At 45.6% G+C, this 144,179-nt stretch overlaps 1 protein-coding gene and 2 non-coding genes across 3 annotated transcripts; 1 reads left to right on the top strand and 2 right to left on the bottom strand.

Moving 5' to 3' along the window:
- Positions 1-10,108: 10,108 nt before the first annotated feature.
- On the bottom strand, positions 10,109-10,270 carry LOC126523782 (U1 spliceosomal RNA). The gene has a single exon (XR_007597779.1). It is a non-coding gene; the product is annotated as a U1 spliceosomal RNA (small nuclear RNA).
- An 18,950-nt stretch (positions 10,271-29,220) lies between these two features.
- Positions 29,221-132,988, top strand: LOC126523596 (S1 RNA-binding domain-containing protein 1). Its single transcript, XM_050172190.3, has 21 exons — positions 29,221-29,391; positions 29,523-29,751; positions 47,316-47,501; positions 49,887-49,976; positions 58,134-58,417; positions 62,942-63,059; positions 65,167-65,314; positions 66,176-66,272; positions 67,857-68,016; positions 69,657-69,868; positions 81,915-82,072; positions 87,160-87,250; positions 95,175-95,282; positions 98,700-98,791; positions 101,308-101,390; positions 106,518-106,624; positions 108,553-108,747; positions 110,811-110,927; positions 114,202-114,287; positions 116,893-116,991; positions 121,782-132,988. Exons 2-21 carry the CDS (start codon positions 29,530-29,532, stop codon positions 122,036-122,038), a joined length of 2,910 nt encoding a protein of 969 aa, XP_050028147.1. The 5' UTR covers positions 29,221-29,391; positions 29,523-29,529; the 3' UTR covers positions 122,039-132,988.
- A 9,755-nt stretch (positions 132,989-142,743) lies between these two features.
- TRNAM-CAU (transfer RNA methionine (anticodon CAU)) lies at positions 142,744-142,815 on the bottom strand. Its single transcript has one exon. It is a non-coding gene; the product is annotated as a tRNA-Met (tRNA).
- Positions 142,816-144,179: the final 1,364 nt, after the last annotated feature.

Here is a 144,179-nt window from a genome sequence, read left to right as displayed (position 1 = left end):
CTTACGTAAGTAGAGAGACATGTTAATTACAATAGTCTTAAGCGGAGAGCGGAAACAAACAAGTGTGTTTCTGGGTATTGGCAACAATTTCATTAGTACACCAAAGCACGCACAGCGCACTTTGCAACATTTGAGTGGACATTTTATAAACAAGATATTTTGGCAGTAACACTATCTCGTCAGCATATTGGGGCATCGAAGATTTGAACATACCCAAAGAAAAGTCCTTAACGAAGATGTTAAACAATAATTGCGATAAAATTGCCCTTGGGGAAAACCAGCATTCAGCAACAACTAACTTTGCACTACTAACAGCACTAACAGCACTTACTTAAATATAAAGATAACTTAAAGATAGAAAGCCATAACACATGTTTGCAGGGTAACCAAATTTCGGCAAAAGTAAGTTTTTTGTTGAAAGAGTTCAGGTGGAACTTGATGGTACAAAAAAAAATGCGAGAATGCTGGCAAGAATTGAAGAGAGGTCCAGTGGTCCTATGGCCGACGCCAACGCACGGTAACCACCGGACGACTACACATATAGGCGAGATGCTGAGTCACCAGTCTTACAGGGTGAGTCCTTCCAAAATGAGACATGGGTTTGAAATGTGCTGCGTGGACTCCATCACATTAATTACAATGCACGTTACGGTGTCATTTTTCGGAGGACGATACCGATTTTCGCGCAATGAGGATGCGAACAAATGGTCTCTTTGTGCCCCGACTGTCCCCTTCGCCGACCTGCCAACATTCCTTAATGATGTCCTCGACAGTTGTGCGCGATGCCTTTGAGTACGTGAAAAGCCTTTTGGCTTTTGATACCCGCTAGTCTGCATTGCGGCAATATCATAAAGACAGAGCGGCAATGTCGTAGACAATATGGAGAAAAGACCAATCCTGCATGTATTTTAGAAGAGTTAACTGCTGGGCTAGTTGGTTATCTTGCATACTGTAAACATTTTGCGCCAAAAAACAACTCACACAAGAAAGACAACACCACGGGCGCTCGTGGTGCCCGTGATGTCGTCGTCTTTCTTGTGGGTGTTGTTTCTTGGCGCAAAATCTTTTCAGTCCTGCATGGATTACTGCACAATAATCTTACATGTACAATAATCTGAAATAGTGGTCATCTTTCACGCACGGGAATAATTGTCACAGGGCAGTGCTTTGACAACTAAATGGTGTACCTGGCGCCGTGACCAGCAAATGTGACGTGAAAGCTTGTGCAGCTTTGGCCTTGTGCTAGTGGACGACGACAAAGAAACAGTTTCCACAAGTATTGCGTCATACCTTTCCTCTCAAGGTAAAAAAAACAACAACTTGTTCATGTGTTTGTCCTAATGCATAAGAACATCTTGTCTCGATTTGCAGCTGCTGCGGTAGTCCATCAGTGCGGAGAGAAAAATTGCTAGGGAAATAATAGGGGGTACCGTAGCGAAACAAATGGGTGAAAATCAAAAGCCGTCCACGACGGCGTCTCTCGTAGACGCTGCGCGACGTTGAGAAAGCTTTAAGTCGGCCTTGCTATCTAAATACATAGAAGTTGAGGAATTGTATTTCTCAGCAACCGCAGCACCAAATTTGATGACGTTAGTTGCTTCAAAAAAAGAAATTTAAATGTAGTTACTGTTGGTTGCAAATTCTCAATTTAGGACTTCATTTTTTTTATTAAAATCGGTAAATATCGCATTTCTTCAGCAAACGAAAGTATTTGCAATTCATCAATCAAAAAGGGTGTCACAATTTCGTCAATTTCACCTGAAGGTACCTCTAAAGCGGACAAAATTCATGTATTATACATGTCTCTTAAAAAAAAACCACTAATTTGTGAGTGGAACATATGTCAAACCCTTGCAAACAATGTAACAAATTCACGTAAAATATAAATCGACGTGTAAAATTTTTCTCCTTTGGGTGCTCTCATTGATGGAGTTCACAGAACTGCGATACTTATTCTAGGTGCAGAGCTGCGAATTTGCAAGCTTCGTGCTGCTAGGTTTTTCAAGCTTACCAATTTTGGAAAATATCGTTTAAAACATCCAGAACTAATTCGAAATGACGCATCCAACATTCACTAGAATTTAACAACCTCTTTCAAATGCAACAAATTTCATTAAAATCGGCCCAGTGGTCTCACAAAGGCGTTTCTGCGTTTTACATGTATTTTATTAAGTGACATCAGAGTTACGCCAGAGTTAAAGCTGCCGCGAAGTGCTTCCGGCAATTATCCTAGCTGGTTGACTACGCAGCATCAAAAACCAACAACAAAAAACGCTGGTTGCCTTTCGGGAAAGATCTGAAAAGCCTGTAATCAATCATCCCTGTTTTTGCCTCGTCGCGACTAAACGTTGTTTGGAAGACGATTTCCAACTGACGAGTGGGCACCCTTTATCAACAACACTGATAAGGCCGGCGGGACAAGCTTTTCGATGAAGGTCAATGTGCAGGGATTGCTTTTCATTATTTTATATTCCTTTCGTTGACGTCTTCACTACGTCGCCGCGGCAAGCTTGAAAAGTTGAAGCTCAGTACGCCAGGTGGTGGCATTCCGGCGAACTGAAGCGTTGATGTACAGAAAAGCTGGATATGAGCACTTGGAAGGCAAGACTGGCTTCGTCCCGAGGCTATTTAGGTGCGGATTGCCGTTGTTTTCCTTATGAAACGACATCTTGGTGAAAAACTTTTCCCTAGAACGCGCAAACAAACTCTTCGTTGAGCCTGCAGCATTCCGGCCCGAAGTCCTGCACACCTTGCACGGCGCTCAGGCAGCGGGCCACCTCGGCATTTCCCGTACACTCGCAAGAATACAAGAGGTATTATTGGCCGCGCCTGACCGCCGGCGCCGCGCGTTACGTCAAGACATGACGTGACTGCAAGCGACGCAAGGCACCATCAACAAGGCCAGCGGGATTACTACAACTCATCGGTCCGCCGTGCCGACTATTTCAGCAGATCCCCATGGATTTGTTGGGACCCTATCCGACCTCAACCTCTCGAAACAAGTGGATCGTCGTGGCCACCGACTATCTTACCCGCAACCCCGAAACGAAAGTCCTGCCCTAAGCCAGTGCGAACGAAGTAGCGAAATTCTTTGTCGTGAGCATCCTGCTGCGATATGGTGCTCCAAAAGTCAACATTTATGACAGAGGGACGGAATTTACAGCTCAGCTCATTCAAGCCATCCTGCAGTATAGCCAACCAAATTACTGGAGGACAACCGCCTACCATCCAGAAATGAATGTACTAACGGGACGCCTGAAACTAATGCTCGTCGACGTGTTACCGATGTGCGCATACTTGGATGTCCACCAGAAGACGTGGGATGACGTCCGTCTGTATGTAACCTTGGTTTACTGACAACACGGCCGTGCGAGAAACAGCACACATCACGCCGTTGAAGCTAGTTTACGCAAGGAACGCGACGACGACTCTCAACGCTGTCCTGCCCCGCATCACCGACGAAGGTAATCTCAATGTCACCGCCTTTCTCCAGCGCGCTCAGCCACCTGCGCATCAAGAACCAGCAGACGTCCAACAGCCGTCACTACAATAGCCGACGACGCTACGTGAAGTACCAACCTGGCGACCGTGTTAGGGTTCGGACACCAATACGGCGACTAGGGCTTAGCGAGAAACTATTGTGGCGGTATACATATGTCGCACCCTACAAGATCATCCGACGTATTGGCGCACTTGACTATGAGGTCGTGCCAGATTGCATTTCGCAATCACAGCGCCACCGCTCACGGCCTGAAATAGGCTACTCTGTGCGCCTTAAACTTCTTTACGAGTCTTAACAAAGTCACTCACTTTGTTTCTTTGTTTGATATTTTTTTTACTACATGTGCTTTTTCTTGCTCTCACGCTCTTAGCATCGGGACGATGCTTTTTGGAGTGGCGCGTAGACACTGGTACTTATTTATCTTATTCTCGGGAACTGCATTTCACCCGCTAGCAAACCTAAAGTTTTCGCTCAGCGCAAGACGTGCCTGCATGATTTGCAGCTTACGCAAACACTATCATTGTCCTCGCCGAACCTTGTACAATCAGAATACATGCATAAGACGAATTGTGTAGTAGTTTCGGGAAACCACGCGGGGACCAGCGATTACACTGGAGCCTTCGACGTGTGTTGTGCGGTATAAAAGCCGATGCGCTTTACCCGCTGATCAGGCTGCAATGATCGCCAACTGCCGTTCATCATTGCCCTTGATGTATAGCCTCTTTTTGTATAGCCTCGTATTAAGTTCCTAATGATGCTGTATATTCTCCAGGCATTGAGGCGCCAAAAAAAAAGAGAAACCCTGACACGTAGCACGAGAAACAATTGCTTGACTTGTATTGCTCAAAGTCAAATATCGTTACTTTTCATTGGCTAATTTTAACTTCCTGAATCTGCGCAGGGGCAATCGGGGATGCCGTAGTCGAGGACAAGGAATAATTTTGATCATCTAGGGTTTCTTAAGGTTCCTTAGCACACAAAGGTACACGTTCCTGTAGTTTGCTTTAAACGAATACCGGCCGTAATAGCCGGGTTTGACCCCACGACTTCATACAAATATAAAGCAGCAGACCATCATCGTCACTGATACAACGCGTTGGTATTCGCGAGTTTTAAATTGGTCGTGTACATCAGCTTATGTTCGGTCTGGTCAAGATTTCATCAACCCTTAGCAAAGAAGCAAGGGCATGCTGCATGGCGTGCCATTTGCATGAGAAAACAAATGATTTCGGTCACCTTCCTTTGAGGTGAGCTTCGAAAAGAACAGAACCATTCCGTCTTGTTCAAACTAACGCGCCTTACTTGAAGCCCTTCAGTGAAGCAGGTCTTTCAACATTGACCAGTTTGAGATTAACTTCTACGTTTACTCCTGTCGTTTACCAAGCTCCAAGTAAAGACACTCTTCGTGTACGTTTCACTTATCCGAGAAAGAAAAACAATGTCCGTGACAGCGAAACATAACGCGACCAGGTAGCTCCACGCAAGTGCGCAAATGGACGCGTTAGCTGAGGCCGACCCACATTAAGAAAGTCTGTGTCCGCATATCCTCAAACATGCACCCAGTACCACCATTTAGCAATCTTGCATTATTCTTTGAAAATCAGCATTTGAGATTACGAAAGCTGCAGCGACAAAATTGCGTTTTGGTTTTTAAAAGACACACGGTAAAGCCTCACGACAATGCAATTGCACACAAAAAGTAGGACGAGGGCGAGGGGGGGGGGGGGGGATGGAAGCTGCTTTTTTTAGACTGCGCCCGCGTTCTCGCGCTAGTGAGCCTCTTTGTACGGCTATCAATTGCAAAAAAACTGCTGATTCACAGTCGCTCGCCCGGCCTTATACGAGCGGGGGTTATCAGATAAGCCATTCTAGATTCGCGCTAGGGGGTGAAAGCTGTTGGCGTGGTCCTGTGTGCGTGCTTTTTTTTTTCTTATGTGTATTCTCTTTTCATCCAGTACACTGAACACCACTTATGCTATCTTCGGCTGGTCGTTTCTGAGCACTCTGGAGCGCTCTCGCGAGCGGCGTTGTCTTCGACTGGTTGAAAGAGGGTGCGCGCCCTGCGTTCGGCTGGTTCTTCTCGATTGCTCTCCTCTATCTTGGAGCGCTCTGAAGCGCTCCGAGCCCTGTCGTCGGAGCAGTCATCAAGATTGAAACGTCATCGCAGCGCCGCGTCGCTGCTGTTGGCGACGGCCCACCGTAACCTTGGCAACCTAGGCCACTGCATGCTGGCGTCTCGACCAACGTTCGTCCCGCCGGCACGTCCGCCGGTTTTTTGGGCAGCGCCGGGAGCTTTGGATAGGCGAAACATCGGACGTTGGCAGTAGTCACGTGGTTTCGCATCAGCAATTTCCTCCTCCGAGAGCGAGTCGCACGTTCGGCTTGCGCGCTTGTCCCCTACCTTTGAGCTCGGGAAACGACCGATCTACCCGACTCTGCTTCGGGGCATACAGTCGACCGGTCGAACATACCATTAGATAGCACAAGGCCTGTTCACTACGTCATGCTACTCACCCTAAATTTTCATTGCCAAGGCTGGCGTGACGAAAGTGGTGACGTCAAAATCACTATTGCATACTCAGGAGCATCCCCATTAACGTACGTCCTCACTTGCGGAAATAAGCGCGCGCAAGGCGGCGCGCTTAAAAACGCGCGCCGTGAAAGTCGCTTTCGCGGAATATTAGAGAGTTTTAGCCCAGCGGGTTTACGGCCAGCGGAGCGGAGCGGGCGAGCGGAGACGCGACTGCGCATGCGCACCACGCTGAGGCGGCCAGCGGTTTTACGTAGCAGCGTTTACGCCCGCTGGAAAGCACTCCCCAGCGGAGGGTATACGCAGCGCGCGAGCGTGCGTAAACGCGCGCGGGCGTGTATGGGAAATGCAAGATGGCAGCCGCGAACATGAACGCCGGCCTGACGCCGGCAGTTCTGCATCGACGACGGCGACTGCGGCGCTGACCCGTACATTAGTACTCAGTACATTATTAACAAATAATGTACTGAGAACATGTAATATACCTTTATTCAACATTTCTTGCATAATAAAAGCAAGCGTAATTCAAAATCATTTCTCAGTAACTCCTATTCGGACCACTAGGTGGGGCAGCAGAGCGCCCCGCTCTTTACCCCGCTCGAGCGGGTGAGTGATTCGCCGGGCTAAAACTCTTTTCTCGCGGGCCGCTCCGCTGGCGCAACGGTGGCGACCGCGAGCGGAGCGAAACGTAAACCCGCTGAGCTAAAAGTCTCTAATGTCTGCCGCGCAAGGATGGCTAGCGAACCCATTTTTTTTTTTCGCGACGCCGTGTTTGCGCAAACCCGAGCGAGCCAATCACAGGCGTCGAAGTCATCACGTGGGCGGTGAGGTCAATTCTCTAGCAGCGAGCCCGACCGGCGCGCGCGCCGTGTCCCAGCAGCCGCGGAGGAACAACGACTGAAGGCTAAACCCGATGAGAGCGATATTGTGCGCGACGGCGACGAGCGACGGCTTCGAGCGACAAAACGGGCCGTCGCTTGAACAGATCGCACGGTCTTGTCGCGCGATCGCTTTGTTCTGCAAATCTAGAACTCGCCGCTCGTTGCCCGGAGGTGCTATGAGCGACTAGTCAATAGCGCGAAGCCGGAACTGGATGTACATCACTCAAGTAGTATTGATTGTGGCACAGAACGAGCAAACGATTGAATTTTTATAGTGGAAGGATAAGAACCTACTCGAAGACCTTCAGAAATATTTTATGTGGCTTTTTACATTAAAACACATCAATTTAAATTTAAAAATTGGAGGACGGTTAACCTTCGCCTTCAAGAGTGGAACGCGACAGCGTTATCGAGGGTATTGGGGCATCCTCGCACCGGTCCCCGAACGGCCTCAATGCGCTCAAACGAGACGAAGGGGAGTAACGGGCAAGTGGCGCGCCATCTGTTGGGGCAGCGCCGTACATTGCGAGGAGGGGGTCTTCTGTGTTTGCCGCAAGATGGTCCTGCGTGTGCGCCAAGCGCAGAAGAAATGTAGCGGAAACGTACTTCGCTACTCGTTTAACTGCGACTTCTGTAATTTACATGCTCATAATTACCGATATACACCGCAGTATAACATTCTACGGCACGTTTCTAACGAAAGACCGCATTTACTAGAAGCGCCTTTGTGGCGCTTTGAACCGTCTAAATCATGACTGAGTGGTAACGTCACCGTCGCACACTCCGGAGACACTAGTTCGATTCCCACCCCGCCCATCTAGCATTTTTTTTTATTTATGAATTGCCTTCCGGTATTTTTTGCTCAGGGCCAACGCCGCCGACACCGGCTTTTCTGCGACACGAGCTCCTTAACGCTATCGCGTTAATGAAACACGCGTCACGGTAGTTTCGGCGCCTATATTGCTGCCCTCATACCAGCAACACCGGGGAGACGTCACTCGAAGTCATCGCTTGCATGGGTACGATTTGTAGCCCACGAGCGAACGCGACAGCCATCTCCATCGCGTCGCGCGGAAGATCGCTTGCATAGAGTTTATACTTGAAACGCGCGGGAATTCTCGTGGGCTCCCGAGGCATCTCAAGAGAGCACGAACTCTCGCCTGCCGGCCGTTCTTCGCGATCGCACCGTGGTGTGGCCACCGGAACGCGGCGCGCGTTTTTAAGGGCGCCGCCTTGCACGCGCGTATTTCCGCAAGTAAGAACGTACCTTTACATTTTATGGCAGTGGCCCCACTAGCATGACGTCAAGGATCGGAGTGAAAAAGTCTTGTGCTATCTAGGTCGTGTAGGTACACTACATGTGTCATCGCGCAAATTTTGAATCTCGAAGGTCCGTACGCCATGTGGTGTAAAGGTGTGATTGCACCACGTGTCTTGACATGTAGCCGTTTGATATAGCACTTGCGTGCTGCATATAACTGGACCTGGTTAACTGAAGCAGGGTGGGTGACTATTTCTTACCATCCTGTTTCGAAGGGGATGCCAATAAACCATAATTCTAATCACCATGATCAACAGCAACGTACTCTGCCACGGGTGAAGGTATATGACATGTGCGCCACGTATATAGTCATATACCTGTGTTTACTCTTCTGTACACGTTATTGCGTCTCGTTGCAAGGTACGAATCGCTGCTGAAGATGCAAGTCGTATAGCTACGCGCTTGGCTGCAAGCAGGCAACATCGGCCTCAGCAGACCGCTTTGCAGAAGCACAAGCCGCAGCTCGCCGAAGGCGCCAGGCGGACAGTTCAGATCGTCCTCAAAAAAAGGACGCGAAGAAACTTCGCCGCGAAGACCCTGTAGTGCATGGTGCCGAATCTGGAGATCCTATGCTGCCGCTCTTCCAGCTTACGTGGTGACGGTGCAGCGTGTGCCGCGTAGGCCTGTGAACTTTACAAGGAAGCTGTTTATGCCGGGCCTGTGCCGTCGTTGTCGGAGGTCGTCGTCGTCGTCGTCGTTGTTGTTGTTGTTGTCCTAAGTGGCCGTGGCACATAGCCACAGTGGGGGATTGGCCAAGAATCGGGTGGTTCAATTAGGTGCATAAAAATAATAATAATAACAAGGGAGTTAACAATTTGAGCGTTGGAGTTTAAAATACTTACTGCTTCTAGTGTCGGGGGTCGCTAAACCTATCATCCTCAGGAATGGTTCGAGCGTCGTCGTCTTTTTCCACAGCTGGCTCGTTGGCAGCCCTAGGCGCTACCGCGTGAACGCGCTCGTGTCACTGCTCCCGCGTTCGTCGTCTTCATCTTCTTCCACAGCTGACTACGTTGCCGCTCATTCCAGCGTAGAATTCAACTTCTGTCGTCGTAATGGGGAGGCCGCGTCTTCAGGGGTGTGAGCCATTGCTTAAGGGGGTATGACCCCTTCATTGTCTTACATGGCGGACAGATTTAATTCTGAAGCAATTTAATTTTGAAGAGTCGAAGCAGCACTGCAGGGCTGATGCTGCTAACCACGCCACCGAACAAACTCGAGAACCGTCACTGACGTCGATCTCCCATTTGCAGCTCAACGTGTGTGTAACCTCATTAAGAAACGCAAAGACGTCAATCGTCAAACCAACACAAGCAGTCGTCAAAACGATTGCAGCACCCGCATCTCCACCCGGGGGCCTAGCGCCCAGTATTCGGAGCTTTGGATTAGTGTTTCCGCAAGTTCCGTCTCGGCTACAGCTATGGGAAGACCACAAGTCTGAGCGAATTGCAGGCGAAAAAAAAAAGCACGGCAAAGCACAGACAGAAACAAGTTTCTGTCTTTGTTTTGCACTGGGAGAACCGCAAAAAAAAGCACTCTTTAAGCATGCTCACCTCGCGAAGCACGCAAAACCGAAAATTAGGTTAAGTAATGGTGAAACAAAACATTTTCATTGTAGACTGCTTGCGAAGTTTCACTAGCATGATGTAACAATCGGTGTAACAGCACAGCTTCGCTGTTCGAGCATCTTTACAGAATAGAAGGAGCGGTGATTTTTTTTCTTTAGGTTAAAAGAACCACCTTTATGTTGAAATTAGTCTAGCATTTACATTAGCAGAGCAAAGTCATCAAGGTAACATCAGGCGCACTGCGTTTTTGTTTGCGCGGGCACCACTTGAAGAAAGGACGGAAGTGTTCTCATTTTTTATTTAAACATTGAGGGGCTGGCGCGCACGCCTAGCCCCACTACCAAAAATTACATGCCCCATCTGCCCCGGTTTGGGGTAGTGGCGTGATTCAGCCAACCGCAGTGCAATGGTTAGCCTCGGCACGGAGCCCCGACCTCAGTGATCATCGGGAACTCGGCACCAGGTAAGTATGAAGCGCAAGTCATCCGGACGGCAGCCTATTTCAATACGCCCTATGTGTTGCACTGGTTGCAAAGAGCACATCGTGTTTTACACGAAACGCTGTTCTAAATTAGACAAACACACAAGGCACTTTTTAGACACGGAAGCCTCGTTGCTAAAGAACTGTAATCCTACCTTTAACATCTTTGAAGTTCATTAACATGTTTTTCAGTAACATGGCGTGGAAATCAAGAATAATGTGTCGAGAACAAGCGCGTTTTCGTTCGAATTTCTTACAAAATATCTGTGTCCTGCGTGTATAATAATAATAATAACAACAATAATAATAATAATAATAATAATAATAATAATATTAATAATAATGTTTATTGGCACCCAAAATTGCAAAACAATGCGAAAAGGCCGGTCTAAGCCTCAGTTGGCTTGTAGGACCGTGCCTAGGGACATGATACACATGGTGAAGGCAATACATTCGTTGATGAGACATGTAGACGAAAGAAAGAAGTGAATGACAACAAATGCAACAGAAGAACAATGTAAAATTTGGTTATTATATTTAAAGCAAAAGAAATTGAAATATTACTATGCTAAAATGTTCTGCAAGCTAACTAATTTATGATAGCGTCTTCAATAATTCATTCAGAGTGCTTTTCGAAGTAACGTTACACATTTTATCCTGTAACTTCTTAAATAACGTCATGCACATATGCACAGAGTCTCGCCGCACCATATCTTTGGCTCAAGCTGGAGCTGCATAATGGACGTGTTTAAAAGTTATCGCATGGTGGCATTATTTAATTTCAAGGCGCAATTCCAATAATGCTTGACGACCCCTGTTTCCATAATCAGTGGTTGAAAATTTGGTAGACCAAGTTTACGGAAAATATTTGCAGCTGTTACTATTAGTGAATTATAGACAACACTGTCAAAACAACTGTCAAAACTGATCAACAGGGCAAAAATAAGGGATATTTGAAACTATAACGTGAGAAAGACTGAAGAAGCCGTAAAAAATGAACAAAGCCTGAAATAAGTGAGAAAGAACCTTGGCATAGGAGAAACCAATATGTATGCACTAAAAGATAAGCAGGGTAATATCACCAGCAATCTCAAAGATACAGTAAAACCAGCGGAAGAAGTCTATGCTCACCTGTACAGTACCCAGAGGAATCAGGATAACTCAATTCGAAACAGTAATGAACAGGATACAGAAACTCCTGCTATAACTAGCGATGAGGTCAGAGGGACCTTACAAGACATGAAACGAGGTAGGAGAAAATAAAATAACGGTCGATTTAATCAAAGATGGAGGAGACAAAATGCTTGGAAAACTGGCGGCTCTTGATACGAAGTGTCTATCGACTGCAAGTGTCCCAGAAAATTGGAAGAAGGCAAACATTGTACTAATACACAAAAAGGCAGGCATTAAAGAATTGAAAAATTGTAGCCCCATTAGCTTACTCCAAGTATTAAATAAAACATTTACCAAAATAACATCCAATAGAATATGGGCAACAATGGACTTTAGTCAACCAAGGGAACATGCTGGATTCAGGAAGGAATATTCCACAATGGATCACATGCATGTCATCAATCAGGCAATCGAGAAATCCGCAGAGTACAATCAGCCTCTCTATATGGCTTTCATACATTACGAAAAGGCATTTATTTCAGTAGAGATACCAGCAGTGATAGAGGCATTACGTAACGCTTACGTAAATAACTTGGAAAATATCTACAGAGGTTGTACAGCGACCTTAATTCTACACGAGAAAAGCAGGAAGATACCTATAAAGAAAGGCGTCAGACAGGGACACACTATCTCTCCAATGCTATTCACTACATGTTTGCAAAAAGTATTCAAGCTGTTAAAGTGGGAAGGCTTAGAAGTAAAGATCGACGGCGAGTATCTCAGCAACATTCGGTTTGCCGAAGATATTGTTCTACTCAGCAACAATGAAGACGAGTTACAACAAATGATTGAGGACCTTAACAGAAAGAGTGCAAGAGCGGCGTTGAAGATTAATATGCAGAAGACAAAGATAATGATAAATAGCCGGGCAAAGGAACAAGAGTTCAGTATCGCCAGTCGGCCTCTAGAGTCTGTGAAGGAGTACAATTACCTAGGTAAATTAGTCACAGGGAACCCGGATCATGAGAAGGAAATTCACAGAAGAATAAAAATGGCTTGGATAGCATACGGCAGACATTGCCAACTCCTGACTGGAAGCTTACCATTATTATTGAAAAGGAAGGTGTACAATCAGTGCAATTTAGTAGTGCTGACATATGGGGCAGAGACTTGGAGAATGACAAAGAAGCTTGAGAACAAGTTAAGGACCGCGCAAAGAGCGATGGAACGAAGGTTGCTAGGCACAACGTTAAGAGAAGAAAGAGAGCGGTTTGGATCAGAGACCAAACGGGTATAGACGTTATTCTAATTAACATCAAGAGAAAAAAATGGAGGTGAGCAGGTCATGTAATGCATAGGTTAGATAACCGTTGGACCATTAGGGTTACCGAATGGGTAACAAGAGAGGGGAAACACAATCGAGGACGACAGAAGACTAGGTGGAGTGATGAAATTAGTAAATTCGCGGGCGCTAGTTGGAATCGGTTGGTGCAGAACAGGTGTAAGTGGTGTCGCAAGGAGATGCTTTCGTCCTGCACTGAACATAAAACTGGCTGATTATTATTATTATTATTATTATTATTATTATTATTATTATTATTATTATTATTATTATTATTATTATTATTATTGCATGGCGAGCTCTCTTGTTTTCCTCTTTTTTCTGTTATTGACGGCAATGCAATTCTGAGGTTCCCCTGGGGGACCTTCTTCATTGCTACCTACTCTGGCCTCCTGAGCACCCGTGGGCCCACTAATAAACCAACAGCGCCACCAGCAAGTCGCCAGCACACTTCTCGTGCAAGCCTGTAATTGAAGTGGAGCCCGTCACGTGCAAAACCACCACACCTTCTCATTTCCCTGTTTACTTCGACAGCCTAGAAACATTTCTCTCGGCTCATTTTCCATATCGCCTCATTAGCAGCCACAACGGCTCTTTGTACGTGACTGTCACGTACAGGCACCTCCGGCACCGTGCACACCATGACCTGCACCCGAGGGGACAGCTCGCGCAAGTCGTGCACCCCCTTGCCCAAGCGCTGGGCTAGTCCAGTCTGTTTACTGTTTAGGACGTCATTTAGCCTACCTGCTACTATGGCAAGGTTACGCTCGTTGACATTTTCCGCGAGCTTTGTTTTCGCCCCCTCCATGACATAACCCACTGTCCACCCTGGAAATGTCCCTACCGCCTCTCTTTTATCGCCTTTCACCCTCTACACAATTGTTTCTGAGCACCTAGCCAGGTTTGTGTCGCCGGCGATAATCACCATTTCTCTCTCAACTACCTCTCCCTGCTTCCGTTTGTCCTTTTACGCGTGATTCGGACTTGACAAGGAGCATTGACTCCTGCGCTCTGGATTTTTGTGTGTGGCGGCCTCAAGGTAGGTGCAGTTCTTTCCAGCTACCTCCTCTCCACGTTGGATGCATTCCACGTGCTTTGCTATCACTCCTTCTCCTGTTACGGCGGGGGACTGCGTTCCGTTGTAAGGACCATACTCATTCCAAATGGCGGCCCTATTCAGCTTTTCATCGGCTGCTTGAAGTCTTTTTTCCACTACCTTCCATGCCTAGCGGATGGATGGATGGAATGGTGTTATGAGCGTCCCCATTGGAGCGGGGCGGTGGGTTGCGCCACCTAGCTCTCACTATTGTACTGCCTAATGTCCTACCTAGGTGAAAAAAGAAAAAAAGAAGAAAAAAACACCATGAACTCTCACAACCAAATTTTCTGACTCCCTTTTACGAACTTTGCTCTTGTACGTCTACGTTTTTGGTCGTTTCTCTACTTGTCTTTCACCAATCTTCCAATCGCCTCTTACTAATCTCTATTGCGGACATGTTTACTTTTCCCCTGCTCTTGCTGAACCCAAGGGCTTGAAGGAGGCCATTGCTGCCTAAATCGACCGCTGGGCAGATGTCTTCACATTCCAATCAAATATGCTCCATAGTTTCCCTTGCTTTACCTCAGCAAGCACGTACTTCTTCTTCCTTCTTATATCTCGATTTATAGGTGCGTGTTCTAAGGCATCCTGATCTCACTTCTAAAGGTAATGAGCTTCCCTTTAAGTTATCATAACTTGCTTCTTTCCTAATTTCATTCTTGCCTCTTGAGTAGTTACTCCTGGTAGGTTTGTTTTCCATTGCCGCCGCCCATGAGATTATTTCAGCCTCACTGGCTTTCCGCTTGACGTTCTTTGTTGCTCACCCTACAGGCCGCATACTTGTTGGTAAGCTTCCTAGTTCTTTTCCTCCACTGCGAATCAATCTTCACTACTGCGCATGCGCCATTAGTAGTACCGATCCACAGGTGTTCCGCCGCTGCACAGCCCCGCGCCTTTACATCAGGAACGTCACACCACGTTCCTCGTCGTTGCGCTCGCCTTCGCTCGCTTCGCCAGCTGCGTCACATGCCTGATAACATGTCGCGTGTCGGAGGATTGAAAAGGAGAGCTCGCGTGCGCCGCAACCACAGTCGAGGCGGCAGTGTGGATGGCGACAATTCTGATAGGCAGGAAGAGGCCGCGACACAGCTAGACAACCAGACTAACCTGGACTTGCAATCAAGATTAACCAATGCTAACCATGCTATGTCTTAGCTTTCGCTACGTATATCCTGGCATAGCCGAGTTAAGCCACTGCCAATTTTTTCCGGTGTTTCCATATATCTATTGCCTTCATTTATACATATACCAAGGTATATGTACCAAGGTATCTTACCCGAGGTATTTCCTAGTCCTGTTGCCACTGCCTGTTCACTGTTTTCATTGAATACCATAAGACCTGATTTTCCAACACTAAATTTCAAACCTAAATTCTCGCCTTCCTGTCCACAGCTATTAGCCAGACTTTGCAAATCACTTTTCTTGTTTGCTTGCAACGCAATGTCATCCACATAAAATAAACCTGGAAGCTGCTGCTCTACTACTGTACCCGCCTGTTTGTACGAGAGATTAAACCCGATATTACTTCCTTCTAGCGCCCTCTCCCTCCTCACTATGTACATCATAAACAGCAGGGGGGATGAAGGGCACCCGTGCCTCAGTACCTTGTTGATATTAACATTCTCATCGATCTTCATCTCTTTCCATTGAACGCAAATGGTGTTTTCTAGGTAAATCTCTCTCAAAAGCTGTAAAAATCACCTAAGCTTTCCCCTTCAAGATTATCCCACTAAATGTTGTGGTGTACGTTGTCATAGGCTGCTGTAATGTCTAAAATGACCACATATAACTGTCCGCTTTCTACTCTTGATATTTCAATACACTGCGTTAGAACAAATAAGTCATCACCCAAACGCCTACCTATTCTGAAGCCCTTCTGATGTTCTCCTAAAATGGCATTATTCTCTGCCCATGCTTGCAGCTTTAATTTTGATTGCCTGCATTGCTAGCTTGTATAATATTGCTAGTTGTATACATATACATTGCTAGTTTAAGAATGTAAACTGCATTGTTCTTTTGTATTCTTTTGTCCTACGGTAGTTAGAGTTTAGTTCTATAGTGTGGAACTGTAATAATATAACCAACGTGGCAAACAATGAATGTGTTCAGCAATGTTTCATTCGTATCCTGCACGATCAATTTCTGGAAAACCGTGTATTTTATGCGTATGTACGTGCACTGCGCATGTTTTATATTAGACACCTTAAAATAAGGCGAAAATATCGTGATTACTTATTGTTGAATAAACTAGTTCAGAATTGCTCCTGTGGGCGGCTACTGTCGGCTGTAATGTTCTGTGTAGATCGCCAAAACTTGCGTAATCCCAGCATTTTCTCCGCGAATTCAACTGGCACCTCTGGCGCTATATCACGTCTTGTAACACAACAACATACCTTGTGTTATGGTCTTGATATTTGCATATGTTATATTTGCTCCTTATCTGACTTCTGTCATTGATTTAATTTTTTTTTGCATCTTATGCCACTGTTATTTCAGGTTTTAGGTTTTGTTTTCTGTGTTGTGTTCTTTGTGTAACACAATTGCACCTATACTAAGGCTTAGAGCTGTTTTTGAATGCTTTCAGAAATAAATGAAATGAAATTAAATATTTTCATTACTGTAGCATTTGTGTGCACTGCACAATACACTTCGCGCAGTAACTTGTTTATTAACTTTTCCCAGTAAGATATCTGCAGTAATTTCGCAACCATGCATTTTAAGGTTTTCTCTGACAAGGTATTTGAGGGCACTGTATTTTTTTAATAATCAATGCCACAAGTGAGCTGTCACGCAGCCACACGTGACAGTGGCCACGCTGACCCTATCTTTAAAGCGATCGGCGATAAGAACAGAGTCTAGGTGCGCAGGGGACTCATAGCTTCATGTGTACCGTCTTCTCGGCGCTTAGTTCGCATTGAAGCGGGAGGCTGCACGAAAGTCAATTCGCTCGCTGCTGCTGCCACTTTTCTTTACGCCAGCGTTTTGCAGCGAGTGTCCGCGCTCATCGAGTGGGATGTGTCCAAGCTTACTTGTGCGCGCTGACGCCATGCTTGTTATTTCACTCAATAAGCGAATGATTATGAGTTTATATGGCTGGAAAAGCTGCTACCGTTATTCCGCATAGCTATCTTCTAATTTGCTATTGCAATCGTTGCTTCGCTTTCTGGCGAAACTGCGCCTTTTTGTTACACTGGTTTGTATCAGCTCTGCAACGCAATGGGTAACATAATCTTTTTATCTGGCAGGCTCAATGCACAAAGTTCTGGCACCTAGTAAGGAACTAGATTATCCTATGGGCTGGATTATGGTACCCGTTTGCTTTAATAGGCTTTAACCGGAATTTAAGTTTGTTTGCAAATCCCTTGAGCGCTATTTAAATTAGCTCAGTATTGGTCACGAATCGCTGCTCTCTGCAGCTTATTACTCATGTGTTTGCGTACTATAATATCCGCAGCATTTAGTAAGCATGGATGAATCTGAGAGCATGTGGACCTGCGTGAGGGAACGCATACTGGTCGAGCCCAGCTGAGTTTGGTTGAAAGCCATTTAGGTGAGCAGAATGTGGAACTTTGTAAAAGAAGACGTCAAATAGCTGAATATTCTTGAACAAAGTTTGCATGCGGCGTGTGTTTTTTTTTTTTTTTTTTTTGCTGCTTCTGCCTCGCACACACTCGAAATAAAGCGGAGCAAGTGTGAGCCGGAGTTCCGAGTGTCCATACGATTCTCGGTAAAAATAGATCATTATTGTGCGAATGAGTTGACATCATTTTTCGGATTTCGTGAGGACGGAGAGATGACTTTTTTTTCACCACACTCATCATTCCTTCATACAGCCATGTACAATTCCTCCGCCCCCCCCCCCCTAAAATAATGTCCCTCAAGTAAGGTTCCCGATAAGAAACCCTGAGGTATCAAATAAATAAATTCAATGATAAAGTTAGTCTGTTTCTTGGTTGTTCTTGAAGGAGCTGTCAGTTGGAAAGCATTCGACTAATTGCTCAGGGTGCTATAGTGGCAATTAGATTGTGAGTAAGATGTTGTTCCGCGTAGCCCATTATCTGTCAATGACATCGTCAGCTTATCCCTGTTCGTTACATTTTCTTTTTGCTTCAAGCTTCAGGAAATACTAATACACAGAATTATTTACGGGGAATCAGTAGGTTTAAGGTTAATATGCTGAAAAAACTGTATGCCAGTGTACCGTTTTTAAGAGCGGTGTTACGTATCTGTGTGTTCAATAAATACCATCATTTTTACACAGAACTGTAAAAAAATATTAAGTAAAAAAAGAAGTTGCCGCTCTTTTTTTTTGGAAAAGCGAGTTAACATGTGCTTCCCTCTGCAAACAGAAACACTGGACGTCGCGGATGACTGAGCTAAAGGAGAGCGCTGGTAAGTGGATTGGAACTTGTATGCAAATTTACCTTATCCGTATCACAGGTGGTTAAGGAAATGCAACGTTTTTTTTTACGAAGAACATTTCATAATTTTAACAACGATCGCGTGTTGTTTGCATTGGTAATTCCTGCGGAACACGATTTCCGCAGAAGGACAAGAGAGCGCTGCGGCAAGATGGTTCATTAATTTTGGTTCATATTGTCGCACAACAGAAAACACGCTGATCCACGTCAACTCAACCATACTTTAACTAATTTAGCAAACAGTTCTAGTAATATATTTTCTGCGCGATTGATTATACATTTTAGGTGCTCAAGAAAAGAAAAAGTGGCACATCGACTAATGTTGCTGCGCATCTTTCACGACTATGACTGAATGCTGACAATAAAATATCAGAAGAACGATGAGTGAACAATCCAGAAAGCGAGCAAGCGAGCAAGCAAGTAAGCTAGAAAGACAGCAAGTGGGCAAGTGAACAAGTGAGCAAGCAATCAAAGAAGCAAATCAAGGAAATGAATCAAGCACGCAAGCAAAGCAAACCAAGCAATCAAGTGAGCAAGCAGAGCAAGTAAGCAAAATACGTGACAGAACAAGAGTGATGACAAGTGCATTGCGTCTTCGGCTAAGTTGCTTGTTTACCCAATTTGTGCCCTGTCACTCAGCCAAAACGGGCGCCTGCACGAAGGACACAAAAGAGGAAGTCTGTCTTTCATGTCGCATTCCAGTACGCTGCTTTCTTTTTAATGCGCAGTGTCGTTGGCCTCGCTTTGTCCTGCTGTTTTCGTTGTTTCAACTGTGTTCAGCCTGAACCAACCTTATTATGTCCGCAAATTTGTGTGATGCTGACATGTATGTTAAAGCTGGAGTAGCAAGAGGCTAGGGATTTCATAATAAGCGCATAGAAGCAGCAAGGTTTGTCTAAAAGTAGCCCAGAACAAGCAGTATATTTAATTAAAAATATTGATTTCAACTTCTGTCTCCCTCATGTGTTTGAGTCGATAACGGTCACATTGAATCACTATATTTGTCCTTAAGGATGGCATCGTTTCATAAGGAACCCAAGGAGACATTGTCAGTCATCACGAATGACAGCCCTAAAATATTTTGAGCGACGCCAGTGGTCGCTTTTTCTTCGGTGTGATCGTTTAGGACAACAATGCAGGTATTTTAAACGTACTGTCCAGTTCTGGCCACTACTTAAATTTGGCCACTCTAGAGAACTCCTGGATGCAAGAATGTGCAAAAATCCCGTGTTTAAGGCGAGAAACGCTTGAACTTTGGCAGCAAAACTCGTTTTTATTCCCCTCGTCCTACGTCCATCTCGCGTGGGTCCTTGCGGACACATCTTCTTTATTTCTTGATTGATTGCCTAATTGATTCGTGGTGTTACCCTGTCTAAGATAACAATAGGCCTACGAGAGTCGCCAGTAATGGAAGGCGCAGGGTCAATTTCCACCACCAGGGATTCTTCAGCGTGTAGCTGAAGCTCTGTGCTAGAGAATTTTCTTTTTGGCAGGTTCACGATGTGGTTAGCTTTACCAGAAATCGAACCCTCTACCTTGTGTTCAACAGTAGTGGATTGAAAGCCCAACCACATGCATGCGATTTTCGGGCGACAGTGACAGGCAACAGGTTTTGCCGTCGTGGAGAGCGATCCGTCGCTGTCGCTTGTGGCGTCTTCGGTTTTTGGCCAGCTAGAAAATTTCGCCTCTCGCCCTGGGGTCTGCGCGACGAAAGCATGAATGCGCAACAAGATCGCAGTGACCAGTCCACCCGCTTCAGTCTAAATTCGCTCTTGCAAGTTGTTTTCTGCCGTGAAAGCAAAAAATAAATAGTTAAATCAGCCATCGCTTTGTCTCATCTCAAGCTGATGACCAATTATCGGCGTTTTTATTCTCGTTATTATTCAGCTCACATGTTTCGTCGTTTGCTTCAGAACGGCGCATCTGCGGGCTACCGACTCTGCCTGTAAGTGTTGCTGTCTACATGGCGGGTGCACCACTCGTCATCAAAGCGACCCTCGCATCTGGCGAAAATAACTAAAGCCACTTGCGCCCCTTGTGCTGCTACGCAGTTTTCACTCTACGGATGGGAGATTCAAGTGCTGGGCCTAACGTCTCGAAGTGGCACACCTAGCTTTGGGGACGCCGTGGTTGAGTGCTCCCGATTATTTTTTTACACCGCCTGGTGCACTTCAGTGCGCACCCAAATAACGGCACAACCGAGTGTTTCTTTTGCGTTATGCTTTCACCGAATTCGACACGGCCGCGAGAAATCAAACCCAGGCCCTCGTGGTCGGCAAACAATTAAAAATACATATAAACAACGCCACAGCCACTGAACCACAATGGCAGGTATTATCACTTAAGTCGTATACATTAAGTGAAAATTAACATCGCCGTGCATTGTTGTTCTTTGCATTCCTAAATGACGGAACATTTTGGCAAAAAGAAATAATTTATTAGGAGGAATGCAGAGTAACCAGCCGGAGCCGGAGCCGCCACCGCCTACTGCTCTCCATTTGGAAAAGGAAACAGGGTAGGAGGACAACAGTGCAGTGAACAGTTAGGGTACGATACAGGCTAACAGAGCTGCTATCCTAAAGTCTCCAGTTCAGACATTTGTTCAGCGAAACAATTGGAACATACCCCAAATTGTTATTGCGGTAGATTGCCACCATATGGCGGACTGGGCCAAGGGTGCAAAACAGACTTCAATCAATCAATCAATCAATCAATCAAAGTTTATTTCACCAGAAAATTCTGGATGGTCTTCATGGCTAAAAGCTGCTCTAGGCAGCTTGATTGAGTCCCTGAAGACCCTTGCATCGGCAGCATACGACGTTGACAGCACATATATGCATATCGGATCATAAGTATAACATATGTGAGTAATACTGTAACACAGTTTACGTAAGGATCACCTGAAGTTAACATACTTCTCCGATAATAGTCTGGATTTGGTGTTTGCCTTAGAGTAGCCTGAAATCCATGGTCATTGCTTGTATATGCTGGGCAGACGCGAGATTAGTGCGCTATAGTATGTCCGGTAAATGACAGCCACTCAGTGCGTAGAACTTTAACAATTGTAACCTACCAGATGAGAGAATGCATTCTCAGCTCATTTCTCCAGGCTGGCGTTGTGAAGCATTGCGGTTGGCGCAGTCCCAATGTCGCGCATATTAGGGTAATGTATTCACAGTAATCAGCACGGCACATGTAATGAGGTCACGGGCACCGGAATCATGGCGCGCAATACTACAAGCCGATTTTACCCTTCTTTCTTTATATTGTCATTTCACCTGCGGATGCGTGGCTTTAGGACATGACGCACACGTAGCAAGAGCAAATTTAACTGGACATCCTCAACGAAACTCATTTTAATCGATGAGCATCTATTGAGGGAGCAAAAAAATTAAAGCCTTTGTTCTCTCGCGCTGCGTAGCAAACATATTGTGCTGCTACATTCGCACGAGTATGCTTGAGCTCAGCACGTAAGCTTAGGTTATAGGTTAAGGCGGCCCCACCATTAGCTGGATCGTGGACTATGAAACAAAGCTGGGAGTAGCTGCGGTCGTGAGAACTAATGACTCCATGAGGTTCTGCGTTATGTTAAGAAATAATGGAGGACAAGCGCCATGTAACGTCGGCTCGATCGCATACGTTGCAGTGTGGTCGATTAAGTTTATCTTCGATTCCTGTAAATCACACGTTAGTGTAGTTAGCCTGGATTCCTTGTCATGGCTTCAGGAGGTAGCATTGCGTGGAAATGCATTTCTCACTTTTAAAAAAATTGGAGGCTTATCAAGGTTAAGCCCAGTGGATGCGAAGCATCCACTGGGCTTAACCTTAGCGTATCCTCAGCGTTTGGAGGCATCTTGACCGCATACACGCCCGGCGCAAAGACGCTGGCGCGGTTGCGGGCACAGAGACTGACGCGCCGGCGGGCGCGCGCCGCTTCATCCCTGGCGTGAAGTCACATATCACGTGATGCAGCGATGGTGGCGCCGCCGCCGCGTCGCGCGCGACGGCGCGAACCGAAGCGTGGAGGCCTCCGCCGGGCGACGTCCGACGGCGCGATATGAGGCCCCATCTGCAGCCGGTGTGACGTCATCACGTGACGTCACATCATGTGATCTCACTTCAGGGTCAGTGGTGGCCACCGCCGGGAGGCGACCGACGGCGCGATATGAGGCCCCATCTGCAGCCGGTGTGACGTCATCACGTGACGTCATGTCACGTGACATACTTGAAGGTCACTTGAAGGTCAATGGTGGCCACCGCCGGGAGGCGACCGACGGCGCGATATGAGGCCCCATCTGCAGCCGGTGTGACGTCATCACGTGACGTCATGTCACGTGACCTACTTGAAGGTCACTTGAAGGTAAATGGTGGCCACCGCCGGGCGTCGCGCGAAGGCCCGAAACCTACGTTAATATGCTTCGCATAAAAGTCATAGTGGTGGTGGTGGTGATATGGCTGACGCCAGTGGGAGGCTGCGGTGTAATCCACAGCATCACAAAGTCGACTACTTTGCCTATAGCTTAGAAAATATTTATGTCAGTGTTGCTAGTGAGGCAAGCGTTTGCATACGCATTGGCGAGCTCATATCTATTCACGTCTCATTGACCAAAAATTATATTGTCACGTTGTCGTGACGATGAATGTACCGAACGTGCTGCAACAGCGAGTCACAAAACTAGTTAGTGAGTGAAAACTTTATTGAGCTCTAGTAATTGTGTTCTTCTGCGGCTGCGGCGGATTCTCCAGGGGCGTCTTCCTCCTTGTGTCTTCCCCGGAGGTCTTCACCCGCTGCTTCGTCCGTCCTCTATCGCAATGGTCCGCTGCCCTCAGTCCAGTCAGGCTGACTCAGTCAGGCTGGCTTCTGCTGTCCGTCGCGCACGCCGCACTAGACCTAGCTGGCCTTCGCAGCGGCCGCTGGACAGCAGTTCCTCCCATTGCCGCGCACTTGGGTGTGACATGATTGGGACTATATACATGAGTTTGCTGACATGTCCATGTTATGTGGTATAATGTGGGCTTCTCATTGCACCATGGACATTTGTCCTTACATAGTGTAGTATAGGTCCATTTTACTTAGCACGTTAAGATTAAGGTACGACTTTGTTTGTAGGCATCTCCATGCGACAAAACTAACTGTTTATTCAAGGAACCTATGCCCTTAAGTCGGGCACGACGGGAGTGACCGGCACATACCCAGGTCATAGAAGTCTGATCTGCGCTTCAAACGCGTCGGCTATTTATACTTGATTCGTGCACGACACTTGTCATGCCGTCGTCCGACCATCGTCGTCATACAGTCGCCACGCATTCGTTGTCGCACCTCGATAGTGATGCCGTCGTTCTGTTCATTTCCGCTTCGTGATATTATCTCGTCATCCCGTCGTCGTTACGCCTTCTATGTTGACCCAGTAGCCGAAGTTGTCAAATATGGTGCCACACTAGGTAAAGGCTCGTGGTCGTGATGCCGTCGTGGTCGTTACATCGCCGTGATTCAAGTGCTGCCATTCAACACTCGTCATGCCGTCGTCGTCACGACATCGTGCTCATACTGCCGTCACGCAATCGTCGTCACACCGCCATAGTGATGCCAGCGTGGTCGTTCACTCATCATAATTCCAGCTTCATGTTCCCATTATCGCGATGCTGTCGTCATCGCGCGTTCTATTCCAACCCAAAGATATATACAATAAGCTTGCGCCACTAGGTGCGTGTTCAGAGTCGTGATGGCGTCGTCGACGTTGCATCGATGTCATTCCAGCTTTGTGATCCCACTCCCTTCATGCCGTCGTGGCCACGCCATCGTCGTCACACTGTCGTCTTGCCGTCGTCGTCACGCAGTAAATTGTTATTGTCATCACTTCAGTAACGTCACCCACTTGACGCTATTGCGCCTTTTGCCTCAGGCCCGGGCCGCAGGCCACAACAGGCTCCGCGTGCAGCGTCCTTGAAGGTGGAGGAAGGTAGTTCCTCGCCGCGAAGCGTGCGGCAGCGCAATACCAGAAAAATACAACATTTAAAAACCCAACGCTGGCGTAGCTGGGTCTTCCTCGCATTAGCTCCGATGGATTTGGTGACCCGATAAAGAACACGAAGCTCCAACCCTTCGGCATGGATCTTGTCGGCTCTACTGCTCTTGCTGCCGGTAAAGACGCCCAGGACGTCGCCCGACCTGGCGGTGTTGCGGTGACCGCGTTCCACGATTTTGACCCAACAGCCCCAGCATTTGGCTCCTGCAGGTCGAGGCGCACTTCCGTCTCCCACATATATCACCAGTGAACAGACTATGTTATTACATCTGGTGTCCTCCTTACCTCCGGACATCGCCGAGGACTTAGCGGATGTTATCACCTCGCTGGACCCGACCCATCCCTTCGGCATGTTGACGGCGGCGCTCATATCCCGCAAGTCAGACTCCGAGCACAGCAGACTCCAGCAGCTCGTCAACGCTATGGAGCTCGGTGAGAATCGCCCTTCACAGCTTCTTCGACGCATGCGCCATCTTCTTGGTGGAGTATCCGCCTTTCAACAGGACAAACTGCAGCGTGAGTTGTTCCTCCAGCGCCTCCCGCAGGACGTGATCCCAGTTCTCGTGGCTGCAGGTGATGTGCCATTAGACAAGCTCGCTGAACTGGCTGACCGAGTTGCGGACTAGTCGCGGGCTAGCCTCAGCGCCGTTACGACTCCGCCTCCGGCTACTGCCTCAGCTTCTACGCTCGCGAACATAGATAGCCGGCTCGACACCCTTGTCAGCCGTCTCTATGACCTCGTGCCCTTCTCACGCCGGTCTTCGTCGAGTTTCCGGTCCCGCAGTCACTCCCCGGCACCTCCGCGTTCTCTCGAGTTTCAACTATCCGACGCGTGACGCGACAGCTCGTCTTCGGATGTGTGCTGGTACCACCGGGTATTCGGAACCTCTGCTCGCCGGTGCACCCGTCCTTGATCCTGGGTGGGAAATGCTGCGACAAACCAATGACGGCGGCAAGTGGTACTTCTCGAAGTACAGGCTGCCTATTCTACGTTTCTGACAAGATCAATGACGCTCGCTTCCTTGTCAACACAGGAACCCAGGTTAACGTTATACCGGCCTATTGTGCAGATTGCCGTCGCAAATAACAGGCCTGCCAGCTTCAAGCGATAAACGACTGCGCCATCGTCACATACGACCAACGGTCTCTTAGACTTAACATTGCATGGATTGCGCCGTACGTTTCGCAGAATTTTCATTCTTGCTGATGTCTAGCAAGCTGTTCTCGGCGCTGACTTGCTCAATTTCTTCAACCTTGATGTAGACATGCATGCTCGTAGCCTCCTCATTTCAGCATGCGCCGCTCCATCAACGGTGCACTCCGCACTGTCTCGCCGACGGGGCTTCGAGCTCTTGCACCCGCTTCGCCATACGGAAAAATCTTGGCTGATTTTCCCAAGCTTACGAAGCCGCGTGCCGGAAAGTCACGAGGAAGCACTAGATCACCCACCATATCGTGACCACTCGACACGATGTTGGGGTACAAGCACTCGGCCCCGCCGACTGTGTGGACCCCACCTCTCCATCGCTCGCCGCGAGTTTGACAACATGTTTGAACTCGGTTTTCTGCGACCTTCCTCAAACAACTGGGCATCACCACTTCATATGGTGCCAAAGAAAAATCCTGACGACTGGAGGCCATGTGGGGATTACCGCGCTCTGAACGCCGACACCTTACCATACCATCCGCTTGCTCAAATACAAGACTCCACATCGAATTTGGCTGGGTGCACCATCTTCTCTAAGATTGATTAGTGAAAGCTTATCATCAAATTCCTGTAGAACGCGCTGATGTTCCGAAGACAGCAATTACATCCTCGGCCTTTACAAGTATGTGAGAATGCCTTTTAAATTGCGCAATGCTGCGCAGACTTTTCAGCACACTATCAACGAGGTCACGCGAGGTGTCTACTTCGTGTTAGCCTACCTTGATGATCTCCTCGTCACAAGCTCATCCAGCCTTGAGCATGAAGCTCACCTGCGCGCCCGTTTCCAACGACTAGATGATTACGGTCTCGTCATTAATCCGCACAAATGCCTCTTCGGCGTCGCTACCATCGAGGTCATAGGACACCTTTTAACTCCACAAGGTATCCCGCCTCTCGCCAGCAAAGTGAAAGCAATTCAAGACTTTCCATCCCCGACTTCACTAAAAAGACTCGGGCAATTCCCAGGCCTACTGACTTCCATCGCTGCTTTCTTCCGAAGTGTGCCAATTTCCTGAAACTTCTGAGAGACCTACTGGCTATAAAAATATCCGGCTGGGCCACTTGAGGGGACTGAGGAAGCTGCATATGCCTTAGCTACTGCCAAGAAGTCGCTGGCAGACGCCACCATGCTCATACATACCGTGTCTGATGCCCCAGTCTGTCTCATCACCGATGCATTGAGCATGGCTTCGGCGCAGTTATAGAGCAACATGTATCTGGCTGGCAGCTTCCTAGTGTTTCTCGCAAAAAATGAAGCCACCTGAAGCTAAATACAGCACACTTGGTCGAAAACTCCTTGCGGTGTACCTCGCCATCAAAAATTTTCGCCACTTTCTGGAGTGCCAGGACTTTCACGTCGTCACACACCATAAGCCCCTGACGTTTGCCTTCCATCGGAATCACAGCAACTACACTGCACGGGAGATCCGCCAACTGTGCTTTGTCTCCGAGTGCACAGTGGATCTCCGTCACGTGCATGGGCCGGAAAATGCTCCCGCTGATGCACTCTCCCACGTCGATTTCCTGGCGGCCCAACCACCAGTAGACAGGGAGGAGCTAGCAGCTGCCCAGCGCAACGACCCTGAGCTGCATCACTTTCGCTCCTCATCCATGTCCCTGTCCTTCACTGAGTGGCCGCTTCGATTTTCTTCCTCGTTGATACTGTGCGAGACATCCACTTGTATTCCTCGACCCTTCGTGCATTTGGATTTTCGTCGCGCAATTTTTGATCAACTGCATAAAATGAGCCACTCAGGAATTCTAGCGACCCAGAAGCTAGTCAAAACTCGGTTCCTTTGGCCTAGCATCAATGTAGACGTCCGTCACTGGGCGCGAACCTGCCTTCATGCCATCGTGTTAAAGTTCACCGCGATACCGTCACGTCTAATACCCCATTTCGGCCTCCAGACGCGAGGTCTTGCCACGTCCACTTCGACATTGTCGGCGCTCTCCCGCAATCACATGGGGCCTCTTACTTGCTCACATGTCGGGACCACTTCACCTAATGTCCAGTGGCGTTTCCCATTCCAGACACTATGCCAGTGACAGTTTGTTATACGGCTTTCATGAGCGGCTGGGTGTCATGTTTCGGATGCCCTTCTGTCGTCACCACCGACCGAGGACGCCAGTTTCAATCGGCTCTACTCACCGCGCTTGCCAACATCCTGGGCGTTCGACACATCCATACGACTGCCTACCATTCTGACGCGAATGACATCGGCCTTCGTTTCTCAGCGCTCTTGTTCACCTTTTGACCTCATGTCGGCGAAGTCCCTCCTAATCTTCACCATTCTCTGCAGCTTTCTCTTGGGCTCTGTCGGAAAACGGTGAAGCTTTCGACCATTTCTCAAATTGTTCGTGCACAGGGGCACGCAGCAACCAGTCAGTTCCACGACCTTATACAGTAGGTCGTGGTCAGTTCACTGAAAAAGGAAACGACCAAGCGGGCCGCCGCTCCTCCCTCGCGCCTGTCGCCTTGCGAAGTGAGATCCGCAATGGCGGCGGCCGTCGGGAAAACCCGGTCGAGGCGGCGAGTGCCCGGCTTCAAATTATATCCCCACACTTCACGGAGTGGCGGAGAGGGAAAGACCATTCAGGCTCCCTAGGCCAAACAAGCCGGCTCCGTGTCGGTGGTCATAATCACCATTTATAAAGCTTTTTTAAACGGTAGTCATAACGTCTCGTCCAACGCCAGACCAGCATAGACGAGTGTCAATTCCCAAATATGCGCCAAGCTTGGCAGTCGACATTGGGCCGAGCTCGGCCAGGGACCTCGGGCCAACGTTGTGTCTTTTATTTGTGCTTAGACTGCTGTCTTGCGGGCAAGACACAATAAAGCGTTTGGTTTTAATAACACTTGCTCTCTCTTGGGCTAGTTGGTGCATGCTTCTTACAACGAAAACGTTGCAACACACCAAGAAAGAGGCGAGAGGAAAGGGCGTCTTTTCCTTTTGCCTGACTTTCTTGGTGTATTGTGTCGGTTTCGTTGTAAGAAGCGTTTGGTTTGTTTTATCATCACTGTGTGCCGTGTGTGTGTCGTGTTTGAGCCCACGCGGCAGGGTGCCTCCAAGTCAAGTAGCACCGATGTGCGTGTGCACGCTGGGAAGCTAGGCTGTGTCCGTTATAAGAGCACATAAGTAAATATGCGATAAACCGGGTAGGACCTGCTTACAAGAAATGGCGCTACGTACAGGCTCCAACGCCATACGACGCCTTTTGAGTGCAACCGAATCCTTAAGGGCAGAGGTGAATGGGCGTACTCTTCTGTTAGCTTTTGCGTATGCAGAACAACATTCGGTCGGATCGCAGTCGCGCTTCCAGCTCGAAGGTGAGAACGTCTCCGTGCGCTTTGAGCTGGCGTGTGGTGTTCTGAATTAACCAGACACATTTCTTCCGAGACCAGGCTATATTTCGACCTGACCTAGCTAAACAATATGCTAGATTACCCTTTGGCGCTCGAAAGTACACGATAGTAACCTGTAAAATGAACCATTAACACGGTAGAAAAATATATTGTTCTACTGTGACCATTAGCATCAAAACCGAAACAAGAAGTAAAAAGAAATTTTTATACTGTGGTATTTATACCTTCTTTCAAAAAAATAAAATTGCAACATTTGTAGGAGTTGTTTTGTGCAAGTTATTGTTAACAAGTGGCTAAATTTAATATTTTTTCTTTTTATAGCCGTAGAAAAAATAGCGGCTGGCTACCATGGCCACGTCCACAGACGCTGCCGCGGGTATTAAACGGGCCAACACAGTGCTACTAGAAACGGCATTTGGCCCTTTTTAATTCGAAGTCTCACTTTTTCATTGACCGTTTGGAATTCGCGAACACCCCAGTAACGTCTTGTTGCTTCTGCCTCACGCGAAAACACTTCACTGAGCCTCCCGAACGTCCCGGTAAGACGGTGAGCCCGACAATTTGTATCAGTTTGCGTTGCAGACGACAGCTCGTTGTGTTCGCATTGCTCGTTGGCGCGTTTCTCTATTAGACAAAGAAGCCTTGCTTGCCTTTTCCTCTCGACGATCAGCTTCGCGATGGCTGACGACAGCGTGTGCGTGATCGAGTCGCCTTCGTCGTCGTCGGAGGCCGACGACAACAGTGACGAGGACTACAACCCCACTGCGGCTCGGGGCCGCAAGGCGGGAACGAAAAGTCGTGCGCCGGTGGCCAAGAAGGCAGTCGGCAAGAAAGCTGCGACTTCACGAAAGAAGTCACCGGTGCTAATCGACCTGGTATCGTCGCCTGCCCCGGGCCCGGTAAGCACACAGTGGAGCTACACTCGTGAGCAGTAATGTGACGTTGGAACACGATATTCCTTTCTTTAACAGCGATCACTAGATGACAGATGTTTGCCATCTTTCCCTTCTTGTGATTTGTTGACTCAGATCTGATACCTTAATTCGTAACAGTCAGTTGCATACCCGGAGGACGTTGTCATATATAGAGCCCTATTGTGTTGAGCATGTGCACATGGTCTGTTCGCAGCTCGTAAACTCGCAACTTTGAACGCAAGATTTGTAACAACCGGTTGTTAGGTTGACGCACACACTACAACGTGCCAAGAACCAGCTGGTAACTTTTTATGTTTTCTGACTGGCCGGGAAAAGAAAAATACTGCACCACTTAAAAGAACAAGGCTTTTCGTTGTTCGGATGTGTCGAGTGGTTTCACATGGCTAGACATAACATACGTTTACCACTGTGAGCTGCGTGGGAAGATGGGCGCGTTAATCTGAAGAATAAAACTAGTGCAAACACTACACGCAGAAAAGAACAGAAGCTAGGCATACGGGTTGCACTCTGGGACATAGCTCAAGAACTTTCAGTTTGGGCTCAGCCCTGTTTTGCCGGCATCCTTATACTGTGCCTATTTTCGTTCCGATTTGGCGTCTAGGAATACATATCAAGTAAGAAATACAGATAAGAATGTACAGTTCATAGCAGCACTTTGTACTTCATTCCGGAACCACGGTGTTAGGACCACTGAGAATTGACACTATATTATGCAGTGGATAAATCAAGGGATCTCTTAGGCATGTAAGGCCCTCTGGGCTGAACTTCTCTCCGATAAGGTAGCCTCGCAGCCTATGGTATTATCTCACTGAGCTATGCCGGATGCTCGGTTGCCATAGTCGGAAGTTCGAATCCTTGTATGAAAAATATATTTTTTTTTTAAATCTGAGGATGGTGAGCTCGAATTTCACCTCCTCCAGTGAACTACATCTCCAGGCTTGGAGTGGCGCCTGACACCGGCAAAAGATGCCGAAAGCCAGTGGGTCTCTACTAATCCACGTGCAACCAAATTAGGAAGACCCACTAAGCTTCAACAAAGACACTTCTCATAAAACGAATTGGCCTCCCTGGTGCAGTATTCGGCAACTACCTCCCTCATGATTCCTGCAATAAATCCATGGCCCTCAGTTGCAAGCAGCTGTAGAGCACCTGACCAAGACGGCGGTCAGGCCTGCAATGTAGCGGACTCTGCTAAGAATCTCTGGACCCGGATAGCCCGCCAGTGAAAACTGATCTTGGGAACCTTTAACACCTGAACTCTGTTAAATGAGACTAGCTTAGCAGGACTCTGCGGATCTATCAGACATTGTTTGGATTATCATCGGCCTTGGTGAGATTAGAAGAACAGGTGAAGTTTGTACAGTGCTGACTAACGGCAATGTCCTCTGCTATAGAGGTCTCCCAGATAAGAAGCAAAACGGGTAGGATTCCTAATCCATAAGGACATAGTGGCCAACATTGATGAATTCTACAGCATTAATGAGAGGGTAGCAGTAGTCGTAATCATAATCAAACTTAATAAGAGGTACAGATTAAAGGTAGCACAAGCCTTTGCTCCAACATCCAGTCACATATGATGATGAAGTAGATGAGCTTTATGAAGATATGGAATTAGCGATGACAAAAGTGCAAGCTCGGTATACTGTAGTAATGGGCGACTTCAATGCAAAAGTGGGGAAATAGCAGCCTCGTGAACAAGCAATGGGCAACTGCGGCATTTATTCTAGGAACGCTAGAGAAGAGATGCTGGTAGAATTCGCAAAAAGTAATAAGCTGAGAATAATGGACACCTTTTTCAGGAAGCGTTAGCAACAGAAAGTGGACCTGAAAAAGCCCTAATGGTGAAACAAGAAATGAAATTGGTTTCATACTTACTGCCGATCCCAGCATAGTGCAGGATGTAGAAGTGATACGTAGGGTGAAGTGCAGTGATCATAGGTTAGTGAGGGCTAGGATTCACCTCAATTTGAAGAGTGAAATTGGTCAAGAAGAAACAGGCCAACCTAGATAGAGTAAGTGTAAAAGCAGACAAATTCAGGCTGGTACTTGCAAACAGATATGCAGCCTTAGAACAGAGAGATGAAGATGACATAGAGGTAATGAATGACAACGTAACTAGGCTGGCTTCAGAGGCAGCAATTAAAGTGGGAGGCAAGGCACCAAGGCCAACAGTAGGCAAGCTCTCCCAAGTAATGAAGGACCTAATGATGAAACGACAAAGAATGAAGGTGTCCAACTCAAGAGATAAGCTAAAATTTGCGGAACTGTCAAAACTGATCAACAAGGCGAAAATAAAGGATATTCGAAATTATAACGTGAGAAAGACTGAAGAAGCCACAAAAAATGGACGCATCCAGAAATCAGTAAGTAGGAAACTTGGCTTAGCACTAACCAAGATGTATGCACTGAAAGATAAGCAGGGTAATACCATCAGCAATCTTGAAAGTATAGTAAAAGCAGCGGAAGAATTCTATACTGACCTGTACAGCACCCAAAAGAGCCACAATACCTCCATTCGAAGCAGTAATAAACAGGTTGCAGAGGCTCCTTCTAAAACTAGTGATGAGGTCAGAAGGATCTTACAAGACATGAAATAGGGAAAAGTGGCAGAAGAAGATGGAATAATAGTCGATTTAATCAAAGATGGAGGAGACATATTGCTTGAAAAACTGGCGGCTCTCTCTCCGAAGTGTCTGTCGACTTCAAGGGTCCCAGAAAACTGGAAAAATGCAAACGTTATACTAATCCACAAAAGGGGAGATGTTAAAGAATTGAAAAATTTTAAGCCCATTAGCTTACTCCCAGTATTATGTAAAATATTTACCAAACTAATATCGAATAGAATAAGGGCAGGATAGGAAAGGATACTCTACAATGGATCACAACCATGTCATCAATCAGGTAATCGAGAAATCCGTAGAGTACAATCAGCCTCTCTATATGGCTTTCATAGATTATGAAAAGGAATTTGATTCAGTAGAGATACCAGCTGTCATAGAGGCATTACATAATCAAGGAGTACAGACCACTTGCATAAACATCTTGGAAAATATCTATGTACATAGATTCCAAAGCTACCTTAATTCTACACAAGAAAAGTAAGAAGATACCTATGAAGAAAGGCGTCAGACAAGGAGACACAATCTCTCCAATGCTATTCACTGCGTGCTTGGAAGAAGTATTCAAGCTAATAGACTGGGAAGGCTTAGGTGTAAGGCTCGACGGCGATTATCTCAGCAGCCTTCGCTTTGCAGATGACATTGTTCTATTGGGCAACACTGCAGAGGAATTACAACAGATGATTGAGGACCTTAATAGAGAGAGTGTAAGAGTGGGGTTGAAGATTAATATGCACAAGACAAAGATAATGATGAATGGCCAGTCAAGGGAACAAGGGTTCAGGATCACCAGTCAGTCTCTAGTGTCTGTGAAAGAGTGTGCTTGCCTAGGTCAATTGATCACATGGTACCCTGATCATGAGAAGTAAATTCACATAAGAATAAATATGGGTTGGAGCGCATACAGCAGACATTGTCAGCCCCTGACTGGAAGCTTACCATTATCATTGAAAAGGAAGGTATACAATCAGTGAATTTTACCGGTGCTGACATATGGGGCAGAAGCTTCAGAACAAGTTAAGGACCGCGCAAAGAGTAATGAAATGAAGAATGCTAGGTATAACGTTAAGAGACAGAAAGAGAGCGGTTTGGATCAGTGAGCACACGGATATAGCCAATATTGTAATTGACATTAAGAGAAAAAAATGGAGCTGGGCAGGTCATGTAATGCGCAGGTTAGATAACTGGTAGACCATTAGGGTTACAGAGTGGGTGCCAAGAGAAGGGAAGCGCAGTCGAGAACGGCAGAATACTAGGTGGAATGATGAAATTAGGAAATTGACGGGTGCTTGTTGGAATCTGTTGGCGCAGGACAGGGGTAATTGGAGATCGCAGGAAGAGGCCTTCGTCCTGCAGTGGACATAAAATAGGCTGATGATGATGATGGTGATGATGGTGACGATATGCTTTGTGTAGTCGTCCGCCGCGGTGGCTTAGCGGCTATGGTGTTGAGTGCCGCATTTTGATGGGGGCGAAATGCAAAAAAGAAAACGCCCGTGTCCTGTGCATTTGGGGCCCTGGTGGTCAAAATTAATCCGTAGTCCCCCACTATGGTGTGCCTCATAATCAAATTGTTGTTTTGGCAAGCCCCAGAATTCATTCACTTTGCATAGTGGTGTTCAAAGTATAGCATTTCTTAAATGTCTTTGCACTAACCAAATTCATTTCCAGCTTTATTCTCTTGTGGAAAGCTGTGTGCATGCTCGTTGGCTCTTGATCATGGATGTGAAGTTGTGAAGAGGCACAAATGAAAAAAGACGATTGCATGCATAGGATGATGCACATCATTCCTTGTTTGTGATTGTGCTTGTTCATTTGTGTCTTGTTGCAGCTGTACAGGGCAGCATCGCATCCTAGTGGTTTATTATTCACAACAAGCTCCGTAGTTAATGTTCTGGTTCGAAATCAAGGATGACAGCTTGTAGGAAAGCTCAGGCAACTTGGCGTACGGGGTCATCCACTCTTAAAAGAAGAATCTGATTGCTATTTAGACCATCATCATCATCCAGTTTATATTCACTGCAGGGTGAAAGCTTTTTCCTGTGATCTCCTGTTACCCCTGTCTTGCACCAACTGACCAAATTTCTCAACCTCATCACATTACCCAAAGTCTCTGCCATCCCTCGCCTTGGCACCCATTCTGTAGCTATAATAGACCACTGGATATGTGCCCTATGCATTATGTGACCTGCCCAGCTCCATTTTTTACTTTTAATGTTGACTAATATATTGGCTACCCCTGTTTGCTCTAATCCACACTGCTGTCTTCCTGTCTCTCAATGCTCCGCCTAACATACTTCAATCGCTCGTGTGGTCCATAACTTTTACAGCAAAGTGGTTTATGGCTATGGTTCCATGGATTTTTGTGTCCGTTAGCAAATTTGCGTTTGTAAAAACTAAGCTCCCGAATTTGATGCAAAATTGCTTCATTCTATGCAAACGCTTAAACGTCTCATCACTTTGACGGTGCGAGTAGCATTGTAGGAATTGCATTGCATTGCTGTCTTTTTCAGGATTTCGAAAGTGTGTAGCCCTTTTAAGCTGTGCCAGCATCATCACAACGCTAGTGTAGGCATTCCTTAGCCCAATGAGCCTGCTTGACTGTCGCATAAAATGCTTCGATTTCAGCAGAAGTGCCAGCTGAAAGACGCACACTGTGCCTGTAGAAAACATGAGAGATTATAGATGACCCAAAAAGAAACTAACGAGAAGAAAGAGGGTTAACTGAGGAGCCTGATCTTTATTAATCATATCATAAGACGCCAACAAACGCTGACACCAAGGACAACATAAGGGAAATTACTTGTGCTTAATAAATGAAATAAACAAATGATAAATTAATGGAAATGAAAGTGGATGAAAAAATAGCTTGCCGCAGGTGGGGATCGATCCCACAGTCTTCGCATTTCGCGTCCGTTGCTTTACCAATTGAGCTACCGCGGTGCCGTTTCTCCATCCACTTTCTTGGGTATTTATGTTTCCTAGTAGAACCCTGGGAATGTTAGCCAGTGCCACCACTCACAGACCTTGGCGGCGGATGTGGAATATCCTATCTGCGTCACGAGAACGTGATCTTTTTGGGTGAAGGCAACCGGTCAATAAACCCACACATGCTACCTGAAGGTATCAATGTTGCCGGATTTGAGACCCTTGCTATGTAATAAACGAGAAGAAAGGGGGTGTTGCGACGCTGACCGACGTTACTATTGGGTAGCGTGGCATTGTCGGCGGGCTGCAGGCATCCAGTAGACCATGGCAAGCAGGCAGGGACGAGACGATTCCTAGTGCGAAACTTGTACTGTTTATTCTATGGTTGGTGAAGAATAAGAAGAATGAATTGAAAAAGTACATTGCGGGGCCCCTTAATAGGCCCACTAAAATTGTAGGCAGGATCTTGCTCACGTCAATGTCATGTGACATGCACGGTGTCTAGTCGGGGATAGGTGGCTGATCCCTGCTCCCAGGTGAGTTCACCTTTTTCTTTGCGATTCAAAACACTGCATATGGGTCATAAGCGCTACGTCTACGACGAGCAAACGCAGTCTGTCAAAGAAATAATATAGCAATTTCCCCGTCGTAAAAATTTCTGCTACACTGTCAAGCCCAAATCTAACATATCATTGTCTGTAATCTTTGCCGACGCACGCAGTTTCCTTCCCAAACGTGACGCTTTTTCCAACCTTGTTTTATCATCTAACAGTAATATAATGGTGATAACCGAAACGTGGCTAACAGAAGATATAACAGACGCAGAAGTACTCCGACCTACCGGAATTTCTTGTCTACCGAAAGGATCGCAAAGGCATGCGGGGGGGCGGTGTACTGATTGCTGTGCATCAGCAGTTATCGTGCTCCGTAGCCAAAAACATCACTTCTGATCTTGAAGTATTATGGCTAATTATTCATGCTTCCCCCCATACTATCATTTTAGGTGTTTGCTACAGGCCTCCGAATAATATTCCAGATTTCTCATTTAAACTTAATAACAGTTTGAGTGACCTTAGTAATCAACACCCGCAAGCAGAAGTCCTCCTTTTTGGTGATTTTAACTTTCCTCAAATAGACTGGAGCAATGACGTCCCTATAACTATGGGCAGTGAGCCTGCCAAAGATTTTGTGGATTTCTGCTTTAATTTTAATTTAACCCAACTTGTATCAGAACCTACACGCGTTGCACAGAGCACTTCTAGCATCTTAGATCTCATCCTAACCAGTAATCCGGAAAGCTTATCATCAATAGCATATCTACCTGAAGTCAGCGACCATAAAGTAATTCACGCCACATTTTCGTTTCAACCCGTGAAACGCCATTTAATCAGCAAAACAATCCGCCTGTACAATAAAGGTAATTATGATGCAATTAATAGTGATCTGAGCACGTTTCTTCCTACGTTCGTGAGGTTATGTTCTACACGCTCTATTAATGAAAACTGGTCAATATTTAAAAACAAACTAGGTGATCTCGTTGATAAATTCATACCAAGAATAACGTTCCGCGGAAATCGTAACAAACCATGGTTCACTAAAACGCTTAAGCGACTTGAAAACAAAAAGAAACGTCTCTTCCGCTCAACCAAACTAAACGGACACCCCTCTGCTTGGGAGAAATATTTTGTAGCCGAGGACGATTATCTGAGGGCTATACGGAAAGCTAAATTCTCCTTTTTCCACGATGAGCTGCCTAAAATGCTTACGAACAGCCCTCGTCAATTTTGGCAAATAATAAACCCTCAGGAGGCGCGCATGATCAGCGTGTTAAATGCACATGGCGAAGTGGCCAGCGACAGCGAGTGTGCTGACATTTTTAACGCAGCCTTTTTCTCTGTATTTACTAACGAGACTTCAACTCCAGATCCTCCCACATCTACTAACATAACTGCGCGTATGTCGCCAATTATATTCTCGGCAGATGGAATCACTTCGATTATTGATAACATCAAGCTTTCATCGTCAGCAGGTGTAGATGATATTAATTCCAAGCTCTTAAAAAATATTAACCATGTATCTGCTGCGTACCTAACTTTGTTGTTTTCACAGTCACTCTCTACAGGCATCTTACCATCCGACTGGAAAGTGGGCAAGGTCGTTCCAGTCTTCAAATCAGGCAACAGAGACACCCCATTAAATTATCGCCCTATATCATTAACTAGCGTCCCCTGCAAAATCATGGAACACGTCATATACCCGCATATCATGAACTTTTTAGACTCAATCTGTTTTTTTCACCCTTGTCAGCACGGATTTCGAAAAGGCTACTCTTGCGAAACACAGCTGGCAATTTTCCTTCACGACCTGCATGTTAACCTTGACAGTAACCTTCAGACTGACGCCATATTCCTGGATTTTGCAAAAGCATTTGACACAGTTCCTCATAAACGTTTGCTGCTAAAATTATCTCAGTTAAATTTACATCCCGACTTACTAAAATGGATAGAAGCATTCTTGACTAACCGCTCTCAGTTTGTTTGTGTTAATAACCATTATTCTAGCAGACTCCCCGTAACATCAGGCGTCCCCCAGGGATCCGTCTTGGGACCACTTCTTTTTTTAATTTACATTAACGATCTACCAACGCATGTATTATGTAACATTCGCATGTTTGCAGATGATTGTGTAATCTACCGCAAAGTTACTAACACATCTGACCACACACTCATCCAGAACGATCTCAATAATGTACAAGAATGGTGTAATCGCTGGCTAATGAACCTAAATCCTAACAAATGTAAACTCGTGTCTTTCACTCGCAGCCGTAACCCCCACACATTTACCTATTCCATTGCTGATGTTCCAATAGAATCAGTCCAATCATTCAAATACCTCGGTGTTATCCTATCTTGTGATCTGTCCTGGCGCTTGCACGCTACTAACATCATCTCAGCTGCTAATAGATCACTGGGATTTCTTAGACGACATCTGCGTCATACCCCACAACAAGTAAAAGCGTTAGCCTATAAATCATTTGTAAGATCGAAACTTGAATATGCATCTCCCATCTGGAATCCGCATCAGATTTATATCATAAATGCACTTGAGGCTGTGCAAAATCGCGCTACTAGGTTCATTCAATCTTCATATTCATATGATATCAGCATTTCATCGATGAAAGCGCAATCTGGCTTGGAAACACTTTCTTTCCGTCGACAGGTTGCCACCCTCTCTCTCTTCCGCTCATTTTTTTTCAGCTCCCTAAATCACCCACCGTACATCACGCCCCCTTCATACATATCTCATCGCACCGGTCATCCGCTTCAAGTTGCACGCGCACGTGCCCGGACCACCACTTTTCAAGCATCATTTTTTATTCGAGCATCAAGGGACTGGAACGGCCTTCCACACGCCATCGCAGCCATTACAAGCCCATCTGCCTTTACTGAAGCTGTTGTCACCCATACCTCAAAATGAACACCTGTTTCTAATGTTTATTTTATTAACCACCCCTTATGTAATACCCCTCTAATGGGGTTTTTAAGGTAATAAAGTGAAGTGAAGTGAAGTTTGCACGGGCCTACCTCCTCTGGCGGCAACCCGCAGGTCTTGTTTGGTTCGCGGAAAGCATTCTTCCCTAGAGTTGGACAGTTCACAGAAAGGGTTCTCCGCTTAGTCGCACACACAAAGGGCCTGTCATCACTTCGGGGTGTCTGCCAGACCGGCAGCCACTCGAGACAACCATAGAAAATTAGGAATCCTTCCTCCGTTTTGATTAGTCAGGGTCTTTGTGCATCCCTTTTGCCCGGTGTGTTATACATCAGCTGTAACGGCATCTCCGGTGCGGGAGGAAGATCCCGACGCGTAGGGGCCAGCAGCCACTGGGTGAGGAATCGGCGTTTCAGCAGCAGAATTTCCCTCAGGGGTGACGAACTCTTGGTTTGTAGCTGGTAGATTCCTGGGAGTCGTTCATCAGTCCTCGTGGCGCTCTTGTGCCTTTTCTCCCTGGTGCGGTCTGGTGAAACTGGACTTGCAAACCGGTCTCGCAACTTTTCGTCTCCTGTTTGGGCAAGCAATCACTCCAGAACAGGGCCGGACCCACAACCACAAAATGAGCGAGCACAAGGCCATAATTCCCCAAGAACACCAGCCTTTACAAAAAAAAGGAAAACCCGCTACTGCTTTCCCATCCCTTTCGCGCGTCCTTCCCCTCGAAACACTAATACAGCCATCTCTTGAAAGCGTTAGGACGTGGTTACTAAAATCAGCTAACAATCAACCACAACTTTGAGATAATAAAGAAACGGCTTAAGAAAAACCATATCAATGTAAAAATGCCACGGAAACCAGAGTGAGCATGAGACTTTCGCTACTCTAGGGGCAACGACTCAGACCGTCGGCATTGCCATTATGTTTACCCTTCTTGTAGCGAATATAGAAGGTGTACTGTTGAAAAGCCAAGCTCCAGTGCAAAAGACGGCCACTTTTCATAGACATGGTCTGCAGCCATGTGAGGAGACAGTGGTTAGTCTCTATGGTGAACCTTGAACCAGCGATATAGCAAGCTAGCTTCTGCACCGCCCATACTACGCAGGCGCATTCTTTTTCTGATGCACTGCATGCTGAAAGCTTTCTACTGGCATACAGTACGGGGTGTTCAGTTTCGTCATCTCTCTTTTGACAAAGCACCACCCCCATACCCCTGTCACTGGCATCACACTGAAGAATGAATGGCTTAGATTAGTGAAGTGCATTCAACACTGGCTGACTTGTTACTGCTTTCTTCAGTATACTAAAAACCTTTTCTTTTTCGTCATCCCACTTTACCCTTTGCGGTTCTGTTTTTCTGTGAGGATCTGTTAAAGAACTTGCAATCTCGGAATAACGCGTGATATATCTTTGGTAGTAACCTGCCAAGCCGAGGAATGACCTGATGTCCCGCTTGGTGCGTGATTGTGGGAAGTTGTCTATTGCGGTCAGTTCAACCTCGGTAGGCCAACGATGGCCTTGCCCTATTATACGACCTAGATAAGCTACCTCCGCGTGCCCCAATTGGCATTTGGGAGCCTTGACAGTTAAGTTGGCCTCTCGTAGACGACACAACACGGTTCGCAGGTGAATATAATCCACCCAAGATGAACAAAAGATTGCTATGTCATTGAGATACGGAAGTGCAAAGTCCTCCATTCCCCATAGCACCTGGTCCATAAGGCTAGAGAAACAATAGGGAGCATTATTCAATCCAAAACTGAGGACTTTCGGTCGAAAGGTTCCCATCGGGGAAATAAACGGCGCAAGCCTGCTTGCCCTCTCGGTCAACAGAACCTTCCAGTACCCTCTGACTAAATCGAGCGTAGAGATGAAATTAGCACTGCTCACTCTCTCAATCCTTTCCTTGATATGCGGTATTAGGTCGGTCTGGTCCTTCGTGATTAAGTTGAGCCGGCGGTAGTCGATACATGGTCACGGCTCCTTTCCTGGGACCTCAACCAAGATAAGAGGCGAGGTTTAATCACCGTCTCCTTGCTCGATTACACCTAGCTCTAACATCTTGTTTACTTCAGTGGTCATGACTTGACGTTGACGAGGTGAAACGCGATAAGCTTTCGAACGAACTGGGCCTGATGAGATTAACTTGATATCATGAATGATCGCAGTGGTCCTGCCAGGTGTGTCTGAAAATATGTCTTTAAATTCAAACATGATTTCCCTCAGTTCGGCCCTTTGATTGGGATTCAACTCTGCCTGCTCTACTAGCTTGTCAATGGTCTCGTGAATGTCATTTGCTCCCATTATTGATGTTAACTCCGGAAGGTCGACAGGCATCTCCTCAGGTTGGTTAAGGAACATGTTCACAATGGCCTCCCTCTGCTGTAGGGTTTAAGTAGATTGCTGTGGTACACTTGTGTCCTTCGTTTTCCTGATACCGTGATTACGTAGTTTGTTTCAGATAATTTCTGAATAATGTCAAGCGGTCCTACCCATTGAACCTCTGGTTTGTTTATCAATGAAGGTTTCAGGATCATTACCTTTTCCCCAACTTCAATGTGTTGCGTTTGAGCCGTCCTGTCATAGTATTACTTAGCATTGCTTTGGGCCCTGCGCTTTTCCTGCCCTGCTAATTCTTGAGATGTATGCAGTCGGTCTGACAGCTCTAGCACGTATGCCACAACTGAAGGGTTGTCCATCCGGCCTTCCCAGGCTTCTCGAACAATGCGAAGAGAGGACCGAAGGCAGCGACCATAAACGAGCTCTGAAGGTGAAAACCCTGTTCACTCATGCGGTGCAGTTCGAAGCGCGAACATTGCTGCAGGCAAGCAAACCTCCCAGTCGGCTTTGTGCTCATAACAAAGGGCTCGCAAAAGCCCTTTCATGACTGAGTGGATCTCTACTGCGTTTGACTGCAGGTGGTACACTGAGCTATGAATGATTTTAATACCGCACATTTCCAGAAATGTCGAGGTCTTAGCGCTCGTAAAGACAAATCCTTGATCTGACTGGATTTCTGCGGGAAACCCCACTCGTGCGAATATAGACAAGAGCGCGTTGACGATCTCCACCGAGCTTAGTTCTTTGAGGGGCACCGCCTCTGGGAATTTCGTTGCGGGGCATAGTACAGTGAGAATATGCCGATAGCCATACTGCGTTGTAGGAAGTGGTACCACTGTGTCTATTATGAGCCTGCGAAACGGCTCCGTGATAATGGGAGCAAGTTTCATTGGCGCCTTAGCCTTATCTCCGGGCTTGCCTATGCGTTGACATGTGTCGCAGGTTCTTACGAATGCTTCCAGTTCTCGAAAGCAGCTGGGAGGGTAAAATTCCTGCAGTAAGCAGTCCTTTGTTTTTCGAATGCCCAGATGCCCTGTCAGAAAGCCCCCGCGAACCAGGTGCAGGAGCTGCTCACGATAGGGATGCAGCACCACGAGTTGGTCGAATTGCACTCCCTTTCGACTGGTGTGCTTTTTATAGAGGACGCCTGCCCTCTTGAGGAACTTTACATTCTGTTTGGACACACCTTCTTTCGCGTCTGGCCTTAGGCTACGCAGGGTGGAATCTTTTTCCTGCTCCGCAATCAATGTGGAAGGGCTTACATTCAATAACTTTCTTCGGCATTCTGCCTCTCGAGACATTTCAGGCTCCAATGCTTTCCAGACCTCTTCATTAGCTAGTGTACTTTCCGCAATATCCCCTATAGGGCTGTCCTCTTTGGTGCTGATTGACGAATCCTCCGTCAAACCTGTTTTCTCCACCGCTGGACATTCGTACACTACCTTGGCCGTGAGCTTCCTTACCTTGGAACGAGTTAGGGCTTGTACTATTCCCTCATTAAACCCAATTCCCCTGCGTCACAAGAAATCCTCAGATTTGTTTGAAAACAATTATGGATACAGTGGTGGGAGATGTGCCGAGACGGTGGCTTCAGTGTCCAGTACTCCAAAAGAGCCTTCGATACGAATCTTTGCCACAGGGAGACAAACACTGGATGGAGGAGGCCTGTATGGCTTGCCTTATCCATGCACATTCTCCAGTGAACTGACCTTCCTCCACGTATGACAGGTGCACCACGTCCATTATGGCTGCCGAGACACGAAGCACCCGACACGGTTTACCACGAGGTTTCGAATGTACATTTCTAGAAATTTCAGATTTTCCTCGTTACTAGTTAGTGACGTCAACACTAGTTTGGGATTTTTGCACCCCACGGAGATATGCCCCGTTTGCTGGCAGTTGTAACAAACTACTGGTTTCTTTGCTTCGAAAGCTTTCTTCTTTTGCCTTTCTGCCCTCTGTTTGGGTGGCTCCTCCTTTGCCTTCCGGTTCTTGTCACTAATTTTCACCGAATCTGACCTTTCCTTGGATTTATACTGACTCGGCTTTCACGATCGCTCTGGCTTGCCGGGTCTGTATTTATTCATCTCTTTCTTAGGAGCTTTGTTGCCCTCGAACGCACGGCGAGTTACGTACTCCTCAACGAGATTTGCCGCTCTCGTGATAGTGTCTACGCCTGGTCTATCCTGAACCCAATACTTGATATTTACTGGCAGCCGGTGGTAGAACTGTTCTAAAGCAACGCACTGGAGTGTCTTTTCAGCGTCGCTGAAAGCACCCTCTTCTCTGAGCCATTCTTTCAGGTTTACTTCCAAGGTGTATGCGAAATCTGAGTATGACTCACTTTTGGTCTTCTCGACCTTCGTGAATTTTTGCCTGAATGCTTCTGCTGATAATCTATACTTATTAAGCAGATTCACTTTGACTTTATCGAAGTCCTCTGCTTCTTTCCCCATGCAGGCAATGATATCAGCGACCTCACATGGCAGTAACGTAAGCAAGCGTTGCGGCCACGCGTTTCTCGCGAATTTTTTCTTCTCACACGTGCACTCAAACAGCACCAGAAAAAACCTATGTCCCCTCCTACAGCGTAGGGTGCCATCAAGTCTGTCATTCTGCATTTGCTTTCTCGTGCCTCTAGTAGTCTTTCAGTATTTTGAGCCTTCAGAAACTCAATATCTAGGCTCCTCATTTCGAGGTCGCGCTCTTCTTTTGCCTCACGGGCTGCCCGCTTGCGCTCTTCTTTTTCTTCGTCGCTTGCGCTCTTCCTCCTTATCCGCAACGCTCTCTAGGCATTCCCTCAGTGCATTGTCGTCTGCCCCACTCGCTTCGATCGCCTCAACGATCTCCGGCTTTCTCTTTGATTCGGCAATCTGGAGGCCCAATTATCTGGCCAAGTTAAACAACTCCGGCTTCTTTAGCGCCTTCAAGTTCATGGCTGCCCTTAGTGCTGCCAAGTCTTCTCTCTGTAACAACATCGACGTACTCAAAACTTTCGTCAATGGTTAAAGAAAATCGCTTCTCTGTGCTTCCCAAAAAATACATAAAGCCAAGTGATATCTTAGTGAAGAAAAGCCGTGCACTCGCCATATATGCAGTTATGAATCCTGACACCTTCTTTCTGAACGTAGTTACCAGGAAGAAGAGGAGACGATCTCTTAGATGTTGTCCAAAGTTGGGGTCTCCAGGGTAGCATATTCCTCCACTGCCAACCAGTTGTTGTGACGCTGTTTCTCGAACCTCGACCGACGTAACTATTGGGTAGCGTGGCCTTGTCAGCAGGCTGCAGGCATCCGGTAGACTATGGCGACCAGGCAGGGACGAGACGATTTCTAATGTGAAACTTGCGCTGTTTATTCAATGGTTGGTGAAGGGTAACAAGAAGAGAATGAATGAATTGAAAAAGTACATTGCAGGGCCCCTCAAATAGGCCCACTAAAATTGTAGGCGGGATCTTGCTCACGTCAACATCACGTGACATGCACTGAGTCTGGTTGGGATATAGGTGGCTGATCCCTGCTCCCAGGTGAGTTTGCATGGGCTTGCCTCCTCTGGCGGCAACCCACGGAGTCTGGTCGGGGATAGGCGGCGGATCCCTTCTCCCAGGTAAGTTTGCACGGGCTTGCCTACTGTGGTGGCAACCCATGGAGTCAGGTTGGGGATAGGCGGCGGATCCCTGCTCCCAGGTGAGTTTGCATGGGCTTGCCTCCTCTGGTGGCAACCCACGGAGTCTGGTCGGAGATAGGCGGCGGATCCCTTCTCCCAGGTGAGTTTGCACAGGCTTGCCTCCTCTGGCGGCAACCCACGGAGTCTGGTTGGGGATAGGTGGCAGATCCCTTCTCCCAGGTGAGTTTGCACGGGCTTGCCTCCTTTGGCGGCAACCAGTGGGTCTTCTTTGGTTTGCGGAAGGCGTTCTCCCCTAGAGTTGGACAGTTCGTGGAAAGGGTTCTCCCCTTGGTCGCACAGACAAAGGGGCCTGTCATCACTGCGGGGCGCCTGCCAGACTGGCAACCACTCGAGACAACCATGGCAAATTAGGAATCCATCCTCCGTTTTGATTAGGCATGGCCTTTGTACATCGCTTTTGCCCGGGGTGTTACACATCAACCGTAACAGAGGTTAACCGAGGGCCCAATATCTATTAGTCATATCATAAGACGGTAACAAACACTGATATAAATAAATAAAATAAATAAATAAAATAAAGAAATAATAAATTAATAGAAATGAAACTGGATGAAAAAACAACTTGCCGCAGGTGGGGAACGACTCCACAACCTTCGCATTTTGCGTGCGATGCTCTACCAATTGAGCTACCATGGCGCGGTTTCCCCATCCACTTTCTTGGGTATTTATGTTCCCTAATAGAACCCTGGAAGTGTTAGCCAGTGCCACCACTCACAGACCTTGGCGGTGGCATCGTTTCTGCCGCAGGAGTCACGAGAACGTGATCTTTTAGGGTGAAGGCAACCGACCAATAAACTCACACATGCTACCTGAAGGCAACAATGTTGCCGGATTCGAGTCCCCTTGTGTAGTAAACGAAAAGAAAGGGGGTTAACTGAGGAGCCCGATTTTTATTACTCATATTAGTCATATTAGTTTATTAGTCATATGCGAAGGTTGTGGGATCGCTCCCTACCTGTGGTGAGTTGTTTTTTCATCTACTTTCATTTCAATTAATTTACCGTTTCTTTATTTCATTTATTAAGCACAAGTAATTTCGCCTATGTTGTCCTTGGTGTCAGTGTTTGTTGGCTTCTTATGATATTACCAAAAAGAAACTAATAACTTTTGCAACTGTTTACCTTCTGAGGACAGCTATTATGGTCATAATTTCTGTATTTAACCTAAAGTAATCATTCTTGCAAAAATCGTATGCAATTCTAGTTTCTCACATTTACTGGAATGGCATTGTCATTGCATCCGGTAACCAGTGTTGCAGGTGTCCATGCACCGTTTTAAAAAGAGATGCGCAGATGGAAAAATTCGGCTTTTAGAACTTCTTACTCGCTTTCCTAAGAAAACACTGTAAATTTTAGATATTAGGCTTTCTATTGCACTACAAATTAGGAGGTCCTTAAAAATTTTTGAAGAAGCCTCCTTTAAGAGTGGAATGGGATAACATTCTGAGATCCCTGATGGCTTCTTGTGCTTCCCGGCAACTGTAGCTTACTTGATCGTAATGTTTACCGGGAAACACCGGCAGCAAACGCTATGCACGAAGGCAAGCTTTCTGGTGGAAATTCGGCCTCTTCCTTGGGCCAATGCTGGAGGTTGTGCATAGCCGCACCAGAATAATTACATGATTTTCAGGTTTCTGTTATTGTATCGCACTTTTAACATTTAAGGCTGAGAAGATTTAACATAAAGGGCATGCGCTGTCGGTGTTTTGTTTTGTGACATTTTTGGGGGGCTGTCGTTCTCAAAATTCCGAGAAATAACTTTTTCAAGAATGCAAGGCAAGGTATGAGCCACTTTAGTAATACAATAGTGTAACAATATAACTCGTATGCACTGCATGTCATATAGCAAGGTGTGGCGTATACATATATACCTAAATATATACAGCAATTTTCTCTCACTGACTACTCTGCCGAGACCGGATCCTCTGTGACACGGGGCCCTTAATACTGTCGCATTAAAACGGTAGACAGTCTCCTTAAGTTGATGCACTATAAATGTCTTGAAAGAAGTTGCGACAGACGAAGTGGGAAGCCATACATTCACAGTGACTACCATCCATCTGTAATTATGCCACTAGAATGTACTTGAATCATCATTATCTCTTCGCTCAGTACACTCATATTACCTTGAGCCATCTTGCAAGGGCTTGTTAGCAGCATCTCTGTATTTGCTTAGATTGGTTCTGAAGCAAAGTCATGCTCTCAGTGACCAAGAATAAATTAATGTGCCTTAAGCAAGGTTCATAAATGTGCTTTATTCATCTCCATGTCACCTTTTGATTTTTGGAGATCTCAGGGTGTTGGAGCCCTTTATTGGGCATCGTGAACCTTCCATTAGTCTCGTCATCCGAGATGGCATGGCTCTGAAGCATGTTTTTCAGTAAAGAAATAAACAAGAAATAAGGACTTCTGCTGCTTCATTGCTTCATGCTTACCATCCTGGTGAAACAGTGTGCAAAAACTGCAGGCTTCCGATGTGAAAGTGACAACACCAACTGGCAGGAAGCGAAAACTTGGTGCATCCACACCGAAGTTGCAAGCTTCTAACGGCGGGGATCAGCCTGTCAAGGAAGAAGGTGGTGCTGAAGCCAAGCCAGTAAAACGGGCTCGAACAGTCTTGCCGGAATACATACCTTTGGAAGGCCCAATGAGGGTGAGCAAGAACTCATTGATTTCATGTTAGTTGCAAAGCATATGCAGGTAGGTTCATTGTGAAAGGGGTGCTAAAGATAAAATGAGTTGCGTTACTGAATTACACTTCTACAATACAAAAAAAGCCGCCTAGAATTTTTTTGTTTTTGAAAACGAGAAACGGTTGGTGATGGGCACCACAAAGCTTGTCGTAGCATCATGTATTTTGACATCTGCTCTGGCCTAATTGATTATTGGCACAGATGGACTACACTGTATTCTAAGGGAGCCAAACACTTGAGAAGCTTCCAGTATTTTTACTGCCCCACAACAGCCCAAATGCAAAGAGTGATGCGTTGAAATCCATGACATCCTACTGATGTACCAGCACTGAAGTTCCTGTGTGAATTTTTTAACATTAACGTTAGGCCTTTTTCTCTTCCAGTAATCAACCGATAACATGAAATTAAGCAAAAACAATCTTTCAAATAACATTTTGACAGACTTTATCAGTCTACACTGATTTTGTATTTCTCTTTAGTGTGCCTTTAAAGGGAATGCACATTAGCAGAGCATGAGTGAGTTTATCTTTACGGCAAGTTCAGAAACATCCAGCTTTGTGGCAGATGACACATGGAAATTGTAACTGGCATCTACTCTCTGTATTTGCATAGTGCATCTACAGCACTTCTGCAGGCACTGATAGCTGCAACGTACACAAGATGGGAGCCAGATGCATGCGCATTTATACTTGCTGATTATGCTCTTTACGGGAGCACATTTGACACAAAGGTATGCCATCTTGCATACCAAGGTCTTGTGGGAAAGCCACACATCACATTCACAGGAGCCAAGCTCGTTGCAACATGAACCATTGTGCTCACCTGCTTTATCCGGGACAATCGAGGGCCTCTTCATTACAAGCTTGCACATGTTAGCTGTGGTAGTTGTTTGGTTTCTTTTCTGAACGAATAGAAATATTGCATTGGAGGAGTTTAGATATTGCCTAGTGCTGGATTGTTCGTTGCAAAGGCCTGGTGGCGCCATCTAATGAAATGCGTGCTAACCAGCAGCCCTGAACAAGCTCAAAATGCAAAAAAAGGGGGGTTTGACATGTAATGGCCCCTCTGAAAAAAAAAAAAAAAAAGAAACAAGTCAGACTAATCCTAGAAGAAGTAGTCTGGACATTGGTCATGGTAGCTCTGCCATCACTAGCTTTGTTTATCTATGCCTTAATGGCAGCTTCTCTGCATTGCACAGTTGCTTTCTGGACTTTCAGGACGTTTGATGAATGGGGGTGCAAGTGGCGATTGGAAAGCAGTTGCAACACTGGCTCCCCAAAGGCAGTCATATACAGTAACTCTATGCACAATCTTTATGACATGTACCAATACTCTGTTTCACATAAAGCAGGCAATGCTATGAAGGCTAGAAATTCTCTCACTGCTCGCTTTTATGACCAAGAAATAACATGTCACAAGTGATAGAACTCATTAGGTTTATGTCATGTAATTCAACGTGAATGAAGCGTCATACTTTTTATGTTGCAAAATATAACCTATTTATTATAGGGAGCGTTTCAGCGAGCTGAACCTATTTACCACCCATCGAGTGTAGCGACGTGTGTCTGTGACCAGCGGCCCCAACGCAGCACTTGTGCTCATAATCAAAACATAGTATGTCGCACATCGAAAGCAAAAAGTTGCACGAATAACGCACAATCTGACATAACCTTCCGTCCACAAGTTGGAGTTGTAATGTGTGACAGTTACTCCGTAGAAAGCATCCGAGATCAAAAAACTACTGCACTGTGAAATGAGTGGATGAGAATTGCATGATGCAACACCTACGTAATGCAATCATTGTCATGCAGCACAGCGTTGCCTGTTATGTATGAAATACATGTAATATGCAGGCAAACACCTTGCTTTATCAATCAGTTTCAACCTAAGCGAAACCGATAAAAATCAGCATAACGAAGCAGTGCAGAGACTTTCCCAGCAAGCTCAATAATTACCAGTATTGTTGATGATTTGAGCATAACTTAAGTCCAACTATATATCTTCAAGCAGTTTTTAAACAAATGCAAAGCATGTGTAAATCAGTAGTAGCATATTCATAGAGGGTTTCAGCATACAATTTTCTTTAATTGCTCGATTGCTGAATGCCTGTTTGTTTATTTGATCCTTTTTGCAAATGGCATTGTCACTGTGTGCGTAATGTAACAGTGCTCCCACTGTTTGTTCCATCTACATGTTAACAAGTTAGCCTGAGGGTGTCAAAGTTAATATGGACACCTCCGCTGTGTCCTTGCTGGTGCGGATTATGTGTACGAAAATGCAGGACAGTGTGCATGTTCAACAGCGGTGAAAAACGTGAAGACGTAAACCAAGTCATTTGCGCGCAGCCGGCGCCCCCTGTACCACCGAAGAAGCCCATGGTGAAACCTCGTCCTCGCAAGCCTGCGGCGACCTTACCCAAGAAGCCAAAGTTGCAGGTAGGAGCTGGGCAGGATGCAGCGGTGGCTGCAGGTCCTTTGTTTTTTGTTTTTCTTTCAAATTGTTCTTATGCACCCTAGACGATTTTAGGCAAGCTGTGGCTGAATATCTTGGCCAGTCGATGGGGAATCTTTGCGGCAGACTTGAAAACATCGTAATATTTAAATGTACGACGTGACGAAGGCTACAAAAGTGGTTATCAAGAAGTGCTTTTTTTTTTCTGTGTGGCCCTCATGTCTTTGTTAATTGTGTTTTTTCATGTGCGGTTCTTGCAACTGTCCTGTGTGTCAGTTCGTACGAGTCGGCCACTGAAGCTTATAAGATACAGGATTTGTGAAAATGTTTGAATTCCTGCAAAGTCTAGTTACGTAGCTTCAAATTCTAAATTCCATTCTGTAGTAGTTTTCGTGACCTACGGAGTGATCTGCTAAATCAGAATTGTCATGCCTTAACGAATCAGAAATTAACATTTGACGTGGAATCGATGCCCCATAAACGTTTGTAGCCGACTGTGCGCCTTTGTCTCGTTACACTCGACTAGCTTGTCTAGTTAAACCCATAATGTGTTACATTTTTCACCAAGGACGAAAGAGAGTAATTTGGCTGCCTTTTCTTTTTTTTTTTCTCTATATATTTTTTTCTACACACCTGCTTATAGCCTCAAAAAAAGAAAAAGAAAAGGAATGATGAGTATGAATGCTGCACTGTTACAAACTGTGCACACGGCACAAAAAATTTTGCAATAAGATGGGCTCGCTGTGAACCACGACAGGTGTCGCAACTGATGGCGAGTAGGGCCCATTGAAAACTGTGAAGGGCTTGACCACGACAAGGAGACCGCAGTGGACTGGAACGGTCTGCCTGCCAACGCCACTCACCACTCCTACGCACATCAATTCAAGGCCGTTCTCGAATCACTGTTTTGTTCAACTCGGTCCATCCCATATATAATACTACATCTCTAGGTCTTTTGAGGTATTATAAATGAAATGAAAGGAAAAACAGCCGAGAGTAGCTTTAGAGCTGTTACTTCCCACTTACTGGCATCCAGCTGTGCATTCTCACTGACACCCTGGTCATATGACTGCTCCTTCAGGACTCTAATGCACGGTACATATTAACTTTGAGTTTCAGCACTCGGAAAGTCATTTTGCTTACAGAGTCTTTAAATGAACATATTAAGTCAAGTTAGAATAACCTACTGTATTTACTTATGTAAAGCCTGCAATTATTTTTTCAGGGTGCAGGCTGTATGTGATGCAGGCTTATGGCTACTCACTGAAGCCTTAGACTGCCATGCAGACTAACAACCACTAGTGGCCAACTATGAACACATTTACAATCGCCAACAGATTTTTCGGACACGGGGATATGCTGCGAAAATATTTGAATAATCAGGCAGTCTGAAAAAACAGATTCAGATAGCTAAATCTTTTTTTCCCGCTATTTTAGAGTGCCAGCACAGGGCAACATTTGCTTACGCTATTTTTCTCGGTGTAGTGCACCATTAAAGTAAAATTGACTTTAAATTTCGTGGTGGCTGAAAGCGTGGGCGCATTTCGCCTTCACCCATCATGCAACCCAGTGTGCTTCGCCGGTTGTCAAGTGCAGATAGTACTGCGCACACAACCATGACTCCATGGCACTTGGGTTAGGCTGCACAAAATAAATTTGGAACTTCAGTGGTTTGATGCCCGCCCGTGAACTTACTCTGCTCTGTCCAGCAACGGCACCCAAGGACTTGGTAAATGTTCGAGGTAGTTGCCGGCTGATTGCCTACTGACCCAGGTTGTACTTCACTCATGTGGCCATCGGTCCAGCCCTTGCATGTGATCTCGCACCTGATCCCCCATGCATTTGCAGGTGCAGACATTTTAATTGCGAACTTGCTGCAACATCTTGCTAGCTGCCGCATCTGCCGGCTAGCAACCAGCTGGGCTTAACCAGGGCCATTTCGTCAGAGTTGGCAACAAAGTTGCAGTTTGGTGCTGAGTGCGAGATATATGGCATTGATATATGGCAACAATGGCATTGTCATGGTGACAATGCCATTGTTGGCATGACAACTAGCATCTTCTAGTAGGGCCTTGCGGAAATTAGCACTTTCCTGTCCACAGGAAAATAGGCAGTTTTTGGGTTGTCTAGTAAAAAGTTTTTTTACTGCTACAGCAAACGCTTGATATTAGAATGTATGGTATCAAATTGTAGAAGGAATGTGCTTTCTAACGGTATTCAAGCATACATTCGTTAACAATCCTTTGAAACAAGTTATTTTAATAAAACAATATGTTACGTAAATAAGAAAACTTTGTAAAAACATTGATGCTGTTTTGCACCAAAAGACCATAAAAATTTTTCATAGTATACATATTGACTAAAAAGGCTATATACAATGTTCCTGCAAATTTAAGCTTTCTGTCTTTAGAAGTCTTTTATATACAAAGGAAAATGTTAACCCTAGTGTCTGCAGTGTTCATGTGGTGGCTCTTACGAACTGCCGCACAGAACTGCGAAGCACAATAATTGCGCAATGCTGAGGTCCACTCCCGGCCGCCCTCTTGTGCAAAACTGAACTCCTTGTGCTTCCTCCGGCAAGTACCCCTGCTAAATATGACGTTGACACTCTGCAGATAAGAACTGTGGGCTTTAGAACATGCCGGATATCTTTTGATCTGAGGGCGGCAGTGACGAAACGATTTGGAGTAGAAAACGAAACCTGCCAGCGGATACCTGTTGATGTTCAGGGGCTATTTGATGCACTTTCGCCGCCTGATGAATCAAAATCATCTTCAGAGTCTGTGCTGCTACCATCATCAAAACATTCTGGTGGAGACTCGTCGGGATCTGTTGAAATTTCCCATTTCCGAAGGGCATCTGTGCGTGACGTCGGTGTCATGTCAGAAGCTACGAGCGCTTGTCACACCTGACTAAAAGGCTCTTTAAAAATCCCCCCCACCGCAAAAAAAAAAGAAGAAACGCAAAAACAAAACTATAAAAATTGTTCCTCTTTTATGGGGTGGATGACACTAGCTGTCCGAAAGCACCTAGAGTACAGCGAAATTTGAAGTTGAAACCATCGATAATGGGCTATCGATGGGCATAGATGCAGACAGGAAGGTGTTAACCTGCACGTGGGTGTGTGTATGCCACTTAATAAAATCTTTTTTCAACATTTTCGCGCTCCGAAGCATGGGTGCGGGCCTTACACAAGCAAATACAACACTATACACGGTTAAACAATATAACGAACTGAAGTATAATGAAATTCTCTGTATAATGAAGTATATAACTTTTTATAATTTCTTGCCTCTGGAACACCACATGTTTAGAAGCTCAATATAATGCAGTCTGTTATTCGCTATTTCAATATAACGAACTTTCACTGCCGCCACAAAGGACCACCAAGACAATAAATGGATACTGCCGTGGACGCAGTTTGTCAAATGGTTGAATTAAAAGCGGTCACTTGCGAACGCACCCCTCAAATCATGTGCCACGTGATGAGGGGCGATCGCCGAAGCTTAGCAGCGTGTTCTTCGTCATGAAGTCCAAGTGCAATAAGATCCTATTGCCCCTGCACGCTGTATGTTTTGGGTGCGAGTGAAAGCGTGTGAGGGTGAGCCAATAACAATGGTGGATGGGGGCTTGATGAGCACTGTCTTCTGTCTTACCACACGGGCAAGGTGAAAGGGGTGAGGGTAGCAGGCTTGCCGTAATGCGATCAAGCACTCGTGTGTGCTTTTCTGGCGGGGTCACGGCTGCATGTGGCTGAGGGTATATGTACACAGCCAGCGTGGCTCGTTTTAGAGGTATCTGCCAGGTGTGAAAAGACTGGACGAGCTGAGATAGTGCGGCACCGTGCGCTGTCTTCTCACGCGTTTAGTACTGGAAGTTGCGTAAACTTGAATTTCGGAGACAGGTTGAAGTGAGACGCAGATGAACCATTCGCTCCCGGCTGACGGTGCTTTTCACGATAGTGTCACATGATAGTGATGGTGAAGAAAGCAGCAAAGCTGGGAATGGCGAAACTAGTGTTTTATTGGGCAAACCTGTGCCCTCAAAAACAGGCTACACTCAAAGCACAACGGTAGCGACGAACACAGTCGGCGATCGGTGAAAATCTGATCTGCCAGTCTAGAGCATTGGCTTTTATACACGAGTCATCAACAGTTCCAGAGTAATAGGTGGGGCCCAGGTTTTTTCGGAAAAGTTCACAATTCGCGTCCCACATGCAATCGGATTACACAAGCTTCGGTGACAATAGAACCATCGATAACGTTCAAGAAACTTCCTATACATGCGGGGGCGTCCCGTGCGGAGCAATAACATTTGTTAGACGGTGAAGAGCGCTCACCCGTAAAAGATAAACAAGTTCATGTGTCAGTAGCGTTGTCCAACTGCGAGTTACACTATCAGCCGCAAGGGAGAAATGGATGCAAAAGCATGACTTCACTTCTACATGGCATGATACCGTATCTTTCGTTGTCGACTCTCAAGTTCAACAAAATGAATTTTTTTTATACATATTTGCTTTTTCCAATTGCCTGATAAGTCGGAAAATTTTGCGGCTCCTTCCCTGTAAGCAAAATTCATTGGTGTCTGTACTTGTTTGCATAAAACTTCATATTTCAATATAACAAAATGTCAGTTAACGAAGCAAATTGACGATGTTAACAACTTTGTTATAGTATCGAGGTGTATCTGTATTATCTATGCACTGTATTTATTTGTCGTGGGCGAAGTGCGGAAACATTGTGTGAGATGCTAGTTGGTGGAGAAAGGAAAAGAAAGACAAAGGGCACCCGCTTAGAGCGGGAAGGAATGGCTGAATGAGGAAGACAACAAATATTCTGTTGCGGCACGAGCGAGTGAAAGTGCAAAATAACAAGAACACTATGATGAATTATAGACTGACACAGTCTCTGACAAAGGGAGAGAGGAAAGAAGATTTGGAACAGGTGGCACGAGATGAGCCAGGTTGGCGAGAAGACGTTGCCACTGCATCGGGTGCTGGAGGAAGCTGTCAGGCTCCGTCGCTCCGGGCCTGATCTTCATGATTCCATCCAAGCCAAGGATGCGAATACCTGGCATTCCCCTGGGGGCAACCAGAAAACACATGAGCTCCATCTACACGATTCGTCTATCTGGGCTGCCGAACCACTTTGGACTGCACCCATCGCCGGTCATCATCCGTGCTACTAGTGACCGCCCTTTCTAACCCGTATCCTGTCGTGTGCTTCGCCTTATACTTTCTCAGGACGTTGAATGATCTCAATATGACTTTCGTGTTCGGAGTTTTTACTGTGTGCTGGTAGGACAGACTTGTTTTGGTTTCCTGTGTGCTTTGCTGTGTAATAGTCTTTTATTTTCCCTACCAAAACGGCTTTGTGTTCTGACATCGCACTCGGGCTATGCCTAAGTAGCGACACCCATAATCAAAGAGCCTCATCACAATCATCAGTGATTGAACAAGGGACGCCTCAAGTTAGAGTCAACGCTTCAACAAGGAGGCTTCTCTTCATTAGGGCAGCAAAACAAGTTTCCTTGTCAAAAGCCTGATACCACTACATTGTTGCTTGTTTGACCACTGTTTATTCATGTTTCCATCTTCTTGTGAACGTCTGCCTTCTCTGTATGTATATACATACCATTTGTCATCATTATGCCATACATCTAGACCAGAAATGTAGACACACACATGGGCATGTGTGTTTGGGAGAAAATTGTTAATAGCAGTGCATTTTCAGTAAGCCCGATTAAGATGCACACACCTTTCATCATTGACATGGCAAAGGAATGGTCTTAAAACAAAGACTGCAACACACCTCTCAGCTCCAGGCATAGGTCGGCAGAATAAGCAGATGCACTCGAACCTCAATATAATGAAACAGGATATAACGAAATAAGGGATATAACGAAGTAAACAAATTTCCCCTTGAAATCTCTATAGCGATCCATGTATTTAAAACCTCCTTTTAACAAAGTGAAATTGTCCTGCTGATGGAGATAACGAACTAGATTTCTCCAAACCAAAAAAATCCTCGACTGTAGTGTGCCAAATACGTCGCTTTATGCCAGGTTTGGCACCAATTCACCGCAGCAGTTGAAAACTGCTGCATCCCCGCGTCGAGTACACTGTCGAGCAACACAGGTCTTTCTCACCGCTGTGCGTAGCTGCGCACAGGCAATGACTCACTATTGCACTTCTCCACTGACCTCGCTCTGTTGCGTGTGCCTGGCTGCGTGAGCAGCACCACGCCGCACGGCTGTGCAAAAGATTGGTGCATTCGCTTCTATAGTGCGGTGCTGCTGGGCGTCGCCTTCGAGATCTCCCTGGAGTAGTCTTGGGGGTCATGCGAAATCCTGCGCAAGTCGCGCCATTCTGTGTGGCTAAGCGCGGCGACGCAAAGGATTAGTGCATTCACTTCTGTCTTTCTATCTGGTGCACTGCGCAGACAGCTGCAGCTGGACCTGGCCTCCGAGATCTCCCCGCTGTCACCGGTGCAGTCTCGGAGGTTACGAACCGGCCGAGCCAAGTTTGCTTGCCTCCTCGATGTGTGTCGTGTGCTGCTCAACCGCGACGAGCCAAGTGGTGTTCACAATTTATTTATTTATTTATTTCAACATACTGCAGGCAGTAATGCTGCCCTAGCAGGAGAGGGTTACATCAAGTGCAATGACAAAGATTTCACAAAGGAATCTACATTTGCACAATCAACAACAGACGCTGGCAGACAATTCCACTCTTCAATTGTGAGCGGAAAAAAAAGACTTTTGAAACATTTTCGTCCTCGCAAAGTACGGGCGGATAACATTCGAGTGATTAATTCTAGAAGACCTGTGTTGTGCGCGGGAAAGATAAGTTTCGCGCGGGAGACCGATTTTGTTCTGATATATCAAATAAAGCATCTTTAGTCTCACAATCTTTCGGTGGACACAGAGGGTTCCAGATTCAGTCGCTGCAACATGTCAGTAACAGATGAAGAAGACCGATAGTCAGATACAATAAATCGGGCAATGAGGCGCTGAATTCGTTCTACTTGTGCGATAACTTTAACGTAGTATGCGTCCCATACTGCAGAAGCGTACTCAAGGACTGGCCAAACCAAAGTGCGGTATGCCTCGTGTTTAACACTTGACGGCGAGACTTTTAGTTTCCTGCGCAAAAAGCAAAGTTTATTAAACGCTGTTGTACAAACGTTTTTCAAATGTTTGTCCCATCTTAAGTTGCTTGTGATAGTTAGTCCTAGATATTTGACAGACGTTACCGATTGAATAGCTTTATTAGCAATGTGGTACGTATGAGAAAGTGGCGTTTTCTTTGTGGTTATTGTCATGGCAACTGTTTTATCAAGATTGATTTGCATACCGTTTCGTTCGCACCACTCCACAAGGAACAGGAGGCACTTGTCTAAAGTCTGTTGTGTCAGGTGCCAAGAAGTTGCGCGTTGCACATGCCGGAGATTCTTTTGTTGTTTCAATCAAATTTCATCGCATGCGAGGCCATGTATGGTCAGCAGGCTGCAGTGCCAGCTTCTTATTTCCACTTTACACTTGCGCACGACATTGGGCATATATTGCAGTACATGGCAATAAAGGATATAACAAAGTAATTTCAGCTCCCCCTTCAACTTCGATATAATGACGTTTGAGTTACTCACTCACCAATGTTCTTGCAGGCCATGTACTCACTCGCACTCACATGCACTCACACTCGTCAGCCCTCACTTACTCACATTCATAGTCACTTCCCTTCACACTTGCCAGCACCCACTGTTGCACACACTCGCATCAATTCTCACTCACCGGCACTTGCAATCGGTAACAGTCACTCTTGTTCATACTTATTTCTACTCACGATCTCCATCACGGACTTTCTCACACTCACATATACGGGCACTCTTGTTCGTGCCACTTACTTGCCGGCACTCACTTACGTTTATACTTGCATTCACTCACATGCTCAACAAAGCTCTCTCTCTCTCACACACACACACACACACACACACACACACACACACACACACACACACACACACATGTATGAAATGAGTGTGGAGCAAATATGAGTCAGTGCACTTTAGAGTGAGTGTGCCAACCTACGGCTCCAGGGCTTTAGGCCTCATCTGCCCTTGTGCTCCATTCCCTCACTGCAGAAGGCTGCGTTGTCGGCGCTCTCGGCAGCCAAGGAGCCGGCAGCTGGCTCAACGGCTGATGATGCAATCGACGTGGAAGCGGAGTGGGAAGCCCGCTATGGCTGGCGTGTGGAGGAGGCGGTTGCCTCGACAGTGGGCGTGCAGGTGGACGTGGTTCGCAACGTGGTGAACATGCTGACCAATGACTGCACCATTCCATTCATCGCACGCTACCGTCGCGAGCAGACGGGTGGCCTTCAGGCGGATGGGCTGCAAGACATCCAGGACACCTATGCCAGCCTTCTGTGAGCACTGCATTCTTCTATACACAAACTTAACGCTCGTTCATGGTCCAACCTAGTCAGCATGACAGTGAATGCTTTAAGAGGAAGCTCTAGCTCGGGCCCAACTCTGATGGCGCCTATTCAAATACATGTAAAACGCAGAAACATCTTTCTGAGATAATCAGTAGGCCAATTTTAATGAAACTTGTTGCATTTGTAACAGAAATTTAATTCTAGTGACTGTTGGAAGCGGAATTTCGATTTAGGGCCTTAATTTTCTTAAAGGAATTTTCAAAAATTGGTAAGGTTGAAAAAATGGAAGCACGAAGTTTACAAATTCGTAGCTGTACACGTAGAACTGATATTGCAGTTCTGTAAACTGCGTTCATTATAGCATTCAAAATGGACAAATTTGATATGTCAGTTTTTGTCTACATTGTCTACAAAGTTTTGCAAAAGTCCTACTCACATATTAGTGATAAATTTGAGAGCCATATGTAATACATCACTTTTGTCAGCTTTAGATTTACTATTAGATGCGATTTACAGAATTGTTATATCATTTTTCATTGCTGAGTTAGGGAGTTGTAAACTTCATAGTTTTGTTTTCTGATAATTTTCTATTTTTAGCAATTTCTATTAAAACATGGACAGCCTAAATTGAAAATCCGCTACCAACAGTCACTAGATTTTGACTTTTTCTTTTAAATGCAACAAACTTCTTCAAATTTCTTGCAGTGGCTGCCGAGAAAGAAGGTTTCTCCTTTGCCATGTAATTATATAGGAGGCCCCGAGCTAAAGCTTCCTCTTCAGTCTGCCACATCAAATGCGCTGCTAAAATGAATCTATTTCTACAGTCTAGTGTGACTTGACTGCAGCCTGTGGGGATGCACACGTCCCCTGACGTTGTTTTGCCTGCATGGTTCTCGCATCTCCTGTAATCCGGCTTGCCAGCGTAGCAGGGTGCCGTTGGCTGTCGGTGTATTTGCAGATTAGTATGAGAGATGGCGTGAGTGTTACACTGCTATCGCCACATAACAGCGGAGTTACTCGGGTGCAAAAAGGGAGCGTGTTTCTCTTTGGTTTAGGGTTGGCTAGCTGCGTGGATGTTTTGCGCACCGTCCTGCAAAAGGCTTACGTGCAGGACGCTGGAATGGACGAACATGATGGTTCGAACGTGCCACCGTACGCATGTCTGTACACGCGAACAATTAGGCGTTTGTGTCCAACATGGGCGCAAACATATTCACTTGCCATCCGGTCATGGTATGTTGGACTTCCTCAATTTGTCGTGTGTCCATCAACATGTTCTATTGGTAATAATTTGGATGGTTAGATTGGTGTATAAAAGGCGCAATAAATGTCCTTGTCTTTGACAAGATAGAGCATGTCAAAGCTTAGCCTACTTTGGCGAGCCTTGCATGAGGCTATAGAACTGCATTGCTGATAGCACAAAATGCGCCCCACGTGTCGGTCAGGGATGGGAGCACTGCCATGGAGTGGTATTCATGGCTGACAACTTTTGGGGGATATGATCACCCTCATGAGATTTCAAGTAAGTCGGCACCGGACACATTGACATCTCTTGGCAACAGTTTGACAGATGGCAACAGTTTTCCACGCACGCAACAGCGCTTTTTTAGTGACTGCTCTTTCCCCTAAATGCCATCTCGTCTGCTGCCACGTTAAGCAAAATCTCACAAAATCGTTTGTTTTCCCAAAAGTAGTCGTGTGGGAGTACCAAATAGTAGATGTTGAATCGAATATCGAATCAAATCGAGAAACAAAAGCCGAATATCGAATCGAACATCAGAAAATGTTTCGCCAAATTCAATGCTTACAAATTTTGGGAAAGGAAATACGGGGCTGTACATGCTCTTCCTAGCATAGCATAAAAGGAACGCAACACGCTATCTGTAATATAGGTACATAGAAATGAAGATATACAGTATGGTATAATCTAATTAAAGGTAACACCAAATTAGTATGCCAGCACTGATTACAACTCAGTTCATTTTTTATCAATAAAATTTCTGTTGCATATAATCAGAAGCTTTTTTTCCCTCTGAAACCAATGAATTAGGGACATTCTGTTGTACTGAATACCAATGAGGTTCTCAGTTTAATATTGGACCTATTTGTGTGGCGGTCATTTATTCATTGCATAGGAAGTTCTGTTTTCCTGATCTTCTCCAGCATGCAGAAGGGCTATCCCAACTTTACGGCAGGTGGGTTAGCTTAAGGCCAGTCTGCACGACAAATGAAAAGACCGCACATCACGTGACTTGATTCTGCATCCAAGCGTTTCCTTTAACAGCAGACCACTCTGTACACTCGAATCTCGTTAGTATAATGAAGTCACATACAGCACGAAAATATCTTTCTAATATCTAATATTATGAGCACACATTCGTTACACACCTATTTCAACAAGAAACTGTATAGATTTAGTTTGTTATATCCAACAATTCATTATGCACTCGAAAGTCAATAATGATTACGGTTGTGCGAATACTAGAATATTTGATTTCGAATCGAACAGGGAACATTTGAATAATTTGATTTGTGAATTCAATATGCAATATTCTATTTGTCAAATATTTGACTTTTCGAATATCCATACCTTCAGTGAATCACCCGGCCGTGGTTGGTGCCTTGACGTGTGCAGCGTTCCCATGGTGCACAATCTCTATCAAACAAGGCACAAGGTTCATCCAGATCGAAGATAATGATCGAAATGATTAACACGACAAGAACACAGGGAAGTACAGTGCGTATGCAAAACACGACAGCATGTTTGAAGGTGGGTCTGATTAGCCACTGGAAGGTGCGCTGATTGCATCGAATGCGTGAGTTCACTCTTCGTGCACACAGATTTTCGCTGTTGGGAGCTATCTGCCCACACGCAAGCACACACAAAAACGGCACGTGTGCTCGCGGTAGTTGCCGGCCAGTCGACAACGAACCTGAATGCCGCCTTGATGGCCATCAGTCTAACCCGTACACGTGATTTCGCAACCAATCACCGATGGGCCATACGTAGGAATATATTAGCAACAACCCTCTCCGTGACGGTTTGAGGTCCCCATTATCACATCGGCCGGTGGCAAATTTTCATCACGGCCACACCATTAGCCACGCTGTCTTACCCGTTAGGCCTAATCAAAATGTCACGAAATATCAGCAACTAAAGTTACGGCTACGTAATGGATGCATATCTGTTGACAGCGGTCGCATGACCCACAGAAAGCCGACAAACCAAAGCGATGCATGGGATGACCGCTGCATGCTCAACGCCAACATATTTGCACAATACCGTGCGGTGGCTTCACATTCCGAACGTTGTTCTTGGGTGGTTCACAAGCGTGCAACATTCTCTTTTCGTACCTTTGAGTGACCCGCCACAAGAACAGCTTTAGATTTACACGGAGGGCTCGAAAATATCATGACAGCACGCTGACCCCAGGCTTGATGCGGACAAAAAAGGGGGGGGGGGGGGAATTGCTGAGGGGATGTTGCACAAACTTGCCGTGGACCTCCCGTTTTGAGAACTCTCTACCGTCGACACTGATCGTTGTTGACGCGTGCGGTACCGATGACCGCACGGAGTGATGTCGGGTGATGTGATGCATGTTCCCCGCTTTTGTCTGTCGCATAGATTGGCCTTGTAACGAACTGACGATAACCCACAGAGTTAACCACCTGCCGTAAAAATGGAAAAGCCCTCCTGTTTTCTGGAAGAAAACGGGAAAGCAATACTTTCTGAGCAATAGAAGATTCCCATCAAACACAGTATGGCCCACTATTAAACTGAAATCCCTGTTGGTATTCAGCACAACTTTGGTATTTCTTCAGCTTGAGAGGGAGAAAAAGCACTTAATTCTATTCGACATATATATTGCATTGATAAAAAATATTTTCCAGACCTTCATGTACGAACTGAGTTGTTATCAGTACAGGTGCACCAATTTGGTGTTCCCTTTAACAAGAGCAGAGGATACTACGGATCTCGATTCATAGGTATATAAATTAGTGATAGCTTGCAAGATTCTTGTCGAGCAATGTTATTAGCCTCCTGAACGTGTTCAGCACTGTGATCTGTGCACAAAATTTGGAAGCATAAAAGTTTGGGTTAAATTTTCGCATATCCGCTACTCGATTCAATATTCTGCTTTTTTTTTCTTGATTCGATTCGAAATCTACTATTCGTTATTCGCGCACCTCTAATAATGATACATATGATAACAAATAGTACATCTAAAATGTTCACTGATTACAGTGTGTTATCAGCATGGGGGAATAACAAATAGCTGGTATAGTGAAGATATTTTCGTGTTGAATTCAGCCTTGTTATAATAACGTATGACCCTATTCATGTTTGTTATATCGAGGTTTGACTGTACTACATCTGTTTGGGTGCACATAAAGTCACAATGTTGCTGACCTCATGTGTTGTATATCAGCTAATGAAGTGTGAACGGTGAATATGCGGTGTTGTGTTACCTGAATAGTACTGCTGCTGCCTGCTCGCTGTCTCATCTGTAGGCAGGTGAAAAAGAAAGCGCGCACCATACTGGATACACTGACCAAGGAGAACAAGGGGGACCCTAGTGTGCGCAAGCTCATCATCACGGCAAAAAGCAGCGTTGAGCTCGACCATCTGGTGAGTTCACGCCACGGGTGGCAGGATTACCATCATCATCATCGATGTCAGCCCATTTATGTCTGCTGCGGGGCAAAGGCCTCTCCCAATGATCTCCAGTTACCCCTGTGTTGTGCCAGCTGATGCCGCCTTACAGCTGCAAATATCTTTGTTTCATAACATCGCACGGTACATTGCAGCAAAGCTGACTTTAGGAAATTGGCTGCCATTGTCCAGCACATAAATTCTTGCCCATATTTCTTGCTAAAAACTCGGGTGAGCATCAGATTTCTACTTTGTTTAAGAGCTCTAATGCTCTCTACGTCAGTTTTCTTTTTTGAACACATTGAATGCAGTCGCATGTATGATTCAAAGGCATCTTAGAATAAAGAAAATATTGCCGAATCAATCAGCGGTGTATTTTTGGCATTTTTTTTTCCGCATCTTGTTTAATTCGATCCCTCGGATAATTCGATCAATTTTGCAGCTCCAGTCGAGCTCGAATTAGCGTAACTCAACTGTAGTACAGTCGAACCTACTTATAACAACATCCTAGTTCTAAGAAAATCCCATTGTTATAACCAATAATTGTTGTAACTGGGTTGCATGAAAAAAGCATAGGGGGCAAGCATTTGAGCATTTTAATTAGAAAGAAGTACAGTCGAACCAACTACAGCATTACAGTCGAAATCAGCAATGGTGAAATCCCACAACAAAATTCTCGACAAAATATTTTCGTGTCCCCAGTGAACACCCATGGGATTCAGTGCATTTTGTATCTCTGAACAACAAAATGCCGCTGAATTGCAGTCCTACATCAACGAAATTTGCTCAAACGTTACCCTGCAGATTATTTACTTGCGCAAGACTAGTAGATCCCAAAAAGCGCTCAAATGTCTTTGCTGTGCACTTAAATTATGCAAAATACCACCACATTATGCTTGCCTCGGCCCCGCCACATTTGTTTACAAAAACAACCAAACGGCAGAAGCACTTGCGTGTGCTGGAAACATGTCGTGGCTGCATGTCTCTGCTGACATGTGAAGAAGAGTAACAGAGTTTTCACAGTAATGTTTAGTTTGCAACACATTCCTTATCGGTGCTACCTCATTTCGCAACAACGAAATTCTCGGGAAAACGAATTTTTTCGCTCTCCCTGCCGATTTCGTTATTGCGGGGCTCAACTGGTCTTAACAGCACTCGTGTGTACCAATGAGCAGCTGCTGAACTGTTAACTTTTTTATGTGTTCTTTGGTGAAGTAAACTCCTTACTGCATTGTTCCGATGTTGCGTTACTGGCTGTAACAATTAAATCTGGCTACTTCGCTACTACCTCTCCGACATTGGCGAGAGGGCAGAAGAGGACAGCAGAGGGGGGTGCACGAGGCCTGTGATGAAATGCAACGAAGGTGTACCGGCACGTCCGGGGTGTTCGGCAGAAGGGCAGGTGTGGTAAAGAGGCTAAGGCTAATTTTCTTCTTTTATATGTCGGAGCCCTACCCCCCCCCCCCCCCCCTCATTTTTTTTTCTTTTAAGGCAATGCGATGGAAGCATTGAGTGCATGGCACAAGGTGGGTGAGCGAAGTGGCTCACACTTTTTTTTTTTTTAGGATTTTGCATCTTTTTCTTTCGGCGCACATACCCAGTAGCCAGGTTTAATTTTTATAACTCATAATGTGCATAGAAGCATCGTAGTAAGTTGTTTATTTTACCGTAGAACAAATACAATAGTTGTCTGTGCATCGACTGTTCATTGTTATATCCGATATGTTGTTAAAACAGGTATCGTTGTGAGTGGGTCTGTCTTGAGACTGTATTGTTGTAAGTGGACTGCACTGTAAAGGTGCGGGCCTTCTGAGTAGAAAGGGCAGGCTTTGTCGTAGGAAAGGGACGAGGCTATCAAACAAGAGAGGTGGCACGTCAGCTTGCCTGCTGCTTCATTCTCGTGTATGCTGCGAGACACATGTGGGCCTCTCGTCCTCCTTGTTTTCCTCTGCGCACACCGCTCCACGTATCGGATGATCTACTTGGAACAAGCATTTTGACACGCACTAATATGCTACTTGTGTGGGCCTCTGCAGACTCATGTCCAGAGTCATTCTCATTGTTATTTGCTCCTTTCCCATAGTTTGCCCCATACAAGGAGTCCAAGGGTCGCTCCCTGGCTCAGCGGGCCAAGAATCTGGGCCTCGAAGAGACGGCCCAGCAGATTCTTCGGGGAGAGGCCACGGTCGACTCCATCAACCCCGAGAGCCTTGTGAAAGCTGACGTGAAAGGTTGGGAAAACTTCTTCTCGCTCTGTTCTTGAAATAATGAGCTAGAGAAAAACCTTTACTTGTCTTGTGTGCACTAATGTACAGACAATATTAATTTTCCACGAAGTGGAGTAGTTAGTCAGCGCCTGTGTGTCCTGTATCTTCCTCCCGTCTGTGTCTTTTGTTCTGTTGTATCATCCCCAACTTGCACTTCTCACATTCCTCGTGGATGCCAGATGGCCTCCAAGACGAGGTTGGTTGCTCGAGGCCAAGCAGAAAGCGATGTGTCATTGCTTCACATAGTTGTATTGATTTATTTATTTATATTCGTTTTGACCACCTAAGTTTCTGCAATGCCAGTGAAATCTAAGTGCATGGGCATTTTTGCTTGCCACAAAAAAAAGCAAGGGGAGAAAGTACTGAGGCTGTCACTTTGTCTGGAGGAGCACATCGAAATGCTGTTGCTCACTGAGGTCTGTTGACTTCAGGAGCTGCAGTAACGTGCATGTTGCGTTGTGTGTTTCAGGGCCACGGTCCACGTACTTTTGTCATTGTGAATGATCTTCAATCCAGGTGACGTAAGGGGGTGCAAAGTCGTCACACGACACTGGTTGTCATAGCAGAGACCGATGCATAGGAGATTCTCAATAGAACTCCTCACACCCACAACTATCGTGCAAAGGTCAAACGAGAAATGAATAGCTCTTTGTGAATGCCACACCTGGCCACATGGAACACAGTAATCGTAGTGTGCTCACGAACAGTAGACCTATGAGCTATCATCGTGACAAAGATTGATACCTTTGATAAGATTTCCTCACATATTACGGGGTTTGGGTGATCAGTAAGCGCTAATCATAGTGGCACTGTCATTTGTTCCAGGGTTACAGTCGGCAAAAGAGGTCATGCTGGGTTGGCAACACATTCTGGCTGATGTCCTCTCCAAGGACAGGATGGTCCTTGATTACCTGGCCAACATGTAAAGAGTGCATCCTTTTTCACACTTGTATTGATCTACTAATTTGACGGCCGTAAATTGGACATTGGTTCATTTGACCTGTATATTAAATCAGCTGTGTTTAACCCCAGTAAAGTGCAACATATAATTTTTTATGCAATTAGTGATGCTTCATATGCTGGTTTAAATGTGAAAAACTAAGACAAACACGATGGTGCAAAGTTTCAGTTGTGGATAGCTCAGTAAGCCAGTTGTAAATTAGGTAATTACCATAATAAATAATTTCCAACTCAAATAACATTGCATTATGTTGTCAAGTTGTCCTAATTCTCCCTCTTGTGAAGTGATGTTCGGACTTTGGGGTTTAAAAGACATGAATGGTACCTGAAAAATACTGTATTTACTCTATTCTAATGAGCCCTCCATTGCAACATTCACCCTTTTTTTTTTCATGGCCGAAATAGAAAATGCAGTGCTCTAGAATGTAATGTGGACACTGATTTTCATAATTTCAATACTGCGGAATTCAATGCCCTTGATTGTTTCCTTACCAGCTTCTGATATTAAGAGAGAGAAATAACAATTTGTGGTTCTTTAGAAAAACAATTCGATGAAGTAGAATACTTTGATGTAACATTCTGTAATACTTTCATGTCGCAAAGCATGACACAAAATTTAGAGGACGCTTAAGCTTCGCCTTTAAGAGTGGAACGCGTTTGAATTCAAAGGCCCCTGACTGCTTCTCAAGTTTCCCAGGAACTGCAGCATATGTAACTATAATCTTTACTGGGAAACGCTGGCGACGAACATATGTTTGAGTTTTTGCATAACAGAATTATGTTTTTTCGTGTATTCAAATTACAGTCTGACGCTATCATGTGCGTGGGTTGTGTATAAGTCGTAGTTTACAAGTTTTCTTCGTATTTTAGCTTGTGAAATTCAATTAGTTCAGTAACTTCCTCGCGCCACATGGAGGGCCTCGGTATGCTTGGTTCGAAAATCTTTTTGTCAAAAAGACTTTCGACGCTAGATGCCTACGCGGTGTGCGACCGCCAGACGCCGCCGGATTTTCTGCGACACGGGGCATAGCTATCACATTAATAGTGGCATGGCTATCACATTAATAGTGGCATGGAAAGCGTCGCAGATATGAACCTGTTTATCACTGAGCGAGCGGAGTGGCACGTTTCTTTGACCAGTGTCCACGGTATGCATGTTGGCAGCATAATGGTGCACAAATGCTACATAATTTAATGTAACCTTGGGTCCACACGTTATAATATGTAGTAGTTATTCCGTACTGAAGTCGCAGATGAGAAGCAACTGCACTACGAAACACAGAGTGAGGCTTCTGTGACCGCACTACATGTGTAACTACCGCAGTGTTGCAAATTAGTTAATTACCACAATAAATGATTTCCAACTCAAATGACATTGCATAGTTGACCAAACAGAGTGTAGACCTCTAAACCATACCTTCCTAATGCACTCACAAGCGCACCATTGTGCCTATCGCCGGCACATATTGGTTGTGCCGACGAGTGACGTTTACTACAGTTCTTTCTCTTTTTTCTGTCCCTCTTCACACGACTTTCACAAAACCAGGGCTAAGTCTCCTGGCATCCTCTTGACGGCCAGCAAGAGCGCCTCGGCAGCCAAGCTGGAACGGCAAGCCTTCGCCGATGGCACCCCAGGAATCTGTGACAAAAAGTATGACAACTACGCCAACTTCTCCAGGGACATGCGGTCGGTGCAGCCTCACCAGGTGCGTGGTGGCAACTTTGCAGCGTGCATTGAATGTCAAGTTTTGCTGTGACGCATTATCGTCAAGTTTTCCAGAGGGAAAAGCCCTGTTTTGCAGGCTTGCCTGAAAAGGCAAGCCGGCAGTGAAGTTTCACCTTGACTAAATTCGTTAAACAGTACTCTTGCAAAAGGCCACTAAAAGTAATGTGTGATCCAGAGATATGCAACATCCAATAACTTTTGGGGCAGCATTACTGATGAGACAAAAATATATTGTCACACAAAACCATATTTGCAGTTGAATAGGAAGTCAACAAGCTACTGAAGACCCACTCTGTAACGATAGCTATCACTGCCTGGCGGTTAGATAAAACATCAAGCACTGTACTGGAGCAGTTGTAGCCATGAATCACAGTAACGACACTTGTAATTTTCATCGGGCACATAGGCCAAAACTTTGATAATAGCCTCTTTTCGGGGACTCACAGCCCTCTATCAGTTTTCGCACCAGCCTTCTACATACTATTGAAATAACCTCGCAAGGTATCGCTACATCACAAATCAGCGTCCTCAAACATGAGTGTGCCTTTGTCTACTTCCTCTTGGCTTTCAGCTTCATGAGCTGTTTCGAAACCAGCGACTGGCAGCGATTTGAACACTGTGATGGCAATCCTTCTTGCTCCACACGGCAGGTCCTGCAAGGTAACTGTTTCCAGCGGCGGCATGCAAGGGTCGACATACGTAACTGCCACCGATGGACGATGCCACTTCAGTGGTGCGCCGTCACAGCTTTTTGGACATAGCAACCACGAAGAGAAATGCGACAAGGGGGAAGCTAATACATATGGCCGTATGGATACTAAATGGATCTATTGCTTCAGAGCATATGAGCCAGTAAAACATAACAGGAGCATGTCAACAAGGTTCAACTGTAAATGACTAGTGCATACAGCCAATTTCCGTTAATTCGACCTTGATAGGATTGATAAAATGATCAAATTATCCAAAATTATCCAAAATTGTCCGTCCGTCCCTCCATCAATTTGTCTGTCCATCTGTCCATAAAAAAATATGTGGCATAGTCTTGTGGTAAGACTTTTGAGGCATTCACGTTTATTTCATTTGAGCCTCACTAGATTTTTTTTCCTCTTCTTGCATGCCCTGGCATCTTACTGCTACAGCGTTCTGGTGCTAGCATGAGGTCGCGGGATCAATCACCAAATGAGGCAGACACATTTTGACAGTGGTAGAATGCAAATATATTTATCATACTTTGCGTGCTTGTTAAGCAACCCCATCTGCTCAACATTAATTTGGAACCTCGACCACTACAGCGTCTCTCATAGGCAGTTACTTGGGTGTTAGGTGTTACTTTGGATGTTACAGAAGCAATAAATGACTCAATTTATCCATAAACTAATCACACATTCAATCAGTACATTAATTAACAAACTGATTAATAAATAACTAAATAAATCATTAATCAGTGAACTAATAATTAAGTTAATTAGTTTATCACTTTAACCATTTAATTCTCTAATAATTCAATTATGCATTCAATCAGTTAAATAAATGTTCATTTAACCAACCGATTGATAAGCTAATGAATATAAGTTATTTGATAAGTCAATCAGCTAATGATTTATCTTCTCCTGGTGCCAGGTGCTGGCCATCAACCGCGGGGAGTCCCAGAAAGTGCTGACGGTGAAACTGGTGCTGCCGCCGCAGCTAGCACCGGGGCTGAAGCGCTTCTGTGAGTCACGCCTCTGCAACATGGGCGTGAAAATGCAGGGCCAGACGTTGCAGCTGGTCAAAGACTCCGTCGAGGATGCCTACAGTCGATTGCTGGAGCCCCACCTCCTCCGCAGCATAAGGTTGGGAACAGCGACTCGTTGATCCTGAAGTCACATGGCTAGTGAGCGAGTACCTGAGAGAGGGGTAAATGATCACTAATTAATTGAAGAGCTGCTAAAAAAAAAATTAGAGGCACTAAAGAAACACAATTGTTTCAGCTGTATTAGTGCACTACCCTTTCGCAATACCAAAAATGCAAATCTTGAGAGGAATCTTGGTAAATCAGAAATACCTGCTGTGCTGGCGTAGTGGTTTTGACGTGACGCTGCTAAGCCCGAGAGTGCGAGATCAAATCCCAACCGCGGTAGCCGCATTTCGTTGGAGGCGACATGCAAAAACGCCTGTGCATTGGGTGCACGTTAGAGAACCACGGGTGGTCGAAACTATTCCATAGTTGCTCACTACGGTGTGGCTCATAATCATACCGTGGTTTTGGCTTGTAAAACCCCAGAATTCAATAAAGTAAGCGAGACTAGACACAAAAATGAAAAGCGGGTGGCGTTCCTGCCTTGAAGTTCTCGCATCAGCTCGTTGTGACATTGTGCATTTTGGCAGGTCTGCTTGCCTGCAGTTAATCTTTTCGTATTGATAAAGACAAATTGCTTTACAATTCTAAAACAATGTACAACTAACCTTGCAAGTTTGAGAATATATACAGTAAAACCTCGTTCATACGTTTTGTAAAATGTTGCGGAAAAGAAATACCGACTTAGAAAATGTATGGTCCAAAGTAATTAAAAAATTTTACGGACTCAACAATTGTTAACATCTACGTAATGCGAAGCTTCGTGGATCGTTGCGGCATGAGACGCCGGTGCAAGTCGAGCTGGTGATGCTGCGGCAGCCTGAGACTCGTTTTGCTGTTTTTCTATTGCATGATGTTTTAAGAGGGCAACGGTAAGCCGAAACGAAATCGATCTGGTGGGCGACTGAAGCAAAGTGTGATGACTACACTGAGCTGCCTGTAGCAGGTAACAGTGGCATGTTTGGATTGTCGCCTACTAAAAGCGCGCAGTGCGCTACCAACGGCACTATGCAACACACGCTGTAAAACAGATAGGTGACATTTGCTGTGAATGCAGCGTGCAGCGTCCCGGGCCAAGATTTGCTGGTGCCGGAATAAGAAACTGTGCGCGCTGGCATTTTCACGTGAGACGGGCGGCTATATACTCTTCTCGATTGCATGCACCCTGCACCTTTTCTTGTTGACGTGGGATATGGTGGCCGGAAAACGTATAGTACGATCACAGTCTGCAGCAGGAAACGGGGGTGCGTTTCGGTTATCGCCTATAAAAAGCGTGCGCTACTCTTCCGACGGCACCATGCGCTGCGAAACAAATAGGCGAAGATGCTTATCAGAATAGGATTGGCGGTGATAGCTGTGAATGCCACGTGCGGCGATGCCAAAAAAGGTTTGCTAATACCGAAATGAGAAACTGAGTGCACACTGGTGCTTTCACGCGAGACGGGCGGACGAGCATTTCGGTGAAGTTGCCGCGACGGGCGGCTATATACTGTTCTCACTCGCGTGCCCCTCGCACTTTTTGTTGTTTACATGGGCTCTAGTAGCTGAAGATGCATCATAAGATTGCAGTTTGGTGACGTACTGAGCGTTGGTGCCGAAAAATCGTGTATTCTGGGAACGTATGAACCAGAAAAAAAATGTACGGAACTCAATTGGTCATGTTTTGTGTTCTCAATTGCAAACGTTGGCACCAGAAAAACGTATGTAATGGGAACGCATCAACAGGGTTCTAGTTTAAACAGGTACAACAACCCAAATACAAGAAAAAAATTACCAGGAAATTTGTGACAGCACACTGACATACTCACGCTGGTGTCTTAGTGCACATTTCATGAAGTGTAATTTTCTTTTGTAATAATCAACCTAGCTAGTACAGAAAATTATCGAAAATAGAGTTTTGAAAGAATACTTTATCAATCTAAACATATTTATTGTCTCTCTTTAGTGTGTTCTTAAATGGAACTTGCAACACTTCTTAAGGCTGCCATTTTTACTCTATATCTATTCTGAGCATGTCAGAGAAGTAAGGTTAAAACGAAATCTAATAATTAACGCATGCAAACTCAAATTATTGGTTTCAGAAACCTTGAAATGCCAGCAAAATGCAAGTTACCTTTGACTTTTGCAGTATTGCAGTATTGTATTGCAGTATTGCAGTATTGCAACGTTTGCAGTATAGGGTTCCACATTTCACTCCCCCATGACGTAGAACTGTGGCAAGCAATGGCAACAGGGTATTGACGTTACGTAGCAAACGTTGGCATGCCATTTGACAAGGCTGCTCAGCTTGTTTGTGGAATTGTATCTATGGTTACAACTCTTCCTGCATGGCTGCCATGGCAATTAGGCATTACAGTCGAACCTGATTAGGTAGAAACCATTTACATCTAATTATCCTCTATATCAAACAATTTCTGAACATGGTATACAGTTAAACCAGCCTATAACGAAGTTAAAAGGTAAACAAAAACCCGGGGCACTTCGCCGACCAAATAAAGTTTTAAAAGAAAAGAAGACGTTTCGGCTCCCACACTGGAGCCTTGCTCACAGGTAAAATAAACAAAAGTGCTGGAGCAGCTCGCTTAAATAGTCTAGAACACGTGACGCAGGCAGCGCGCATACACTGACGGCAGATTGCCATCGCTCTTGTTCAGAGTGTGTGGCGTAGTCTGGATCATGAGGGATTCAAGATAAAGGCGTCGAGATAGCCCTTTTTCCCTGGCAAGGACACGTGCCTTCCCCCAGTCGATTGCGTGGCCGCTTGAAGTGGCATGCTCAGCCAAGGCACTGGATTTCACATTTTCTTTTTTGACGTCATAATTGTGCTGTTTAAGACGCCTTTCAAAGTCACCAGTTTCGCCAATGTACACGTAGTCGCAATTCGCGCATGGGACAACGTACACAACACCTGGGAATTTCTCTTTTGGTAATTTGTCCTTAACATTGACGAATGATTGCCGTAGTTTCTGGTTTGGAATGTGTGCCACTTGAACATTGTATGAACGCAGAATACGGCTTAGAGCTTCACTCGTGGACGGGATATAGGGTATTCCGGCGCGCTTTTGACTAGAGGCAGCGTGGGGTAACTGCGGACGTGCCATTTGTCGTTCGACAGCATTCAAGAAAGAGCACGGGTAACCACAGGCTGATAGTTCCCGCCGTACCACGCTTACGTCGGCTGCGTAGTCTTCTTGTCTCGTGCAGATTTTCTCCGCGCGTCGTAGAAGCGTCGAAACCACTGCCCTTTTGTGAGAAGCAGGTTGCAAGGAGCCGAAATGCAAGTAGCGTCCTGTGTGAGTTGGCTTTCTGTAAACTGCGAACGACAAAGTAGGCCCCTTTCTTTCAATCAGCATATCAAGGAACGGAAGCTTGCCGTCGACTTCCTCTTCTACCGTGAACTGGATCGCTGCTTCCATGCTGTTCAGGTGTGAAGTGAACGACTGAACTGCTTCTTTATGAATGATGCAAGAACAGTCGTCCACGTAGCGAAAGAATGCCTTCGGAGCAGGGCTGAACGAAGCGAGTGCTCGACTTTCAAGTGCTTCCATTGTCAAGTTAGCGGCGGTTACCGATATAGAAGCTCCCATAGCCGTTCCGTGGACCTGTTTGTAGAAACACTTTTGGAACGTAAAGTACGTATTTGATAAACAGAACTGTAACAGCCGAGCCAGGTCCGGTGCATCAATGGGCGATCTCTCGGGTAGAGTGGCATCCGACTCCAGAGCGGTCCTGCATACATCCACGGCCAGTTCCGTTGGAACACTAGTAAAAAGCGATTTCACGTCAAAAGAGACCAGGATGTCGTTTTTGTCCAGTACGACGTCACGGTCTTTGTCCATCAAGTTGTAGGAATTGCGTATGTGAGTGGCACGTTGTCCGGCATAATGGTTCGGCCCCTGCTCTTTATAGCCTCCCCAAGGTTCACAAGCCAGGCGTTCCCATGCGTCCAATTGTAAATTTCACGCATTCACCCCTGCACAAGCTATCAGGATTTTTACATCGTGTCATTTCGCCCCTCGTCGGACAACGTGCCACTGATTTGGTCGGCGAAGTGCCCCGGGTTTTTGTTTACCTTTTAACCATGTTTCATCCTGACCAGACGGGCTTCCGTCAAACACTGAACTTCATTAGCCTATAACGAACCTCCATACAATTAATTCCTCGATATTCTGAAGTTTTTCTATTGCTCGCCATTATCCATAGAAGCATGTGTATTTGTGACCTCTATGTAACAAAGTGGCGGCGGGAGACACCCTGGAAATAACAAACTCCTCCAGCTGATCTTGCCCCAAATTTTGTTATTTTAGCGTGAGCAGCAGCCGCATGCATCTCCTGCGGTTGCCTCGCCAATCATGGAGCACATATGGTGTCATCGCGCTTGGCGCGCATGTAGCCCCGGTAACGGCGAGGCTTCCGCAGAGTGCTGCGCCACCGGCGCAGAGAGCAGGGAGGGACGACGCAAGCAACGCTGGTCTGCGTGCGCATTGAGGCACCCCCTGCGTTCCACGAGCTGGCAACACGATTCTTACCGCTGCGGCCGTGTCCTTCTTTCTTCCTCCCTTCAAACCTCATCCTGCTGCTAATTCTAAGTAAGGTTGCTGCTGCTTATTGGTTCCCGGCAGCTCCGGTGGCGCACTGGCAGCACCACTTCTTGGTTGCTGTAGGAGTCTCTACACTTCACCTTGTTAAGCTGAGACCAGGTGACACTACTAGTAGAAAAGGAACTGTAGCATGAGTGTTCTGTGCTGTACTTTCCATAACTTATAAGTAGTGGTGTCTATTTGTCTCTTTGTCATCATGCCGTTAGCTCCTCGTTTTTGACGCCATGCACATGTGCGAGTCGGCTCCTGTGTCCACGCATCCAGTCACTTCATCCAGTCACATACTTCAGGCCTGCCCGATCCTGCTGAAGCTTGGGTTTCACTGCGCGCAAATGGAGCAGCCCCAGACGATGTGCAGCTTTGCAATATTTTTTTTTTTGTATGCGGACGAATGCGCTGTCACTGTCGAAGAGATGTCGGATGAGGCGCTGGTGGAAAGTGTCCGATATCATAGTGACGACGACGGATCTTCGAAGGTCGATTCATCACGTGCTTTGCCTTCCGCAAAGGAAGTGCTGGATGCCATTGACGTTTTGCACCGCGTCATGGGCTTGCTAGACGATGATGGAGCAACATTGTGCTCCTTGATGTTTTATGGGTGTTCATTGTTGCCGTCCCACATGAACAAGCGACAGAGCAAAATAAGTTTTTTGTCACTAAATAAATTCATGCTGAAACTGCACATAACAAAGACCTCTTTGTAATGAAATTTTCTAGCATTTGTCAGTTTCAGTATATCCAGGTTTAACTAGTTATATTGAGTATATATAGCAAAAATTACGCTTACGTTGTAAAAAAAATAGTAGCGAGTCCCAATATGTATATCGAATGTAAAGTGGCACAAAAGTGCCCCCAGAAGTTGGCTTCCCTCGCAACGGAAGGGAAGCCCGCCGACACATCCCAAAAGTAGTTTAGCCTGGCGGCATGGTGCCATCTACCCACTTTCCCTTCCGTGACCGCACCATGTCGGGCGAGCCGTCGACACATCCCTGCAAAAAATGATACTGGCCTGCCCACCGCGCTTGCTCATGCAGCCAATCAGAGGCTCTGGTGCCCTCGTCGTGCAACTACGAGTTGCCTCGCCGCTTTTCTCGTTCCTTATGTTTGCACCTTGTGGGCCTTCTCATGCGGTGTTGCCATGATGGCTAGCACAAAGTTGCTGAATTTGCCTTTTTCCATGAAGCACGAAATCATAAATTGAGTTGGATGTGGTGAGAAGTCGGATGCTGCTGCAGCATACAAGGTTCCAAGGAGCACTCTCAGCACAATCTTGAAGAATAAGGGGGAATTAGGGCTAAAGCAGACAAACGACCTGGTGCCCATGGGGCCCAACACGTATGCACGGCCGTGTATATGAGACATCAAGGCGACCGTGTACAAGTGGTTCGTCTAAAATTGCTTCAGATGTGCCGGCTTCGGCTTGCAAAGTGATGACTCGTTCTGTCTGAGAGTGTGACAAAGCCATTGCTGGTGTTGCCGAAGTTTGGAGCGAGCTGTCAGAATTGCCGGAAGCTGTTGACGGATGACCGTTCGACAAGTTTGTAGGTGCGGGTGATGGTGTCGCGACCATGGGAGAGCCTGAAAACTAAGGCTACATTGCCGACATCATACTGAGCAAAAGTGAAAATGGATGGTATGTATGAGGAAAGCAACGACGATGCCCACATCCTCCAAGGTCATTGGTGCACTTGCACTTGTCCAGCACTTCTGCGCGAATATGGAAGGTTGTGGCCTCAGCTGCTCCAACTCTTTAGACAGTATAGAGAAGTGCAGCAGCGAAGTTGTCCAAACAGAAGAATGCAGGGCTGTTTCATGCGAAACTAAGCTAGTTTCATCAATAAATTTCCTTTATAAATGCTATGTGCTTTTATGACGTCCATCCAATTCTTTAGCAGGCTTATGTCGAATTATGCCCTGTATCGAACTGATGGCTGTTCCTTTGCGAGTTCGATATAACCGTGTTTGACTGTAATTCAAATAGCTGTAAAATGTGATGTCATTATCTTTTGCAGCACTTGGAGTATCTTTCAAGTATAAATTGCACATTACTTTTTTTTATTGGTGGTCATAGTACGACGGATGGACTTCACATCCATTGCATGAAGTGTACGAATTCACTGCATCATAATGGCACTATTGAGGCCACCTAGCAAGCTTTCTTGGTTATGTTGACGGGCCCTTTTAAACAACGGTAATGATTGGGCTAGTTGTTTCTGCACGATTAAACGTAGAACGGCACGACTTCTCGAACGAAGACAAGAAAAAGAAAAGAAAGAACAGAGACAAGTAGGAGTGCTAGCTTTCCACTGGAAATCTTTATTGCACACGAAAGATACTAATACATGCTGCAAGATGTAAACACACCTGTGCACCTCTTCTCACTTATTCTTTTGTTGTATGTCCACACTTCACATTTATAAAGAGTTAAACCTCAGCACAGTTATTAAACCTTGATATAATGAAGTCTGTAAAATTGGCAATTTGCTTCGTTATATCAAAATTTCATTGTACTGAAATTCAACTTTTTATGCAAATAAGTACAGTCGCTGATCCGTTTTTCTTACACGGAAAGGGGCTGCAGAATTTTCTTAACTATCAATCGATCGAAAAAAGCAACTTAGAATGAGAAAACAATTTGTTTTGATAAATTTGGGAGTCGGTGACGAATGGTACGGTTTTGTGCCCCATACATCGACAATATCTTCACATTGGTGGAATGAATTAAACGAAGCCAGCCACGCTTTTGCGTGCACTACGGCCCCACAGCTGATAACCTTGCCCGCCCTGGGACGATGCTATCAGGAAAAGTGCTGGCAGCGGGAAGTGAATGCTTTGTCTGCCTCTCGCTCCAACGGGTCACCGAAACTAGAGATTACACAATCTACAATAGTAAACGCGTGGGAAGACAGCTTACATGGTGCCATGCTGTCTCGGCACACCCACTCTTTGCTCATCGCGGCAGATTACGTCTAAAGCAGGGTGCATGGCGGGACACCAAAACAAAAATGGCGGCCGGCGGAGCAAGCCGAACGCGCTTATTTTTCTTCTCGTGAATACATTACGCGCATTGGAACAGTCTCTTCCGTATCAGTAATGAATAATATCGTTAATATCGGCAAGTTTGCGACAATAACGTACCGTAAGAACCGGACTATAGGTCGGACCGGCATATAGGTCGATACCCCCAACTAACGAATTCCAAAAATGAAAAAAATCTTTTTCAATGGCAGAAGTACCGAAAGACACCCTTACCTTGAAACAAATGCGACTCATGCACAATAGTGACAGTATTTATTTAAATGCTGCTCGCACGGGCACCTGGCCAATTTTTAACAGTATCGCGCGACCATCGACCCACGTGCTTGTGTCAACACCTTATTAACGGCGCTGAGCGGCGCAACAAACGAGATACGCGCATGTGTACACGTGCGCTTACTTTCACTATTTCGCCGCTCTGTGCCATGATGATAAGGTGCTGGCAAACACACGGGTCGATGGTTGCGTGATACTGTTAAAAATTGGCAGGGTGTACAGCACACAGAAGGGCACGAAGTGCGCAAGCGCTACTCCGAATCAGAGCAACGCCTTTGATCAGAGTCGTCCGAACTAGAGTCGGATGACGAGTGCTTCTCGCTGCCCAGTCCAGAGGCGCGCGCGATCTCTACCGCTTTCAAACGAATGCATTCGGCAGTCACAGGCGGTGATCTTACATGCAGCTCCCAGACGAACTCCGCAACCTTGTCTTCCAGTTCTGCGGTCCGCCCACGAAATGACGTTTTCTGTTGGTTTGCTGCTTCTGCCTCCGCCAGTACCGAAAGCTCTTTTCAGATACTCTAAATTTGTGCTGTGCCACGAGGTTGCCGTGTGCTTCCGCACACTCAATCGCCTTTTTCTTGAAGGTGACGGTGAATTGCCGTCGCCTTCCGCTCATTTTGAAACAAAATGTGCAAAAGCAGCCTTCAACCAATATAACTTTGTGACAATGTAAACGCAAATTGGTGGTGCCACAATGTCGTCACGCTGCACCGCTGCTGATGGCGATGGCGAAGGCGGCTCTTTACTTCATCCGCCCATTGTTGCAAGACTTCCGTAGTTTTTCCACCAATGTCCGGTATATGAGACGAGGGTCAACTTTTCGCAGTGGTTTTTTGAAAAGAAGTTCGACTTATATTCCGGTTTTTACGGTAGCCATGTTCACTTTGAGTGGACAGAAACAGAGATGGGCGCGCTTAGCTGCCAGTGACAGAAACCCATGGCAAGCATACTGCGGAAACTGTGGCATTTGTCTTCACTGCTATCTTACTACGGCACGTTTCCTCTAAGGGTGGGCAAATATCTTAGCTGCATTACAAGCTTCGGCGTATGAATAGGGTACACTTCTAACGTATCAGTGTAAACGTGGCCAGTATCGTGGCCTCTCGCGATTTGTTTCGTGCCCACGAGTGCAGACGAGAAGAAACGAAAGGCGCCGTTTATGTTGTTGTTATTTTTGACCAAAACCATTATGAAGCCTACAAATAATAAAGCCAGACAAGTTTGGTTGTAGCTTTCTTTTTCCATGGAAGTGTGGAAAGTGATGAAAATAATTAAACGGGGCATCTGCTTAAGAATGTTGGGTCCTTGCAGACCGCTTGGTATGTCTTCAAGAGTCGTTCACATAGCATTTGACAGATGGTAAGCGCGATCATCATTAGCTAGACTTGGCACACGACATATCGCTGTGACAAGTTCGGGGTGCAATCGTTACACGGGAAAGAAAATAAATCGGATTTTGACAACAATATTCAGGGGTGCGATCATTATGCGAGTAAATACGGTAATACAGTAGAACCTGGTTGATGCGTTCCCATTATGTACGTTTTCCTGCCGCCAAGATTTGCAATCGAGAACACAAAAAATGACCCAGTAGTGTTGCTCTCATTTTTCTACCGGTTTATACATTCCCGGAAAACACGATTTTTCAGCACCAATGTTCAGTACGTCGCCAAACTACAGTCACATGAGACGTTCTCCGGCCATTAGATACTACATGAAGAAGAAAATTGGCAAGAAGTGCGCGATTGAGAACAGTACAATCCGCCCGTCGCGGCAGCTTCACTGCTATATTTGCCCGCCTGTCTCACAATGAAAGCGCTGGTGCGCACTCAGTTCCTCATTTTGGTATTAGCAACTCTTATTCAGGGTTGTCACACGTGGCATTCACTGCTATCACTGCCAATCCTATTGCGATAAGCATCTTCGCTTATCTGTTTCGCAGCGCGTGGTGCCGTCGAAAGCGTAGTGCTCTCTTTTAATAAGCAATCACCGAAACGCGCTGCCGTTCCCTGCTGCAGACTGCGATCGTATACGTTTCCCAGCCACTATATCCCACGTGAACAAGAACAGGCGCAAGGCCCGCGTGTTCGAGAACAGTATACAGCTGCCCCTCTCGCGTACGTGAGAACGACGGCACGGTTTCTTGTTCTGGTAACAGCAAATCTCCACCCGGGTCACCGCATGCCGCATTCACAGCTGTCGCTGCGAAACCTATCGTGATAAGCGTCATCACCTATTTGATTTACAGCGCATGGTGCATAGTGACATAGGCAGCGCACTGCATGCTTTTAGTAGGCAATAATCCAAGCACACCACCATTCCCTGCAGCAGGCTGTGCAATGTGGGCATCACGTTTTGCTTTGGTGGCATCTGGCGTCACCCGCCAGCTTTATTTCGTTTTGATTTCCCATCGCCCTCTTAAAGCACCACACATAGGAATACAAAACAGAATGTGTGTTTGGCATCTCGTGCAGCAACGATCTGCACAATGCTTTGCATTACGTAGATGTTAACAACAGTTGAGTCTGTCACAATTTTTTTAGTTACTTCAGATCTTATGTCTTCGCGCTTAGTACATTTCTCTCTTGTTTTTTTTTTTTTTTCTAGAGCATGTGAAAGAGGTTCTAATGTACCTTGCTGTTGCTTTTGATGCTTTGTCCTTTGAGTAGGACTGCTACCTTTTATTCTATACACCACAAAATGACTGTCTTGAAAGTTTGAAAGTTCGTATACAGTAGAACCTGTTTATAAGGAACTCGATAGTATTGCGAAAAGTGGTTGTCGTATCAGTAGTTCATTATAATGTCAACTTGCCTTTCAAAACTCGCAAGAATCAACGACGCTTAAGTTGGTCTCAGCAGCTGCAATTCGGCACTACTTTGGTCTGAAAAATCAGATTTTCAATATCTTTATTTTTGTTTCCAGCACTTTCCCACATCTATCGGCAAGCTTATATTAAAAACGTAATATAAGAAATTAAATGCAGCATTATACCGATTTCAAAACGGCGCGCGGCCAGTTTCATCAACCTGCGGTTTCGAAAGCATCAGCACGCTGCCGACATTTTATCTTTAAGAGCTTGTGATAAATATATCTCACTTGTGGTAGCAAAGCATTCCAGTTGGCTGGAAACGGAAACTGCTGTGCCACGCGAGCACTTTTGCAAAGGTGCCACTACGGCTGCAGCATCGGCCACACACATGCCGAGATTTTACGTTTTCTATGTTGCTTCTGCTGAAAACGTGTGAAGTTCGAAAGGGGGAATAGCATCACGAACCATTATCAGCAGCGACATAACCGAAATGTCAATGAACTGCGACCTTCTGATAACGGTGTAGTAACTGCTGACTCTAACTTTGCATGGCAGTGGCACATGGGGCCACATTCATGCCAACTACACAGCCTTGTGAATATCGACAGCAACGATAAGATGGCAACACTTGAGCGGCCATTGTTACAAATTAGTCCGGATTGTCCAAGTCGCCGTAGTGCATGTGGTGCAGCATAGAGAACTGCTCAAAAATGGTACTGCCGTTGTGGCCCTCGAGATTTCACGCAGTGCTGCGCGGAGAACTGCTCAAAAGCCAGTGCCGCCATCATGGCCTCTGACTCAGCACCAGTGAACACACCGGTGCTATTTCGGAGGCCATGGCCACCTTGTGCCGTACTGCCTTGCCCTGAAGCACGCTGGAACCATGCCTTAGCATGCCATACCTTAGCCTGGTTCCATACCCTAGCATGGTTGAGAGGGAGTGACTTTCCTTGTGGCTTTTGGAATTGCTCATTTAGGCAGCCGTGTCTTCATTGTGGTTGGACTGAAGTGGAAGCCGTGGTATGTGTGCTCAATCGGTCGGGCTTTCGTGCTTCAGAACTTCAAGTGCGACTTTGTACTGTGACCAGGTTTGAAGTGCTTGTTGTAACAGTACAGCACTGTTGAGAATGTTCGTTGTCTCTGGATTCAGTTTCAATAGGCAGGGTCAAAAAATCATAAATGCATTGAAATGTGGTTGGTATAACCTGTAAATTGTTATATCTGGAATCGTTATAAATGGTTTCGACTGTATATCTTGCCTAACGTGCTCATCCACTTAGCTCAGAATAGTGCACATGTATGTCTCTGCACAGATCGCAGCTCACCAAAGAGGCCGAGAAGGAGTCTGTAAGTGTGTTTCGCTCAAACCTCCGTCAGCTGCTGCTCACCCCTCCGGTCAGGGGTCATGCTGTGCTGGGCATCGACCCCGGGTTCAAGCACGGCTGCAAACTGGCTGCGGTCTCAGCCAATGGTGGGTCTCCTGTGCACGCCCACACCGCTGTGTTCACAGGACTGCAACTGTTGCATTTATTTTCTAGGGAAGGGCTTCTCAAAGATGTACCTAGTTGTCACAGACACCTTAGCCTACTGAGAGGTTATTATCAACTCCCTTGGGCTAGCTATTCGTATATTTTAAATTGAGATAGCAATTATATGGACACTGCAAGCGCATTTCTGCCGTCGCTGTGATGTTCTGTATAAAGTCCAAACACAATAACATTGTCGTCGGGCGCCATACGTTGTATGTGTGAGTGAAAGCTTGGGAGGGCCAGCCGACGATCGCGGCTCAATCTCGTGCGCGCAACGGAGAAAGGCGGGGTGGAAGGCATGCCCTCTTCTATTGCATGCCTGGCACGGGGGTAAGGAGAAGGATGGAGGAAGAGGGTTTTATTTCACTCCGGCGGATGTGGCTTATGGTGCGACTGCGCAGGCGCTTTATATTGAAAGTGATCTGCGACATGGGCAAAGTGCGTGCCCACGTGGGCCTTGTCTTCATAGCAATCTGCGATGTTGGCAAAGTGCACCTAGTGCCGGCAGTTTTGCATGCGTTGTGCTTTCAACGTTTCGTTCGCGTTGAAGCAAGAGATAGCCCGAAGATCAATTTGCTCACTGCTGCTGCCGCGATTCCTCACTCCAGCGTTTTGACAGAGAGCTTCCACGGTCATCGAGCGAAATGTGTTCATGTTTACCTGTGCGCGTATGACACCGCACTTCTTAATTCAGTTAGTAAGCAAATGTTTACAAGCTTATACGGTTGATGAAACTACTATCTTCACATCGTATAGCTGCCTTCTAATTTGCTATCGCAATCGATGCTTCGCCTTTCAGGCGAAACTGCAACTTTTTTAAAACTTAATTTTTGAAGAAACAATACATGTGCAGGAAATAGGACATCCTGCTGGAATCACAACTAAGCTTGTGCTTTATTTTTTTGTGACAATCTGAAAAAGAAAAAAAGAACAGTTAATAGAAAAAGGAAACACCTCCAAACATGTTTTTCTTCTTTAGAAAAGAGGAACTGCTGAAGGTGCTGTTTTTCTTTAAATTTTTGTTCTTATGTTTTGAATGGGTGCCATGTATTACATCACAGGCCACACAAACAAAAAGTGCCCTTGAAGATCAAAATCTGCCTTCACAACTCGGAACATAGGGTCTTGCAAATTATGCATATGCCCTCTAGACTGTGCCACAAAGCCTCACATGCTTTGTATTTCTCTTGGGTTGATAGCGTGGTATACATTCTACAACATGCTTGAGAAACACGTTAGGTAGCCGTGACACACACCCATGTCATGAAGTGTTTAATGTGCGAGAAGATTTCAAATATGCGTCATATGAACAGAAATAGCAGCAATCAAATGCTGCCGATTCCACACACTTCTATGTTTTTCCTCGTTTTCGTCATTCTGTGTTTGAAGCTGTGCTGCCAAAAACCATCCCAGACGATTCCCTCCATGCTCTGCCCATCAGAAGGCTGAGCTTGTGTATGTTGCCTTGGCCTCAAGACTCTGAATCATGACCCATCATTGACTGCCTGATCTGGCAAGCCATGCAATGCAGTGGTAGTACATTGGCACCTCTCACAAGATTTCTCTGCTTTAGTTTTTTCTTGAAGCACTGCTTCATCATGATGTCTTAAGAAATCTTGTCGATGGTAATCACATTTAAACGTACGTAAAGTAGGAGGGTGCTAATATCCGAAATTTTTAATGCTGTCAAATAAGGTTTTCACTATTCATGTTGAGTTTGAAAACTATATACAGTCAATGTCCACTTTTTCAGACTTGCAAGGGACCACGAAAACGTAAAAACATTTTACAGTCTGCAAAATCAAATGCATGCAGAAAACACCATTTTATAGGTATTTCTCAGATGGAGAGGGTCAAGGATGAAGTATCGACTTGCACAACTCTGCCAATACATCTCTGAGGTGGCTTTGAAAAGAGCCGTTTATAAAAATAAAAAATAAAAATCCTACAGCCGGTGCCGTCAGTGTCGCCGGTGCTATCTTGAGCTGGGTCAGTGCTGCCTGTTACTGCCTTAGCGACGCGAAAAAATCGTTTATCCTATTTTGGATGGTGTTCCACTTGCACGTGATTATGTTTGCTTCAATTTCAGCCAGGGCCATATCATCGCTGTACACAGATGACAGCATCATAGGTGCTCACGTCAACTCCGAGCTTGTCGGCTGTGCAGGCTCTGGCTTCTCGTCCTCGGGGTCAGAGTTATCTGAATCCACCGTCACTTCATGGACGATTTCATCATCAGTTAACTTCGCACAGAGTTTGAGATCTTTGCCAGCACTGGCGAGTCCTTCAAAGGTTATCAAAAGATTGTCTACTTGTTCTTCGTGAAATCCGAAACCATTTGCTTTGAAATTCAGCACTCTTTGCAGTCCACATCGGCTTGTGACTGGTCACTTTCAACTTGCTTGATAAAGGTGGCTTTCTTTTGCATCATCAGCCTACTGTAAGGATTTGCACACTTCGAAGCCATGGGTGAAGATGACGAAAGCGTAGTCGGCGCCATCGCTGTCAGCAGCGAATCCGCTTGATGAAAAGCACAGCACCAAACAATGGGAAGAGCTTCAAAGTGAATGTCGAAGAGAGCGCACAGCAGCACAACATGATCCCATGACCTATCACAACGCTAACCAAAAAACATGTGGACAAACACAAAAGGTCATGACCATAGCTATGGCTGCCAACAGATTGGCGAGCGATAGTGTTGGTTTGAGGTTTTAACATGATGCGGCGGCCATGGTGCTGTGGCTGGCTATAGCTAGCGGATCGGCATGTAAGAGTGGTGGACTGAGGCTGCAAGATAATCAAAATGGCACTGATGGATGCCACTTTGGGCCTGCCGTTAAAGGTAAAAAGTCCAAAAAGTTGGACGGCGAAGGGTTTGGAAATTTCAGACGTTTTGATGCGTTGGCTCCATGGGGCACCTGACAGTGCTGTGAAGGAGTCCGAATTATCGGGCATGTCCGAATAAACGGGAGTCCAGAAAATCGGGCAGTGACTGTATTAGAAACTTTCTTTTTTTGGTAGAATAGGAATACTTGAAGCAAATCAAATATATTGCTAGCAGTGCTTGAGATAATGCAGTTCTTTGTATTTGTTTCTGTGTAATCTAACAATATGTGCCCGATTTGTCAATAATGTTGTGATAATTTTGTGGCTGCTGGCGGAACTTAGCACATAAAGTGTACTCCACCACTGGACGGCTAAACTAGGCCATCTCATTTTTGTCGCTTCAGCCGGAAAAGTATGAAGTTTAAAAGGTAGAATGCCATCGCAAAGTTTATCAGCAATGACCGTTGACGAACCGCAATCTCGAAATAATTTCCTAGTAACGGCCCCTGACTCTTTGCAGCTTTGCGTAACAGCGGCACGTTGTACCGCGTTCATGCTGACTCGGGTCAGCAACGATAAACTAGCAACGCTTGAGCGGCCATTGTCCAAATTCGTCCTAATCGTCCAAACAGCCGTAGGGCATGTGGTGCCGCACGGAGAAAGGCACCGGTAGCAGGAATGACAACTAGCTCAGGAGCTCTGAAGTTGGTCATGACACATGTTATGACACAGGGCGACATATCGTTTTGATAGCATGGTTTAATTTACCTGTGTACGCAGAAAATGCTTTCTCGTTTTCTCGTTTAGTGTGAAGAGTTGGCAGTTTTATTTGCTCGCAACAAATTTAGAGCCTACTGCAACAAGTGCTCGTTCCAGATTTGGTGCATTCGGCCTGGTCACAGCGCTGCTAGTTTGCTTTCAGACTCTGTGCACAGAGCTGAATTGCATTACAAGTGGTTCGATTAATTTCCAACTCGTGCAGTTACACTAATACAGGTAGTGACATTGCTTAAAAGAAAAGCCTCGCCAAATTTCGGAAACCCGTTGGAAGAAACGTAACTTGGTCCGATTGGTTGTTATTTTATTCTCACGTTTCACTGGGGTTTGAGAATGCCTACGGGAGAGAGGTGTCTGCTGTGCTCCCAAGCCTGGACCCTACCTCGAACACTGCGTACTGCGAGCATGAACAAGCACCAGTAATCAGACACGGATTACCTTATCGCAAGTATCAGCTAACTATAAAGAGAAAGGCACACCGCGACTCAAAAACGGAACTCTCATTTGTTTTTATCCCAAGACACACTGACCAAGTAACACTACAGTTTTCAGCTTCACGACAGAATATCCGTAGTTAGCTTCTGAGAGCAAGACAGACATTGCGTATTTATTGTGAGATGCTACATGTGTGATATACTGCAACACGAGTCGCAGTGCGGAGTTGCCTATGAAGGTTGAAAACCATCAAGGATCGTTCCTGTACCAGTGGAGCAACGCCGCGAACAAGCGCTTGCACCTTTCGGACACCTGCTATGCACAAACACCTTCGTTTTTTTAAACCTCCAGCACCGTTGAAAGGCTCTTTGTCGTTAAAAATATAAGGTCTGATGCATCTCGCTAGGCAGGCCTGACATTGATATGTTACACGTGAATCTGAAAAAATTCGGCAATATGAAAATAGAGCTTTCGCAGAACCCTTGCAGACAACGTAACAAATTCCCGTAAGATATAAATTGACATATCGAATTCGTCTGCTTTGAATGATCTAAAGGATGTCATTTACAGAACCGCGATATCTGTTCTTAATGCAGAGCTATTAATTTATAAACTTCATGCGTCTATTTTTTTTTTTTCGAACTTTCAAATTTCTGAAAATTCGGTTCACAAAATTCAGGCCCTAAATCGAAATTCCGCTTGCCACAGTCACTAGAATTTAGCTTTCTCTCTCAAATGCAACAAATTTGATTGAAATTGATTCAGTGGTTATCTCAGAAAAGTGCTTTTGCGTTTTACAGGTATTTGAATAGGGCTGTGTCAGAGTTGGGCCCGAGCTAAAGCTTCCTCTTAAGCGCGCATCACCAGCAACATATGCTCATTAAGATCTTTTTTTTGTGTGTGTGTGTGTCATAGATTTCTTCATCCTCTGTCTTCCTGTCTCGTCCTAATTTAATTTCTTTTGTGGCTCCCTGTCCTTGGCCCCATACAGGAAGCCTTCTTCAGCACGCTGTCATCTACCCTCACAGTGGCAATAAGGGCCCAGCTGCGAATATCTTGAGGCAGATGGTCCTCACACACAAGTAAGTCACTTGGGCTGCCAGTTACAAGCTTGAAGGAGTGGCTGACAATAAATATTTGTATTGATTTTATTTCTTTATTTGACAGCCACTGATCCAGTAACTATGTTATGGAGCCTCAATTCCCCGAGAGTGTGACAAATAGTTAATTTTAATGCCGCTCAACTCGACCAGTTCAAAAACTGGGCCAGTTCAGCTTCAGACGTGAGAAAGTAGACTCTGTAAACCATCAACACCTGTTGTGGCAGTCTTGTGACACCTGATATCACGGATACATATAGTACACACTGCAGTCGTGCTGCCAAAAGCAGAGTCCATTGACCACTCCAAGGCACAAGAAGGGAGAGTGTGTCCCCCTACATTACGCATACCCATGTTTCTTCCATCTTGCATTCGTGTTACTACATAGGCACAATTGTGGCTCTTATGCATAGGTCAGAGTTCCTACTGCCCTTAGCGACCACTTGCATAGTGACGTGACATTTCACTCTCGAATAGGTAGTTGCGTTTATGCAGTGTTCTACTTTAAAATTTTTCTATTGCTTTTCATTCCGTGGGTATTAGCACTTATATTTAGGTGCACGTAATGAGCTGCATTTGGTCAAGATTAATCGAGAGCTCCGCCCACTACAGGTCCCCTCGTATCTTGTTTGTTGCTTTGAGATGCTAAACCCAATAATTTGATTTATTCACAAATCCCTTGGAAAAGAGCTGTTCGAGATGTTTTCAAAAATACCGGGCGTATTTTTTTTAATACGTGCACAGAATTTTTAAAATTCGCCTGTGGTGGATAGCAGATAGTTGGATTACTAAAAGAGCCGGACGTTACTTGCATGGTAAATCAAAGTGCATAATCTACTAATCAACAAAAGTGCACTGGCAAAATATTTCATTGAATACTGTACAGCATACATTGCAATTTAAGAATTGTAGCTTGCGAGATTGTGAGGCGTATTCACTTGGGACAAATTTTCTGGATGACACCAGTTTTGATGTGTTCATTCCCAAAGTGTGCGACAAAATATTACATGAGCGTTCCCGTTATTTCTGCCCTTCATTGCATAAAATGGTGTCTAGTTAAAGAGGTAAGTGGAACGAGAGTGCATTTTTACCACAAGTTTGATGGTGCAAACCTGTGCCATCCTCAGAAATTGTTTCAAGTGAATATGCCTTGTAAACTTACCGGCTACAGTTGAAGAATTGCAATATGTGCTGTAAAGTAATTCGTTTAAAGGTTAATTGGTATTTCTTTCTTCATTAGTTCAGTAAGCATCTCAGCTTCTGCAAGTAATGGTAGCTGCTTTTAGTAATCCAGCTCAAAAATCCTCTACAATTATGCTATCCGCAGCATGCGATTTGCAAAAGTTCTGTATAGTTAAAAAAGAAAGACCCCTTATGTAAGCAAAAAGGGAGCATGTGTGCGAGGTCTCAAGGTTCCTAATTTTATTGCAATAGCAATTATATGGACACTCAACGTGATATTGCCTCAGAGAGCTCTCCACATGCCAGTTACGAGCACTCTCGTGAAGCACCTTTCCAAGCGTCTCATCGCTAAAACCCATTACTCGTCGCATCGCCATTAGAAGAGCGCCAGCAACACCTCGCGCATGGCGATACAGCGCGTGTCTCCTGTGCACGCGCTCACGGCAGCGCCCGAGTCTGCCGTCCAATGAGAAGCCACGGCGTGTTTCTTGGCCTTCGGGGCGCGTGAAAAGTGCGTTCGGCGGAGAGACGCGGTTGACTGTGGAATAGGCTCCTGTTAACTCTTCTTTTAAAGTGTGCGGATGCTTAATATTGAGTTTCCGGGCACAAGTTCGCTCCCAATAAACCAGTGTGTTTAGTGTACCTCATTGAAGAGTGCTGCATTTCTGGTGGAGGTGTGGGGTATGATTGGAAGTCCCCAGTTCGTAAGAGAACGGAGCCCCGACCCTCAGCGATTGGAACCCAGGGAACTGATTCCAGTACACCAGCGCACAAGCTGCCGCCTCCAAGGAGACCCACCAGAGTTCGGACCGCTTCCTGTTGCTGCAGCAGTGCGGGCAACAGTTATCAGCGACGGTGCAACCATGACCAGCCCAGTGGCATCGTCCCAGCTCATCGTGTACCCACCACGCACGCCCGAGTCCTTCCACGGCGATACGTTCGAAGATGTGGAAGACTGGTTAGAGCACTTCGAGCGAGTGGAATGATGGAGGACCTTATAAATGAATTTGCAGAATGTTTCTCCACCTCGTCAAAGGTACGGCGCACACCAATTGTTAAACACCGTATGATAACAGACGAAGCGAACAGGCCAGTATACCAACATCCGTACCGAGTGTCACCAGTCGTGCGAGAGATCATAAAGAGTCAGGTGCAAGAGATGCTTGAGGACGATGTCATTCAGCCATCAAACAGCCTGTGGGCGTCGCCCGTAGTCCTTGTGAGAAAGAAGGACAATACATTGAGATTCTGTGTTGATTACCGGAAATTGAACAGTGTGACCAGGCGGGATGTATACCCCCTTCCCCACATTGATGACTCGTTGGATCGCCTATGACATGCAAAATTTTTCTCTTCATTAGATCTCAAGAGCAGATATTGGCAAATTGAAGTAGACGAAAGAGACCGTGAAAAAACTGCTTTCGTAACCCCAGACGGCCTGTATGAGTTCAAAGTGCTTCCATTCGGCCTCTGCTGTGCGCCGGCTACATTCCAGCACATGATGGACAGTGTCCTTTCAGCTCTTAAATGGCAGTCATGCTTAGTTTACCTAGATGACGTAGTGGTATTTTCTGCAACATTCGACCAGCATGTCCAGAGGCTGCGTTTACCGCTTCAAGCCATCCGCTCGGCAGGCCTAACCAGTAAACCGGAAAAGTGCCAGTTTGGATTCCAAGAACTTCGTTTCCTGGGTCACGTAATTAGCACGCAAGGTACTGGTCCGGATCCCGGCAAGACTGCTGCCGTTGCACGATTTCCAAAGCCTACTAACAAGAAGACGGTATGGCAATTTTTGGGACTATACGCTTATTACAGGCGATTTGTAGAAAACTTCTCGAAAATTGCTGAACCTCTGACAAAACTTACAAAGAAGACGTACCCTTCATGTGGCATACTGAACAAGAGGTTGCGTTCAATGAACTAAAGGAACGATTGCAAGCCTTACCGATCCTCGCCCACTTCGACGAGACAGCGGACACAGAAGTCCACACAGATGCAAGCAGTCTTGGTCTCGGCGCGGCTTTAGTTCAGTGGCAAAAGGGGGAAGAGAAAGTCATAGCGTATGCTAGCCGCACTCTCTCGAAAGCTGAAACAAATTACTCTGCGACAGAACAGGAGTGTTTGGCTGTCATATGGGCCATCAGCAAGTTCCAACCATACCTTTACGGCAGGCTGTTCCATGCAGTCAGCAATCACCATTCTCTTTGCTGGCTGGCATACCTAAAAGACCCATCTGGACGACTTGCGAGGTGGAGCCTCAGGCTCCAAGAATACGACATTACTGTTGGGTACAGGTCTGGAAGAAAACAAAACAATGCTGACTGCTTGTCCCGCTCACCAGTGGAGTCGACTCCTTCAGAAGAAGATCTCCCGTTTCTTACAGCGATGACAGCTTCGGAAATCGCCGAGCGTCAACGGGCCGACACAGAATTGCTCCCACTCATCAAACACCTCGAAGGATACGACGTCCAAGTCCCACGCATGTTTATGAGAGGTTTATCGTCATTTTGCCTCCGAGATAATGCGCTCTACAAGAGAAATTTTGAACGCAACCAGGAAAAATTCTTACTCGTCGTACCGTCAGCCATGCGACCAGAAATTTTGGAAGCTTGCCATGATGAACCATCGTCGGGTCACTTAGGTGTCAGCCGGACGTTCCCCAGAATTCGTCTCAGATACTTCTGGCCTAAATTGTTAGCGTCGGTGCAGCATTACGTGAAGACATGTCGCGAATGTCAAAGGCGCAAAACACCAACCGTGAAACCGGCCGGCCTTCTTCAACACATAGACCCACCAAAGGCTCCATTTCAACAAGTTGGAATGGATCTTCTTGGCCCATTCCCAACATCATCGTCAGGGAAGAGATGGATTGTCGTAGCGACGGACTATTTAACACGATATGCAGAAACTGGCTGCCTTGAGCGAGGAACGGTAGTTGAAGTTGCAAATTTCTTTGTTTGTAACATAGTACTGCGACACGGTGCACCAATGGTCGTGATTACCGATCGAGGAGCGGCCTTCACAGCTGATTTGATGCAATGTTTGAAGAAGATGACTCACACCAGTCACAGAAAAAAGCACTGCATACCATCCCCAAACAAACGGCCTGACGGAACGTCTAAACCGAAGCCTGGCCGATATGCTGTACATGTATGTCGACCTCAAACATAAGACATAGGACGCAATCTTGCCTTACGCCACTTTCGCCTATAATACGGCAGTACAGGAGACAACCCAGGTCACTCCATTTCAACTGGTCTATGGCCGCACAGTAACAACCACACTGGATGCTATGTTGCCGGTAGATGATGACAACAACCCGTACGACGTCGACGACTTCCTACAACGAGCTGAAAAAGCCCGGCAGTTGGCACGGTTCCGTATCCACCAGCAACAACGTAGGAACGCAAGCTACTACAACCTACGCCGCAGAGAAGTTCAGTGCCACCCGGGCGACAAAGTGTGGGTATGGACACCAGTGCGTCGTCGCGGACTACGTGAAAAACTGCTTCGCCGATACTTTGGACCTTACAAAGTTATTCGCCGAGTAGGTGACCTGAATTACGAAGTTATCCCTCATGAGCAAGAGCGGTCAAAGCGGCACACCCACGCAGAGGTTGCACACGTATTCCGCATGAAGCCTTACTACGACAGGCAATGAAAACACATCTATAGATAAATTTGTTTCATACGCATTGGGACGATGCGTTTTCGGAGGGGGACTAATGCCGCAGAGAGCTCTCCACATGCCAGTTACGAGCACTCTCGTGAGGCACCTTTCCAAGCGTCTCATCGTTAAAACCCATTACTCGTCGCATCACCATTAGAAGAGCGCCAGCAACGCCTCACACATGGCGATACAGCGCGTGTCTCCCGTGCACGCGCTCACGACAGCGCCCGAGTCTGCCGTCCATTGAGAAGCCACGGCGTCTCTCTTGGCCTTCGGGGCGCATGAAAAATGCGTTCGGCGGAGAGACGCGGTTGACTGTGGAATAGGCTCCTGTTAACTCTTCTTTTAAAGTGTGTGGATGCTTAATATTGAGTTTCCGGGCACAAGTTCGCCCCCAATAAACCATGTGTACTTCATTGAAGAGTGCTACAATATTTCCGTCTTCATTCTAATGTTCCCTATGCAGTCCAAGTGCGATAATATTGTGGCCGCGCGCTTTATGCTGTAGGTGCAAGCGAAAGCTTGTGAGGGTGTGCCAAGAAGTGTGGTGCCGTCCGTGAGACTTTTTGCACCCGCCGAGTAAATGCAAACCTTGTCTTGTGACGGGTTGCTCGAAGCTACAAAAAGAGACCGATGTGCGTCTACAATCGGCATCGGGAATGAGAGGCCGCCGTACAGTTTGTCGCAAGGATGGCGGCCGTGAACAACTTTGCTGCCATCCCGTGCACTTGCTTTAGTTTGTGACGTGGTTTGTCGGCTTTCCAAGTGCCGCACGGCTGCTGCGAATAGATCTGCATCGATTCGAAACCAAGCCGTTACTTTAGTCGTGGGTGCCCAGTGAAGCAGCGCCGATTAGGCCTAGTGGCCTAGGTAGTGGGGCCATGACGAAAATTTGCCGCTGGTCGATGTGGTAACAGGCTGCAAGCCATCGCAAAATGCTTGCTGCCAATATGTTCGTGTGGGTGGCTTATCGGTTATCTGTCCCAAGATCGGGCGTGCGAGTTAGGTAGACGGGTGTTGAAGCGGCGTGTACTTTGCCGCCACGTACACATATCCAACACAATCTGTGTGCCTATCAGTGGCTAATCAGCCAGAGCTTCACACTTTACAAAATACGCGCCACTTTTGTTGCCGCCCCCTCTGTCTGCGTCTCATTATCATTTCGATCGGTCCTGTCAACTTGGACCTCGTACGGACAAAGGCGTACCCAGCAGATGCAGCACCGATCCCGGAATCGGGTCGACATCGGGGAGCGCTCGCAGTGGCAGTCCGCTGCGAGGTGCGGCCCTTACACAGGACCGAACCTTGTCATCCAAATGGTGCCGGTGCAGCTTTGGCCTGTTCACTCCCGGGATGCCCAGACGTACTGTTTCATCAGCGGTCAACACGCAGCTGTTGCCATCTATTAGCTGCATGCAGAAGTACGCAACAAGCGAAAACTTCCCTATACAGTCGCCGACCGTTTATTCGGACCTCACGGGGACTGCGGAAATGTCCGAATAAACAGGTGTCCGAAAAAGCAGATTAAATAAAAAAAAAATGAAATCCTTTATTTCCACGCACTTATTCGGGCTCGGCATTAGGCTTGAAGAAATCGTGAGTGCGCCGTTGCACGCTGTTCCGTTTACGCGCAATCAGATAAGCCTGAATCTCTGAGAGGGTCGCACGGTCACTATAGGCGGCTGAAAGCACAGTCACTGCTTGTGCACGCTCCGCATGCGACGGCAGCGTAGCACATGGTGCGTCATCTTCCGACTCGGAGTCATCGTCCGGCGGTGCAGTATAGAGAATGGGTGCAGCAGAAACCTGACGAATGATCTCGCCGTAGTCGAGTTCTGCGCATGTCAGTACCTGTGAAACTGTCAAATGAGACGGTGTCCGGAATCGCAATGCAACCACTGCGCAGGTCTCGGCAGAACATTTTCCGCGTCAGTAGGGAGCACATCGGAAGGCGACAAATCTTAGGCCTCCCGGCACCCGCTTGCCGGCATTCCCCAGCGCAGTCTGCGCGGGCACCAACGTTCAGTACATCAAACGGCAATTATATGATACGTTTTGCTGCAACTACATTCCATGTAAGCAATAAAAGGCCGGGGGCAAGCGTGATCGAGAAAAGTAGCCGCCTGCCACAGCAGCTTTCCCACAATACTCGCCCGTCTGTCTCGCATGAAAGCACTGACATGTACTCAGTTTCTTTGTGCGCTACCAGCAAATCACCTCCTGCGTCATTGCAAAACCACATTCATAGTTATTGCCTCCTACCCTATTGTGCCAAGTGTCTACACCTATCTGTTTCATAGCGTGTGAGGTGCGTGTCTTTTGAAGCCTACTGCATGCTTTTATTAATAGCTGATAAGCCAAACACGCCGCCGTTTACTGCTGCAGGACGTGCAAAGGGAGCGTCATGTTTCGCTGTGGCTGCATCGTAGGCGTTGTATTCAAGTGTCACCCAACAGCTTAATTTTGTTTCGGTTTCCCCTCCTGGTTTTGAAACACTGCACCATAGGAAGACAACAATGTGCGTCTCGGGTCTCTTGGGCCCCACCAGTTCGGCACACGTCTGCGTCATGTGCTGCAATGATTCACGCCGAACAGGCACGTAAAAAGTTTCCACGAAACGCACTGCTCGAAGGAGGTGCCGGCCCAGGTCAAACTTATGGAACGCAAACGTAAACTTGCCAGGACCGCAAAAATGAAAACACCTGCGCTGCAATGATTTGCACAGCGTTTCACATTATGTAGGTGTCAAGTGCAGCTGAGTTTGTCAAACTTTTTATAGACTTGGGATCGTACCTTTTCCCGATTAGTATGTTTTTTTCTCGTGTTTCTTTTTTTTTTTCCGAGACGTATATGAACAGGTTTCTATTGTATATAGGACTGATTTTGCCGAATGACGTGTACAGCTGTCTGTCTGCCACGGTGTATTCTGAGGTTGTCACTGGTTTGTCCACCCTCATACTGCCTTGCGCTGTGTGATACGCTTTCTGGCAGTGCTTGAGTGAAGCGTGGTTGAAACTGCCCGCAGGCATTTTATGCTTTGAGTGCACGGTGCAGCTGTGACCTGGTGGCCTTGGGCAATGGCACGGCCTGCCGGGAGACGGAGGCCTTCCTCTCGGAGCTCATCTCCCAAGGCTGCTTTGAGCCGATCAAGCTCAAGTACTGGTGAGCATGCCACATGTCGGCTTGCTTCGCTCTAGCAGCTAACCTTCTTGAACAAGGACGAAACCATACTACAGGCAATGGCAAGCACTGGCAAGATGCCAAGACACGTGCATAATCATCGCTGTTGCCGTGTGCCATGCCCATGTCATGGCATTGTACCAGCAGTTGTCCTTGTTCGTTCTGTGGTTGTCTCGTGGAAGTCACGCTGTTATACTTTGAATCTTGCAGACTCGACTAGACCAATCTTTGAAGGCTGCTTGCTGCATGCTTTTTCAATCAATGTGTTCTTTAGTATAACATTGTTAACAGTGCCTCTGCACGGAATAGGTTTGGCTGGAGGCATTGATGGGATCACCAGGAGGAAATGCTACATCAACTTAGACAGGTAGAAAATTCTTTAAGAAGGTATATTTATATTTCAGTGATGGAAAAGGAATTCAAAACGAGTGTAAAGGCCACAGATATTGAAATAACGCTCGAACTGTGGTGGTGGTGTCTTCACTGTGACATTACCAATTCTACAGTTACTATTATTTGTGCAGGGAAAGTCACAAAAGATGCCAGCTGGAATCTTTGCACATTCTAGGAACACAATGTAGTTTGTTTTTCTTGTTTTTGTTGTTTTCATAATTAGCTATTAGTTTGTTGAAGGCACTGTTGAAATTTGTGTGATGGCTGGGATAGCTGACACCAAAATTTCATGGTGGTGTTGTCAACCATGTTTTGTTTTTGCATAGTTTCTGGCTTAACAAGCTTTCTTTCATGGTAACAGTTGCGTGTTCGGTATTACAAAAATGTAATTTGCCAGTCATACCTAGTAACATAATATTTCTGTTAAGGGTCCCTTAAAATGATTGTGTGACGACCTCATAACCGCTGTTAATAAAGCTGTAGCATACAGCCTACATATTGTTAGTAGAGCTAACTATTGGCCATGAGAGTGAGTGGAGTCGCCGCCTGGCAGACACTGGCTAACCACGATAGTGTCGATGGCACGTAGCGTCGTCTGCTAGCCACTACTTGTTCACATCTGCGTGCACGGTGCACGTGTTCCTTGAAGTCTGCTTGTTGCATGGTTGTAGCACAGTCGATGTAGAGACCCATTTGGCTTTGCACAGTAGGGATTGCGCTGCAATAAAATCAGTGACTGCACGCGATTATCGCATCCTCCGTTCGTTACAATAAGTCAAATTTTATTGTGATTGTCATTCAAGCACTTCACAAAAAACCCTTGACATTGTTTAGTGCTGCTAAGTGGAAATAAAAAAGAAACAAAAAACAGAAATGTGTGTGAAGTAACATGGCCATCCTGCCACTGTGTTGTTACTCATACTACCTCCATAGTAGTACCTTACTTAACTTAATTATCTTGCAGTATTAGCCAAAGTATCGAAAAAGAAGTAAAAGATAGGTAGTTATGTATTTCGACAAGCAGCGAAGTAGAGTCACAATAACTAGCTGCTTTAACTTCATTGTACGGTAATATACAGGCATTTTTATAACCAGTTAAAGAATAGCAGAAAGTTCAGTTTCACAACAGCAGTGCGAACGGAATAGGGTGGACGCAAGCTGAACACGAATAAGAAGCGTTATGGATGTACAAAAACAGGAACTGTGTTTTGCACTCCTTTCATGTCTAGTAGGACTGTTCAGTGCGTGTCATGCAAAAATGTGGAATTGGAGGGCACTGTATCATCAGTTCACTGTAGTCGGCACGTTTTATTACCAAGAAATTCGCCCAAATCGCTGTCCAAAATGGCTCACAGCAAAGTGCTGCCGTGTACATTTCATGCATGCCGCCAAACGCACGCGTGCCTCCGACCACACCAGGGCTGCGATGGTGCTTTCACTTTCACCTATAAGCCCAATCTCACTGCCAGTAGGACTTGTATGGTATAGCAACACATGAAAGCTACAGTCGATAATGAGCCAGGCTTGGTTGTCTCTGTGTATGTGTGTATGATTCACCAAATTCACCAACGATGACAGTTATCGCCAGACAATGCTGTTGTACTACTGTCGACTCTCCTTACAATGGACCCTGATAATCCGACAAAAAACATCCGTTTTATCCAAAGTCTGTAATATCCGAAACGCCTCACTTCCGAAACTTTCGTCACAATGTCTAACAACTTGATTGCAAAGCATGAGTGAGGAACGTCCGAAGCCACCCGCCGTGGTTGCTCAGTGGCTATGGTGTTGGGCTGCTGAGCACGAGGTCGCGGGATCGAATCCCGGCCATGGCGGCCGCATTTCGATGGAGGCGAAATGCGAAAAACACCCGTGCACTTAGATTTAGGTGCACGTTAAAGAACCCCAGGTGGTCCAAATTTCCGGAGTCCTCCACTACGGCTTGCCTCATAATCAGAAAGGGGTTTTGGCACGTAAAACCCCATAATTTAATTTTTTTTTAACGTCCGAAGTAAAAAACAAACAAAAAATGTTGCAGTTTTGCCTGAAAGGCAAAACGTAGATTGTGCTAGCGAATTGACCTTTCTGCTGTCTCTCGCTTCAACGTGAACTAAACGTCGAAAGCACAGCACATACAAAGCTACTGGCACTGGGCGCACTTTGTTCACATCACAGATGGCTTTCAAGATATGGCGGCCGTGCTCTAAGCAGCAGCCGCCGGAGCAGAACCCCCCTCTCTCACCCCCCCCCCCCCCCCTCTCCCACCGCCCATGTGCCTTGCGCGTGAAAGAAGATGGCATGTTTATGCCCCTCCTTCCTCTCCTGCGTGCGCGATATCGAGCCGCGATCGTCAGTTGACTCTCACAAGTCAGTTGTCAGCCCATGCGACACGGCAAAAGTATGTTTTATGCACCCAATTTTGCAAAAAAAAATTGCCAGCAATTTCATCCGCTGTAGTTGATAGTCTGTTGTAGCACGGTCCATTAAAAGTGAACTTCGTTTCTTCTACAAAATAGGTAAAACAAACTAAGGCTGAAATAGGGTCCATTATATCCAAAAGTCTGTTGTACACAGGTCCTTTGTAACGCGTGTAGACTGTATACTGTGACTTGCTCTTTTCTTTCTTTACCTTAAAAAGAATCTTCTGCATTACTGCTGCTTTGTTTTCACGCAGAAAGCACAACAACATTGCATTTTATATAGTACTTAACAGCGCGGGAAAAAAAAATAGGTGACACTAGTTTTATTTTGTGCACATGAATATACAGGTAGGAAAAAGTGGGACAGGGAGTGGGAGGGGGGATGAGTTGGTGAAAAGAGTGCATGAGAACAGCTAGGGATTGGGGGGGGGGGGGGGGGTAATTTTTATCTTTTTTAAGCATTGGAGTCTGGGAGAAGGTGACGACCATTGAATTTTTTACATGCTTTTTGCAGCATGCACTCAAGAAAGAATGAAAACTTCATAACTTGTCTATAAGTGTTCAACTGAAACCAACGTTGATGCAGCACAGTCGAAGAGAGCGGGGTGTCCGTGTACTCAGTGACCAAGGATGCAGAAGCAGAGCTTCCAGGCCTTGACCCAAACATTCGCAGCGCTGGTGAGCTCATAGTTCATTTGTTTTTTTTTTCTTGTTACAGTGGTGCAGATTGAGCCAGCGTATGAGTAAGGTGTGATGGTGCACTTAATGTTCACACTTTTGGTAAATACTTGTTCGTTACAACACTGGCTGCTTGGCAGAATCTTAATCGCTATAGTCACGGTGCATAGGGGACGTGCACATATCTGCATGGAGGGATAGGGCTCAGTAAGTAAGCTGACATGAGACTGGCAACACAGAACCATATCACCTAGGCAGATTAGAAAGAGGCACACTAGAGATGTCTCATCCATGGAGCTTCATGTAGGCTAACGCAAGTGATTGATATGAACAGTTGTAAGGCCCATAGCATGTACATTGTGCGGCGATTATTTGCCACAATAAACACCTTGAAGGCCCCACAGTTTGATGCTGTTGGAAAAAATGCATAGCAAAACAGTGGACACAAGGGATGACACGAAGATAAATGGCGCTTGCGACAAAGTGCCAGCACAGAACCGGAGGCACAATCTAGTGTTAATTAATGGAAGCTTTGATGCATTTTTTAATGTCGCTAATCCCACTCGCTGTCTCGAAGATACAGTGTCAGGCGCCGTAAGGAACATTCAGATCACGTGTATAGTTCTGGTTACAAGTCACCCTCTGTCAGCGCCCACCCGAGTCAACATCCTTCCACAGTTTCAGTTCAGTGTCAACCTTCCTCTTTCCACACTGTCAAACAGTGTTAACTCAGTGTTACATTCACAGTGTTAACTTTTAAACTGAATATCTTTCTTTGGCTCTTTTCGCTGTTTTCGTGGTCGGTGGTACGACGATGGTAGGTTGGACTTGGGTGCGACAAGGTGAAGAAACACGCCCAAGGAAAGGGTGCATGCTCTCGGGCAAGTGGGTGTCGAAGATTAACCGTAGGGAGGAGGAGAGGAGGCTGTCACTTGCTCATTCATTGCATGTCTTGCTGGCCATCTGGCGGTGGCCAGTCCATCGTGGACAATGCCGCAAACAAGAATCCATGATGGATTCTTGCCCACGAAGTGCATATACACTGCAGACCCGTGCAAGTGTTCTGTTGAACACTGACAGTGTTGACACTGACACACCAGGGAGAACTTGAAGCGGGCGCATTCACTCTTCACGGCTGTCGCAAAGGAGCTCCGGAAAGGTGAAGGAAGGTGCCGAGGGAAATGGTGTATGCTCTTGGATAACAGAGTTGCTGGGAAAAAAGGGGGGGTGGGTATTGTCGCTTGCTCGATCATTTGTCCATTCGCTCGAGCTATTCACTTACATTGACAATCATCGTCGATGGTTTCTGCATAACTTTCTTTCTTTTCAGCACTGCAAGCATTAGTCACTCCAGTGTGGCCTTCACGTCCTTGACTGCTTCATCATTGGCTCTATGTAGCCTTATTGAAGTGGATTTTCTAGACACAACACATGAGGATCTTTAACAAGAAGGCAACTTTTGTAGTTTGTCTCTCTTTGCAACAATCTGTAGCTGCCATTCATACCAGTGTCCCATCACAGGCAGAAAGTTCACTCAAGTGAAACAAGACCAATTGCGTTCACTCATCGATTGCTGCTCCCATGTCCAAATCTCAGTATGCCATACTGATGAATACATAGTTCATTACGTTCAGCTGAAGCAGCTCTTCATGGTACTTTATTGAGATTCTACACCCAGGCAAACGCAATCCTTTGTTTACTACAAGCTTCTCTAGTCAAACGGAATGTCCTTTGGTTGACCTCACTGCCTCATGCCTTCGTGTGCTTTTAAAGAACCACAGTAAATCGAAAGTAATCTTGGGCACCCCTGCTCCGTCCCCTCATTTCCCTCTCTGTACTACTAGGCATTCTTCACAGCCCAAGTATTGCTTTATTGAGGTAAATCTCTTAAATTTATCAATTAATCAATCAACCAACCTTTATTCTCTTTCCTATGCTCTCTCCCACTCTCCCCATGTATCAACAATATTTAAGGTAGTGTGTTGAGCTGTGTTTTTATGACATTTAAAGGCCAACCACCTTGAAGTTTTTAGCTGCATAAAAAAAGCATAGTTTCAGATTGCTCAGGTACAGAGCAGCCTCCGTGCAAAATTTTGTTTGCAATTCAAGTAGACATGTCGCAAAAGGCTTGCATAAGTAGGCATTTTCGATGCCTCAATTTTTAAAGGTGCCGCCATTACTGCTTGCCGGAAGTGGCACATGACTAAGAGCATGCAGCTCCTCACCATAACCTCTCAGATTAGCGTTGCCCGCGGCATCCGGAGTTGCGCTGAAACAACTCGGAGGCACGCGCTGGGACTGCATCGTACCCGCCAAGCACCAGCTCGTTGTTTGCTTAGGTGCTATTTAAAGGCTGCTAATAACAAAATCGGACAATTACCGGCCCTGCAGCCTTGCAGAGATTGTTTCAGAAGCATCTACTGCTCATTTATTACTAATTTGGTGAAAGTGAAATTTCGTTGCAGTCGGCCTTTAAAAGTTGGATGATGCTGCCATTTTTCAAATTGTGTTTGCAGTGGGCATTGCACGAAGGTTGCAGGACCCCCTGCTGGAGTACGTGAAAGTTGAACCCAAGCACCTCGGAGTTGGTATGTACCAGGTGAGCATGTACAGCCATTTCGGCTCGGCCATTACACTGGAATTGCTTTAGCTCTCAAGGGGCCGTGATATGTTTCTCAGTGAGGGGGCCATTTTTCTGAAGTCTGCAGCTGTGCCTCCCATCTTGTCATTGCCAATATATGCATGTGGTATCATATGGAGTTGCTGCAGTTGTTGGGAGGGTTAGAAATTCAGTGCAAGCAGATTGACACATACAATGTTGATAAATAGTAGATAGTAAAATTGAAGTTGAGATACACAAAGAGGAGTGGAGTTTGCCATTTCGTCTATAATGTGCAGAACAGATGACCAGTGATCTAGTGGAGTTTGACATTTGATGCAATGCGCAGAACAGATGACCAGTGGTCAATGAGAGCATTAGACTGGATACTACAAAGGGGGGGGGGGGGGGGGGGAATGTGTAGTTTTGAGAGTGGCAGAGGAAACAGGATTGATGAGTTTGTTGTTGGGCCATTTAGTAAATAGTAGTCACTCAACAGAAAAAGATATGCAGATCCCATGCACTGTGGCAATCAATGTAATAGAAGTTTTCTGTACTGTTTGTATTCGTTGATGATGATTGACGGTGATGCTTACGAAAAAATAGAAGCTCGAAGTTTACAAATAATAGCTCTGCACCAAGAACAGATATCTCAGTTCTGTAAACAGCATCCATTGAATAATTCAAAGCGGACAAATTCTATGTCAATTTATATCTTACGTGACGTTGGGTACAAGGGTTCTTCAAAAGTTGTATTTTCATATTACCAAAGATTTTCAGATTCATGTGTGCCATATCAATTTTGTCTGCTTCAGATGCACTATCAGATGCCATTCACGCAATTGTGATATCATTTTTTTATTGCTGTGCTAGAGAATTGTGAAATTGATAGTTTCGTTTTCTGAAAATTCGGAATTTTTTCCAATATCTCAGAAAAAATTTACAACCAAAATAAAAAATTCGACATGAACAGTCATTAGATCTTAAGTTTTTTCTTTTAAATGCGACAAACCTTGTCAAATTTGGTGCAGTGGTTGCTGAGAAAAACGAATTCTCCTTTTACATGTATTTAGATAGGAGCACCCGAGCTAAAGCTTCCTCTTAAGTGCTACTTGCACGCACCACTTGTGTTTGTCTACATAGTATACAGAACACACAGTGAGACGTGTTTGCTTGAGGCTTTGTGCGTCATTGTTTTATAGCCTGCGGGAAGGTTAGCACTGTCTTTGCCTCACACCGCACAGCACATCGTGGCAGAAGTGTTAAACTTACATTAATTGTGGAGCTTTACATGCCAAGCCCACAATCTTATTATGAGGCAGGCAGCAGTAGGGCACTCCGTTTTTATTTTGATCACCTGGAATTGTTTAACATTCAGCTAAATGTGATTACATGAGCGTTTTTGCATTTCGCCCTCGTCGAAATGCCGCTCCCATTGTCAGGATCGATCCCACAACCTCAAGCAATGCCATTGCCACAAAATTAATGTGGCGGGTACAGGAGTGTTGATTTAATGGGCAGCCGCTTGCGTAGTGTCATCTAGACGCTGTGGTGCTTCAGTGTGGCTTTGCATCTGCAAGCTCTACGTCGGTTGTCCACTTGGCCAATTTGCACTGCTTATTTTTCAGAAATAGTAGAAAGGTAGGGTAGTGTACTTTGAATTTAAATTTGTACAGTTTGTCCGTAACTACTGCCGTGTCTAAGAGTAGTGTTTCCTTGCCTTCTTACGTCACCGTTCCTCTCTGTTGCCCTCCCCTCACGTATGCGAGCTGCTATCGAAGAGCGGCAAGACTTTTGTTCACTTCTTTAATGGTTGCGTCGGTTCTAGCTATTCTCTATCTCTTCTCCCTACCTCTTCTCTGCCATTATATCTACCTCTCCTATGGACTGTTGTATGCTAGCACAAAAATAAGTGCTGCAATTCTGCAATGCTTTTCTTGGGTGTCACGAAAAATCACAGCACTGAAAAAGGTAGTGTGGAGACACCCAGAGCGCTCCAGAGGGCATTCTGGCAATGCAATGGAAAGCTCCAAACGAGTTCTTCACTATGCCTTTCCTCTCTTCCGCACTCTTACATATTCTGAACCACCTCTCGATGCAGTGTACAAGACAGTGACAGCAGCAGCAGCAGCAGTGGAAAAGTCAAAGGAGGAGGCAAAGAAAGCTTCGCTTCAAAATGATTCTCACAAATGACACAACAAAACATTATATCTGTCTCTCTCCCTTGCCACACTTCTGTGGCTTTATTTTTTATTCACTGAGACTGAGAAACTTGAGAGTACAGTGTGGATATAATCAAAGTAGGCCAGGAGTATATTTAGATGAGTGCCTGGGAAAGTATTTTGTCACACAGTGGGCCTAATTAGGCTGATGATGATTATGATGAAGATGACAGTAAAATGTGGAGGGTTAGATCTATGACATGCACAAGTGGTTGGCCAGACATATGCAATCACGTCGCACTTCTTTTTCTAATTTTCCACCGAGTCATTGTAGCTGTGGTGTTTTGCTGCTGAGCAAAAGGGCTCTGGTTCGATCCCCAGCATCCACAGACACACTTCTCTTCACATTGTCCAGCATTGTTTGTGCACTTCTTTGAATATTCTTGATTACAACCTCATAAAGCCAGCACACAGTGAAGTCGGGGAAAACATAGAGGAAATTACTGTATTTATTCGAATATAAAGCAAGATTGTTTCCCAAAATCCTTAGCATCGAAGTCACCCCCCCTCCCCCACCCTTATATGCAAGGCTGCTATATTCAGTTGCAGTTTCAATATGGTGTCAGCAACACCACATTTTTGGCATTCCAGATGGCAGCGCAGATCGTAGCAACTAACAAGCTTTGACAGTACTGTATTTTTCATATATAACCCACACTGAGAATTTGAGAAATATAACTGTAATGGTGAAATGCGGGTTACAGGCAAGTTTTGCTTTGAGGTGTGACTTCGTGACAGTGCAAATTTAGACATATGGTGTGGCTTCACGGAAGTGCAGGGGCACACTACGATGAAGTTGCACCTTAAGGCGAAATTCGCATGTAACATGCAATGATTATTCGGAGGGCTTCCAGTTATTTGGTATTTCGGGCAATCCCCGCCGAGTCTGAATAATCTGGCGGATACTCTATATTGCCTTGTACTAGTAGTGTGCTTACTTAACTTATTTTTCACAGGTCCCTCAGCTGGTACACTATGTTATAATCATGACCGCCTTACAGTTGAATAAGTACAGTAACTGTTATCTTTAGCTGAAATATATAAGTGTAAGAAAAACAGAAATGAAAGCGAACAAACAGAGACAGGTGGGAACCTAACCGACATCTTGCATGTTACTCATGCAATGCTCTACCATTCAGCTACGGTGTCAGTTGTACACCCATACGCTTTGTTGGGTTTTATCAAGAGATCATTGGCCAATTGCCTGTTCCCAAGTTCTCATACTATGTGAAACCAGTGATTGAAAGAATGTCCCACTTATGCCTCCACGTCTGTAAGTGGCGCTGGCCAACACTCCCAGGGCTAGGTCTATTGCTACTGATACACAAGTACCCAAAAAAAGCAGACAGGACGACAGGCATCACGGTAGCTCAATGTTAAGGTATAGAATGCGTAGCACGGAACATGAAGGATAAAATCCCGCCAAGTTAGCAAGTTGTCTTTTGATGTATTGTCATTTTTCTTTTTCTTATTACCTATATATCTGAATTAGAACTATCAGTTAATTTTCCATGTTGTTTCGAAGGGTCATTGTCTGTGTGCGCTTCATATGGTTGTAACCAACAGCAAATTGAGCTGCCCATTTTTTTTTTACTCCGCTTACTCATTGAATATATTTAATTACCGTATAATTCTGAGAAAGTGTGTCCCCCCCCCCCCCCCCCCAGCTCTTATGCTGACAGATAATCCAAGAATGTCTCTGTGGGGGGGGGGGGGGGCTTGCTCAGTCGCAGACAAAAAATTCAAGGGCTATGGGCCCCATATCTGGTGACCAGCGAGCTAGGCCTATCCGCCTCATGCGCGTGTACTACTAGCACCACCATGAGGCCTAGCAGAGAAGTTTTTGCCTATTTCCTAGCAGATGCTACCAATGCACTAATGAGAGAGCAAGAACATTTCAATTACTTTGGCGCTTCCTCGGCAAGGAAAACAACTAGCACCATTCTTCAACTATGCGTGACAACAACTTCTCTCTCTCACAACGCTTTTGACGGTCTCGCAGCTGTCTTAGGCACTCTCTCTGTTCACTTTTAAATTTTTTTGGCTACAGCCGGCGGCATTCTTTCTGCATAACGTGTGGTTTCGTTCGATCACCTTGGAGTCTCGGACATTTTGGTGATTATTTCGTGCGTAAACGCTCACTGCAGATAGAACTGTGACTCTTGCATTGTTTGAACATCATTTCGTGTTGGTGCCGTGGATGAGGTGACAGCTGCCTCGGTGATGTGAATGCTTTCCTGCCGCGGCTCCCAACACGCGTGAAAAAAAGGGAAGACATGATGACCTCGCACAGGACGGCATCGTTCCGTAATTGATGTCTCCAACTCAGCATTCGACGATTCAGCAGCTTGATTACTTGAGTGGAATTGGAGGCAGTACATCGTTGGAGACATCAAAATGATCCCAACCCATACGGCTGTGCTACAATTAAACGTGTCGCTTCAACCTTCGCCGCGTGTGTCAGCTTGTGGCCACTGCGCTGCGGCAAGTGTGATGTTATCGTTGTTTCGAAGACGTTAGACAAAGTGCATGCTGAGTATGCACGTCCAGCCTCGCGTAAATTACCACAACTCTCTCTCAGGCCTAAAAGAAAGCAAGGTACGCGATAGAAGTGTACACAAAAAAGAAGTGTAGCCAAGTGCTCCGGTGAAAATGCATGAAGTGTTGAACAAAGTGAAGAAAGGAAGATGCGCTTGCTCGGTAGTTGGCACCAATTTCAGATCACTCGAAAGTAGAGGGGGGCGGGGGGTGCGCTTGCAAGGGTAAGGGCGCTTGGTCAGAATTTTACGGTATGCAAAATATAAAAGTAGTAACAATAAAAAGAATGAGAGAGCGATGCAGGTAAAGTTCAAGAACTCTGTAAAAGTTGTGTTTGTGCTGCATGACATATTATTTTCTCTTGCAGCATGATGTGACCGAATCGCTGCTGAAGAGTGCCTTGGAGGGAGTCGTCGTGGAGTGTGTCAGCTTTGTTGGGGTTGACATCAATGTCTGTCCCGAGTTGACGCTCAGGTGTGTGTGTGTGTGTGTGTGCACCCCTACGGCAAAGGCAGTGTGAAAGAAAAGATATTGTCATGTCGCGTGGGCCCTGGTGTAGCACCACTTAGTGTACCATTCGAGGTAGTTTGAAATCAAAGTATCTCCAGGCATTGGGAAGAATCATTGCTGAGCAAATTGGCTACAGCCTGACCAGATTCATAGCAACGTGAATCGAAGCTACCATGTTCTCGTCCTTCAATACTTTCAGAGTCCATGTGGTGCAGTGAAAGCTAACCTGTGTGACAGCCAATCAGTAATGACAGCTGGCTGCATGCTATCAAGAGTAGAGGGGCTGGTGGGAAAGGCTCATTTATTATAGGCCACTGATTCAGCCGTGACCATAAAACATGACCAGCAGCTTACTGCTATCCTGGAAAAGAAAAGCAAAATTATTGCGTTCTACCAGTACAAACTTATGGGGCAGAGACTTGGAGGTTAACAAAGAAGCTTGAGAAGAAGTTAATGACTGAGCGATGAAATGAATAATGATAGGCATAATGTGGAGACAGAAAGACAGTGGGATGGATTAGAGAGTGAACGAGGGTTGCCGATATTGTAGTTGACATCAAGAGAAAAAAACGGAGCTGGGCAGGTCATGTATGTGTACGGCAGAGGACTGGTGGTCTATATTACACTTACAGAATGGCTGCCACAAGAAGGCAGTCAAACATGGCAGGTAATTAGGTGTCGTGATGAAGTTAGGAAATTTGCAGGCATAACATGGAATGAGCTGGTGCAGAGCAGGGGTAATTGGAGATCGCTGAGTGAAGCCTCCATTCTACAGTGAGCATGAATAGGCTGATGGTGATATTGATATCTTTTGGTGGTGTATTTGGTAAATTCTGCTACCAATATTGGTGCTTTTGCTATTGCGTTAGCGGGGATGTGAAACCATTTTATGGGGTGTTTATGGCAAAGCCTGGCCAACTCGCTTCCTCATGAGTACTTTATTTACACAAATATAATACACACATTTTGTTTTTCTGAGAAAGATGGGCCCAAAAATTGCCAGCACATTACAATCAAATACAAAACCAAAACCACATTGGCGACAACCGAGCATCAGATGCAGCGTTGTTATCACGAGACGGCAGCAGAAAACATTTTCTTGAATGTTGCAGTGAGTTCATTTCATGCTTGACTATGATCACCTTCAGCAATACTGTGACTTTAGCGAGATACCATGATATTTGGCACTACTAGATGTGATGGCATACACTGTCACCAGTGTTTCTGGTCTTGTGCCAAGCTCACTATCTGCGCAGAGTGCCAAAAACGCTCTTGGCCATATATTTCAACAAGTCCGATGCAGACACATAAAATTTTGTGAAACTTGTAAGAATATCATGAAAGTGATCGCTCGAGAATACTGCCTTGCATGCTTGGTATCCATGGCCAGTTAAGCGCAAATGGCGATGACGGCGCCCCGCTTTTATTATGCAAGCTCATGAAAAAGAAGTTTGCCTTCTGTGAAAGTAAATTTTCCAAGTCTCATGTTTTCTGACTGCAAATGTGGGGATGTGCTTTTTATACATGTACACACACATACACATACAAATTGGGTGCATATAACATTCAGGTCCACATTAGTTTTCTACCTTTATGCCTGTGAAAATTGAGTGCATGTTAGAATAGTGTAAGTATGATATGTGCCAAATTTCTTGAAAGACCCACAACAACATACACCTGCTGCAGTGATTCTGTGGGGATAGCATTTTGCTGCTTAGTGCTAGGTTGCAGGTCTTATTCCTGGTAATGGCAGCTACATACTGATGGTAGTGGCAGGTAAAACGCACACAGTAATGTTCTAGTTGTACAAAACACTGATTGTACTGAGCACGAGATTTCAAACTTGTGGAAGTACCACCAGAACAGACCGACCCTGTTATTGCCTCTTGCAGGAAAGTGTCAGGGCTGAATGCGGGCACAGCCCGCAACATTGTCGAGTGGCGGACGACCAACGGTCCCTTCCGGAATCGGCAGCAGCTGCTCAAGGTCAAACGGCTGGGCAACAAGGCCTTCGAGCAGTGCGCAGGATTTGTCAAAGTCTTCCCCGAGACGGCGTCGGCAGCAAAAGCGGCTGGCGGAGGCACCACGTGAGCCATGTCTCAAGCTCTCTTAAAGGAGGCACTAAACGCCAATGTTGGGTCAGGCTAGAGTGATAGAATAGTGCTTTAAAGTGTCTAAGCTTCTTTTTTTCCACCCTAGCACGGAGCCTTTGTGTTCAAGAAAATAGCTTAAGCATAAGACACAATTGGTGTTGCCGCTATGAACACAGTACCAGTTCTCACGGCAGTACCAGACAGTATCCAAAACATGCTGGCCATTACATTTTTGCAGCACTTACGATTGCTTCAGGCATCTCATCCCTAAGAGAGGCTTCGCTGGGGTTCCAATGCGGAACACCCTATCTATAGAAAGTGGCGGCAATTTACCATATATTGTAGCTATATTGTAGCTGACAAAGGACAACAAAAGCGTAGGGATGTGCGAAAATCACGTACTTGTAAATTTTGATTTAAATATTCAATTCAATCAAGAAAAGAAGGCAAAATGTGAGAAAATTAGGCACAGAAAGTTAAAGCTTAGCCCTTCGAGCGTCGACTGTTACTGCAAGGAACGTGCCCCCGCAGTCAATATTTAGAGAGCAGTTCTTAAGCAGCCATTCCTGCATTGAGCCTTGGCGTTCCTTGTAACCGAGCGAACGACCACAGCAAAGGATAAAAGAGTGAACACGGATGTAAGACGACAATAACAAATAGCGTGCGAGGAGGAAAGCGGAGGAGGAGGGTGCAGCGGAAGCATGAGGAGGAAAGCAGAGGAAGAGAGCAAAAGTGAGGATGAAAGCAGAGTGCTGGCGTTACTTAGGCATGGAAACAAACCACTGGTGTGGGCTTTGCACCCCCTGTGCATCCATTATTTTGCCTGCAGCGGCGCCATTAGAGAATGCGCTCCATGCGAGCTACGTGTTCCCGTGTTTACGCTTTCTTTCTGAATGAGCAACACAGTCGGTGGAAATGCTTCATCCATCGCTGCTGCTAAACAAGTGGCCCAAGCAGAGGCTCAGCGCCGCACCCGAGAGGATGCTGTCGTTCAAATTAAAATTCTTCGCCACAAGATGTTGCGAATTCAAAACGCCTAAACAGCTGCACTCAAAATTAGCATTAGGGAGTGTCGTAATTGTTGGTGAATTTTTTATTGCAGTTTCTACTAATAGGAAACAACTGAAAACTCATTATTACTGAAGAAATTTATTTCAAGCAATTTCTTGTCTATAAAAAAAACGCTTTACTCATACTAACAGTATGTAGCAGAACTCCGCTGATATATTCCTTGTACATACGTTTTCCCAGGTATAATGTCTCTAAAGCCCAGTCCCGGCAAAAGTATCATAGGCACCTAGTACCTTTTAGTGCATAGTTATGCTGCATTCCCGCCAGGTACGCATTAGTGAGGTTCTAATGAGGGTGAATAAATGCTGGATGCGTGGAACCAGCACCAGTTGAACTGGCATGACAATGCAGCTTTACAATTAAGCTTGCCAGGCTTGGCTTGTCTTGCTGTTTGGGCACTTTCAGTGCTAAATCAACTAGGTTTTTTTGCTTTCGGTTTTAAGGAGGCACCAGAAACATAGCCGATGACCATGCCGATGACATATCAGATCCAAAATATCGCCATTTCTGCTCAACTCTTGCAGGCAGAGTCTGACTTGTCGAACAATGGTGTCCGAAATTTCGGTCATTGTTATACAGTAGACTTCTGTTAATTCGACTCCTGTTAATTAGTTTTTTTCGGTTAATTCGATCCCAGCCAAAGGTCCTGGCTGGCATCCATGCATCTCTGTGGGCCCAAAGTTTCTTTATTTCAATTATAAAGTTGACTTTTACTATATAATTCAAACGTGACCAGTCAGCACTTTCTTTTTCCTTTTATTTTTCCTTTTATTTTATTTTACCTTTTATTTCTCCTAATTCTTTTATATATGCATTGCACTCTTGCATTATTCAGTCGCGGCTGCATTTCATGCAGGCTTGACTGCACTTTCGACGCAGCTCATGCCAGAACCTGTAATGAGCCTTCTCGTTCTAGTAAAAGCGAAAATATGTATGGATGCAGTAATCACCATGATTTCAAATGTGCTTTTTCGTCCCTCTCGCAGCAGTCAAGAGACGACCGCACAGTCTTCTAAGCCCGCGAAAGGCATCGGCGGCGGCGGCTCTTTCAATCCGCTTGACATGACTGTCATTCATCCAGAATCATACACACTTGCTGAACAGTGAGTTTCGCTGGCTTCATGTGATACCGTAGTTGCGCACTAACTACGGCTGATCCAGTTTCTCATTGTGGTCTACCTCAGTTACAATGAAAAGCTAGCTTCATTTATAGCACAGCCACCTTGATTAGAGACCAACAGCAACTAAATTGCAGGCCATTCAGAAAGCCTAGTTTTAGCAGTGAGAAAACAGCCAAAGCGTCCCATATGTGACCTTGAAACCGTGCCACAGTTGAAGTACATTTGGTGGTGGTGCCGGGCGTTGGCCGCCCGTGGCGGCATGCCCTCCAGGTACCGTGCCTCTGTCGTGCGGCAATATCTATAAAAAAAGATGCACATCGAACACCGAGTCCATCTGCACGAGCTTCCTTAGTTTTAAAAGGAGCAACGAGCTTTATAAATTCATTTATTGCCTAAGCCCTGGGGCCACTTGTAAACATACATTGTCATTCTATCGTCTCTTTCGTTTTTTATTCATTGATATTTTTTTAATAAAAACATTTCATCACTCGCTCATATAGTGTACGTATAGACTGGCCTTTGTGCAGTTTTTTTACATTTAATATAGGAGTGCCTCTCACTAAAACTCACAAGAATACATGTTCTGAGTACCAGAAAAACTCAAAGGCAGTGGCCCCATTAGCTCTCGCCCGGAATTATGCGTAACCAGAATGATAAAAAAAAAATGTAGTGCCCGGATATGACCTCCGAGATTGGGCAGTGCCAGAGCAGTAGACATTCTTGGATAAATGTTATATCCACCGTGGGGTTTGCGTTTGTCCATTTATTTCGTTGCGGCGCCATAGCGCAGCACGTTTTGGGCACAGGGGCCGTAACGCGGCGAAATCGCTTCCGAACTTGGCGCGCGCGGACCACCTCTCTCTCTGTTGCGCACGCCGCGCACGCCAGACAACCACCGCGCCCCTTACCTCGTGGTCTCACGCTATGCTCATGGCACATGCACTGTGCACGAGGTCCTCGGTGCACGCCATGCTCATTATCCCCTGCTGATCGCGCGCGCCCGATGACCACCGCAGCAGATCGCGATTCCGAGCACTCCGAGCCGCCATGCATACAGGGCGCCACGTCCGCGCCTCCTCCGGCCAGCTTTGTGTACTCCGACCCGCCTAACCAGTCCCACTTAGGGGAAGGCAATACCACACGTGCAGCGAGGGAGAATCTTGATGAAGGGATTTTGAGAACTGGGGATGCGTTACGGCTTCGTGATGTCAGCGGGCAACGGGATAAGGTAGTGCCGGCTGTTTTGGGCCAGTTCTTTCGAGCGAAACTTCGGGCCACGGTTAGTGTGTGTGTTTTGCTGTGTATGTAGTGGTGCACTTCGGTGGGGGCTGAGGCCACCAAAGAGTACAGGTGAAGGGAAAGCTTCCAGAGTTTTTTTGGGCGCCGCCGCTACTCTTGCGCATTGTGAGCACGCACTTATTCCCTGACTTCGTGGGGCAAAGATCACGAGCATTTAGCATTTAGGAGGAGAAAGCGGGGGGATTGCACTTGCCCATTTCGTAGCGGTGCTATAGCCCAGCATGTTTTGGGCATAGGGGCGGTGTCGCGGCAAAGTCTCTTTCGAACTTTGCACGCGCGGGCCACCGCTGTTACTCTCTCTTTCCTCTGAGGGTGCCGTACAGCAGTGGAACCGTAAAACACTCACTGCTGTCGGCCCCCAAATGGACCAGGAACTCACCCGATTGGTCTGCCTTTTGTTGGCCAGCCTTGGCGAAGGCCCTCGACGCGATCCAGATGCGCATCTATTCACTGCTTCTGTTCTGGAGGCTATGCCAAAGAGACATGGCTCGCTTCACATGCACGGTCATACTGCGGTGGGTCGCTCTCGGAGGCTATACTGAGCTCAAGGAACATTGCCCTGGTAGCACGGTCATCAGGAGCCAACCTCCCATATAGTGGCGTGTTGCAGAGTTTTCTGATACTGTTGTGTCACCCTTGATTTGTGGGAGCTCCGGCTCACACGCACCATGCCGATAGGGTGTAACAGTTAGTCAACACCAAGGTAGTCATCTGATAAATGCCTTCCTTGTACTCTGGGCCTTCTCCTTGTGGTGCTTTGACTTGCTCGTGAAGACTGAACGAGCGGATGCTTTGAGCGCATGCAGCATACGCAGCTGAGCTGTTCGTCCCCCTGAGGAGCTCAGATCCTCAGACCTGTGCGGCGGTCTAGGTGACTCCCTGTGGAGCACCACCCGACGGAGACCACACCATTAACCACCAGGAGCAAGTGTCATCTGTTAAGTTGCTATTTGAAGGCCGTCGGTAAAAACAATTACAATTGCCAACCCTGCAGCTTTGCCAAAATTGCTTTGATATTATGTACCATAGATAGTAGTATAATTTATAAACAATTGAAGTCAAAGTGAAATATTGTTGCAGCTGGCCTTTATGAAATGGCTACAGCTAGGTTTTTCTACAGCTTTCTGTAATAGCATTTAGTTGTTATTCAGTGTTTGCGGCGTAGTTGTGTGCCTGAACTACAGTCTTCAGTAGAGAAAATGATAACCTGGATTTGGTAGTAGAAGCAAAAGTGTAGTTTGAAACTGGTGATGTGATGGCTCATTGCATTTGTGTCCCGGTGTGTGTTGATCATGTCGAGCAGTGAAAGCATTCTGTGAGGGAGACGGTGAGGGCCACAGGAGTAATGCCCTCCCTAGTTAGGAGGAACGCAGAGACAGGGTGCCATTGCCCCATCAACATGAGGTATGCAGCAGGAGAGTCAGCGTGCCTGTCACTCAAGAAATAGATTATTTGACAAGTCACCTGCATTCCCTTTCTTTGTGGTAAAGTGTTGATTTAGCGGGCAGCTTTGGATATGATAGTCACCATGCTTCTCCCCTTCGTCACCAACCCACCCGCACTGGCTTATTGGCTGTGGCACTGGGCGCCAAGCATGAGGCCGTGAGTTGAGTTCCCAGCCGTGGCAGTCACATTTCTGTGGTGGTGAAATGCAAGAATGCTTGTGTACTTTGATTTAGATGCACTTAAATATGCTAGGAGGTCAGAATGGATCTGCAGCCTTCACTACGATATGTCTCAAAGCTCTAATGTTTACTCCAGGGCGTTTGATCCCACTAATCAATTACCTTTCCTTGTTGCTAAGTTCTTTCACTGTTTTGGGAGCCCCAGTATGCAATTTTACGTGATTTGCAATTGCCAAGTGCTGCATGTGCCTGTGGACCACTGTTGCATCGGGACAGGATACAGCCACACCACTTATGCTTCCCGCTCTCTTTAATTTCCTCCCCTCACCCAGCTTCATCTCCCATTTGGGACTCAACAAGGAGGCCATTGGGAAGCCATACTTCATCGAGAAAGTCCGGCAAGAGACAGCCAAACATGGTGAGTACGCTTTGTTTTGCATGCTCTCATGATGCCCGTTGTGGGTGAAGAAAACCCAGAAAGATGTTGGTGCCTCGTGTCCACAAATTATGTTTTTAGCCGAGCTCGTTCAATCAGACGGAAGCCTGATACCGCCGATTCCACTGCTCGCGCACCGTCAGCATGCTGGGCGTGCCCTCGTCATCTTTTGTGACCAGACCATTGTGGCACATAGTAGTGCGCTACAGGGCCCCCTTTCTAGCGAGGAAGCCGTGAGCTGCACAAATGGCGAAGGGTGGATGGTGATGGTGCGAAATGCATGTGGTGAGTAGTACTGGCCTGGTCGGGAGGGAATGTGACACCAGAAGTGGCTAAAGCATCACAGTCCAAGTAGGCAGGGTTCAGATGGTCAGTGGAGACTGTATCTTCCCGGCTGTTGGTGAGCAATAGAAAGTGTTAGGTGCACGCTTGAGTACTTTGAGCAGACCGTCATACGGTGGCCGTATGGGAAAATGCACAGCGTTGTGGTGCACAAAGACATGTGCAGTTGTTCAGGCCAGGGTTGAAGTACATACACTGGGAAGAAAGTCATCGTTGGGGGGAGGGACAACAGTACACATCGCGCTGCTTAGGTGGTAGGCATAGTCAAAAACGTTTGCAGGTACATTGGGCGAGTCGTTGAAGAATTCGCCAGGGATTCGGAGTGGTGCCAAACGTAAGCTCACGGCGCTTGTGGATGAGTCACTGCGAAGAGCGGTGCGGATGCCAAGAATAACAAAAGGAAGGTGATCGATCCATGATGAAGGGAAAGTCAAAGCAATGAGTGAAGCCTTCAGTTGGCGGTGAAAACGTTTCATGATCCCATTGGATGTCGGGTGGTAAGAGGTAGTCCTGATATGATTGATGCCAAGTAGCCGAGATAGATTGGTGAACAATGCTGAGTCGAATTGACGACCACGGTCAGTCGTAATGGTGGAAGGCACACCGTAGCAGCTAAACCAGAGTGCAATGAGTGCTCGAGCTATCGACTTCGCGGTTATTTCCAGGAGGGACATCGCTTCAGGTCATCTGGTCAACCTGTCAATGCAGGTTAACAAGGTCGCTATAGTTCCCACAGGGAGGAAGGGGTCTAACAATATCGGCGTGCAGATGGCTGAAGTCAGCGTCCGGGGACAGGAATGTGCCAAGTGGAGTCGCAGTGTGGTGATGCACGTTAGACTGTTGGCAGTTGAGGCAGGCGCGTGACCAGCAACGAACTTCTACGTTGTTATTGGGCCACACATAACGAGAAAGGATGAGTCGCTGTGTTGCTCAAATGCCAGGATGAGCCAAAACAATGGAGGGAATTACAGATGGCCTGGCAGTATGGGTGAGGCACATAAGGATGAGGACATCCGGTCAATGTATCACGAACAAGAAGCACATCACAGTTAGGAAGCAAGATATCTTCAAACACCAGAGAAGTACTGTTTGTGCGCAGCAGCTGGAGCTCATCGTCGACACTCTAGGCGGCAGCCATGGCCATGAAGTCGAGGACCAGTTGGCCGTGGTCCATTGCATGGTCAGTGGCACGAGAAAGTGCGTTGGCAACGGCGTTGGATTTTCCGCTGACGGGACAAATGTTGCTGCTGTATTCAGAAATATAGGCGAGCTGTCTGATTTTGCGGGGTGCATAAAAGGTGCTGCTGGACACTAGTGCAGAATAGAAGTCAGTGGTTTATGGTCGGTAAGGACATGGAAATAATGTCCCTCAAGAAAATATTGAAAGTGCTTCACAGCCAAATAGATGGCGAGCAACTCTCGGCCGAAGCTGCTGTAGCGGTGCTCAGGGGGCACAACGTTCTTGGAAAAGAAAGTGATGGGCTGCCAAGCACCAGCAACAAACTGCTGCAAGACTGTGCTGAAAGCAGTATCCGATGCGTCAACTATGACAGATGTTGGTGCGTCGCACTGCCTTCGGTGCCTCTTAACGCGCAGTCAGCGGTGTTGTTCCAGGCCACGGGGTATTGGGTGACTTGAGGCCTGAGAGGAGGCCATAGAGAGGCTGCAGTATATTGGCACAGCGAGGAATGAAGCGGCAGTAATAGTTGGTGAGGCCAAGTGTCAATCGGTGTGACTGAGTGTTGTAATGTCATATCCATCACAACAGTTGAGTCGAAAACCTCTGTACTAACTGTTATTGGTCAGGAGGTCGCAGGTTTAATCCCTGGCCAAGGTGCCTGCATTTTGACAGTGGTGAAATACTGAAATGCTTGTGTGCTTAGATTTAGATGCATGTTGAAGAGACCCATGTTTAATCCAATTAATCTGGAACCCTCTGCTGTGACGTATCCCATGGCCTCACGTTTTCCTTTTTGAATCGGTCAATCAACTGTTATGGGCTCTTCGTTGACTCAAGAGGGTGCTGTCATCGTTGCTGCCATTGTTATCATTGTTGTCATTATCATAACCTTCAGGCCAGCTATAATAATTTTAATAGCAGCTGAAGCTATCCTTTGCACGGGCCTCTACATTTTTTTTTTTACTGGTGGCAAACAGCCAGGCGTCGAACGGCATGCCTTCACAGCTGCCCATTTACCAGACGCCGGTGCAATTATATCTGTTGTTGTTGTTTTTCTTTGCACAGGCGTCAACCACTTCGTCAACCTCCTTGGCGGGAGCATAGCCACGATGCAGCTTATCGTGGATGCATTACAGCACAGCGTTGAGTACGACATCCGCTCAGGTGAGTTGTGGTGTACGCTGAAGCCGCAGTTATGAAGTGTGCAACTGCACTCTGTGGCTAGAATGGTGAGTCTGCAAGCCTTAAGTCACATTCAGTGTTGCAGAACAGGGGGAGCTTCTGAATCATTTTGACACCTGGTGACTCCGTGGTATTTTCAAGGGGTGCTGGAAAAGACCTTATGTCTTTGCATCTGCTGATCGTGAGATAGTAACCGGCAGATGAACATCACTTAGTTCATCTTCGTGCAGTAAGCTAAATAGAAAGTTAATGACCTGAAGAAAAAAGAGGGGTGCTAGATGATGCTGAAATGATACAAATACAGTAGACTCCCATTAAGACGAACTTGCTTAAGGTGAACCCTCGGTTGAGATGAACAGTGGAAGTCGTTTGTTTGGTTTCCCATGGAGTCAATGCAAAAAAAATCCGCTTAATATGAACACTGCACACATGCTAATCGGTTAAGATGAACTTTCACGACCAGCCGCGCCTTACCCGCGCAGCTTTACTCGACCATCTGAGCAGCACTTTAGGGGAAAGAAAGAAAAAAAAAGAAAAAAAAATTAAAGCTTTTCTGCATCGTCGACCATCTCTGCAACGCAGGGAGACGAGGAGACCTAACCACCTCAGTGTTTCTGCGAAGGTTCCGCTGCTCCTCTGCTCCTCCTCTCCCACCCTTCCTCACTCACTCCTCTTTCTCCTCCCGGCCCGGCTACAAGAATTAGCCACGCCCTCAAGTTCATTCTCTCCTTTGCCTCCCCATCGCCGGACTCTCCCCTTTTAGTGCAGTTTTTCGAACAGTGCGAGGGCACTAAGGAATATCTTAGAAAATTAAGTGAGATGTCTTGTCTGCATTTGTAGCAGCCAGGCGATTTTCTCGACAGGCACCAAAAAAAATAACAGACTGGGTAACAGTCAATAGTGCCTGATGCCTTACTAGTAGTGCAATAAAGGCTTATATTGCACTTATTTTTTCCCTGAAAGGCCATTTCATTCATTTGTTCTCATATACGAGGTATTTGGACACACACTGCATGCTCAAACATCATTTTTAGAAGCACTCCTGATTAGGCGAACTTCTGATAAGACGAACACTTTTCATGATCCCTTGCAGTTCGTCTTAAAGGGAGTCTACTGTACGGGGAAATTTGTAAGCACTCATGGGGGGCGCACCACTGGCAAATACAGATGCGAGAACAAAAAGCAGGACATTCTTAGTTATTGTGATCGAAACATTGTGGAAACCTAATTGAATCATGCAGGCCTAGTTGGGATATTGCAGAGGCCTAATCTGTGTTTACAATGAACACTGATATAACGAACTAAATATAAGCTTACATTTGTAATGCTTTAAAATGAGTATTCTACTGCTATAATGAAATCGAAAATGCTGGATCCAAGATAATATCAGTTCCACCGAAGCTAATATTTCTCCACTCGCAGCTCAAGTTATGTAGACCGGTAACAAAGAAACAATCAAATTTCCAGCAAGAACATCTTGACACAGCATATTCTGGATGTTGGATATGGCCTCGCACTGCTTAGCTTAAGGTCGAGGGTTCGATCCTGGCTCCGGTGGCAGAATTTTGATGGAGGCGAACTGCAACAACACTCCTGTGCTTAGATTTACGTGCACTTACAGAACAGCAGGTGACCAAGTTTTTATCCGGCATCCCCCACTGCGGCAATCTCCATAATCAAGTCATGGTTTTCACACATAGAACCCAAGAATTTAAATTTAAATTTTAACTAAGGTTACTGGTAACAATAGCTACACGATATTCCCTCAATGTCTGATTCCGTGGCACCCGCTAAATCGCATGTCAGCAAGACGACAGGCAGTGATTGTTTTCGCACTCCCAGCCTAGCTGCTTTCAATCTCCTCCCTTGCGTCGCAGTCCCTTACAGACAGAAACCTGTTGAGTATTTCTCCATGGTACCGCACTAATGATGTAATCATGCTTGACGACCGCCAATTTCTTCAAGCCATCTGTGGCGGAAAGAACATGAATGTCAACGAAGGCACAGTGATGAAAATCCTGTAAATGAGCCGAGAATTTTGACGGGGAGGTAGGCGACAGCAGCGTTTGAGGACCGGCAGATTTACTTTGCCTCGCTCCCGCGTTTCAGTGCTGAGCATGCCGCGAACCTCAATGCAAAAAGTTTGGCAGCAGTCGCACATTCTGTCGCACAGTGTGTGCACAAAAAAACGTGGCAACTTGTTTCACGAAGTCACTCTTGAATTCATATTAAATAAAGGTTTTATTTCGATGATGTTGCTTAGCCTGCTTTATTGTGAGTGGTACGACGTGCTCTCCATACAATGGAATTACCTGTATAGCAAGGGATGTTGAAAGTCCTGAGCACTTCGTTATAAAGGCATTTGACTGTAGTATTTACCCAATTTTAATGCACACCTTCCTTCTTTAAAAAAAAAAAAATTCACTGAGAATTGCTTGCGCGGTGCTGCTCGGATACAAAACCAAAACTGAGCAGCATGTGGTCTTTGTGTACTTTACCGCATAACACTTCAGCTTCATAACATAACAGCTTCGCCACAGTGTTGTGGCGAAGCTAATTATAGAAAACTGGTTCAGCATCATCATCATCAGCCTATTTTATGTCCACTGCAGGACGAAGGCCTCTCCCTTCAACCTCCAATTACCCCTGTCCTGCGCCAACCGATTCCAGCTAGCGCCCGCGAATTTCTCAATTTCATCACCCCACCTAGTCTTCTGCCGCCCTCAACTGCGCTTCCTTTCTCTTGGTACCCATTCTGTAATCCTATTGGTCCAACGGTTGTATAACCTGCGCATTACCTGACCTGCCCAGCTTCATTTTTTTTCTGTTAATGCCAACTAGAATATTGGCAATACCCGTTTGCTTACTTATACAAACCGCTCTCTTTCTGCCTCTTAATGTTATGCCTAGCATTCTTCGTTCCATTGCTCTTTGCGCAGTCCTTAACTTGTTCTCAAGCGTCTTTGTCAGTCTCCAGGTCTCTGCCCCATATGTCAGCACCGGTAAAATGCACTGACTCTACATCTTCCTTTTCCATGATACTGGTAAGCTTCCAGACAGGAGCTGACAATGTCTGCCGTATGTGATCCAACCCATTTTTATTCTTCTATGAATTTCCTTCTCATGATTAGGGTTCCCTGTGATTAATTGACCTAGGTAAACGTGCTCCTTCACAGGCTGTAGAGGCTGACTGGCGATCCTTAAATCTTGTTCCCTTGCCAGGCTATTCATCGTTGTCTTTGTCATCTGCATATTAATCTTCAACCCCACTCTTGCACTCCCTCTGCTAAAGTGCTCAATCATTTGTTGTAACTCGTCTGCAGTATTGCTGAATAGAACAATGCCATCGGCAAACCGAAGGTTGCTGAGATATTCCTGGTCGATCCTTACTCCTAAGCCTTCTTAGTTTAATTGCTTGAATACTTCTTCCAAGTAGGCAGTGAATAGCATTGGAGAGATCGTGTCTCCTTGTATGACCACCTTCTTTAAAGGTATCTTCCTAATTTTCTTGTGGAGAATTAAGGTAGCTGTGAAATCTCTGTAGATATTTTCCAAGATATTTACGTAAGCGGTCTACCATTGTACAACACATTTTAGACTCTTCCCCATTTTTCTTGCTAAAGATATAGAGTGCACATTAGATTTCTAATTTGTTTAGCTACTTTAATGTTATTTCTACTATATTTTCTACTTTGGACACATAGAAAGCGGGTGTGCATTTGATTCGGGGGTGTGTTAGAATTGGGCAAATACTGCCAAGTGAATCAGCGGTGTGTTTTGGTGTTTCTTAGGCACCTTGTTTAATTTGGCCCACCGGATAATTCAATCAATTTTGTTGCTCCCATCAATATTGAATTTAACGGAAGTTGACTGTATGTTCATTGCATCCAACTCACAGACTTACAAAAGTGTAATTTATACAAAGTCCTTAAGGCAGTGAAGCACATAGTTGTTGCTTGGTGTAGTAGTTCCGCGGAAACCCGCAAGGTGGAGAGAAGTAATTGATAAAGGGAAAATCAAGGATAAAGGGATAAAGCGAATGGGTGGATGTCTGATTTTCCCTTTATCAATTACTTCTCTCCACCTTGCGGGTTTCCGCAGAACTACTACGTCAAACACTTACCTTTGCTTCGTGTGTTGTCGACAAATTCAACTTCGCCCTGCCATCTGCTAGCCGCTTGGTTAGCTCAGATGGTAGAGCGGCTGCCCCGGAAAAGCGGTGGTCCCGGGTTCGAGTCCCGGACCAGGATGAATTTTTCTTCAACTCTGAGGCTTTTCTTTCAAGGAACCCGTATGGGTTTCCTTTGTAGCAATTGCTACGAACGGGTGGATGTCTGATTTTCCCTTTATCAATAGTTGTTGCTTGTACCCAGTATCACTGTGAATGGCAATCATTGGCATCTTTGTTAGCGCCCATTGACAACACATCGTTCAGTGATGTGTAACTGAGCCCAATTCTTTAATAATATGGGTTTAGATTCAAGGCTCTGAATGGGCCCTTCAGAGATGAGCGTGTATAGTATAATTGCATCCTACTGTCTATGCTCACCATCGCTTCCTCATACCCCCTTTTTTTCTCCCCTTCCTTGTGAGCAAAGCTGCAGGCTAGAGGAATTTTACCTCAGCTGACTTCTCTGCTTTTCCTTATGCGTGTCTTCCTCTCTCTCTCTCTCTCTCTCTCTCTCTCTCTCTCTCTCTCTCTCTCTCTCTCTCTCTCTGACCTTGTGGACCTCTGACCTTTCTCTGTCCTTGTTCTTCCCTTGTGTGGACAGAGCAACACCAACCGCTGTTCAAGAGCGGGGTCCTCTCCCTTGACGAGGTGCATGCAGGCCTCGAGCTCACAGGAAAGGTCAAGAACTGCACCAACTTTGGCGCCTTCGTTGACATTGGTGTAGGCACCGATGGACTCATCCACGTCAGCCAGATGAACGGCCACACGGTCGCTCTGGGTGACCGCGTCACTGTGCGCGTCCTCAACATTGAGAGAGACCGCCGCCGCATAGGGCTGCGCCTACTGTCCAAGGGATGAGCCACCGCCATGTCTTCGCAAGTGTGGACGCTAATGGTTCCCAAGTTTGCGTGCTTTGCGACCAGCCGAAGGAAGCTTGCTACAAGCAACCTTGGTGTGTACAGAGTCATCAGAAGAGCTGTCAATGGTATACTGTGTCTTTAAAACAGTGCACCGAGTGTTGTGTGCTTGTACGTTTAGAGTTCCTGCATTTGTGTGCTTTTTTTTTTAATGTGTGCCCTCTACAGCTCGGGACTTCTGCATTTGGAGGCTTCTTGAACTGCATGGGGCTTCCAAAGAGATTGCAGATGGCACCTTATGCTCTTTGTCGAGACAACATGCAGCTTTTCCCTGCTCCGGCACAGTGTGTGAAATGAGCAGATCCACATCCCACTGTATGCGTTTTCAACGTTGATAGTGTTTTTGCTGCCACATTCCAGCACACCTGATTTTCACCAAGAAAGAAAATGACCTGACATGGTTAGGTACGGTTAGCAATAGACATGGTTAGACATGCTATGGCAGTTTGAAAGCACTTGCAGTCATGTGACCCCACAGGTAGCCAGTGTTATGAAAATGCTGCTTACATGACGATTAGGTAAGGACTGTTGCCTGTGCTTACTTAAGAACTTGGCCCAGCAAGCTTTGTAGGCAGTTGCTACCAACCTGCATGCTGGTTTCTGAAATGATTTAGTGAGACAAAGGTTTATAAGTAGCTATCCGTAAAAGCAAGCGTATTAGAGTGTGCACTCTTAAAACGCTTTCACCTAGCTTTAGTCGTGAATAGGACATTGCTCATTTTCCGCTTTGCTTGAACCTTCCTCGCTGTCCAGCCTTGGCATATTAGAGAAAAATTGAGCATTTGCAATATCTTTAGCAGTCTGAAAGGCACACATTCATTTCTTCGTGTTTACGAAAGCTGCACTGCTGCACATGTTAATGTAAAACATTGCAAACTTAGTCTCGTACATGTGTTCCAGCAGCTCAGGAATGTATGATAAATCAGGAGCAACTGAGTTGTACATCATTGGCCACATAGTTTTGGCTACGTTGACTACACAGCCACTGAGATCACTGCCGTTTTCATAGTCAAGTGAACTGGGTGACTACGGAAGCAGAGCACTGGATGTTTCAGTTCATTTGCATCTCCAATGTGCACGAACTTTTAGGCCCTGTTCTCTTATCACTATATTTGCCTATCTTTACCGGAAAAACCTGCCACATTTAGAGTAATCAATTAGGCTCCATGCTTGTTAACCTTATCAACTGCCTATGTATTCATCTACTCGTTATATTATCTACTCCTTACAACTTCTTATCCCACACTGTTGCTTAAGTGGCTCCTTCATCATTTTTGGCTCCTCCATTTTTTTTTTTTTTTTGCTTTGCTTGAAACACCAGCAAGCAGGGTAGCAGCCATTGCCTACAGAGAGCTCTGGGCGGTTTTTGTGTTAGCTATTACGCAGCTATTATTAGTAGCATTTATTAGGTATTAGGCAACTGCTTCTAGTCTATTTTATTCCTGTCACATTTACTGGCGTCATCTTTTTATTGCTGTCTATAAACAAGGTTTACACTCATAAAAAAAGTTCACACCCCTTGGGGCTTATCTTATCCCACAACAATAATCGTCATCTGCCTTGCTTGCATTTCCTTTCTTCAATACTCTGTGCTCACTACTTTCCTGTCTCTAGAATGCTGTGTCGAGCTGATAATGCGCATTCCGTTCACGACTTGGAAGTGCCGGGCTCACAGCGTTAAAAAAATGATATGCAAGCAAGGCAGACGACGATTATTGTTGTGGGACAAGATACAACCCACAGGGTGTAAACTTTTTAAGAGAGCAGAGGTCTGAATTTTAATTTTGTTTCTTGAGAGTTAAGCTCACTTTTGTTGGTTTTTATTAAGACTTAGTTATGGAGCTTTCTTTTTTTTTATGCATTTTGTACATGCAAAAGGTTGCCTATGTCTTTCACTGACTAATTACACGACTGTCATTGATTTCCCAGTAATACCTGGGCAGTGCCATGTCTCACTAACAGAAATATATGCATAGATGCATTTTTTTTTTTTTTGCTTTGCTTGAAGAGTCAGCAAGCAGGATAGCAGCCATTGCCTACAGAGAGCTCTGGGCGGTTTCTTGGTTAGCCATTATGCAACTATGATTATTAGTATTATTGGGTATTAGGCAACTGGCACTAGTTTATTTCATTCCTGTAACATTTACTGATGTCGTATCTTTATTGCTGTCTATAAATAAGGTTTACAGGCCTGAATTTTAATTTTGGTTTTAAGGGTTAAGCTCACTTTTGTTGGTTTTTATTAAAAGGCTTAATTTCGGTCCTTCCTTTCTTTTTTTTTATGGATTTCGTACATGCAAAAGGTTGCCTGTGTCATTCAGTGACTAATTACATGACTGTCATTGATTTCCCAGTAATACCTGGGCAGTGCCATGTCTCACTACTGCCAGTTGTTTGTTTTTACTATTAAAGATTTATTGTCTATAAACATGCCCTAAGAGAGAGAGATAACAAAGAGAGGAAAGGCGGGGAGGTCAACCAGACGAGCGTCCGGTTCGCTACCTATGCTGGGGGCAAGGGAAAGGGGGAATAAAAAGAGGAAGGAGGTGAACACCGAGATCCCATAACTGGGGATGTGCGTTGAATACATCTGGGATGACCCAAAGGCCAGTGATCGTTGCGTGAATAGGAGGCTGCGGGTGAGTCATGGGGGCTTACTCGAGACTTGCAAGTACTGGATTAAGAGCATCCAGCATTTGCACTGCACTTCGTGCTGATTGAATATGCAAATTTCTTTAGGGTATTAGAAGGGTATTTTTGAAGGACCGAAACGTCACAACGACTTGCCGATCTTCTTCGGGCAATTTATTGGGAGTCGGCGCTGGGCACACTACCGTGTTGTGCTGTTTCCTTTGGTGTGACTGTGGCTTCAGCTGTGGCACCGGCTGCTGCATCAGTTGTGGCTCCGGCTGTGACTTCAGCTCTGGCTTCAACTGTGGCTTCAGTCCCAACATGCCCCAAATGCGTAGCTGGGTTTGTTCTGTGGTCAATTTAAGTGAAGCCGCGGTATTTACTATACACAGAAGCAAGTTTGATGCTTTAGTCTCACAGATGCCAACCAAGCAGTAAAACCATGGTGCTTATATGTGACATAACATCAAGTGTGTGTAATCACTGACTACAACTGTATATATTTGCTTTTGCATCTGCCTCCTAAGTTTCATTTGAATACCTACCAAAATTTTTAGTTAGGGGCACAGAGTAGGCCCTATGCTTCCCATGCATTTTGAGCCTTATTTAAGACCCATTTTCTCAGTAACTATTTCACATAGTTCATTCGTGTTTGTTTCATTTTATTTGCGATCATGTCTTCTTGCAGTAGAACTAGAACTAAGATTATTTGTGAAAGACTAAATGTTTCCCAATTTCTTAGAAACACAGCAAGCGTTTGTCGTTTTTTCCAGAGAAAGCAGTTCCAGAAAAATGAACTATTGGGTATAATATGTGTACCACTCTAGTTCAGCAGCTATGCATTGCTGTCTACTTTGTGCTGGCTAAATATCAGCCTTCTGTCATTTTTAGTTTTTATAATAATGGGGCGAATGTAAAAAAAATGATTCATTTCGAAATATTGTGGCTCAAAGCCAAAAAAAAAAAACAAGTTGACTTCATTTTTTTTTTTTTTTCGAAAATGAAATGCGCTGAACTATTTGCCTAATAGCCACCAGTCATATAGTCATTGCCAGAGTCTGCTTTGCATTTCCTTGCTTGTCTTCTCGTTTCCCTGGCTTGTTCTGTCAAGTCCTCTGCCTCTCTCATGGCAAAGTACAGTCGGTGATGATCCATCTCACTCAACCACATCATAGTGTTGTGCCCTGGCATCATGCCAAATGCCTTCAGGATGTTAACTCGGGTCATGCAGCCTTCGTTGAATATGAGCAGAGCATCAAAGGTGGCCGTTTTGGGCATCGCCATTCCGAGGAACACAGTTTTCGGTGTGTTCCAGCCACCCGCATTCTATAAACCGCACCGTGTGCCTTTAGGTTACCAGAGCACATTTTAAAAACCTGTTAAGCTGAGAGAAATTGCCAGTTTTGGTCTTGAAAATGATTTACACACGGAAGAAATATGAGTGATTGCCAGGTTGTGCAAAGTCTAAAGGAATGGGTGTGGCTGCTTGTCAGCTGGTTTCCAAAACCTGGACCTTTTGGCTCAATCGAAACACGGAAAAACATGTGGGCCACTTAATATTGTTAAGGAAGGCCTAAGCACTCTATAAAGGTGAAAAGCCAAACATTGACTTTTATTTTCCGCTACCCTGTGTGCTTAAAGAACGAGAAAAGATTAGCTCGCCTTTTTCAGTTTTTTTTTTTTGTCACTCTTGGCAGAAAAAAAAGATGGTATGTAATTATAATAATTATAATGTGCAAGCAGGTAATAAAGCCATTTGTGTGTTCTCTTGTCCTCGGCTCCTTTAGCACCTACCAGTAATAGCAATCTGCAGGGACACCAATCTAATGAGATTTTAACAAATTACTGCTTAACTGTGCATGTGTAGTCAGATTATTTTTGCCAAATAAACTGGCACTCGCCTAAGGTTCAAAAGGAAATAAAACATAAAATGAAGTTTTGAGACTGCTACGGGTCTCTTGTTCACAAAGAAGATGAGCGCAAGAGGGGGCAATTATTTATATGTTAGATAGCGTGTGCACATGTATATCTCGGGGAGATTACCCCGTGACCGGTTAATCGCTTGTCCAGTCGTTAGGATATGTAAAGATTCTAAGAGTAGTCTTGAAGATAGGCGCTTCTCTGTCGCGATTATGCTCGCAGCATCCCAATCGATGATGTGGTTAGTAATGATGTGATGGTCTGCCAAGGCGATTGAACTTGCATTGCCTTCCTGACATCGTTCTGGTGCTGCTGAATCCTTTTAAAATTCCCGGTTTCACCTATGTAGGATGTGTCGCAACTCTTGCACGGAATCTTGTAGATTACCCCTGGAAATCTTGACCTTTCGAAAAAGTCTTTCCCACGTACGAGCTTCTGTCTAACTTTGTTTGTTGGCACACTTGCGATTTTTATGCCGTATGTGCCAAAAGCTCTTGCCAATGCCTCACTGATGCCTTGCACGTAGGGGACAGCCGCCTGTTTCTTGTAGCCTTGCATGGTTAACAACTGAAGACTGCAATTCTTGAGTCCTCAGAAGCTGCGCTGGGTAGTTATTGGAGAGGTCCTTCCTTACCACGGCTAGCTCTCTTGTGCGGTCCAGGCTCGGAGCAGATGCGCAACACGCGAGAGAAGAGTGAACCGGTAATGGAGTGTTTCTGTCCTATAGACTTCGCAGAATCGAACCTCAGGTATTTCCCCATGCGAGTCGGCTTCCGATACACACTGGTTGTAATGCCCTTGGCTGAACGTGTTATGAGGACATTGAGAAAGGCAATCTGCTCATTTTTTCCTTCTTCCATGGTGAACTGGATACTTGGTTGAAAAAGTTCAGATGCTCAAGGAAAGGCAGCACGTCTTAGCGACGAATCACACAAAAGCAGTCATCTAGTATCGGGCAAAAATTTTGGAGCAGTCTTGTACGAGGTCATCGCAATATCTTAAAGTGGCTCTAGGGCAATGTTTGCACAGGCAACAGAAACGGAAGCTCCCATTTCTGTTCCGAAGTGCTGCTGATAAAATTCTTTATTAAACGCAAGATACGTGTTGTTCATGCAGAATTCCAGGAGGCGGCATAAGTCTTGCGTTTCAAATGGCGTTCATCGAGGTAGTGAAGCGTCCTTCCCGAGAAGTTCCTTGCAGCCTTGGACTACATAATCGACTAGCACACAAGCAAACATTGACTTTACATCAAAAAAGACCATCAACTCATCGTCATCGACAGTGATATCCCTTACAAGTTCAAAGAAATGTGTGGAATCCTTGACTTTAGTGGGTGTGCATCCTACCAAGGGGCGTAGGACATGGGGCAGATAGCCAGATAATTCATATAATGGAGAGCATGTGAAGTCAACTGTTTGCCGGAGGGGGACCTCAGGTTTGTGAACTTTCGGCAAACCGTAGATTGCTGGTGCAACCAACGGTTTGTAAATTGTAATATTGAGCATAATCGCGATAGAGATGTGCCTATCTTCAAGATTATTCTTATAATTTTTACATATTCAAACAACTAGAAAAGCGATTACCATATTTACTCGCATAATGATCGCAATTTTCTGTCAAAAAAATTGACGCAAATTCAGGGGTGCAATCATTGCGCAGGTTAAATTCTCCACAAAAATAAATAATGTTTTTTTCATTCCGCGTTTGCTGCGGGATGACAACAGGTCAACAAATTGGCGGCTGCCGTTGTATGTAGTGCGGGACACCAAAACAAAGATGGCGGTCGGTGGAGCAAGCCGAACGTGATTTTTCTTCTTCTCATGAGTACATTACGTGCATTGAAACAGTTTCTTCCGTATCAGTAATTAATAATATCATTAATACCGACAAGTTTGCAGCAATAACGTAGCCATGTCCACTTTGAGGGGACAGAAACAGATGGGCGCGCTTAGCTGCCAGTGACATAGAAACACATGGCGAGCATGCTGTGGAAACTGCGGCATTTGTCTTCACTACTATCTTAACACAGCACGTTTCCGCTAAGGGTGGGCGAAAATCTTAGCTGTGTTACAAGCGTCGGTGTATGATTAGGGTACACTGATAACGTATCATTGTAAACGTGGCTACCATCGTTGCTGCTCGCGATTCGTTGCATTCCCACGAGTGCGATAAGAATCGAAAGGCGCCTTTTTTGTTGTTGACCACAACCATTATAAAGCCTACACAGAATAAAGGCAAGTTTGGTCGTAGCTTTTTTTGTTCGTCATGGAAGTGCGGAAAGTGATGAAAGGAATGAAATAGGGCATCTGCTTAAGAATGTTTGGTGCGTGCAGACCACCTGGTTTGTCTTGAAGAGTCGTTCACGTAGCATTCGATAGATGGTAAGCGCGATCATTATTAGCTAGACTTGGCACACAACATATTGCTGCGGCAAGTTCGGGGTGCGATCATTACACAGGAAATAAAATAAATTGAATTTTGACGACGAAATTCAGGGGTGCGACCATTACGCGAGCGCTATCATTATGCGAGTAAATACGGTAAACAGACACGGGGTAATCTCCCCGAGATATACGTGTGCACTCTGCACCACCTAACACACAAATAATTGCCCCCTCTAGCGCTCATCTTCATTGTGAACAAGGGACCCGTTGCAGTCTCAAAACGTCATTTTATGTTTCATTTCCTTTTGAACCTTAGGCGAGTGCCAGTTTATCTGACAAAGTATCACCTCGCCTGACGAGTTTTCGTCAAACTTTGAACTCTAGTCTGATTATGTTTTATAAGTGGTCACCTGATTGTTGACCTGGTCAGACCTTTGAGTCATTCCTGGAATGTTAGTACACTGCTTCACTGCTACAGTATTACAGCGAAGCGGCAGAGTCAAAGAGAAGGATAAACACATCCACTTGCGTAGATAATCCCACTTATCACGGTTTCATTTTGGTGTGGTTGATCCTCAACTTCCCAAAGTGTCAAGTTGTTGGGTGGGCCGATACACACAATAAATACCATGTGCCCCAACACAAGGCTACTAGGACACAACACAGACACATTGGCAGTACTACTCAAATCCCATCTGTAGACCATTCTCTTCATTTCGTGTGAACCTTGATGACACCGCTTTCAGTCGCCTAATGATGCTTGTGGTCTTGTACATGGTCATCAGCTTTGCTGGCCTTTGCATGTTTAAATTCTATTCCTTTATGACTAGCTGAGGCACAGGCATTCGACAGTGCCAATCCTCATGGTTTAGTTAAACACCGGCATCGTGCTGTATCATTTTGCGTAGTTAACACTAGCGTCTTGCACATGCTTGAGGGAGCAGCCATGATTATTTATTGCGCACAGGCTTTCTGAAACATGTAGTATGTTAAACCACAGCAAAATACCCTATACAAACAAACTTGAGCAGTATGGTGAGTTGACACATCCGGTACTGTTTAATAATGAACATGGGCACACTAAGCGAACGAGGGTCTAAGACAAGAAAAGGTCTAACTCATACATTCAGTTGTCTGTAGGCTTATGGGTCCTCTCTTCCTCTTCTTCTGTCCTCATTCTTTTTAGGCACTGTTTTCATTGTGACACTACAAAACGCCAAGGTCTGTCAGGTGTACAGTCGACAGCGAAAGTTTGTAGACTGTGGGACAACACTTTGAATCTCGGATTGGTTTTGAATGTAGCATGTAAATTTGTGCCAAACCAAGATTTTTCACATTTTCTAGTGCAGGCTGGATTGGGGCTCTAGAAATATTCGGCTTTTTCTCAGATTCTGCAGTGCACAAACTTTTGGTTCCGTCTGTACCTCATGTACTGCTACCGCACTGCTGTCGTTGTTACAGCCGTGATGCATTAAGCTTTCACGTTTGTTCTTTGGTTCGCTGAATTTGTTTAGAGATTTCTTCTGGCAGTCTCATGCCTTTGTGACTACTACTTATCCAAGACACAGGTGCACCTGTGTCATGCCTTTCTTTTCAGCCCAAGACAGTTTTTGATATATACTGTATTGAAATTGAGTGAGAACCACATCACAAACCCAAAATGACACAAGGGACAACAGCCTCTCGCTTGCTCAAAAAAGAAGGCACAAGTTATCTTTGAAGGGATACACCTCAAGTTCTCTTCACTCAGCTCTCAGCGAATGTTGCCCTACATGCCATCCTAGGGTACCATAATACTGCGTCGTCGGCATGTTAAAATTACAGTGGGTTTGGTGCTCCAGATTTAAATAACTTGTTAAGCAGCAACAGCAGTAGCAGGGCTGGCCAGATTTGAGCACTTTATAATTGAGGCCTCGGACGTGCATTTTATTGTTTGTAAAATCCTTAGAAGACAAGTGTTTGACAATATAGAATGCAGGTGTCTGTAATTCCCAGAACTTGTCGAATTTCTTGAAATTGGTTGCCATAAAAGCCATCCCTGTTGCCCAAGGCGCAAGAAGAGGGAAGGGTACACATTATTGTGTTGCTGTACTATCTGCATTGCTTTCCATGTTTACCATTGCTGTCTGCCGCTACGTTTCTGTTGCTTCCAAAAACACTCTTGCCAAGAAGCCTACTCAGATGAATACCTGGAAGCCGAGAGGCACAAAATGTGAAGTTGATTTTGCTCTACCAGGGCAATTTGATGTCACGTGCATAATGGAAAATTTAGTTGCAAGTTTGTTGCGAGTCAATAACAGTGAAAGTGTGCAAACAGCTTTGCAGGATGTACATTACTACTTCTCGGAGTACTGTCGGGCAACTAATTGTAATTTTGATTTGTGAGCAGTTGGGTTGTCGTCTCTGCGCTTGCCCTTTAATAAAGAGGCTGGCTGCATTGTATAACTTATGAAGTGTCTTGTCAGCTGCAAACGGTGCAGCAAAAGCTATGTCTCATATGAGCCAACAAGAACGAAAATTGGCTGTTGCTTTTAGAGGAGAAAAAAGAAAGCTTTGCCAATTATGCACTGCTGATCATTCTGTGTCCTTTCACGCAACTGTCTAGCATGCCCGAGTATTGGGACTCTTTAGCCTATGAGTTCTTATCTAAATGCATAGGAACTGAGTAATCATTTTGTTTGTCATTTGCTGAGCCAATTTTAATGAAGGCCATTTTATTTTACTACCTATAAGAAGAAAAAAGGTTGTGCTGATGATTCAGAGCAGATTTTTAATTTAGGCCAGTATTACGTTAAAAAAATTGCTGAATATTGGAAGAAGAGTGCACATTAAGTTTACAATAAGGGTATGCGAATATTTAAAATTTCAAATATGAATCGAACAGTCCTTCCTATTGGACTTGTTATTTCACTGTTCGAGATTGTCAAATATTCATTTATGTTCGGATCTGAGGGATAGCAAGACTTCACGAAATTTTGAGAAAGAATTGCCAATGCAAAATTGGGCTCTTCCGAATTATTCTGCAGCAGGAGAGTTGTGGATGTTGCACAAGGGCATCCAGTTCCTGAGCTCACTTACAGGGAAGATAACTTGTGCTGAATAATGCTCCGTCATTCAATAAGAATGCCTTGCCTTTAGATAGCCTATAAATCTGTTGTCTAAATTTAGTTAAAGCATTTCATTATTTGGCCACAGTCCTGGCTTGTTTGCACCCCTTTAAAACAGTGTACAGCGCTGTGACATTGCACTCTTACCCTTCAACAACTGAATAACTATATTAGGCTAGAGCTGTCCCGCAAAATGCTGCTAGGATTTGTGATGAATAGCTGTGATGAAGTTTCTTGAGTAGGAAGCACAGGGGCAACTTACAAACGCAGTATTATACAGGTTGAGAAAGTCCCTTCATTCACCGTTCACCTCCGGAATGAGGACAAGGATTGACCGCTAAGCGTCTGCAAATGGACCACTATTGAATAGATGTACACGCGACTGGACTTCGAGACAAACTCCTTGCAAACTCTTTAGGAATGACTAGACTGGCCTCCATTGTTTATTTTGCTATAAATTCTTTGCAAATGTGGGAAGCTAAACTGTCTAATGGATTTTTGAGGTACTTTTATGTTAATCTTACTCTGCTAACTTCAATAAGCAAGTGGTAAGGAGCAAAAAGGCAAGGCAGTTGAGTTTAGAAAAAAAAAATGTCACTACAATATAGCTCTACAGCTTTCTAGTGTATGTGTAAAGACTATGCATAATACAGGGCTGTATAGTTCTTGTACAAGGGCTCTACCAAAGTCACTCATTGCCTGTTGCAGCCATCAAAATAAAAGGGCTGCTGGTATGTGCAACTGTTCTGCATCAGAACTGTTATTCCCTCGCCTGCAAGTTCATTTTTCTGTCATGTGAATTTTTTTTCAGTAAGTGTTTGCTAAGTATTAAATAAAATGTTGTGATCATGTCCTGCTTCACTGCTGATTACCACTGACTATCGGTACTGCATACAGAGGGTGTCCTAGTCACGGCTGTGGTCCAAGCTAACGCTAGCCAAGCTTTGAACCAAAAAAGAAAAAAAAAACTTACACTGACACCAAATACTATACAGTTATGGGACAAACAGTGTTGGGTCATCAATATTCATCTGCCTCCCCAGTCATTTTTGTGTAATAGCTACCTGCCTAATTGGGTAAAATTCTGAGACCGATCTTGTCTCACTGTCAGCGAGTTCCTTGCCAACCATGCCACAGTTACGAGACAACCATTGAAATATGACGATGTGGTCTCTTCACTGGGCACTGTTGAGAAGCTCGCAATTTCTTGCACGAAGATGTAGTAGGGTCCTTAGAAAAGCACTACAACGATATGGCATCTCAGAAGAAATTATTGTGCAGGACATAGGATGCTGAAAATGACTGAATGGGACATTTAAGGACGCAATAACAGATTTCCCAGGGGAACTCGTGCCCTTAATTAAACAAAAATTAAAAGCTTGTCAAAATGATTTTATCCAATTAGCAAAAGATACATAAAAATTATCCTTCCAGTTGAAGACATGATCGAGCGCCGTTCACTCTTATGTCATAGCATATTTTAATGTCTTGGCTAATGTTAATTGGGACAAGTTGTGTATTCATTTAATATATTGACTAGAATCTGTGCGTCATTTGGGTTTGTCTCTTGATTTCATAGGGTATAACACCTACCTTATAGTGAAAGCTGAAAAATTTGCTGCATTCCTGTACAGTCAATTCAATACCTAATGTTTACTGCAATAAGAGTTGTTTTCTGTGAGCGTGCAGCTTGACTGACAAATTGTATGCAGAGAAAGGCCGCAGACCAAAATGAGTCGCCAGTACATTTAGTTTCTATCGTTGTCTTCATCATGTAAACAATATTAAGAGCCTCTGGGGAGGCAAGTTATACCTCGGTGTAACGACATCGCAAAATTACACGAAGCATGACAGTTCCTCCTTTTCGCTGCGCAGCATTCCACCTGATGGCAGAATTGAATCCTCGGGTTTTACATGCTGAAACCACGATTCGATTATGAGGCCGTAGTAGTGGGGGACTAAGGATTAATTTTGACCACCAGCTGGGGATCTTTAACGTGCCCCTAATGCACGAAACACGGGTGTTTTTTACATTTTGCCCCCATCGAAATGTGGCCGCCCCAGTCGGAACATGATCTGACGACCTCGTGCTTAGCAGCGCAACACCATAGCCGCTAAGCCACCGCGGCGGGTCTGATGGCAGAGTTATTTTTTAAGTTTTGTGTGATAGGCAGCGTTTTATACGATAAGAAGCGCGGGTGCTTCTTACACCTAGCACAAAGGTACTGCAACAATCTTGCTCAACTTCTTATTCTGTTTTAATGCTGTGCACGGTAATGCTGTGTGCTGCTGTTGTAACCCATTTATACTTGTGAGATCTCTAGGTACATGTGTGCTTGCAGAGAGATCACCCAAGCCAACTACAGGGTTCTCGTCTTCAATCCAAACTCCTCATTGAAATGGTCAAAGGCCACACTACAGAGAAAGCGTTAAAACTCGTGATGTGCATTGCGATTGTGTGCGTGTAACGTTAATGCTGCGTATGGCTATGACTGCGGGAGAAACAGGCATGGAAAGCCCTCCGTTGAATCTACGGACTAAATGCACACGTGATTAATAAATAAATATATATAGTTAAAGCTCCATGAAATTTTTATTGTGGTAAGCTGGATCTACTTGGTACAGCTTTACTTGGAGTGATACCAGGTGATTGGTGTAGGTTGTCGTAACATTATGAAATAAGAAAACTGGGAGAAACAGACACTCTGTTTGTGAGTCAAGTGCCGCATGGCCATAAAATCATCTCCATCCACCATGCAGCTAACTACAAAATGGCGCAAGAAGCCCGTAACGTGATAGATGCATTAATGCAAACACTTACGCAAAAGTACATAGGCCTGTGCAATCTTGCAGAATCTCAAGTCAATTTCCAGCAAAGCTCTTTCTTTCGAGCACTTAAATTAAGAATTTCAATGGTATGTCATCAAGCCACCGACTTGAAAGCGTTACCCGAATTCGCGGCATGCGACTCGCCCGTTTGAAACCTTGCCCGTATATAATGCTTTTGAGTAACCAAGGAATTCCTTTTTTGCAGAGGCAGTAATTTTTCAGCACGCGTTTTACTTCGCAAACATTGGCTGTAATTTCCCCCAAATTTTTACTAAATTTCATCTCGGTGACATACACAGTACTCCAAGGGCAGTGGGCTAAATTCTATGCCGTACGTACGACCCACTTATCACGCCTCAGAGCGCATGCATACTTAAGTTACGACAAAAGCCAATATTAACCCACAAACTTGGAATTTTTCTTACATGTCACGAATGAACTACACCATTTTAAAAAGTGAGCAAGCTGCCTCATTGAGTTCAGCGAAAATGGCTAGTATGAATTTCTTATAATACATGCAATTAAGGAAAAGGAGAAGGTTCAGTAATTATTTTCAATGCTCCTAATTGGGCTGGAATATAGGACAGGGCCACAGTGTAAAAAGAGAAAGAATAGGACGAAGGAAACTATGGTATGTACATATTGTACAATGTAATAAAAAATATTAAATAAGTAAAATGAAAGCAGCTATATGACAACAATAAAAACCATATTTCGTTTGTAGTGTCACTTCGGCGAAAGTACTTGTTAGCCAGTTGAGCTTGGTGTGACGTACAATAAGATGAAAAAGAAAAGGATGGGGGTTAAGTAATTATCATTATCAGCCTGTTTTATTATTATCAGTGCTCCTAATTAAGCCAGAGACGTTAAGATTTCAGGCTGCGTACTACACTAATTATGCTTCCTGTCGCCGCCTAATATAAACTTAGTGTAGAGTAGAGTTCGATCGGGACATTCAGGGCCATGCTGATGAGCCTAACGAGTTGCCCAGGCAGCGCTGCGGAAACTCCAGTGAAACTCCAGTTTTTCTTTCTCAACATAGGTATGACATCAGGCAGTATAATAGCAAGAGCTTGGTGGCGCAACCCACCGCCCCGTTCCAAAGGGGACGCTCATAACATCCATCCATCCATGAACAGAGCGCTCCATGCCGCGCTTATACATTTTTGGGAATATGGCGGCGAGGAGTTACGGAGTCGCCATCTATCGGAAGCGCCTCGCTGGCGTAGTATGAGGGATCACGTGGCGCGCTCCTCATAGGTTTTGCTGTCAGCGCTCACTGAAAACACCACGCGCGAGCTCTCCCGGACATTTCTATAAGTACTTTCGAAACGAGATAAGTTTCTTACTGTCTAAATAATAATCTTGGGCAAACTGAAAGCACACAATCGTTTACAGACGCTATCTCTTTTCCGAATACGTACAGTGAACGCCACTGTGCGCGGTCGCCGCGATAGAGTCTCCCGAACCGGCTTCTTGCGTGAAAGGTAGGTAAACGCTGAGAGCAAACTATGTGAAATATGTTCTTATAGTGTTTGTATAACTAAATGGAGTGTAATAGAACGAAGCCTCAATGCAGCGATCGCGCAGATTCGCAGCGACCGACTGCGCGTCTGCATGCTTGTCCGCGCACTGTTTCGCTTTCTCCGCGCGCGCGTTTTCGCACCGTGCCATGAGCTTTAGGCCGCAGAATATGAGCATTTGACAGTATACAAGCAACCATTGTTGCGTGGGCGCTATCACAGCTGTTCAAAAATAATTTCATTGTGGACACTTCGACGCCTGATGTGCCGTCGTGACGATTCAATATTTTTTTTCTTTTAAATTCTTTGACCTTTCAATACTATTTCTCGAGTTGCGTCGCACTGTATGTTTATCGGTGTTCTCAGCGTGCAATTTCCCGCTGCTCCTTTTTTTGTAATCCAGTGCATTTATTCATAACACAAACATGACCATATGCAATGCTTTTTTTAAATGTGCTTCTTACCGCTGCCTTCCCACTCCACTGAAATTGCCAGTATCTATAGCATCGACAAGTTCATAGACCAAACCGTCACGACATTAGTCGGGCAGCGGACTCGGGCGAGCGTCTCAGTGCGCGTTTTCAGAACATCGCAGACCGGGCGCCGTTGCAGAAATCTTCCTCGCGTCTGTGCTTGCTGCATAGCCGAGTTGTAGCCGATGACTGTTTGCCGGTTTTATGTTTCGCGAGCCAAGCTTCACGGAGCTTCTTGTCCTGCGGCTACGTGTGAATAAGGCTGACACCGGCCTCCGTTACGTGCGTCCGGCCCTGCGGCACCGAGCAGTAGCCTACCATGTTGCGCGCCTTCAAAGGCAGCCACTACCTATTGTAGTGCTTTCAAGCGTTGTAAAGGAGACACTCGAAGCGGGAAAATTTCGCCACTAAATGAGGACCGCAGCGTACGAGGGAATTTAAACTCGTTTTCAGCTCGCTTCGGCGCGCCCGAAGCAGCCGACGCGGCCGCTATGTCCACGTGATCCCTCCTAGCACGTCACGCCGACGGTGGCGCCAGCTTTTCCAGTGGTGGAGCTCGAGGCCAATATACAAAACGCGATCCCCTGCTGGTGAGTACATGTGGCGCCGCGGTATATCTGTTCGCGTAAGCGGCGCTGCGTTGGGAATTTCAGATAATTTTGTGCATATGGGAGGCTTTGTAGCATGCCTTCGGTCACCATGCACGAAAGCAATGCGATGTGCCGAATCCGTGCACTGCGCACGAGAAGTCGCAGACGCCGTTTCGGTGCGCTGCTGCTTTCAATGCGTGTGCCGATCAAGTCGCGCGATGCCAAGCTGCAACGGCAGACCGCTGCAATGTGCGTCATTGGCTTAAGCGCGTGCCAAGTCAGAACCGTGGCGTAATAACAATGAACTAGTTAACTAATGAAACTAATAAGCTCCTGGCGTCAGCACCGTGACTCAGCTTGACCGGCTCTGGCGTGTGCTGACGCTGAGACTGCCGGCCACATGCATGCTCGTGCCGCAAACGCGCATTTCCAGACATGGCAATCAGTAATTACTGTGAATGGGTGTCTGTAGCCTTAGCGCTGGCGCGCAGTATTTTTCTTTTTTTCGGAGAAAGAGCGATGACGCAGCAACAGTTTCGTTGACAGTTTATTGTCATTCATTTGTTTACAGTAACATATAATATGACAACGGCTGTTTAAACATCACCTTTTATGTACATTTCCCTATCTCATTGCCGCAACTGACTCCTGTGCCACGTCTCTGTATCCATTTTCTTTCGCTTGTTCTCTCAGCAGCTCGTTCTGAAACAGTCTCAACCACTCTATATGAACATTTGCTTAATTGGGTGGGCCGCTTCACCATCAGAAATTTCTTTAAGTCCTGTGAATTACTGTGCGTGGCGGGACGACTGCATATTTTCGTGGTTAAGCTATAATAGGGCGCACTCTCGACGAGATGATCCACAGACTACTCTCAGCGAACGCAGGCGCCTTTTCCGATAGCTGAACACCAAAATAAAACAGGAAATGAAGCCTGAACACACACACAAAGCAAGCGAGACCGGCTGTATACAGCCCGGTGATAGAGTAACTTAAAGCGGAGAGCTGGCGGCTTATAGGCTACCCGGACAATTCCGTCGCTCGCCACCGACTTTTTGCACAATGTGTTGAAAATTGCAGCGTGTCAAGCCCATGACCCTCGTGACAACTCATCACGCACCAATACGGCGGCGACCATGCTTGGGGAGCGCGCGCTGCGCCCCCTAGTGTGTGTGGCGTATATTCGCCTAGAGTTTTGCCACCAACTCGCCGGGTCCGCGCGGTTTGTCGGACAAGAAGTTCCCGCATTCTACGACCTGTACCTCACGTACGTGTCGAACACTTTTCGAGTGCAAGAGCGACGCATAGAAGTCGATACAAAGCACAAAACGAGCGAGACCCGCGTTACTCTACAGGACGGGGTATTTTCCGTACTACCCAGCAAACTTCGTCGACCACCGCCAGGTCGCGCCACAGGGCGTTCAAAACTCCAGCCCGTCAGCCCCATATCGGACATCTTTTTGCAAAGACTGCGTCTGATGCACACGTCTCTGCCCCATTTCTGTTGAGTCTTATCCCGGCAATTATGCTGGCAGTGGGCAAAATTTTGTGCCTGTCGTAAAGCATACCTTTTTATTACGCTATGAAGCACTTGAATACGTAATGCATTGGAAAAAAGCCGCGCTGAACCCAGACATGCTGAACTTTTTTTTTGCCTGCACATTATTAGATGGCTCGTTTATTTCACCGGGGATTGACACGGGGGAGCCAACTACGAAACTCGTGTAATGCATGAAAATACCAACAAAAGAAAGTTCAGTAATGATTTGCAGTAAATGCAGTAAAGTAACTGAGCTAGTAAGCTCAGTAACTGAACTGAGTAAAGTATAGCTAAGCCAGTAAAGTTAAAGTTTTGTCACACATGACACTTAAAATACCCCCTACTCCTTCATTTTCACCGAATTTGAACTCAGTATCATATAAACAGGGTATTACAGCTAAGTCGAGCAAAACTTTTTTAAAAAATCCACGTATGAATTACGAAAATACAACCAACATAGTAGTGTTGGCTCTCCTGTTGAGCAACTTAGGGTATATTTTATTATGAGCTTAAGTAATTATTTAACAATAATTAATTATTCAACTTTAAGGTAATAATTTAAACACAAAATGTTCAATGTAGAAGTTTTAAAGTCTATTAAGGAATGTCCAAATAAATATTTTTCGTGATGGTAACTGCTGGGACTTCAATTTTGCGGGGCTGTATAAGCAGAACGAAGTCATGAACAGGCCTTGAGCAAATGAGATGCATCGAATACAACGGTCTTGACTTCCACGTCTGTCGAGATATCTTGTCGGTTGAAGCCATAAGACGCGCGATAACCGACGCTTGTCAATTCTTGAAGCTCTGCCAGTGTTTTTGCTGTTGCCATGCAGCGTAAAGGACGCGAGGAGGTTTCGGCGTATGATGGCCAATCTATCGGCAACTACACTCTTATGTGCACCCTTTAGACTGTATATTTGCCACGCAACGATAATCGTCATCTGTCTTGCTTGCGTTTCCTTTCTTGAAAACGCTGCGCTCGCTAGTTTCCTGTCGAGAATGCTCTGTCTTGCTGATAACGGGCATGCCTTTCGTCAATTGGAAGTACCGGGCTCGCCGCGTTAAAGAAAGGAAATGCGGACAAGACAGACGACGATTATCGTTGTGTGGCAAAAGGGTGTAATTTTGCTTAAGCGACGGGTGGGGCAATCGCCTAGCAGTTTTTTTTTTCTTTTTTTTTTTGCTTGCGATCTATTCATGCATCCGGTTCTACGTGCTGAGTCGATACTTTGTTGGTAGCGTGTTTGAGGGCACTAATGTCTCTGCGCTAGTCACGTGGTATTTCTTTTAAAATATCGCACGCTTTTTCTTGCAGCCCTGAACAAATTAAAACCACAGCAGCTACCAGCACGGCAGCAAATTACTTGGATATTTCTCAATGTGTTCTACAACTTCTGTGTTAAAGATTTGTCGTTTGAATCAATACTTCAAAAATTATTTAATTAATTATTGTTAATTACCTAAGCTCATAGCAAAAAAAGAATACATTGAGTTGGACAAGGGGTCCACGAACAATGCTAATACAAGCATTCTCGTAACTCACTCGTGGATTTTTTTTAATGTTTGGCCCGCCTTACACGAAACACCCCATATAGTTCTCTTGGGACTCTGGGATATATTGGGGATAACGGCTGTGTGACACCATGGAAGGCTAACAATTTATCTTCTACAAAGACTGTAATTAAGGTACTCATATTAGACACTTATCGCTCGTAACGCCACAACATGATTCCTATTTCAACAAAATCTAAACAACGTGCCTAGCATATAGTTCACCGAAAATACCAGGAAAGTGAACTACGTGTCGTGTCCGCTGCCGGAGCGGTGATGCGAGCGAAAGACTGACGCCACTCTGATGTAGCCACTTAGCCAAAAAGCCCCGTGTTTATTAGACAGCCGCTTTTTATCGCTTTTCCTCAATGACGTCACAGAGCCTGTGCGCACGAGTGCTTGGTCAGATGAGAAAACCGATAACACTATACACTACACGCCTCGTATGACACGTGACAATTTTGACAAAACGAGTGTTCAGTAATTACCCTCAAGGCACATAATTAATTAATTTACGCACTTCAAACTTTTGGTACACGACTCATATGTAGCATGGCTCTTGTTTTCTCCAAGTATGAAATTGCTGCCGTCTTTGGTCCTTCCATGAAAGCGGCAACTTTTTAAGCGTTTCATGTACCGCCTTTAAGCCGGCCGAAATGTTAATTTATCACCCAAATAACCCGGAGGCTCCAGAATATATTTGCATATCAGTCCAAACGTTTCTCACATTGCGTGATAAATTTTTGTTCCAAAAGAACTGTGAGGACAAACATTATATAACGTTTCCGGAAGTTATAGTCGCGCTAAGAGCTTGGCTCTAAAAACCGTAGCAGCGTTTTGCACGTGTAGGTTGTTTTGGATACTCGTGCTCTCAATTGGGAGCATGCCTGGTGGGCATACAACTATACAAAAAGTCAGAATTAAGGGTCGCAAATGGGTAAATATAAAATAAAATTAAGTCCACTGAACGAAAAGCTAAAGAAAGAATCTTAATGAAGGAATGAAGGTTTCAACTAACAAACATTGGTTAGATAATTAAAGGGAGTACAACTTTACACGAATGCACTTTGGAACTTATACGCTTTCATTTATAAAAAAAAAGAATAGAAAAGGAAGAAAAGGCAGTGCTTTCAGGTGATAATGTAAGTACACTGCCATTTCACATTGCACAAATTATCAGAAAAAAGTACATGTTAAAAATACTGAATTTGTAAGTTTAAAAGCAGCGCCATCAAACTTGACAGGAAAGTGAGACGCACACTAACACATGCACAACGTTTGTGTGTGTCTCACTTGTCCAGTTTGATTGCGCTGTTCCTAAATTTTGAAATTTGTCCGTAGCCGTCATCTCTGTGTAGGGGCGCGCGTTTCGACTACTTGAGCGCAGAGCGGCCAGATTATCTTCCCAAATGCGTATCAGTGCCCCAGTTGTCGCGTCAGGCCAAACGATACGCTTTTTGGAAGATATCCGGGAAGCGCCAGCGCTGCGCTCGGGAGAAGTACCGTCCGCCATTTTGCCCGTTTCCGAAACGTCGGTACAGTGTACTAGAGTGTTACTAGAATACTTCACTGTAATGTCGGTTACACTAAACCGAGGTTGCCAAGCTCGGTTGGCGGTCAACCGCGGTTAGCGGCCTAACCGCAGTTTCGCCTGCCGTGTAACCGCGCTAACCGCGGTTAAGGTCGCCCGTGTAACAGTTCGTTGAAATAACTGAACCTGCATGGATGCATCGTTCAGGCTCGCTTGCACGCCGTACGCAACAAAACAACGTTTCGGAACGGCAACGTCTGTCACACAGGCCTGTGTGGTTCCCAAACGCCCTCAATGGTCCTTCAACCACAACACACGAGGTGGACGCAGGTGTAAGGCAGCTTCCGGCGCAACTAAATGAAATGAAATATGTTTTCAACGTATTGGACACTGCGGGCTTTCGAAAAAACAAATCGCAGTATACGCTATCGCGCGTGCGCCTAGGGTCGCAGTGTGTTAAATTTGTTGCGCAATACTAAAGACATCAGAAATGCATCGCTTCGTGATGCGATAACAGTAAGAAAAAAAAAAAGCAAAAAGAAAATAGCGAAGAAAAAGAAATAGTAGCAGAGCGTGGTTTCGATCCACGGACCTCTGGGTTATGGGCCCAGCACGCTTCCACTGCGCCACTCTGCTGCGGCCGTTGCTAATCATATGCGTCACGTGAAACCGCGTTGCCGATGCAAGTTTGGTCGAGCCCTCGGCGAACGTCGTCCTTCACGCAGGCGCGGCAAGAAACCGGTTTGCAATTTTGTTGCCATCACGTAGAAATAAAGAGGGAAGAAACGAAAAAATGTATAGCTTCGAGTAATAGGGTACCACAGTGGCTTTATGCCAGTTTTGAAACATTATTATTACTTACCAATATTGTCCTTGTTCTTTTATTACATGTAATCTAATTTTCAAATAATGCTTGATTGTTGTACCATATGTGCGTACCTGCTTATCTTGATCTTTTTTTGTGTGTTTTCTATTCCAGTTTTTATCCTTAACGTTTGGCCGTTGTTGTTCTACCTTTTCATCTTTTTTTATCTTTGCGCCAGTATCCAGACCTCAGGTTTTTCTTAGGCACACAAAATATAGATAGTTTGAGTATATGTATATTATGATTATTATTGTGATTATTGTCGCTGTTGTTGTGGTGGCCATTATCATCACTCGCAGGTCGGTCAACTAAACGGGAAGGCTTCGGAAACCAATCGCATGTAAGAAAAATCACCATTCAAGCACTCCGTAAAGATATTGTCACGTGGTGGTGACGTAGAAGAACACAGTAGCAATACTGTGAACGAGAAAACTAACTTTTATTGGGCGAACTTGTGCCCACAAAACAGGCTACACTTATAGCACAACGAAAGCGGCGAACACAGTCGGCGATCGTCGGAAATCTGATCAGCGGGTCAAGCGCGTCGGCTTTTATACAGGATCGTCGAATGTTCCAGACTAATCGTTGGGACCCGCGTGCCTTCCACAAAGTTCTACACCATTCGAGTCAGGCGAATAAATCAGATAACAGAAGGTTCGTCGACAACAGACTGTGGATAGAAGCATCGATAACTTTCCAGAAACTTCGGATACATGCAAGCGCGTCCCGCGCTGTGCGATAAGATTTGTTAGGCGGCGAAACGTGGTCGCCCAATAAATATAAGTACACGTGTCAATACCCCCCTCTTAAAAAGCATCGTCCCGATGCTACAAATATAAGAGAGCGACACACAAAAGGACACTTATTAAACATAAGTAACAAAACAACGAAAAGAAATCAAGTCTAAAAGTCAGTTACGCGAAGTCCCAAAGTTCGTCAACGCTGGTGGTACGGCTTGAGTCGCACAACGTGGACAATTTCAGGTCGTGAGCGACGCCGCTGTGACAGCGAAATGCCGTCTGGCACGACCTCATAGTCCAGTACGCCAATACGTCGGATGATCTTGTACGGTCCGAAATAGCGACGCAAGAGCTTCTCGCTCAGTCCTCGTCGGCGTATAGGGGTCCAAACCCAA

The sequence above is a fragment of the Dermacentor andersoni genome, chromosome 6 (assembly GCF_023375885.2).
Source record: "Dermacentor andersoni chromosome 6, qqDerAnde1_hic_scaffold, whole genome shotgun sequence".
NCBI lineage: Eukaryota > Metazoa > Arthropoda > Arachnida > Ixodida > Ixodidae > Dermacentor > Dermacentor andersoni.
This window is presented reverse-complemented; position numbering and strand designations above follow the sequence as displayed.

Coding starts and splice junctions, on each gene's coding strand:
- LOC126523596 (XM_050172190.3), top strand. CDS start 29,530: ATGGCTGACGACAGCGTGTGCGTGATCGAGTCGCCTTCGTCGTCGTCG. Junction 98,792..101,307: donor CCCAAACATTCGCAGCGCTG/GTGAGCTCATAG, acceptor TTGTGTTTGCAG/TGGGCATTGCACGAAGGTTG. Junction 114,288..116,892: donor GCAAGAGACAGCCAAACATG/GTGAGTACGCTT, acceptor TTCTTTGCACAG/GCGTCAACCACTTCGTCAAC.